This window comes from Eleginops maclovinus, chromosome 2 (assembly GCF_036324505.1).
Source record: "Eleginops maclovinus isolate JMC-PN-2008 ecotype Puerto Natales chromosome 2, JC_Emac_rtc_rv5, whole genome shotgun sequence".
Lineage (NCBI taxonomy): Eukaryota > Metazoa > Chordata > Actinopteri > Perciformes > Eleginopidae > Eleginops > Eleginops maclovinus.
The window spans coordinates 16,702,507-16,846,685 of NC_086350.1; the positions used below are offsets into that span (position 1 = coordinate 16,702,507).

A 144,179-nucleotide genomic window follows, 5' to 3' on the forward strand; every position below is an offset into this window, starting at 1 on the left:
CTTGGCGGCTTTGGTGTTGAATGTCATAGGCTGTGACGGACAAACACTTACAAAAATATAAAAGCAAATGTGGTGTAAATTGGACAAAATGTGCGGCCTGTGGAAAAATGTTAAGCCTTTCAATTAATCCCAATATGGCGGCTGCATCAATTAGGCTGACATGACAAGTTGCCATGTGTCGGCCTTAGGACCTCCCACAGTATAAAAAGACATATGATTTTTTGTTTTAAGGCAAACATATTAAGAGTTATCAGGCAACATATATTTGTGCTTATTGCGGCGCCTCCAAATGGTCAAATGATGCACAAATGTTTGGAGTTACCAAGAACTGGGTGACCAGTTCATGTACCAAGTTTGGTTTTGATACATCAAAGCGCTGCTGAGATATGTGCACACTTCCTGTTGGCGCCGATTTCGATTGGCTGTGACGGGCAAACGCTTTCGCAAATCAAAACGCCGATTAGATAGACTTGTGAGGCTTGGTCTGAAGATCATCTGTGCCAATTTTCATCAACATTGGATACAATTTGTGGCCTGTGAAAACTTTTTAAAGTTTTTGACAAAATCGCATATAGCGCAAAATCCACTATGGCGGAAAACAATAAGGCTCAATAAGTCGTGGCATATAAGGCTGTTTATGTTTACACTAGAGGGACTTTAAGCAATACGCTCTCAAAACATAAACACATCAACCCTTTATATTTCATAGGGGTAAGAATAAATAACTGCTTGTGGTATGAACCCACTGAGACCTTTCATAATGAAAGTGGATCCAATATATTCATTTGCGTCCCATTTTTAGGAAACTGTACTACAGCTGTCTCATTCACCAGGCTTGTATGTATATGTCAGATAGCCAAGCCAAAGCCAAACTTTAAAAAAATGGTATATAAACGGCTGTGGCGAAGTGAACTAGTGCGTTGATCTTCGAATCAGGGGAGCACAGGTCCTTGGGCAAGACTCTTCTCCCCAAGTTGCTCCTATGGGGATTCTCCAGAGTAATAACTGTATGTAAGTCGATTTGGATAAAAGTGTCTAACATGCATTGATGTAATGTAATAAAATGTATAAGATGTTACAATATAAACGTTATTATGTTTCACCTTTTTGAAAGAACACAGTTTGTTTTCATTTGCACTTGAACACAGAATTTTAATAGAGATAAAAAAGTCAGTCATTTCAACATAAACTTTTATTATAAGAGAAAATAACATTCCTCCAGAGCTTGTGATGAGAAATACAAAATATTCATAGTCCTCTTAATTGGGGTTTTCTAGCAATAAAAACATACTTGTATACATTTTGTTAAAGAATGTTTTTTCTTGAATGTTCTTCTGAAATAACTCCCAAACTTTTTAAACCATTTAATCAACCTAAACATCTTAAACTTAATGTATACACCTAACACACTGTTGCAACTCACTGACCTGCAGAGCACAGTCTGGCACTCTGGCACAGGAGTTCTGTTTTTGTCTATTGTTGTACACTCACAGCAGTGAGGGATATGAGTGGAGGGGCTCCGAAAGGACCAATCCGCAGCTCAACATTATAAAAGATCTTGTATAAGGTTTTGAACAAAGTAGTGAGAGACACCTTTCCCCCTCCAGAGAGAAGAGGGGGAGATGGCGTAGCAGTTCAGGAAGCTTATGTCCTTCAGCGCCTGCAACACACTTCTCTACTTGTTCAATCAGTCAAGTGGCAAGTGCACTGTTCTTTGTGATGGTGTAGGAAGGAGGCAGAGGAAAAAATAACAATGAAAAAGACCCACTACAGAGTAAGACACAATTTTAGCTCTCTGAAACTCATCTAAAGAGTCTTCAACCTTGGAGTTTGTGACCTCACTGTGTATCCTGCAGTGCTCAACATTGTAACTTCTGTCTGTCTCTCATAGGTGGTCTCATCATTACATGTAATCACGTGTTCTGCATTTAACTGACTTGTTCTGATTTTAGAAAGGATACTGCACAGAACCTCTCAGTTCATTTATTTTCTAGGGGTATTGTCTTTCATGTTATTCAGTAAATGACTGTCTATCTCATTGTATGTAATAACCTCGTAAACATTTTCCTAATGGTCTCATTTGCTGGTTTCAAGTATGCTCAAATACATCATGATGTTATTTTGTACATTACAAAACACTGCAGTGTAAGCTTGAGGCATAATGGCTTCCTTGTGTTTGCTACCAGTGTCGTTCAGTTTGGGAGTAATCTGTGTAATCGTCTTAGAAACTTGAAGTCTTATCAGTTGATTCAAACTGTTTCCTAAAACAGTCTTTTTCAGCATAAAGGTTGAACTCAGAATCAGCCTTTCGTGTAAATTCTTGTTGCAAAAAAGAACAAGATTGCTATGACCCAAAATGTCCAAAAGACCAAACTTGAGGCTTTGAAACTGTTTTCTATATGATCATGTCTATGTTTTATACTGGATACGTTGAATATGCTAACACTATAGCAGTTTCAATGAATCAGATGATCAACAGTGGTTGTTTTTTAAAGGATGATGCTGGGGTATTCTTTCTTTATGGTCTTCATCTCAAGCATGTCCAATGTTACTGTAGATAAACGGTTGTGATCCGCCCAGCATGTTTCAGGCAGCTGGAAACCTGTCCAAAACGGAGGGGGACTACAGGCATCTGCCACAGCAAATAAAAGAGATTCCTCTGATTCCCAGGCAAAACCTTTTTTAGTTTGCTCAGGAAATGACTCACCCCATGTCTACATGTGTGGTCAATTATCAATATGCTTTCATGAAACCACCTCTTCTATTTCATATAAACTGGACTAGAAATAAATTATAGTGTATCATAATAACATCAGCAACCTGATTGTCATTATTTGTTTATTACTATTACTTTTTTTGATGAAAGAATAAAAAAAGAAGATTCAATCCAGAGTAATAATAGCTCAAGACAGCCTCATCCCTCCCCACTGCGGCGTGTCCTCTTTGTTGTCCATGAGTGTTATGCCCATTGTTTTTGTGTCTCATACATTCTTTAACAACACTGAATGAAAAAAACAGTGCAAGTGATATGAGCACAAAGAAGGTGGCGCACAAAAGCAGGTTAACGGTGTCCAGTGGATTACTCCTTTAAAAAGTAACTAAGTTAAATTACAAGTTACTTTATTAGTTACTTTCAGCAGCTGCCGACAACACCCCCCGCCGCCTCAACATAAAAATGAGTCCAACATACTGCCCGACCAACTTCTTCAACTCTCACCCACTTACTGGTTTTGCTCCGAAGTCCAGCTTTTGTTTGGGTGGAGGGGGACCTCCTGCATTAGTCGCAGCGCTCTGCTTCGCACCACCTGGTGGGACTTGCTCTGTACTTTGACTGTGCTGTGCTGCAACTCCAAATGTTTCTTCAAATTTGACAGAGTGTACCACGAAACTTAATATTGTCATCTTTAGCTGACACAAACTCAAAATAGTGACTGTATTTTCAGCTAGAAAACGCGCATCTCTCTCCTCCTTCCATCGCTGTTTACGTTTGTGTTGCTGCGTGGTATTACACGCGAGTTGTTCTCATGCTGACAATGTGATTTAATTGTCGCATAGACGTCTCTCCCCGAGACGCAAGAAGAAATCAAAAATGTATCTTTTTACTAAGGAAAATGACAAAAATACTAACGCACTGTGACTTGGATAAGTACTTTTAATCTGATTACTGGTTTGGAAATAGTAACGCGTTGGATTACTCGTTACTGAAAAAAGTGGTCAGATTAGAGTAACGCGTTACCGACATCACTGATGGTGTCAGGGTCTGTTGCCGTTTCACTGTGCGTTCACGCCAGGTTATAAATGCATTAATGACAGTATTTGTCGGAAAAAGAGTTCCACATTGATAGATGCTGCCGGGGATTTAGTGGCGCAAGAAAAGGTGTGGCATATTCTGCCACTTTGATGGAATTAAAAAAAAATAACCACGTAGATTTACAGTGAAAATTTATTCCAGGAGAATACTTTATAACTGTTCTTACTACCACACAAACTTAAGCAAACAAGTAAATTATGGTTTAGTGGCACTTTTGTGAGTTTTATATGTACCTTTGAGGAACTCACAATGAATCAGTCAGAAAAATAAAACTAAAATAAGTCAACTGTCCAATAGTACGAGTAATACCCACTTGCAAAGCAAAGCCACTGCAACCCAAAGAATCCATACTCAAGGGGGTGATTCTGGGAGTGACTGACACAGAGCACTAATTAAATTAATGAATGACATAAAATAGAATGACCACCTCACAGTTGAAAACCTCCTCCCAAAAGTGTTATTGCTTCATAATTTCATCCTATTAGACTTATGTTTGAAATTGTCATATAAGTGTGTGAATTGAGTTATGGCATTCACATGTTTTGTGAGATCAGTCCTTGAAATTCAAACCCCCAAAATCAAATATGTTGACATATTGTAGGGACAGAGAGTTGAAAACAAACTGAGAAGCAAAAGACCTAATTCAATGCATTTAGTGTGTTTTTAACCATAGAAAAGTCCATTTGTTGACATTTCTTATGGTGTGTAAATCAAACATTTGGTTATTATTTCTCATGGCTTTGCCATAAGCTGCCAATGTGATAAATAAATGTCTGCCTGCTTATTTATATCATATTCATTATATTTCATTAGGAACAATTGCTTTAAAGTATTAAATGGGCCCGATGGAGTCTTTCTCATAAACAAACAAAGGATGAACAGAGTTTATCTCAGAGTATGCTCGAGTCTTTAAAAAATAAGTCCAACGGGTTTTCGTTATCTTAACAAAAACAAGCTCCAAAGCATTATTAAAGGTCAAATCACTCCACACATACCCTTCAAATTAATTTGTTCATTAGTTTATCATTAGTTTGCCCTAAGGAGATGTGATGAACTTTTGACCCTGCACACAAATACTGTATAGAGTCAGTATGCAACAACACTGAGCACTACACAAGCCCCACACAAATCCTACTCCAGATGGCCTGTCCTTTCCCTGGCCTTGCCTAGTCTTTTGGCTTTTTTCCCTGCAGGGAACCTGCAGTAGCTTCAATAGAGGTTAAGCAACAATTAGCCAATCTCTGCACATTGCCTCAGCTGCTAAGTGCAACCAACTGAAAGGACGTAAATAGAAGGTAAAAAAAAGACCGTTTAGAAAGCTGCTTCTTAAAACAATAACAGTCATTTATTTGGTGTGTTCGTTTTGCCAGAATGCAGAGAGAGCCGTGAGCTCTAACTTGACAGCCATGAGAACCAGTGAAGCAGCGACAATTCAATTGAGAATGGCCCAAGAAATACCAAACCCAACATGCTGACATGTGGCACAAAGTGTGGCTCCCGAGGCTTACTGTAAAGATAACTACCGTCACATGATGGCGTCAAGGTTAAACTTGTTATATATAGGTCTGTGTTCTCTTTTCTGATAGGTGAAAAAATAAATCTAGGGGTGAAGTGTTCACAGGTCCTTTTGCTTTTAAAGTGGGTTGATCTTTAACACTTCTTTGAAAATAACTTCTTAGTCTTTTGTAGAGTGACATCTGATTGACACGTGATTTGAAAATTGGACAAGAACAAAGAGGTAGAACAAAAAAGAATAAGAAGGAAGAATACATTATAATGTTTAAGTGTTTAATTGTGGTATTTATGAATGTATAAATTAAATCTTTAACAGAATGAAATGTATTTTTGCAGTCATAATGCTAAATGTAAAAAATACCTTGGGCATAGACCTGATATTAAGCAGAGAAGAACATCAGTGCAGGACCATTTTTGGGGTCGGGATGACTCAAATAACACAGACACTGGTAACATAGTACCCGTGAGTGGAATGCTTCTCACGTCTGCCCTAAATTCAGATCTGTTAGAAGAATACAATAATGAGGAATGCAAAACCAGACATTCACTGGTATTAATGCTATAATATATACAAAAATAAAGATGTAATATACTATTTTCAAATATTCTATTAAGATAACCTGAAACAAATTGTTGAGCCCCGAGGATAGAGCTTAATCAAGTATGTATGTATCATGAAATCTTTTAAAACCCACAGGAATTGCATACCTCTATCTACATATTTCCCTTTCCTTTTATTTTTAAATTAACATCAAGACAATTGCAGATTGATACAGTGAATTTTAGCAATGTTAGAGGTAACATCTCAGTCAGAACTGCTCTTCAAGGGAAGTAATGCTCTTCTTTCAGCTGCAGCAGCCTACACTACAGGATCAGGGCCAGAGCCAATTGATCTATCTTCTAATTATTACCTTAAGATGTTCTGTGTGCAGCATCATACCAGTACGTAATCAAATCCAATTAACATTGGTGGCCCCCTCCAGAAAACTGCATTGTGGAGGGATTACACAGCTATTTGTGCTAGTCTGATTAATGGCCACAGTAATTAATGCTGAAGGGGTCTGTCCGAGTGCTTCAGTGTAGAGGAGCATACAGCAGGGAGCCAGCTGCAGCACACAGAGCTAACACTCACCCATATACAAACCCAACACCTGGATCCTCTCATGTGCGCATATGTTGAACACAATATGTGGCTTTTTTTATGAAAGTTTTGTGCTCTTAAAACATATGGACAACCGCTCTTTGCAAAACTCTGCTCCATATGTGTTGACGTTGGACAAAAAAACTACAAAAATATTAAAGTTGCAACAACAAAAAAAGGTGTTAACGGTTGTGTGACTGTTTCTCCTTCTTTAAAAAAAATGATGCTTCAAATTGTGTCCCAGCCTTTTATCATAACTAAGCATTTGAGTGCTCGATGTTTCAACACACACTCATACAACATGCACACAGTTGGAGAGGCAGAGGAGGCCCACTGACTGAAAGGATTTAACAGATGTGGAGTGACAGTTTCAGAACTGAGCTATATGGGGTTGGAAAACACTTTTCATTTCAAAACAGCAGCATGTATTTTGACTTACTGTTTCATAAGATGCTTATTATGTGCATATTAATAACAGCAAAACTAAAGTTTACATTTTAATGTCACACACGTTTCCTTTCCCAAGATTGCTTTTAAAAAGACAGATATATTTATGTCGTTTTTTTATATAAATGCGATCAAGGGATTTGATAAATGTGCATTACACTACCAATACAACTATAGCTATCATAATTATTGTATACTCTTAAATGCAATTATATGACGAGTTACGTCGCTTTGAATGTCACAACTGTACAATTCAGGGAACAGGAAAATCAGAAACAGACACTCCACTGGAGACTTGTCAAGCAGACATTCTGTAATGTATAATTGAACTATACCCGTCCAAATAATTCATAAAGCAATCTACTTTCAGCATCCGCTTCCAGAGAAAACAATCTTCAGCATCGTCAGCACAGCATTATCACAGGTGGTTGAAGGCCTTAAACCTAATCTCCAGGATGTGTCATGCAAATTTGAAGGCTCTCCCTTTGCCTCACAGTGTGCATCAATCAGTTTTTTTCAACATCAAATGTTATTTATCACACAAAGTTATCTCATATTTCAAAGGCTGTGGTTGATATGGCATGACTCCAGCCTGATAAGAGCACAAACACATGCTTGATCTGCAGGCGTGCTGCTTGGAGAGCCCTTTATATTGGTTGTGGATTGTTTCGCTGGAAGACAGGGTTCAATCTCTCGGTTTTTCACCTGCCTTTTCCTGTCTTTCTTCTTGTGCTGATGCGTAGTCATTCTCCTTAGATTGTAGGACAAAGGGCAATCAGAATCCTGGCAAAGACTTTGTGAAAATTGCTTTGACTTTATTTAAGTATTTTGGGTGTCCTTTCATTTTTGTATTTCTTGTGTATTATTTTGAGAGTTTTTAATGGGTGTGTGTGTGTGTGTGTGTGTGTGTGTGTGTGTGTGTGTGTGTGTGTGTGTACATGGTTCACTTTAGAAGTGATAGAAACTGCTATCACTTCAGTCTATTATGCTGTGTACTGTAGGTTAACCACCACAACAGAGAAATTCACAATTCATGAAGTGCAAATACTCAATTTTGAGTATTCTCTGAAGGCCATTTGAAGAGTTTCAATGACTCATGAATGATGAATACAAAACTGTTCCTAAGATAAAATGTTAATCAATGCTCTAGATGTCTGTTGAATTGATGGAGTGTGTCAGACATACTTCTACATTTTGTGGTTGCCCAACACACTTTAATTAACGACTGAAGGTATTGGCACATTCTGGCACAAACGTGAGAAAAGCAATTGCAGTATGAGATTAGGGTTTCATTAAAGGAAGCGTTTCCCTACATATACTACTGCTGCTGCTGTTCTACATGTGGGGAATTAGGTTGAAGTAATTTACAAAATAAAACTGTTCACACTGCACTGAAATTAAGTCGACTCTACTCATGACAAAATGGATCTTCAAGCACAATTATGTATAGCCTTGGTTCTTTGTGTGAGTTCTCTCTTGTCAGAAATCCACCTGCACAGTAAATAGTGAAGCAGAATGATTGCAGCATAAAAGAAACATTGGGATTGATCAACTCACTGTTCAAACTTCAAATGTTGAGGTTGTCATTCATTGTCCCGACCAATTTTCATCGGGACCTTCCCTTTAATAGACCTATAAAAACAGAAAAATAAAAGTGTCATATAACTGTTTTCAAAAACTGCATAAAGATACATCAATATACGTACATTGATAAGTCGTTGTAAAAAAACCTCTAGTTACTGTATATGCAATATTCCCTAGGTTAGAGTAGGCCCCCGCATCTATGATATAAAAACGTTGAGATGTAAGAAATGAAAAGAAAAAGTGCAAAGAAAAGCTTTATTATGCATGAAATGGAACTAAATTGAACCAAAAGTGCAGAAAAAAAAACTATAAATGCAGAGAATTAATAACACTTTTACTAAACTAAATGGATTTTAAATCCTGATTAAAACACTGATGATTTGAGCAGATTTGTTCCACATAGAAAACAAAGATTGTTAGTTTAAATTAACAATACCAGAGCAGAGATGGGTGTATGTCAGTGTCAGATGAGATAATACAATATTTACAGTGATCTGTACCAGTGAAAGTGCCTAACGGGAAGGTAAGAGAGGAAGATGTCAGAAATGAGGAGCTTCACATTGAAATATTGTGATTTAAGTCAGATTCTCACAGGACACATGACTACATGTCTACCTCGTTTAAAGAGCTGTCATGTCACAACACAGACATCTTACAGACCAATTGGTTTTATACAATAACAATCTGATGGCCTACTGTGGCCACATAATGCCTAGATGCAATCAAGGCAGTGATCATTTTGTAGTCAGTCTTGGAGGAAATAGGCTGTAATAAGGATGTTTGAAGCGGAGACTATTGATGTCCCAGGCTTTTGAGACAAGCAAATATATTAACTTTTTTCCCCCACTCGATTCCAGGTTCAGGTTTCCATCCCCCATAATTAATACTGCTGTCTAGTCTTTACAGGGATAGTAGAATACAAATTAACTGCAGCAAAGTCATCATGTGGCATCCAGCTCTGTTGGAGGATGGTCAGGGTAACTTGAACTTTCTCAAATGTCAACCACCTATGCATTAAAGTTATCACTAATACTGTTTTTAGGCAGAGATCAAAAATAAAACCCATACATTGTGTGTAAAGATATTTTCCAGCTGAAGCATGTGTAGGCTTAATGATGAGATAGCACAAGGCAGAGAGTGAATCTGTTAAGTTGTACATATTTTATTATTCCTACATTATGCAACCATTGCTAAATGTCATGTAAATGCTTCAATGAATTTCAATTTAACATTAAGCCACTAAGCCCCAATTTGTACTTTCAGATGATAGTGAAATTGAGGGAGGAGAAAACTGTCTCAGTAGGGAGAAGAGACAGCATGGGACACTTTGCTGAGAGTAGTACTATCCAACCATGAATGCAGAATGTCACTGGCGGTAAGGGAAAAAAAGTAATTTGTCAGCTGTATCAAGACTTTGACAGTAATTATTAATGTAGAAACAGCAGTATTGTGATTAGCCTTGCTGAACAAGTGCAAGATAGGAAGTGTCCAAGTACAGTATGTGGTGACTAAATGTCATTATCCAAAGGTGTTCAGGAAACAAAAAATGCATGTTAGTGCTGAATCAGATAGTCAAATCATATTGAAGTTCAGTAGGACACAATCTAAGTCAGATGTAACCGCAGCATTTGACTTCACTTAACTAAAGACATAGATACATGTTGAACAAATCATTGCACAATGTAAATATTCTTATCATACCCGGTACCCACAATATCACTGGGCACATGTGACATTTAGTATATAAAGATATAGACTGAGTTGAGTCAAGCTTTATTATAGTATAAGTATAAGTATGATACTGCACAAGCCACAAGCGTTGGCTCTGAAAAGTGAAGCCAGAGCTGAATTACCTAAACCTGTTAAATATCATATGGCCAAGCCAGGGGGGCGACTCCACTTTCAAAATGAATACAGGTTGTAGAGAAGACTATGAGAAAATGACCCAAGTAAACTTCGTCCAAATATGTTTATTTTCTCAATCACTAGTTTCACTACACCATGATGTTCATGTATTAATTATGATCCCATTTAGAGTAAAATACTTAGGGCGTAGTCCCCAAGATTGACAGTTTACTAGAATGCATTTGGCCAGTGTGGATGATGTCCATATGTTTTTGGCTAAGCCTTTGCTTTGAGCTAAATGCTAATGTACAAACAATGATAGTCTGTTTGGTAGGTCATGTTTATTTTACTACCTAACATAAATGATCATGTTTGCCTTTTAACAATTCCTTGTTAATATGCTATCTTAATGGTAGCATGAGTTAATTATGTATTCATCAATATCTGTGCATTCATATACAGACCCCATTTTTTATAATGTGTTACTGATTTACTCCGACATTGTGAATATCTGCAAGTCTGGGTTAATCTGGTGTTTTGTTTCATAATAATTATAACTGCAAGTACTGTAGATGGATCATCAACAAGATAAAGGACTGCTTAAAATGCCAGGGTAAGTTTAGTAAGCTATGTCTGTTATTTGCTAGAACGCAAACACACGCTGAGAAAAATGATGTTCACTTAAATTGCTTCAAAAGTGGTTCTTGTTAAATCGGTTACGTCAGCAAGAGTAACAATCAGCATTTTTCTTTTTTAGAGGACTAAGGAAAAAAAACAGAATCTTAATGTAGATGTGCAATACACTTTTCTGCCTAATACAACTGACTTCAAAATCAATTTGACAGATGAAAAATCAAGTTAAGAAGCACTCATCCAGAGAGGTTTATGGTAGGTAGGTAGGTAAGCTTCCACATAAAGCTTCATATAGCTGTGTAACAGGGAAATATACTTCTTAACATTTGTCAGCGGGTTAAAAAAAGGTCAAAAGTATTAGTGCTTGTGTTTGACTCATCCCACTGTCTTTCATTAGAGCCGGTATGCCTTGCCACAAAAGCAGTGCCAGCTGGCCACTTCCTGCTACCTGGCTGTTCATTTCACTGACATTTATCCCAGACACTAAATGAGCACAATGAAATACAATTCAATAACAGCAATTACTAAGGAACAATTAGTACAATTAGAGGATGAAACACTTGCACGGCTAAATGTAAGTTTATAATGATATCAAGCGCAATTGCAGCAATATGCTCGACAGACAACAGAAAAAAAAAGATTAACTTGAATCAATGTTCTGGATGGTTAGAAGGTATGGGTTGATTTAAGAGCTCTCATCCTTATACTTGAAACAAAGCGATTAGAGGATGATGTTTGTTATTCGTCCACAATATGTGTATAGGCGGTGCGGCTCTAAAGAAGAAAGGAAAACTCATTAGACTGGACTACGTGACACAAAACCAACTGACAATTTCCGAGTGATGTCATTTAAAAAAATAATAAATGTACCGTAGAGAAAAACAAATAGCAATAGGAGCCTGAGGAGGATACTGATGGCTACAAATGCAAGTATCCAAATGGTGATCTTTGTAGATATACTCAGTTGTGTTGTGTTGCAATAGATCTCCAAATCATCTCACATGACTCACATGACACACTGAAGTTTTGTACCGAGTCAAAGTAATTGATTAGCAAAATGATTTATGGTTTGCACTTAATTTAGAACAAAACTTTCCCATTACCTTTTCTTTCTAACCACACCATTATTAAGTTTATTGGCCCTCAATTATAGAGGAGATAAATCATCTACGTAATTGGACTATGGCAAATGCCTTTCAGTGCTTTCGGGTGTATGAAGTTGAAGAATTAACCCTTCAAATTGAACAGAGTCATTGTCTATTTTAAAAATGAGGAACACCTGCTTTAAAGGAAAGTACTTTGCACTTCCACAAGGAATCTGGGGAGGCTGCTTTCTGTTTTTATGGTCCCAAAATGTGAAAAAGTCCTCCAAGAATGCAAGCATCCCCTTGGATTTTAGAACATGTCCCACACCTGCAAAGAAAATTCATTACCATTGCTGACCTTGTTTGCAAGAATAAAATAACAAAGTAAATCATGTACTTCTGATTTAAACTTTCATGGTCATCTCACAGAGGCTTAGGAAATGTTATGAATGAATTTCCAGCACTTTGGGGAGGACTTTTCCACCATCTCCTCCTCCATGCCCTGATATTTCTCATATTCCTTCTTGTTGATGTTGCTGAGTCACATTGGATTGCCACTTCCATCATCACCGTCTTTTTTTCCTTCTCTATTACCACATTGCTGCATGGTATACCAGTACTTGTTTATCTGTCTGGATCAGCAGGTCCCACAGGATGTTAGCTCTGCTTTTCTCAACCATCATGCACTCACTTGGCTCCTGATTACCACATGTAGCTGATACCAAAGATAACGTGTACGCTGAGACTGCTGGCCTATAATGTTCGTACATTTTAATTTGAGTTGGGTGCTCTTGTATATCTTGTAAGTGTGTGTACAGTGTGCAACCTTTGTTTCAATTCCATTTCCTGTCATATTGGAACTAGAATATGAAAGTGACACACTAACCGATTTGCTGTGAAAGTGACAAAGGAAAGCATATAAGCTCCAACATTATAATGTATGTTATGCTTAGAAAAAGCAGAGAAATCTTAGAAAAATTGACAACAGAGGGAGTCACTGCTGGTGTGACCGAGGTTTTTTTGAGAGACATTGTGATCCTGAACATCCATCACTGATTCTCACTCTGGAGGAGAGAATGGAATCGGGAGCAAAAAGGGTTATTTTCTTTCAGAGAAGGCATGCTCTTCCCAAAATGAATTTCATCTCATATACATGCGTAAATCTCGTCATCCCCCATCTCTCTTGGCGGGAAAAGCCGTTTAGAAAGACAGCTGAGATAAATCAGTGTGTGTGGCCCGATGTAGGCTGTGTGGGCAGGGACAGAGACGAAGCCACTGCAAGCGGCCTCTGGCTTTAATGATGTGCAGTGAGCCAGTGGAGGTGTGTAAATCTGTAGCTGGCATCTCATTCTCTGCAGCCTCAATTCCTTCTCAACCTCTGAGATATCTCTGTCACAGTCACCTCTGTGCACCTGTGTCAGGTTCAAGTGTATCCATCTCCAGTGTAGGTTAAGGAGATGCAGTAAAACGTTCCTCAGATGGACCAAAATTGCTGCCCCATGTTGCAACCTGACACAAATTCATAAATAAATGATGTTGCACTGCTATGACAAGAGTTATGTTTACTAAATTGAAAGCCATAATTACAGGAATACCAGGTTTTGTTGAAAAAAACAAATAACCCTTGTGATGGAGATAATGTAGTTGCATCTGGGCAACAGCAAAGTCATTTCCAGAAACACCGGAAAATAATTAATAGTAGGGACATGCATCAAACTTAACAGAAAACCCCCGTAAACATGCTTTTGCCTATAGGTAAACACACTCACTTTAATTAATTAAAAGGAGTGAAAATAATTATGCAGGCAACAGAGTGATGTTAAAGGTATTTTCATCACCAAAGCCCTAAATACTCATGAATTCATTCATTTATCTTTCCACTATAATATTAAAAAAATGTTTATTGAAGCTTTCGCAAAATTGTGTCAACCTAGGATCAATTATGAAACAAAGGCAAAAGCCAATATTTCACTGCTGCAATCAACTATAAGGGATTTGTTTATAGACTGGAAAGTAATTAAAAGCAGGAGATCATTGATTTGTTAGCACTAGAAAACAAAACAATACAGGATTTAACACGAGGTTATAACAGAGTAAAAAGTATGAACCATGAAGGAATGGCAATATTGTGACAACCATACAGTATATGCATATATCTGGAAATACATCCGTTACCTTGTTCATCACGACTTCGTACCTGCTTTTTCCTAATCAGGGCTGTAGGAGGCTTTGGCGGCTAACAAAAGCATGAACTGGGTGAAAGACAGGGAAAAATTATAAAACGATAGGCAGTCTTTTGCAGGGCTGGAAAATTGATACACATATTTGCTTTCAATTCACATCAAGAGGCTTCTTAGAGTTACTAATCTCCTGTTCTATGCATCTTTGGACAGCGGGATGACAGCCACACACACAGGGGAAAGTTGCACATCACTTCAGAAGCTCAGACATTAGTAAGACTGCATTTTACTTTTTCTCCGACACCTCGTCTTGTTGCTTTCAACACAAGCTGTCAATGTTATGGAAAACCTTTAAACGTTTTATTTTAAACAAGACAGTTCTCATCCGAATAACAGCAGCGTTCGTTGTTTGAATGCATAAAACAACATATGTTCACATCTGACAAGCAACCTCTTGAATTTAAGTGAATAAGAATCATTATGTGTATTAAAATAAACACAGTGGGTGAAAATATTACTGAAACATAAAAGGGAGGAAATCAATATGGATGATTTCGCGACAATCAGATTGCTAAAATATATTCGAGATCTGAATGGTGTTGTGATAATGAGTTAAAAGGTTGAATATTCAGCAAAATTCACAAGTAGTAATTTTGTTTAACTGGTCGAAAAACATTCTAATTTCTTTCAGGTTAATTTAAAAATGTAATCACATTTCCAAATATGGTAAAATGTCATTTTGAAAAGGTTGTGAAGATTCTGTATAGAACTTAATTACTGAAACACATCTGGAAAGAAGCAACCATTCTAAACAAAAATGCAGTTCAAAATGTTTGTCCTTTATATTTATTGATTTTCTACTAATTGAAACATTCTGTAATTTTTTTTCTGAGTGTGCCCGCAATAAACATATTAACTGCAAAATAAGAATTAACAAAGTGTTTAATGAAATTCCACCCACAGTCAATGCAATGGAAATGGAATAGCTTAGACGCTGACGGAGTCTCACAAAATGGATATTTTACATCTTTACAAAATGTGTCAGATTTCTTTTCTATGCAATACGCCTTTCAACACCGTATTCAATATATTTTTGACCATGGCCTTTCATACAGGGGTTGCTCTAAGTAGAGTCTTAATGTAGTTTAGATGCTTCAGAGTTTATGTTTATTTTCATTTCATGCTGTCACTTATCTTATCCCAAGCCAGAGCCCTCGAAGGACCTTTGTATTGTTGTCTGCAATGGAGGTAAGGATGAGTTGGGCATTGATCATGCAGACCTCCCTGACCTGTTCAACTGACATGTTAAAAAAAGGTAACGCAATAAAAATATTATTAGTAACTACAATCTCCCCGTAATATATATCTTCTGCATTCTTGTAATGGAGGCCATCCATAGTCTGTAAGATATCAGACTACCACTCTGAAGTACAGTGCTTTTGGGAAGAAGAGTGTTTATTTGCTAAAGTTTTCGGGGGTCTTTATAAAGACAGTGCAGGCTAGCTTTCTCAATAGCTGTTTTCCCGAGGGTACCTATCAAAATGAGCTCAACTCTCAGCAGACTTCACCTTTAGACACAGGGGTAAGAGCTAGATTTGGCTCCAGTGGACAAGCCTGCCTGTAATTGAATGGGCGTCGACACCATGGAGGTTGTGATGTATCTATTGCTTTTTGGGCAAAACCCAAACTATTTACCATGCATTGCATTTTTTTCAAACAAGAAAAACTGGCAGTGCTTTTGAGGAATGAGCCGTCTTTTCGTTTGTTACATTGCAGTCGTTTAAAGGGCCTGTTTTAAATATGTGTATCCTAATGTATAAATTCCCCTTATTCATTCCTATAAGATTGGATATAAGGGTTGTCTTCTGTTCATTAAGTACTATTTACTAACTGTGAAAATGCTCAAGTTTTCGTACTTAATTCTAAGTGTTCATTTGAGTTTTGAAAGATACTGGCAGAGTTGTCAGTCGGCGAAGGTGCTGATGTGTTGACTCTGACATTGAACAGTAGTTGTTAATGTGTCCTCTGATAAGGTCAGATTAGCTCCAGACACTGTAGCTCTCACACGGTGTGAGTGCTGATATGTGGAACAGCGAACCCTTGACTGTGACTTAGTAAAAGCCAACCTTTCCTCATCCTCAACTTGTTGATTGACGATTGCAGTAATGTTGTTAATGTTGTGAATTTAAACCAAAAACATTTTTTGTAAAACAGTTTTGTTGGACTCATATGTTAGGTAACCTAAACTTTTGTTTCACATGGAGCACAAACAATGTGTCCTTGATGAAAAGCTGTATTTTCTTTACCCATCCATCCTCTCTTCCCTACTCATACAAACTGTCCGCTTTTTACTAATGTCACAATACCTTTGGAGCATGGGCTCTGAATTTCTAATAGCAACCAAAGGGTTTAAATTGTATTAACTTAAAAGTCAGGGATGCTTCACAGAGATGCTGAAAGGTCCCTTGTACAGTATGTCGGATTGAGATACCAAGGGCTGTGACAAAACGTGCTGTCACACAATTTTGAAAACAAAGAATATTTTTTTCAATTCCTATAATAAGATTAAAGCACTGTGTTGCTGTTGCTGTACAAGAAATTGGCGTTTTCTAGATGTGGGTTTCCACAGTCAACTGATATCTAAGCCGGGTGAACTGCTGGCAGTGAATTTACCCGTATATGTGAATGTAAAGGTCGACCTATGAACCCTGCCAGAGAGTAGCAACCAGGTGTGATTCTATCTCTTTCACTCTGCGTTCAGTGGGATAGACTACAGCCCCCAACATGACCCAGAAGGAACTATTAAGAACAGAAAGGATATGGATTCTTGGAATCTCAAGGATTATTGCCTCTAACAAAACAAAGCAATACGGATACGGCATAAACAAAAACCCTTTCCTCCCTGATGCACAATCATTTATTTCAGTCGTATTGTTCCATATCAAGCTCTCTATGACAAGGCTCATTCATACATCAAGACAAAACCACCAACAATGACATTTATAAAATATATATGCACATGTTGGCCTTGTGTCAGTACCACAAGGAAAAAGGTACAAAAACGTGTACTGCACTAAACTCAAAATCATTTTCAGTAAGGGGAACACAAAAGTGCCCATTTAAAGTACTGCTGTTTAGATGCTGACATCTTTGTCAACATTCAGGCACAGGAGACAATATGTTTGACAGCATTGTTTCCTTACTTCTTCAAATGCATCTTCTCAAAAGACAGATCTGAGTGAGGTTCTTGTCATTTGAGAACAGATCACTAAAAAGCAGAGATTAGATTGAGAAAGAGAAAAGGGAAGAACAAATTGCGGGTGACAATTGGGAATAATGCAAACAGCTGGAAGAAAAATTGAAAATGAAGTAATTGAGAGAAAGACAAATGGTGAGGGAGACTGAGGATTATTAACTGGGTGTTATGAATGCAAACAGATTCACTGTGACATCTTTCTTGATCAGAATTAAGATGTTAGGCTAGAATTTATGTGTTATGGAGAAAATGAAATTACTGATGGAAGAATTAAGAATGTTTAATGTATTAAATCTAAGGGGCTTATTACCATTTCGACAGACAGGTATTTCATCCATTACATTGATTGATATTCTCATAAGCTAAAGTAAGCACAAGTTAAAACTTTGATATTAGCAATTGTTCACAAGGTTTGATGAGACTAAAGTGCAAATCCCTTGAGGCTTAACATTAATTTAATTTTTACATGTAGAGTAAGTCCAATAACACAAAACACATATTGTAGAGGTGTGTCAGAACTATTACAAATAACTATAAGAGAGTCCTCGCAGAAAAAACAATAACCATTTTGATATAGTTAAATATTAATGTTGTTTGTGGAGAAAAAGATTTTCAACAATAACTTGTGCTGCACAACATTTGGTATTCCATAGATGATCTCAAATATCTTAACAAAATGTAAATGACAACCCCCTCTGTTCCTCATTAAGGGGAACAGAGTACCTAGAGAGGAATTTAAACGCAGACTTAATAAAGTTACAAGATCCTTCTGGCTGTGTTTTTTTTTAAGAGAATAAAGCTGCAACCTGTCATACTTTACATACAACAATCATATGCATTTACTTTAATATGGATCATCTGCAGTGCAGACTATTCATTTGAATGTAATTGTAGTAATTAACACCACTCTAAGGAGGGTTTGAACTCATTAAGAGCTACACAGATACCTTTGAATTGATTTTGAAGTTGAAAAGCCTCTGTTGAATTTTGCTGAGCTTCTATTCAGATTTTGAGACTGAATGCAGGTATATGAAATGATAAGCCAACATTTAACCGCACCTGAGACTACTTGGAACAGCTGTCTGTTAAACTGAACTCTACTGTATAAGACTGCTGTTTGTGCACCGCCCTCCAATCAGCGCTGGACGACTGCCAACGTGGGTTCCAAAAAAGTAACACACTCCTGTATTGAACCAGAATTAGTCAGGGCTGTTATTAATCACTAACTCAATAATCCCCTTTAATTTGTGATATAAAGGAAACCGTTGATTGCATTTCCTTTATATCTTTATCACAGAGCTATAATTCTTATGAATGACATTTATGGTCAGGGGTGAAACATATGATCTTGACGGTTTTTATCTGAATTTCTAAAAAGTTAATGGAAGCTTACTAACTCTTATAAAATACAGTTATATGATGCTGTATTTTTCAAGGACAAAAGGTATTAAACTTGATGCTTTAAGCTTTTAAACAGAGAGTGGTCTGCTTTGCATTCTGTTCTTTGTTTTCCAATGTTTCCCAGAAAAAGATTCATAAACAAGCAAACACTTGAACAGGTGAGACGCCTCTTATCCTAGTGTAGGGGCAGGCACATCTAATCCTGCTGTTGTTGGCTATGCATGCTTATCACAACTCACAGAACATAGATGGCAAACAAAGCTACAGTGGTATGTCGATGCAAATGAAAGTCATCATGGCTCTCACTGCCGTGCTGTGCCTTGCTTAGGTATTCTGAGTGAGTATGTGCAGTCTGCCTCTGGTGAATCAGCCGATGTCCAGTGTAAGCGCAATACACAAGCTGGACATTCTTTTAAATAGCACCTAATATACGAAGGACGTGCTCAGCATAACATGACTTTGATATTGGATTAAGTTATGGTGATGAGTCACTTCATTTCCAGGTGTTTGCAAAGATAGAAAATGTTTCTGGTATTACTTTTTAAATTGTAAAATTACAGCTACGGAAATGTCAAATTTGGTATTTGAGTGAAAGTTTTTATAAAAGAAAATATACATATACATACAGTGGGGAGAACAAGTATTTGATACACTGCCGATTTTGCAGCTTTTCCCACTTACAAAGCATGTAGAGGTGTGTAATTTTTATCATAGGTACTCTTCAACTGTGAGAGACGGAATGTAAAACTAAAACCCAGAAAATCCCATTGTATGATTTTTAAATAATTAATTTGCATTTTATTGCATGACATAAGTATTTGATCACCTACCAACCAGTAAGAATTCCGGCTCTCACAGACCTGTTACTTTTTCTTTAAGAAGTCCCCCTGTTTTCCACTCATTACCTGTATTAACTGCACCTGTTTGAATGGCCAAGACCAGAGAGCTGTGTAAGGACAACAGGGATAAAAATATGTAGACCTGCACAAGGCTGGGATGGGCTACAGCACAATAGGCAAGCAGCTTGGTGAGAAGGCAACAACTGTTGGTGCAATTATTAGAAAATGGAAGAAGTTCAAGATGACGGTCAATCTCCCTCGGTCTGGGGCTCCATGCAAGATTTCACCTCGTGGGGCATCAATGATCATGAGGAAGGTGAGGGATCAGCCAAGAACTACACGGCAGGACCTGGTCAATGACCTGAAGAGAGCTGGGACCACAGTCTCAAAGAAAACCATTAGTAACACACTACGCCGTCATGGATTAAAATCCTGCAGCGCACGCAAGGTCCCCCTGCTCAAGCCAGCGCATGTCCTGGCCCGCCTGAAGTTTGCCAATGACTATCTGGATGATCCAGAGGAGGAATGGGAGAAGGTCATGTGGTCTGATGAGACAAAAATAGAGCTTTTTGGTCTAAACTCCACTCGCCGTGTTTTGAGGAAGAACAAGGATGAGTACAATCCCAAGAACACCATCCCAAGCGTGAAGCATGGAGGTGGAAACATCATTCTTTGGGGATGCTTTTCTGCAAAGGGGACAGGACGACTGCACCGTATTGAGGGGAGGATGGATGGGGCCATGTATCGCAAGATCTTGGCCAACAACCTCCTTCCCTCAGTAAGAGCATTGAAGATGGCTCGTGGCTGGGTCTTCCAGCATGACAACGACCCGAAACACACAGCCAGGGCAACTAAGGAGTGGCTCCGTAAGAAGCATCTCAAGGTCCTGGAGTGGCCTAGCCAGTCTCCAGACCTGAACCCAATAGAAAATCTTTGGAGGGAGCTGAAAGTCCGTATTGCCAAGTGACAGCCCCGAAACCTGAAGGATCTGGAGAAGATCTATATGGAGGAGTGGGCCAAAATCCCTGCTGCAGTGTGTGCAAACCTGGTCAAGAACTACAGGAAACGTCTGCTCTCTGTAATTGCAAACAAAGGTTTCTGTACCAAATATTAAGTTCTGTTTTTCTGATGTATCAAATACTTATTTCATGCAATAAAATGCAAATTATTTATTTAAAAATCATACAATGTGATTTTCTGGATTTTTATTTTAGATTCCGTCTCTCACAGTTGAAAGGTACCTATGATAAGAATACAGACTTCTACATGCTTTGTAAGTGGGAAAACCTGCAAAATCGGCAGTGTATCAAATACTTGTTCTCCCCACTGTATGTAGTTGTTAGTGAAAGCATTTTGGGATCAAGCCTTCCTTGCCAATTCCTTTGAATCCTGTTAATAAAGATCAGTATTTTCATTCAAATGCTGAATTATTTCCAAATGTGCGTACATAAAAATAAAAATAATCCCACAAGGCATTAATTTATCTGAATGTGCAGTGATTATGTGGCCAGAAATATATGATGTGGGGAATTATAGGTAAACATTGACTTTAATTAATATATTAATGCACAATGTAACGTTGTAATTTAAGTTGTAGCAGCCTTGATGTATGCGTAATGTGTATGATGTTAAATGTAACCAATGTAATGGAGCTATACTTATAAAACAATTATTAAAAAATGCAGTTAAAGAGTGTTACGAAAAACAGCAATGTGTATCGTTTCAAGCAGTTTTGGCGCAGACATTATACATGATTATAATTAAGATAATTATGGAATGGTTTTCACAAGAGGTTTCACATACTGGCAGGGTTAAATAGGAGGACATAAGGAGAGAGCCTATGATGACACATGCTTTGGCAGTCACAAGCAGTGAGCAATGGTTAATCTAAGAATGCTGATAAGTTACACCTGTGTCAGTCTCCATTAGTGTAATTACACAAGAGCAAAAGCCGGCAGTCCAGAATGAGGGTGCGAAAGATGGAAGCATAAAACGGTCATTAATAATGACAATATCAGCACTTTTGTCTGAGGCTGAGAAATACATCACGGTAAAGAGAGAGGATTTTATAAACATATTCATAAAGCACCTGTGTGTAGCAGCAGTTGTGTAATTTGAGTGGAAAACAACTCGGGCATGACTGTAACATGTTGTGACCTTCATGTCACAACATATCAAAACACTATTCACAGATACCTACAAACATGAAGGATTTTTATTTGTTTTACATTCATCAGGATGCAGGTCGTTTTCAACCTTTACTGACCAAAGAAAAACACCTTGGAGATGTTTTCACTTCTTTGAATACTCAGGTTATTAGAGCTGATGAAAATGAAATTGTCCCTTCATCATAACCTGCATTTAAGCGACATTGTGCATTTGGACTACAAGTCAAACGTTCCACACTATGTTTTGCAAAATGTTCAATTCACAGTAAGTCAAGTAGAAAAGTATACAAAGCCATAACACGCTTCTTTGTAATTGATGAGGAGGAAAGTTATTATTATAGTAAGGTGACCACTTCCAAGGACAATCCCCAGATTTGGTCCTTTGTCTTGGGCTAGCAGGTTCCCCAGAGAAGTGCTGCTCCCTCTGCATGGCATTCATATGAAGCAAGGTGCTACAAGAGCCTCTCTGCAAAGAATATAGACATGTAACTGCTGTGTTTAGAAAGATGATCACTATTTATAGAAGTATTTAATTGGAATATTTATCAGTGATTTTAAATTTGAGCCATGCACCTGCTAACAATGGTACATGTATCTACATTTATTAGCATTGTTGTTATACTTCTTTGCAAGCTATAAGGGATACCCATTAAGCTAGCATGCTTCACCAAACATACCATCAAATAATGTCAACACAATCACAGAAAAACTGAATGTAAAACAACTGATAACAGCCTGCAGGCCGTTAGTTATCTCGATTTGCAAGAGATCCCTAAATATTCCAACCCATTCTTGTTGGGATATTTTCATAACCATGTCACGTTTGTCTGCATGTTCTGCTCTCTTCTATTTACAAGCTTGTTTTCACACAATTCGGGCCTGCACTTCCACCACTGTTCATGAACCAGGGAAAAATGAGCTGAAAACACGAGTCAAGCTGCAGCGTTGATCTTCGGGTTTGGCAAATGAACTAGAGTGACAAAAATCAATCTAGAGTAAGTGTTGGGACATTGTATGGCGATAATACAAGTTAATCTGAAATGTTAATCCTGAGAAATGTAAATTATTATAGATACCTGTTTAGTCATTTGTTTGGCATCGTCTCAACACTTGGCACTACATCATGCTCACACATCCACATCTAAACTGCTGGTATTACAGACGCACGCATCACGCACGCAAACACACCTCATTTTGTGTATTTAGTAAATACATTTATTTTACAGTTACCTCGTGTGTTTTCCCATTCTTTTGTCATGGTGGGACCATGACGCTTGATGTATGTTCACGTTGATTTATGTACAGTATGTATAATTCTGTACTATGTGCAGCACTCTTTCTTATTTGGGAATGCAAAGGTAAATCAATTGTTCTTTTGCTTGTAATACTTGTTATATACTGAATATATACTGATGGAGATTTGAGATGAGTTGGACTGAAAACATTACTCAACTTGTATCTGTGGGTTTAAATAATATTTATTTATAATAACTAAACCTAGTTAAGTGAATTAAAAAGAGGGCGGACTGAAACAGCAGTAGACAAAAGAAACTCTGCAGAGTAGTTCACATGTTAATCTTAAAGCTACTTACAAATCACACAACCTATAATCTTGAAATGTGGATCATTTCTCCTTCATAATAAATGGTGGCTGTGTTTATTATAAATTCTTAACGCTAACATTCCAATTATAACACATTTTCTTGTAAAAATCAACAACTTTTTCTCTGTCCCCCCATTTTCTCAGTAAAGTTTGCTAAAAAAGCTAATTAAACTTTATCTTTGCTTGTGTGGCGTGTGTTCCACCTGAGTAAAAGTCCCTAAACCATCTTGTGTCTGATGCTTTTATCTCCCCACCAGCTGTGGCTTATCATTTTCCCAAGGACTGTTAGGAAAATCTGTGTCCATGTATTCCCTGCTTTCTCAAACATCTGCTGATTCTTACACAAAAGTCCAAAAGAGAGACCAGAATGAAATGGTGAGTTCAGTTTTCACTAACTTTGTGCTAAATCTTTTTTCTTCCTAACAGTCTTTTGTGCAGCAGGGAATTGTTATACACTGGAGGTAAAAGTGCTTGCTGGGGGGAAAAGATTGAGTTACACCAGATAATCAAATTTCTCTTTGACCCGGACCAGGTCTACTTATAACAGCCTGAATTCCTTCTGACCTCTGGACTGAAAGAGCTTGCTGATAGCCATGCTCCTCTTGTGTCTCTGCTCCTATCCTTATCTAAAAACGAAGCACCATATTAGTGTTGGAGAACTCCCGAGAAGCGCAGAGCTGCACCAAGGGAATAGACCGGAGCCTCAATGTCCATTCTGTGGGAATGGATTTCATATTTTTGTAGATTGGAAATTTGCCTCAACAAACAAAGAGAGAAAACACAAAAAAAACAGCAACAAAAAACAGTGCATGTTCTCTATTTGAAAAGTAAAATAAAATAATAGACAAAGCTGTAATAAATGTGAGTATCACATAAAACATGGTTTCTTACCTGGAATTTAAAACAAGAAAAAAAAGGCAGAAATTCTATCATATTAAAGTAAGTATAGACTTATGTGATATGCAGGTTCTGGTTGCCAATTAGAACATTGTCTTAGATGTGTGACATATATAAAACACAAGAGTAAAGAATAAGACTTATTTGGAAGTATGCTCAGAACCTAACTCAAGTTAGATGTAGTATATGAAAACTATAGGCAAACATGAACACCAAAAATATATATCAATATTTAGACAGTTTTTTACTCCTAAAAGCCCAATTTTCAGTTTTTCCTATTCCAACCCAACATACAACTGTCTTAATTATGTTTTCATAATTTAAATGTTTAAGTCCTGCATTATTAGCTATCCAATCGTTGTCTTATTCCCAACCCCTTCCTACCAGGGGTAAGATCACGGAAGAAACCAACCAAGTATAATTCTGCTGTCTGAAATAATCAACCCAGTTTTAACATTGGCAGGAAATTGTGTGTCACATCGGACCCCTTTAATACTTATAAGAAGCAGATTAATAAGCGAGTGTGTCTTTTTGACAGTGCAACAGACTGCCTTCCTTGTTTAACAATGTGAATCTGTTATTATTCATTATTTCCACTGAAGTCCATTTGTTTTGTTCCCTCTCTCAGAGGAATTGTGTGTGCAAATGTTTGGGCTTGTTTGAATTATCCCAAGCTACCTCAGGGAGGATTGTGGCTGGCAAGACGGTGGAAAAGGTACTGGCGTATTCCACCGCGATGAATCAGAGAGCCAGAGAAAGCAGTCTAACAAACCACAAATTACAATGACCCAAGGCTGAAAATCGAAAAGAAAAATATCCTTATACACAGGTAAATATTATTCAGTGTGTGACTATGGTAACAACGAGTGAAAAAGATCTATCAGGGAGATTTGGTGCTTTTCATAGTAGAGCTTTTCTTCCATCAGTGTTTGCAAGGTTGCAGACTGTAGGCAGCGATGTGCAGCTCTCACTTAATGCAATGCTCTCTTGGCCACTCCAGGGAGCAGCGGGTGAATATAGTCTGCCATTCACTGTCTCCATCAAAAGCCATTTGTCAACTTTTTGTAGTGCACATCAGTACAAAGAGCTTAGAGGGTCTAACCCGCTGCCTCCTCACTGACTGCAGACATACTGCATAGAGTGGAAAATGGGTCTGAAATCTGCAGTGGAATGACAAACACTGAATATGTTTGTGGAGAAATAGGATAGTCATCCCTTTATGATAAAAGGTATGTCAGTACTGGTGGTGCATTTATGTCTCAATAAATATTGCCTAATGCCTTCCTTAAATGTTTTCAAAAACATGAATGAAATTTAAATTTTGCTCCAGGAGGCGAGTGGTACTGTCTTCAATCTGGAGGCTGGGTCATACACTTTCTCATCCCAAAGCTAAAGAGTATAATAAAAGATATTTCTGCAATATTTCAGTTGAAAAATACAAAAACCTATTATTCATTCAGCAAAGTCTTATAGGAATTTCTGCTAATTAACACTGTGATAAAGTTCTTCATTTAAATGCAAAGATACAAACATAAAAGTGAGTGAATAAAAAAATAAATGTTTTGAGGTCTTATGATTTTGTACCTAAAATGTCACATTGCAAGTAAAGACATAATAGTCTGTCAAAAAGAGTGATAAACAAACTGCATAATACTAATGATATAATTAAAAACTAAAGGAATTCATAACTGATCCGCGTTTTATGACTAACAGCGCAACTAATAACATCAAATGTATAAATTGTGTATACAGCAGAATTATGAAAATTGGTTGATTTAAAGAAATTAATTTCCAAAAACAAACAGTTGATTCTAAAAATATTTTTAAATGCTTTTTTTTTTCAGTGCATTTACATTTACCACATGGTGCCATATTAACATTAACTGTACCCTATCTTTACTACTGTTACACAGTTTTTAGCTTTGATGGTAAATAACTCATGACAGTTATACACCAAACAGTTCCTTTTACCTATATTTGAATTTGTAGGAAGTGTGTTTCCATACAAACCTTTGAAAGAGAAGAAAACAAGAGTCTAAGCATATACAGTTTCAAAAGCCTGTTCATCTCCAATCTCCTTCCTTCTTTTTGATTGCTTTTTTTATTCCATTAATGGGAAAAAGAAGAGAGGATAATTTCAAACTCAAACTACTGAAATAATAACGTGTATGGTTGTTTCTTAGCACATCTCTCACCCTAACTTCTGCATGGAAGTTAGGGCTGCTTAATATGTCAAAAGAAATATTAAGTCACTTCAAAAAACATTTACATTGTCTCACAAAAACTTCACAATGGTTGTAAACAATTGATGGGTTTCTGTTGAACTCATGATGGTAAATGATCAGTGAAGGAGACAGCAATACCCATGCTGACAGGGGATGCCAAGGGACTGAGTAATATGTATATGCTGTCTCTAATAGACAGCATCAGTATTTCCTGATGGATCTCTAAGCAGTGCTGTCTTTTGAATGGTTCTATGCAGAGCTACACTACACTGACATCTTCTTCATCAAAGTAGCGTGCACACTCCTCATCCTTGCGACAGGTGCTGCATCAGCCCCGCTGGGTGTCTAGGGATTGTGTGGGAATATCTTAAGCATTCCTGATGCAGCTCGTAATGGCAGCGAGCAATAAATATGTGAGACACGGATGTACCCAGAAAATAATCAAAGACAGATTCCTCAGTACTTTGGGATTTTCAAATCTATGTATGGGAGCATTAGGGTGTGGAGTTGAATTTTTATGGTTATAGGAAAGGTGACTTTCCATGAGTAGATTTAATGAGTGTGACATGCAAAAACTGCCTAAAGTTAGTTTATAGATGAGGTTGCCAGGTTTTGCTTCGAATGCTTCCTGAATGGTGTTAACTTTGTCCTACTTTCATTTAAGGAAAAATAATTGTATAGCTTAGAAATTGATATTAAATATCTTTTATTCTAATATATATATATATATATATATATATATATATATATATATATATATATATATATATATATATATATATATATATATATATATATATATATAGGCATCATGTGAAATCATCACAAAGTAAAACACCATGTAAAACCAAATTCATAACAAAATATATTTTGATTCAAAACCGGAAATCCTCAAGTGTAATGTGTAATAATTCCATGATGTAAGAGCCATTGCACACACGAAATTGAACTGTGATTGTGAGCGTTGAAACATTAATCTGACTGCATTCTATAGTTGAGGTCAACAGAACGACTCATGAGACAGCATCTATATTACATTGTCAGTCTTCCCATTAGATCTAAATGTATTTTAATTTAACAGATACTGAATGCACCAAAAACCATATGTCACCAGATGAATGCAAATGTTTTGGGTAAGGAGTTTGACATACATTGCTTCAAGTTTTGTAATCTTCATAATTCGTAATATTGGTACAATACTACTAATACAAATAACATTCTCCTGCTTCAACAACAGATACAAAAAAAGATACAGTGGTTTCCAAGTAAATACAAAAAGACAGAGAAAGAGATTATGTATTACGAGCACTGCGGTTCTTTTCTGTTGTAATCTAAGGCATTGCTATTTACACGAGGCCACTCTTTTTTCTCTCAGAAAAAAAAAAACTGCTAATCAACTACCCTAAAGCCAGGAGGCATCTCCTCCTCATATATACATTTACTAAATAAGTTCAGCCTTATGTAACCACCATTTGGGAACATTGTGTCTCCTGCTCCAGTTCCTTCATCACAAATTAAATGCAGTGTGCTTGGCAAAGAAGATGACTGAATTCAAAATGTTAAAACACAGAATGCCAGTGACAGGCAACTACAGGAGTGACAGCAACAATAATAGGCATGTAAGAAGAGGACTTGGGTTGGCGACTGTTGCCTCTAGGCATTCAAACAGGGTGTGGAACTCAGAGACACAGTGTATTCATTGTGCAAACACCACCTGCTGAAAACTATTTGGTTGCTGCAGTTTCCACTCCAGATTGCTCAACAGTACACACATATAAATACACATGTGTTTCATATGTGCACACATGCTAACAGACAGCTTTCATCACTGCCAAAACCACCACTGGAATGAGAATTGATAAACGTATTTCCTCCTATTTTATTTTTGTATCATGGTTTGCTTATATTTTGTCAGTACCCAATCTGATTCCACCCATGTTATCTATTAGGAAGGAAAGCAATCCTACCAAGTTTGTATTTACATTCCACCCATTGTTTCTCCAACCAGTGTAAAAAACATTAGAGAAATGTGAAAAGAATAAAAGCAAATCATATAATATAGGAAAATGTGTATATGTATATTATAGGGTTTAGAGGGCGTTATAAGCTAAAAATAAATACATGTCATCTCGAGATTTTTTTGAAAGAAAATATAATAATAAGAACATTTTTAGAGAATGCTTAATTCGGCTCAATGCTTGTACCTCCACTTGTTCAAAACACACCCCTGCTCCACACTTTAGTATGTGCCGTGTGCAGCAGATGGGAAAACGCTTGTTGATCACATGCAATGTGCGATGAATTAAGTGCTGCTGAGTTTAAACATGTGCAGCCAGGATATTGTAATTACACAGACATTCATACACTGAATATATAATTTTAATTAGATTTAAGTGTAAAATAGGTTACCTGAATAGCACGGAACTCCAGCAAATAGAAAAGGGGATTGCAAATTCCTTTCAATCTGACTTTGTGTTTTAGCAGGTATGACCTATTTTCATCCGACTCGTAGATGGCTTGATTCAACCCACTAAACTGTAGGAAAACATATGCAAAAGAAGTGCATTCATAAACGATTGTTTAACTAAGTAATGTTGCATACAATTCAGAAATCAGAAATATTTTATTTATCCCAAATTGGGAAATGTTTTCGTTACCGCAGCAAAATACAATACAAGCAGATATCTGAACATTTTAACTGTGTATGGATTAGCACTATTTGACATGATAAAATCTGCATTTTACAATCTTGTCTTCTGATAATACAACAGCTTCCACTTGTAAATGTCCCCGAAAGGCTCTACAGCTGTCGACAACTACATTAATAAAGGCTTATATAAGCTACTAAATGATATCTTTATAAACACATTCATTTAATGCTAAATATGGGGATTTAGGTGGTTGTTCAAAATTCTAGGTAACAATTCCACTTGAGCTAATATATTGTTAAAACAAATCCCATTACTATTAACTATATAGTGACTAATGGAGACTTAAGCTGCAATTGCATTTAGTGATAGAGTTATTCACAACCCAACCACAGTGCAGGCATTACAGATAAGGGGAATATTGCAGTGGCTAATACCTTCAACCACTTATAGCTTCTTGACAAATACAGTGTCAGCATATTAAATGCATCTGTTGTTCCATATTGAAATATTAGCTTTGTTTCCCTTTCTTCACTCCTTATGCCTACATATTTTTGCGGTTAGGTCTTGGCTTCCACATATGCATTGATGTTGCCAGCAACAGTGAGTAGACATAAATACATATTCATAAGTGCTTTAATAGACATTGTTGACTTTGAAATATTACTTTAACTGCTTTTTTCAAGTTTAATAAATGTAGATTCAGCTGAGCAACTTTCTACAGTAACGCATAATCTTATGGACATTTAATCAATTAATAATGCTTAATAACATAAATGAATAAATGCCCTTGAAAGCACTAACCTGCTTTGCCTTTAATTTAGCTGCAAGCAGGAGTCACACATATAATGCCAAGTGCATCAGCTGATGGCTTCCAGGGAGGCCTACAACGTGATAGCCGGTTAATTTAGAGGACTGTAATTAAAGGTCACCATTATTAATTCATACATGATATATCACATTCCACTGATCTAATATAACATATATAGGCAGGATTTGACCTCAGCACTAATGTGGCATGTAAATACTTTACTTCTGACTAGCGAGGCAAACTATTTACACTGTAAGAATATGGGTTCTTCCAGCTATACCGTTTGAGTTTCAATGTCCACACTGACCGGCAGAATGTTTTTGGCATTCATCAAACTCACACTTTGTGGTGTTTCCCTGCTTTACCACCCCCAAAACCAGGCCTACCTCACCCTGCGCGCCTTCTCTCTCTCCCCCCGTCCGTCCCCCGCCCCTCCCCCTGGACAGCCCACCATCTTAACTGACTAATTTTCTGCGGGAAACCCTGAATCTCTAATTCCTGGATATCAGTGTGTTCTACAGAACCTTTTTATTGAACACCTGGAGACAAGGATGAAACCATACTTTGAGGGCTTACCTCGATTTCCTCTTAAATTAGCTATTTAATATATGCCACTGCACGCTCGCTCCATGTTTAATTTCCATTGCGTTCATCATGCAGTAAGTGCATGCATCATTAGCATCGTTGCTCCCAATAGGGATTAAACTTCTAACCCTCACAGCGTTAGAGCTTTGCTCCATCAACACACCGCGCGCACACACCCACGCAGAAACACACCGATAATGAATGCGGTACGGGTGCGCACCCATAACCTTATATCTTTCAAAAGATGTTAGACTTAGTCCATCATATTATTATGATCTGCTCTAGTATTCTCTCTGAGCACAAAGCTGCATGCTTGAACATTTTAAAATATGCCTCCAAGAGATTAAGGGGAGGACGATGTATGGATCTGTGGAAGTAGGATTATAGTATTATTCACATTAAGCACTGAAAACTGCTGAGATACACACATCATGTATGATGGATTTGGAAATAGATCTGTTAATTTTGCCAGTTCTATGTTGGTAGCAGGAGACCGTTCAGACTACCAGTTCAAGTCATGTTGAAAACATTCAGCGTTGTCTTGTTTTTTCAAATGGGATTCATGATTCAGGTGTGGTTTGTTCCCCGTTTGTAGGGTACAATTCTTCAACAGTAAAAAAAACATATGGACAAGAGCAGACCAGTTACCTCTCAGAGAAGCAATTACAGGAAGCAATAAAGGCGTAGAAGTGCATTCAACAGAAGCAATTTTTGGTACCTCTCTCCCTTTGGCAGTCCACTTGTTCTCACATGCACACAGAAACAGAGAGAGAGAGAGAGAGAGAGCTATGGGGTTACAGTGTCTGAGATCTCATCCCCTCCCTTTCTACCTGCCTGCATTTGAAATACTGCAATGTTTACTTTCTACAGATGTGGGCAGAAAATAGTGAGACAAAGAAATGTGGACTAACTAGATTCTGCAGAGAGCTCAACAGGGTCACAGTAAGGCCTAACAAAGGGTGGTCCAATTTGCAAGAGCAGAGATGCCCTGTCCATCGGATAAGGGTACGATGGGAGAGTCATTATGGCAAAGCGTGAAGCACAATCTTACAGAGAGACTGCAATTCAAATTCCACATTTATGTTGCTTATTTTTGCAAATGATATAATGCTTCTATTCATCCTGTATGGTTTAGTATACTCCTGTTAAACATTGTGCCAAGAGGTCAGCTCCACAGAAATCAGGTGGGATCAGATATTGTGGGTTCTTTCTTCTAGTTACTGAATACAATAAATCAGTAACCTTGTTCATAAATTCACCATACAATTGTAATCTTACTTTAGTGTTCCTCTCACATCTCCATTGGGACTTAGAACACATGGTGAATAGTTATTTAAAAATGCACACTCTCGTATCTCTCAAAACACCATTAAATAGATGACGTAACTGAGGTTTTACTCTGTTGTATTTAAACCATGTATACATTGCAGTGTATCTAAACATATTTTAGCATTGTTTTATTGTATGTATGTTTAACCTATCATTGCAATTTATGTTTTATAGTATAATAGCTAAGCAGGACTGTCAGTCTCTGCCCAGGGTGCGAAGAATTGGCGAAAAGGAAGTCACCACGTGCAGTCTGATGTCACTGACCTCTGCTACCTGTTGACCAGCAAGAAACAAGAGGCCATGCAAGGCAATAATCCACACAGTAATCTGCCAAATGGCAACAATGAACAGTTTGAATTATTTGTCAATTAACAACAATAAAACACGAAAGTAGTGAAGTGTCACTACAGACATATGAATCATACAAATGATTTTCAGCTGTGGCGCAGTGTCCCTGGGCAAGGCACTTCAGCAAAATAGCTCCTGTGGGGATTGCCAGTAGTATTAACTGGATGCAAGTCGATTTGGATAAAAGTGTGTAAGAAGGGACATGCAATGTAATTTTTACATGTTTTTTAAGTATTAAATTACATCTCTGTGAGTACTAACAGAATCAGAAAATAGTGAAAACATGCCCATAAATGTTCAATTTCCAGTGCAAATAAAGAAAGGAATGTCAAACTGAAAGATATTCAATTGACAATGACACAAAGGGAAAAGGAGGAAATATTGACAGTTGAGAATGTTTACAAGAAAAAAATATATATATAATTCTTGCTTGATCATTACCAAAAGTTGTTGTTAATTACTCATGCATTGACTGAACAACAATTATTGAATCGTTTCAACACAACATGTCAAATTTGGTGCCAGAAAGTAGGTGGCAGTGAATGCAGAAGGATGGCAAATATAACAGCATAAAGACACACAGATTATTTCTCCTTCAGTGGTCACCAATTTGGTGGGGATAACTTATTCTACATCATTAAAGGGTCATGTTCTTAAAACAATGTATGACCACATCTTTGTTAAAGAGGAACTACTCTTTACACTAGGATATCTTCAGAGCACATTGTTTGCTTCCTAGAATAACGTGTGTCAAATCAGTGAATAAAATAGAAAGAAATGAAATATTGTAGTGAGTAGAGCATTATCCTCTCCACATTCCCTCAGGCTTGTTTTTGTGAAAGATTGATGTTTGTACCTCTACTTGCACTTTCCCTTTGGAAATATTCATCAGAAGTGCAGGCTGCTTTCACTTCATAACCTCTTCCTCTATCTGGCTCTCAGTATCTTTCCCTCTCCCTCAATCTCCCTCCCTCTTCTCTAATGGCTTAAGTCTTCCCTGGGGGAAAGATAGCCAGGGATGATGCTTCTGTGGATGGGTTTAGAGTTGCTGAAGGTCTTTCTTGTCATGGGAACAATATAAAAATGATAAAGCTGGATTTTTCAGGGCTTTCTTGATGTATTTCATTTTGTCAAAGTCATATGACGGCTTTCTGCTTGGCAATGGCCCTGGTCTGGTTTTGAATCATATTCACAAGCCGTCTCTTCTAGTTATCTTGTACTTTATAGCCTCTACTGTATTACTTCTTGCCTTCTAGTTGCACGCCCAGAGGACAATCCCAATTTACGTTGTATGAAACACATTTATAGATTTTTCTCCTAGAATAGAGATGTTTTGGATTGCATCATGAATAATAACATTTCAAATTAAAAGTGTCAACTTTTTTAACAAAATGTAGACGTACATACAGTATGTGATACACGGTATTCCTGTCGTTTAATCCAGGAAATGTCAGTGAAATGTGCCCATTAAAAAAGGGGGAAAACATTTAGCATTCCCACTAAATAATTATGTATCCTTAGCTTAAGCAACTCTGTCATAGGCACACTCATTACATGATGTAACCATAAATGAGATCCTCTTTGCAATTAATTACTTGCTAATATTATACTCTCAGCGAGAAAAGATTATAATGAGCAGCTTTATGAAATGAAGGTGGGTCAGGTTTGTAATTTCAGATGGCAACCAACTGGGCTGTAAATGAGTAAGCACTCATGATAGCCGCATGCAGCGGTGATCCACAGCACTAAGTGAAATCTCTGACAATCAGGGCCAGTGTCTTTTTTTCCACTACAACTGGGGGAGCCAAAATGTTCTAAATGCTCACATTAATCTATAAAAAAAAAAAGTAAAATCACACAGAAAAAAAATCATAAATGTCAGTACTTCTGAAATGCTACAAGATGCAAGGAATACATTCGATCATGTACCATTTTTAACAGATCGCTTTGATATTGATTTCAATCACACCTTCACACAAATGTATTAGTAGTAGGGCTGAACACTTAATCAGAAATGCAATTTCTAATCAGGAGGCACATGTGTCAAAATTCCATTTTAAAATAAAATAGTGTTGTGCCGTGTTTTGTTACAGGCCCACACATTCAACCACACAATTATCATTTTAAAAACAAGTTTTCAAAGGAAATTTGAATTGTATAATTTTTCGGGTAAAATAATTAGTTTCACACCCTCGGTGCCCCATTTGTGGAGTCCAAGTCTGTCTATTTGTGTTAGCAACATGTTAATAACACATTTGAAAGCATAAAATTACCGAGGCATCAGCACCGCCGCAGCGATGTGTGCTGATTTGTCAGATGATGAATGATGTTAGATAGTAGCAGAGAAAAATCAGATGTCACACTTTAAATACGGCTGAGGCCCGCACTCACAGAATACAATAATGTTTGATGAAAACAAGTAAAAGTGAATAGAACAGAATGGCAAAATGACACTTTTCTTTCTCCTGCTCCTTGCAGAGCACTTCAACTTCGATGATCTGGGGTTGCTGCAGTTGGTCTGGTCTAGGTTCAGCAACGTGCCCAAAGAATGAGGTCAGCTGACTACCTGAATATACTGAATGACCAGGTTATTCCATCAATGGATTTTCCATCCCTGATGGCACGGGCATGTTCCAAGATGACAATGCCAGGATCCATCGGGCTCAAATTGTGAAAGAGAGGTTCAGGGAGCATGAGACATCATTTTCACACATGGATTGGCCACCACAGAGTCCAGACCTGAACCCGATTGAGAGTCTTTGAGATGTGCTGGAGAAGGCTCTGTGCAGTGGTCCGAATCTCCCGTCATCAATACAAGATCTTGGTGAAAAATTAATGCAAGGCAGAATTAATGTTGTGACATTGCAGAAGCTTGTGGAAACGATGCCACAACGAATGTGTGCCGTAATTAAAGTTAAAGGCGCTTCAAATAATATTAGAGTGTGTCCTTTTTTTTGACCAGGCAGTGTAGATTATAGGGATGCACCGAAAATTCGGCCACCGAAAATTTTCGGCCGAAAATGGCCCAAAAGTGCATTTTCAGTTTTCGGCCGAAACACTTTTGTCACCGAAACAACAAGGCCGAAACAGAACGTTGTGATGATGACGCAAGCAAAAAACCGCGAACAGCACTCGGGCCAACATGTCTGCGGTGTGGACGCAATTCACTGTGTCTGAAAAAGAACAACGAATAGCAATTTGCAATACGTGTAAAGCCGAAATTTCTAGAGGGGGTATATCTGCAAAGAGTTTTTCCACGTCGGGTTTAATTCATCATCTTAAATCAAAACATCCCGATCGCTATTCTGAATTTGAGAAAAACGCGGCACAGAAAAGGAAAGCCATTCCGAGCACACCGACTCCGTCTGTGGCAGACGTTTTTGAAAAGGCCAAAAAGTTTCCCAGTGATGGTGCCAAGGCTAAGGGCATTACACAAAAAATGATGGAATTCATTGCCTTAGATGATCAGCCGTTCTCTGTTGTAGAGGACGTGGGATTTCGTAGGCTGATAGAGCACATTGAGCCCCGTTATGCCATACCGAGCAGACGACATTTCTCAGACGTATGTTTACCTGAGCTGTTCAATGTTGTTGCAACTCACGTCCATGAGCTTATGGCATCTGATATTTCAGCAATCAGTTTCACGACCGATATATGGAGCTCAGACGTCAGCATCACGAGTATGCTCAGTCTAACTGCACAGTGGATCAACACAGATTTCAAGCTGCAAAAGATTCTGCTTAATTCACAAGAGTTTCGATGCACTTGACTTAAATGCACTTTGTTTTTTTATGAGAGAACATATTTAATTTTACAATATTTCAGCAGGCCAGTCAGTTTACAGGCCTGTACATTATTATTTCATGTAGGCTACACATGTGTGGTCAAGTTAAACATTTAATTTTATTTTATATTGTGCATAATGTCAGTTCTAAATAAATATTTTCATAATTTCGTGATTTATTTATTCTTTGAATTGCAACGCCTTGATTTTTAGTAAGGTTAGCACACAGTCATAGCCATAAATGCAATGGTACTAATAATTGGAATAATAATTTATTTCGGTGTTTCGGTTTTCGGGCCTTGGTTTCCTCATTTTCGGTTTTCGGTTTCGGCCAAGAATTTTCATTTCGGTGCATCCCTAGTAGATTACATCATTAACACAAGATAAGATCAAAATGTTTGTTATACTTTATCCCAAAGAAAAGTTGTGTACACACTGGGACAGAGAGCAAATAACAAAAAAGGTGCAAATTAAGAGTAAACACACATCAAAAAGTAATCAGTTAGTATCAGTAATTTTGACCTGTGGCACTAGATTAAAGTTCAGGAAGTAAAAAAAGTAGGGCTGCCCCGATTAGTTGACTAATTGTTAGTCAAATAGACACATTTTTAATTAGCCGATTATTACAATTTAATTTATATTTCAACAGTTAATTATTACAGTTGTATTTTATGTCATGTGAAGCACAAAGTACAATCCTGGTATAATGAAGTTCTTTATCAGCCTTTCAAACTGAAACCATTTTGGGAGAAGAAAAGAAGGTTTTTATTGTGATTTCTTTTTCTTCGAGAAATAATAATATCATATACGTGACGATTAGTCGACTAATCGCCTGAATTGACGACTACTAGTCGACTACAAAAATCTTTAGTCGAGGGCAGCACTAAACAAAAGCCTTTGGAAATCAACCTCTGGACAACTTCAAAACCCGTAGTGAATTTTGAAGCCGTCTAGCGAGTAGTGTAAAGTATATTGTGTCCTGCTTTGATCTACAGTATTGGTCAGATAAAGCTACTAGAGCTGACTTGCATACAGCTGACTTGCATCCAGCTTGAAGTAGCAAAAAGCATTTATCTTAGAAGACTTAATCAAGCATAACTTTAAAACACCTTTTTCTTGGTTAATACTTGGTTAATATGTTGCGCACCAGTTAAATGTATCAATAACCTAAATGAAAGTGATAAGTATTTGAAATTCTATGATCATTTTGATAACTTTCTTTCTCAATATTAAACACCTTTTCTTATTCTACTGCAAAAAAAGGTCACATTCAGTAGAACTATAGTGAAACCACAGATGCATATAGGCTACAGATATGTACTGAATACCAAAGAAAAAGTTATTGACATTGACGAGAAATAATTTGTCCGTCTAAATTATTGAATGTATGATCAATCGTAAAAAGCACACCCGTCACCTCACCCTTCTTTGAATTTGTAATCTGTGTCACTTTATTTGTGGAAGTTGAAGATTTGACGTTTTGTAAAACACATATTGAACGGTATGCAATCTCATTTGTAATAAATGTTTGTGGTGAAGCCAAATATTTTTCCACGTTGTGAAAAAGGAGTTTCTTACAAAACTATTTAAGGCTTTTGTATAACCTCGCATGCCTGCTACTTTTTGAATTGCAAAAGTTCTGTGACGATAAAGGCACTTTAAACAGACACTCTAATTAGAGTTTGACTTTGCATGGATTCACATTTTAAATTGCTTTGACCACAAGCATCTCTCCAATGCTGGACTGTTTTCCATTTTATAATTTCACCATGTTCATTATGTTCTGTGATTGAAATGGATTGTCAACAACGTGGAAGTGTTGTAGTGATTAGGATTTTTTATTTTTTTTTGCATTTTTTATCCTGTTGCCATTCGTCTTTTCTGTTCCCATCAGCATGCCATCAAGTTAATGTAATATTGACTTATTCATATCATCACATGATTACATTGAAACCAGAAACAAATTAAGATAGAAAATCGCAATGCCAAAATACAGTACTATTCCTATATGTCCTTTAACATGAACTAAAGACAGCTGTGGTCATTCATGAGGTCTTTCTTTAGGCAGCAATTTGAAATGGTGGTAACATTGTCTTAGTGGATTCTGAAAGCTTGAGCACAGTTTTGTGTATCTAACAAAGCAACAAGGGTCCTAGCACAATCAAATATTCAACAAAGTGATTTCAAATGTATACAAGTGGCTGTTCTTTGATCTTTAAAAGACACAAACCCCCTGTTTTTTTTATATGCATGCCTTTAATCCACAATGTGTATGGGGAAATGTATGTGTGTACTCTGGTTATTTCAGTGCATGGCAGCTACAATAATGATCTTTGCTCCTGAGAAGACTTTAACAACAAGGACATAAAGTGACTGGAACAATGACAAATGTAGGACATATGATTCAATATGAAACATGGGGGAGTCTTATGGGAAAAGAGCATTGAAAACAGCACAGTAGGGCATTACTGAGCATCCCCTATAGGCCCTTACCATGTCACCTCTGGGCTGCGACTCCACCACCATACGTGTCTCCACAACAGAAAGGTAGCCTCCTAACCTTGCCCACACAGCCTTAATCTTCCAAATGCTGCCTGAGCATTTGAATTTCTGCACATCAATCTCAGGGCCCCGTCCTGCCTTGATTAATGGTCCCCATCTATCACAGCACCATGTGGCGCGCAGGCCTTGCCCCGCTAGACAGCTTTGCTTTAGAATAATGGGCGCACTCCATCCCAGGCCCTAGCATGCAATGATTGTGCATCTTTGTGATCTATCCGTCAAGCTGCTCTGTCAAAAGGGACAACAGGGGACAGTGCAGGTGGAAGCAATCAGGGCGAAGGAGGCATTGTCGTGCTCCAATTACATACAGTATTCAACAGAATGTTTCTTATTGTGGTTACTTGCTGTGCTGACTAATAAACACAGAAATATGTTCTCACAGAGGAAGCCGTCTCTCTCATTCTGTCACACATGGGTGCGTGAAGACTTAGAGACATTCTGTCTGCCATCAATAATGTTGGCAGGGAAACCAAAGCAACTAATGGAGACTCCAGGTTCTGTTCATGTATGGCCACTTTCTTTCTTCTCTAATATACCAAACTCAATTACACACATGCACATACTCGGATGCCCAAACTCAATGTCTTATGAACACACAGGATGGCCGAAACGGCAAGGGCACCATTCCAATGGTTTAAAGGTGCTTCCCTCTGTTGAGGAAACACTTGTTTTCATCAACCATCTGAAAATAATTAGCTGCAATTATGCATGTCCCTCACCAAAGCAATTACATGCCACATGATCAAGCCCCTTATATGGGCACACCAGTATTCTGTGGAGTTGAGGGCTATTCATGCTTTTAAACAAGCCATTCATCACTGTCATATGAGCATTCTTCACTTTTGATAGTGCTTTTGTGTGCGTTACTACGGGCAGACAGGAGAACAAAAACTCTTGGTCCCTATGCAAAACACACAAACCCGGCAGAAATGTGTCTTTATTTAATTGATCCGTTCATAACAGCATTAATTAAAACTGCATTATATGGCAGCATTTTGCATGGCAAAGGAACAAGTGTGACAACAATTACATGTCGGATCTAACTAGTACATCTTGGTTGCTCAATATTCTCTGGCATTGTTTTTTAAATGTCGCAGCCCTATTACAGTGCCCACTGGGATCAGCACCGATATGTGGGAGTATTGTGTTGCTGCCTGTTGCTGACATTTCGACAGGCTGGAAATTGCGGCTGCATTCCACAAACATCACCCACTGGTCCGCTGCTCAGTCAATTCAAGGCGTGAAAATAGTTCCCCCCATTTCTCAGGGAAGATCATAGGACAAACAGGGAAGGAGGGGAGACAAGCCCTTAAAGACATGAATACTTCACAGCAGGGGTATTTTGATTCATACCATACAAACATTTGAAATAATAGTCTGAACATGTTGTTTTCAGCATCAATTTAGATTCCTAACAAATAGATTGACTTCAGTTATTCTAGAGATATATATAAAAACAAAAAAACAGATAACACTAACAATATTGCACAAATACAATTGGGGTTGTGTTATTCTGGATGTAGGTGCATCTCTGATTGCTGAAGTGTGAAAACAAAACATGTATGCATTCACTGCTGACCTTGACTGAGTTGGTGTGCCGTGGGTCGCACATATACTGTATATATCAGAAATCATGTACCGCTTGGGCAACTGGAAAGTCACTTAAATACTTTATGTGTGCGTGTTAGGAAAAAAATGCTTCTGTGCATCTGGAAGGCATATTTTACAAGCGGTGCCTTATGTCTTGCCTGTTTAAAACTGAAGCCACAGAAGTCAAGAGAGAATATGCTGACCCAAATAGGCTCTGGGCTCACTTATACAGCAATATTCCTTTTCTAAGCACTAGTAACAACATCAGCCACTGTTTCTAGAAAAAGTGACAGATCTAATAAGCATGGCCTTAAGCTTGCCAGAGTTAAAATTTCAATGTATGCCATTTTGTTTTCATTTACAATTCAGTAGGTTTGGGGCCAAGTGTGTTAGATGGTGAATTCCATACCACCGTACATAAACCATTTACAAAATAATAAACAGGGCAGATAGCGGGCATAGACTGGGTGACTGAAGGCATCGGAGGATACTGTACAGCTCAGCGAGGTTTTAGAGAAACAGCAAGACCCTGATGCTGGCTGAGAATAACCACAAGAGTCACTGGATGAAGGAACAATCCTAATGAATCATTATGAAGGTATATGAGAGTTATTAATATTAATTTATGTTGTGTTTCCTCTGAAAAATTTGATTTACACTGCCTCAATAAATCACAATTTGCTCTGTGCATTTAAAGGAGAATTATAAAGTACTATAGGTAAACTCCATTCAATACTTTCTCAAAATGCCAATTTAAAACAGTAAGATTACAATCCAAGTTTGTTTTTCTTGGTTAGATAAGTAGGTCTTCTTTGTACCAACCTGCATTTCTCTGTGCCCTCTTTATTTCTAGGATAATTATGATGGCTGATAGTAAATAACACCAGTAAACATGTGAGCTTGGAAGATAATTAGTGAAATGTGTTTTTTTAATAAGCATTATTGGTAACCCTTGATGCAAAAACCTTTCAAATGGTGTGTATGCCCAGCTTTTGAAGGTAACTGAGTTGTGGAGCTCTCAAAAGTTCTGCAATGGGGCTTTTAGCAGTGAGGGAACTGTCCATGGTGGTCAAAACATTTCACTCAGAGCTAGGCCTATGACTGTTATAGGTGGAGCACTGTTTGGCACTCTTTTCTGTGTGTAAAAAACGGTGTGCACCTTGCATACTGTATCATGGAACTGGCACCCATAAATTGTAGGCTTGAGTTTTTAAATTACTCTTTTTTCAACATCTTAGTTAAAGGGTAAACCAGTGTTGCCAGGGTGTAGTGTTTGCCTTTCTAATCATAATCCTCAGATGGTTTATTTATTAGGCATCACTTGGACCTCTGTCATCACTCTGTACCTGGGTCAGTATCACAGCCCCTGCTGTCAGCCTTAGTTTTCTGCACCGACGTGGCAGCTGCCGTGTTCACAGGGAGTATCAGACTAGGAGGCAGGTTGGACGACAGAGAAATTCATCCGCACCATACTCTATTTGGGATGTCAAAGGATAAGGTGAAAAATAGGTGCAGGTCACAATGTCATACTGTCCTATCTAAACTGGAAAAAATAGTGTTGCTATCGCGGAACAAGGGAAAGCTTGCCAGCCAAACTTCAAGCAACCCTTCATCACTTGGCCTTGAGGTCTTTCCTGCAGACAGCAGGGATGTAACAATCACTCTTGAAATGTCTGGAGTAGGGAAGACAACGGCACAGGTACAGGGACAACAAGCAGTGCATGATCTCAACAAAAAGTTCATTCAATCTCTATGCCAGGACTCCCACATGCAGCTCATCCATTACTTAGAGGAAGGAGGGAGGAAACAGAGGAGGAGGAGGAGGATGTGAAAGGATGTGAGTGATTATTAAGCGTAAATAAACTCTGCATTATTCCACTCTTATAGATGGGGCAGTTCATTGCAACCTTTTCAAGTCAATAGAGTTTCAGTCAGTTCAGCACTCCAACAACCTTTAGAAACTTAATTGGTGGCTTGATTGAGTTTCTTTGCATTTTACATGAAGAGAGTTAATGAATTCAGTGGACAATGTTTACATAATAGTTTAAGATTGGCAACTACTGATAAAGGTGAACAGGGTTTATTCGTCGTGGGATCCAACTAATAGATATTTATTTTCAAACGGAACAACACCATGAAATATTCAGAAATGTTTTTTTGGGATGCTCTTAAGGAGCCGATACAGGGCAACAACTAATTGGTCTCTATTCAACAGTCGGTCTATTTCTAATTTGATCATTTGTCTAAAACTAACATCAAGTAAAATGTGTCTACGAGTCCAGAATTGGCAATTGATACCAGCACCTCTAATGAGACAGTATATGGAATGTGTAACGTTTTGGAAACCAAAGGGCAAGCTAAAGCAAATGAACAAAAAAATGTTTTATTAAAAACAAATTAGCGGTTTCTATTTTTACATTCAGTGTGTCTGTTTGTGATTATGCAAGAAGGCTGTTTTTGTCTGAGTAGTGAAGCCCCTTGAATTCCCTGGAGTGGGCATGGCAGTAAATTCAGTGTGGAAATGGGTTCAGATTAAAGCTTCATTAGTCAAGGCTTTAGAACCTGTGTACTGCTCTTCCCCCACTGCATCATTGTTTCTCTTTTCAGCACGTATATATATATATATATAATAACATAACACAATCACAGAAAACGGAATGATATAAGAGAAAATATAACACAAGTCATAGTGAATAATGTATGGCATTCACAGTTGAAAAAAAAGTTTGTAAAGTTAAATTTGGAACATAAAAAAGAAGTAATAACAGACATGTGGAAGCTAATTAGTATATTAGAAAACGGAGACGCCTGTAGTGGCAGGAATTGAGAAGATTACTCTCCGTCTGGACCCTTATGTTCTGAGTATTGTGTTTTGATTTTCCTGAAGCATTTTGCTTAACATGACACACTCCTCCACGGGCGACAGAACATACCCTGTGGCACACTTTTGCAATTTCCCCATGTATTTATTCTCTCCCACACAGAAGCTGAACATATTTAGCTTTCTATTCTTTCATGATACTTTTCAAACTCATGCATTTGACAGGGGGGCTTGAAGAGGAGGCAGAGGCCATTTTTAAATCTGAGTTCAACTCCCACTCCCTGCCAGCTGATTTAAGGAGGCAGCCGTCAAGGCACACACGCACGCACACACACACACACTTACAGAGGGAAGAAAGACAAGTAATGATAGAGAGCTAGACGCCTTCTTTTGTCATTAAATTCGCTCCAGATTAGTCATACCTATACATTTGTTCTATAAAATAAATGGGGAAATATTGAACAAATCACTTGATGCATTGCCTCAAAGCTCGTATGTGTGTTGCGTGATTGATAATTCCTTATTAATAACGTTGCAACAACAGGAGTCAGTTGTTGTTTTATTATAATAATCAGTGTTGTATACTTTTGAAAATATATACAGTATGCCCCCTTTGCCCTAGTGCTTTTAATATTGTTGTTCCATTTTAACTTCTGTTCATTCTTCGTTGCTGTTTTTCAGTGTACACGTAACCTGCCTCATAACTGTATCTACAGGATAATAATAAAGTTCTGGAGACAGGAAAAGATAGGAGAACTTCAAAGGGAATGCAGACTGGTTTTCACACAGCCCTGCATGTTAAAAATGCATGCATAATACAATACCAAGAGCCTGGGAAAAAGATTGTAGAAGAATGTTCAGGGTCAGGTCCAACACAAAACAGCATTGCAAGGCATGAAGCATCCTTTAGTCATATTTTAACTGTGTGTGTGTGTGTGTGTGTGTGTGTGTGTGTGTGTGTGTGTGTCAGTAGATATAACAGCGACAGGAAAGATTTTTCATTTCATTCTCATTCTGTTGTTCCATGCTTTTGTTTTACTGAATAAAACAGTGGTTGCCTCAAATCTCTAAGTATGTCTTGATAAAATGTTTACACATTTTACTGCGAGGAACTAGCAGTTTAAGAGATGCTTTTAGCTTTGTAATAACTACATTTGGCGTGGGGAAAATTACACCAGACACTTAAGTGTCCAGGAGCTGTGCAAGGTCAACTGAAAGCTGATAGACTACCTCCTATTTGACTCGGAGTAACCCTTATTTAACAATCATCAGCCGAGAGTAAAAGAAAATTGGGAGGGAGAGAACAAAAGGGCGAGTTAAGGTCACCAGGGAGTTTGCAATTGGTAGCACTAATCCATCAGGAACCTACATAAAGGATGTCTTTTTTTATTTGAATGGATTTCTGAAACAACAGGCAATCTAACTTTCGAACTGCAGGCTGGGCATACGAAGGTGAGTGAAAAAACCTAGGACCGATAAGCGTTTAGTTTGCGGAAGAAACATGTGACGATAATGTGAACATAAAGAGTCAAAAAATAATCTGTAATTTCCGTTTTCAGAATCTGTTTACACATATATATACAGTAGTTGTAATTCATTAACTGTGACAAAATGTAACATCGCCACCATAGGAACAGAGGTTGTAAGAAGAAGCAATGGAAGAAAAAAAGATGAATCCAACCAGGATTATGAGATTGCTCATACAAATTTGCTAAATCGCTTCAAGCAATTGATGAGACAGCTTGGCCTTAATAGGTATCCGCCAGAGAATTCACAATCTGCATTGTCTGCTTTAACAATCAATTTGGAATTAGTTCTTGCGGTCGGGAATTGCAGCTGACGTCAGTAATGTATGGAGTATGTTTCACTCTATTCCTCTGTTGTTTAAGTAGACCATACAATTTAATTTTAGAACCAAAAGTAGACCGAGATCAGCAGGGACCTTGAAAATATCATACGGTTTTCTTTCTCTTGGTATCACCTTCTGAGGAAGCAGCAAACGGCGAACAGTAGGGAGTTACCACCTATACGGAATTCACTCAAAGGCTTGTGTAAATTAAAGCAGTAGGGAAAGTCCCTATTATGGCAGCAGGGGTTTGATTATTGCAGCCGATTATTTATTATGTGTGTAATCATACACATGTAGATCTTATTGTCTCTGCTTAATTAAATTCCCTTCTTGATTAAAAAGTGCTTTATTAGTGTCAGTTTTGTTATTTTTGTTGAACTGTATTAAATCTATGTGTATGTGTGCATGTCGAGATACATGCATCCTAATTACACAATATCCATGATATACTTTTGACAGCTAAATGGTTAATTGAATATTTAAATAATCATAGGAAACTTATCAAATAGGATACGTCCTGAATGAAACTTAATCAAGATGGCTATGTAAATGAATATAGAATCTGTGATCTGGAGATGATGACAGATTAGTAAAGTGGTTATATATTCATCTGTGGTGCAGTGCATGGTGAATCAGCGGGCAATTGGCCCCAATCCAAATGCAAAGCCTGCATACATTATATTATATAATTCATGCTTGCTTCTGATACTTAAGGGCCATGCTGGATGCCTCACTTTTAAGCTACAAACCATTGTGTGTAAAGCACAGGCAAGGTGACACTAGTGTGCTTTTGCTGCTCAGGTTTCGAAACAATCTCTTTTTTGTTTCTTTTTTCAGCTGGAGTTGAAGTGAGTTTTATGGATTTCAATCTTCAACTCTAAACACCCTGACACATATGAAGCTCATATTAGTGGCTCCGAATCAGTATTTTCATTATCTAATATGTCATACATTAGTCTTTGTACTGTATTGTATGTATGGAATTAATTTTCCAAATGATGTACTGTAAGGGAATTATAATGTGGATAGGTGTTTCTACATGTTTTGATCCAAAGGTCCAACAGGAATTCCGGAAGATATATCTTGGTCCAAAAGGCATTTTTGATGACAAAACGTTTCCATTTGCAGAGCTTTTGTATCATTACATAATGTATTAAAGAAAAGCTATTTTAACTGTATTATTTCCTCATTACACCATATCGATGCCTCAGTGATGTATCTTATATGTTATTTTCATGGTTGCTGTGAAACTTTAAAGGTTGTGAATGTTATCACTCCCCCATTTGACCGGGAAAACACTGCCAGCCAAACTCATTTGAACAACATCAATGAAGGTGACCCCTGAACAGCAGGGCGCACGCTGCAGTGGCAATTCTTCAAACGCTGCTTAAGTTAAAATCAGATGATCCTGCTTTATTCTCATTGAGTTCTTCTGTCAAAGAGTCATTTTGGAGATAAAGTCATGGGTAATGTTGCAATTAGTGATGTATTCTGCATTTAATTTTCCCTAAAATGAGGTTCCATCAGAGCAAAGGCAATATGATGGCCAGGGACTGTGTAGGTCAATGCACGATGAAATCACTTTGGCCATGATTTGAATTGCTAATGACAAAGACCTTTACTGGACCTAAGCTGCTACAGTATCTAAAGGTTGCTTCACCTTTATGATTGGATGCATCTGCTATTATAACATGTTGATGCAGCTAACAGCTAACATGTTTATTGGAGAGTATTGGTTTCTTTGTATTTAAAAAGGCCACTCTCAATCTTTGCATGTACCATTTAACCACAGTTTAATTTCACAGTTTACTGTTAATGACTCTTTTGTAATTGCTAATGTTGGCAATTATGAGACGCCTCCTCTGCCCCATTCACAACCCACAACAACATTCCTCTAAAAGCGCATTCACTGTATGTATGGCAAACAATGGATGAGAGTGGTACCACACTATCCGTCTATCCGTCACTATTTATAGCCCAAACAATTAAGCTGAGAAGACCTTCATTAGCCTACTGCTATTCAGCAGGACCCTGAGTCGCCTTGCCAGCCAGCCAAACAGGTGTTCCTTAATAATCACTGCTGAATTGCCAGCAACACTGGTTTGCGATTTTCCCTCCATATGTTTCAAGCTGTTTGCGATCCTCTACTGAGAAATGAATGACTTTCTAAGCCTCATTACAATATCTTACAGTACTTACAGGTGGCTGTTGGCTGGCAGTGTAACCCTCATATAAGACAAACTGGTAATGCTTGTGACTTTCAGTCACTGTATCAATGCAACATTTCAAAGCATTTATTAAACTGCAGATGTTATTAGTGTCAACAGTATTATGATTAAATAGGTATCCTCAAGCCTGCACTGTTAATGCATCATTTATCTCTGGATCTTAGAAAATGCCTGTTTGCTTTCCTTTGAAAGATTACAGTTTTTATGTTTTTCTTTTTACTTGATATGAGGATGGTCCCTCTGTGCTGATATGCTTAGAAAATGGGTACCTATTATATTGCAATTTAAGGACAAATGTAGAATGAGGCACATTCATTACATTTCTCTACTGTAGCTATGCCAAAAGCCCTGGAGTACGGCTGCCATAGGTTTTGTGAACAGAACAGCAGCCTTTCACCACTTGGTTCCCTTGTTATTTCACTGATAAATGATAAGTATAATAAGTATGGGTTTTATATTGAGGGGTTGTTAATTTTTATTTTCTAAGTAAACAATTGTCAAAATGACATGGATGCATTGAGATAAAAGGGTAAAAGCCACAAAGATTAGATCAAGATGTAGTCATAAGAAATAGACCTATTTAGAGTTTTCTCCAAAGGTTTCTGTTATGAACCTAGAAGTTTAAAACTAGGAAAAATATCAAATATGATCAACAAAGAAATGGATCTCTATGATCAGTCCCTACGAACAATACCACAGTAAAACCTTTCTTCCAGTACTATATTTTGCCAGTCAACTTCAATTCCTGATGCAAACACAATTTTTCTCATTTGACTCAGTGGCCCATGGCCGCATTGTGGCTGGTGTAAATACATATCTGGGTTTATGCGTCTCTTTGCCCCTCCTGGGACTATAGAGCACCTTACAGAAGCGATTCTGGACTCTGCTCATTTCCCATTAGGAAACGGTCTGCTGCTAAAGGCGATGAGAGAAGTTAATGTGATTGGACACTTGGAAAGCCTGCCCCAACTGCATCTGAAAAAAATGTATTCCTCCTCCTTACAGTGTATTCAACCTGCTTCATCTCCTTTTCCAGATTGTATTGTACAGCCAGCATTGTTATCAACTCCCGTTACCAAAATTTGCAAAGTTTGAGCATTTTTTTCCAACACCTGTGCTTGCCAACATCCTATTGTGCGTGTCTTGCCAACGACCCATGGTAACAATAATTAACAAGTTGTTGAATATTTAATAAACAATATTTCTACAATCGTGTACTTTGGCACTGCTAAGTAGATTTTTATAATATATAGGTAGGCAGTATGCCCGTACATAGACCACTTGTGTTTGTTCCTATGCAAATCAGTAGAAAATGTTCTTATTAAGTATTGGGCAACAATGTTGCTTTGCTCTAATTATCACTCATAATAATACAATTGCCATATGCAAGGCCTGTTAGTTTTGTTTTCAGATAAATCAACAGAATAATATTTCTCTTACTAAGATTCCCGGTTGCTTATTCTGGCTGTCTTTATACTCGTTTCAAGTGTCCTGTATTACAAGGATGCATCACAAAAGGTACAAAAATTGTAGATTTGAATATGTGATCAAATATTGTTGATAGTTCATTTTTGAAATAAATGGCAGATACATACCCTGCTTTTTTCTTTTCATTCTTTATTTTCAACACCTTTATTTTTTTATGTTTCATTTTCACCTTCAACACCGTCTGCATTTCTGTCTTTCAATCAATAATTTAACATCAGGGAATGAACTCTTAGCAGCATCAAGAGATATCCCATTATGATAGGGTAATTTTCATATTCAGTCACTGTCTTCCGGCAGCATTACAGCAATTTAAATAGAGTTGTCAGTCTGCAGTCTCTGTGTACAGTAATTATGATGAAATACTAATTAGGGCAAACCTGACCTGTGCTGACATGCCCACGCTTTCAAATGTCTACTCCAGATGGCAGCAGGTACAAAGGATGCCTGGGGAAGAGACCTTTTTCAGACTTCATCATTAGCATAAAGAGGACCTTTCCTATTAGGTGAATATTCTAAACATGTCTCATTAGGTTTAGGTTTCAAATTTGCAATCTGGACGATGTGAAAAGATTATGTGTCCCATCCTAAAAAAATCTTCTGGGTTGGGCCAACATTTTTTTTTTACCTCCAATGCGGACACAATTTGGTTATGGATTTATTGGTAAGGGTTCGGTAAAGTCATTGGTTACAGTTTTTTTTTTTTTAAATGCAACTTTAACCAAGGCTTATGGCAATGTTGATCTCCTGGAAGAAATGTCCTACCTCTCCTTCTACCAGGCATGAAGTTAAATCTAAGAAGGCTAAGGAATCCTCTAGACAATATCATTGTTGTTAGTTCTGCCTTTAAAAGCTTCACTTTTGTACACATCTGCCGGAATTAGGTTTAGGGCTGTGGTTACAGTAGGCACACAATATTTGTTTGAGCTTCCCTCCAATCAAACCCAGTGATTCTTATTGTTATGTTCCATAACATGTCTGACCTTAACCATACTGACTTTTATCTTTGCAAGGTTTGTAACTGAAACGGTCACCTTTCTCTACCTAAAGGGGGGATGGCTGTGCAACTCCTAAAATTTGAGGTTCAAATGTACCCCCTTTTAAGCTAGATTTGGTTTGTCCCAAAATCAAAAGCCAATCACTGTCTTATGTGCAAAAGCCAGACATAAACTGTACCTATCACAACCCTTAATGAGCTTGCACAAATCCCTATACACTGGAAAACTGAAATTGTGAGTGATGTTTGGATTGTCAAACAAAATCCCTCACTTGAATGTATCACATACATAGGTTGCAAGTATGCTGAACCTCAACCATGCTCTCTGAGATTGTGTGCAACTTCATACCAAATTTGATGTTGTAGAATATGACATTACATGTGTTGTCTGAGTGGTCCCTGTGAGCCCTGTCTCTCAGAGTACACAACTCTCAGAGGGATATATCATTGCATAATAGGTTATGCACCTTTTGCAGGGACAGAGACATTCACAGCTTCACATGTAAACTCCTTGAACTTCTCTGCACCTGTTCCACACTGTCAAGCTGGCCAGAGCGACATCATCAGCAACTACCAAGGCATAGAAATGAGCAGTCAGGAGGTCAGTTCTCTATTTTGTGCTGTCTGAATCCAGCTCCCTGACAGCCTACGATACCTGCCACTTAACTGTTCACCAAGAAGAATGCAGTGAATAGATAAGCCCAGAGATGCACCCAGAATCATACACAAGTCTAGGTCCGTGGAGACACTTACTAATCGAATTGCACATGTCATGAAATTCTTGTTGGATCAGGTCTTAAGTCTGCTGATTGATCTTAAATATACTAGCAATATATACACAATTACTGTTTAATCAGGTTGATGGATTAGAACATGACTGGAGTTAAAGAGGCAGCAGAAAGTCACACAATTAGGCAAACATGATTCCACATACACATATCTTGTGTTAGTAATAATTTTGTAGTATTACAATTGGTGTCATTGTTTCGGAGTAGACAGTGAAAATGTAGCATTGCTAGACAACACAGAGAAGATGCTTGAGTATAGAAAAGAAACATCTGCAGACAAATGATACATGTTTTCATTCAGAGCTGCAACTACCTTTCATTATGAATTAATCTGCAGTTTCTTTTCTCAAATAATCATTAGTTTTAAAACATTTTAAGAAATAGTGAAGTGTCCTTACACTGGAGAGGCTGAACCTAAAGAATGCAAAAAGCAGTTGCTTTCTTTTCTGTTGACTTTTAAATCAAAATATCAACAAATTCCCAGCTGGAAGGGGGAAAATAATTACAGACAAAAATGTTACTTTTCAAATGGTACGATCTTTAGACAGACTTCCTATTAGAAGTTGACCTATTGAACCCATCATAGTTCAGCCCAATTTATTTTAAATAAAAATGTATACAAATATAGAGAATCTTTTTTAACATCTTTTACCACTAAATAATCTTGCAACTTTGGATTCTATTTCCTATGTTCTCAGTTCTCAACAATTGCATTTTTGACTAAATGATTGTTCCAACCAATAAGACTATGAAAATGTAAAACTAAGATCAAAATACACCTATTCTCTGAACTGGAAAGGTGCTTCCTTCATTTAGTTTTTATCAATTTTTAAATGCATTTGCTCTTTAACAAGCGCAATGTTAAATAGTTCTGATTCTCAGGGGGTGACATTACGTAAAGACAATTAAATATAAAACTGCATTTGTGTCATTACAGAAAGTGTATGAGGTAGTGGGTTCATAGTTATCAGTGTAGTAATGAGTGCACATCAGTAGCTGAATGTAAAAGTCAGCTGTGGCTCACTCTAGAGGTTGACTGGTGTGCTCCTGTTTCCCACTTGTTGTTATGCTTTTTCCTTTTGTTTTCCTTGTTCAATATTATATGGCACATACGCGTGCTACTGAGAATAATGTTTTTGGTCTGGGATTTGTGCTGGATTAAGCTTCAAAAGAATGGCTGACAGTCTATTGTTCAATGCTGGCATGCTCAGTTCCCCAATGAGCTGCTGGTTTAGTGCAATGTTGGTCTCACAATAGGAAAGTAGGACCTATATTATGCAGTCTTGTATTATTCTTGACATACTGTAGTATGTAAAGCATGCCGTTTTAGACAAGGCCTAACAGTGCAAACATACAGTAACAACCAATGTGTGACGATTAAAACATTGTACAACGCTGCCATAATCATTCATATACTCGAGCTGAGGCCGACATGGCATTGTTTACCACAATGACACACATCCTTTCATCATGAATGCTGTGTGAATTAATTAAGTTCTGATCACCTTTCAAGCGGTCCCGTCTTGATGGAAGGACTTTATCAATTGGACTAATTGAAGTATGTTTGCTCTGATTTTGATGACGCATATAATTTCATTATTCATGGGTGAATGCATATTCTAATATCTTAATCAGCAGCAATTACCATCCTTTCATCATCACCTCACTGCTTCAAGAATCACAAGTGGCATCAAGGGTTGTGCACACATGGCTCATCACCACATGCTCTCTCAGGGAGCAGCACTTGTCCAGCATCTCAGAGGTTGTGATTGCATACGAACACATGATGGTGTAATCTAAATGCGTGTGCCATGCTCCCTCTTATCTCAACAGGCTTGTGGGTGACAGAGGAGTGTGACTAGGACAGGCCAACAGTGTATGACATACTTGATTCTCAGTTTAGTGATTTACAATTTTGGTAATGTGTGATTACAGTTGGTGCGGTTAGGTTAGGCTAAGAGTGAACAAGGGGCAAACACCTGTGAATGATGAGTTGAGTGGACATGGATCACATGGCTGTTTCATGAAAATAATAAGATGAAGAAGGAGTAATGTTTCCAGCAGAGACAACGTTATTCTCTCTAAGGGCGTAAACCAAGCAGTTAATATTGTGTTCAAGGAATTTCCGTTTCACAACCAACATCAATACTTATCCGATGCTTAGTTTTGCATTGAGAAAAAATATTAAACGCACTGAAAAACCTGAGATATACAGATAAGACTTTGATCTGTGCTTAATTGAACTGATGTGTGTGCTTCACCATGCATGACTCATAGTGTAGCCACAAACAGCAGGGAAGTCTGAAGGACGAGCTAATGGCTGTTCCCTCTACATATCTGCACACAACTTTTCAACACAAGTTCTCAGACCTGTATGATGTTCATGTCTTACCAAGGTAAATCATGTCATTTCTGAAAGGTAACAGAATGTCTCTGGCAGTACAGCACTGTAACTTAGTAACAACATTACAACAAGTGGATGTTGGTGGAGAAGCATTGCCACACATCAGTTAGCCTGCTATACAACTGTAAGGCATCAATCCCTGCAGTATGAGCTGCTACGAAACTCGAACAAGTACAATTTGTTGAATAAAATGATTCAACAGAAAAAAGAACATATGATGAAATCACATGGGCTACAAAAAGTATGTACTCTAACGTGTCCACAGTGTTAATAACTGGGTTTTAATATACAACTACAGAGATGGTTTTACATCGATATCGTAGGTGTTAATGCAAGAAACTCTCTCTGTTCAATAGTCAGAAAGTGTGTGCATGAGTTGGAAACTTCTATTACTCACCAGTGAGTTTCACATCTTTGACCAGGGCGTCCCTCAGGTGGAATGAACTGAATTCACCAACAGTGGATCTGAGGCAAAAGAAAATTGTGTTGCTGATTTCTTCCTGTTATAAAACAAAATCAGTTTTGCTCTTCTGCTTTTCTTGTCTTCATTTCCTCTCCACATTGGCCAAAAAACGCAACAGCCGTATATATAAAAAATAATAATAAAGCTGAGGCCTATTGGGAAAACAGCTTCTTATATGTACTTCTCAACGCCAATGACACCCCCGGACTTCTTTTCACTGAATAAGACACAGATTTGCGATAAAACCCCAGGAGATTGCAGAGGAGTACTCTGGAGTTTTGCAAAATGTGCAGATTGCCTTTCGGGTCTTCTGCTGGTACCAACTTCTGACCTGTAGAGGGATGGCGCTGATTCTTATTCAAGCCACGCTTTTCGAATACCCATCCAAATCAAGACCGATGGAATGATAAAAGTCGAAGGAGGACAAGGATACTTAAATGCTGCAAGGCAAAGCAGGAAAAGCTAACATAGTATTCCAGGAATGATTTTGCTGGTGGCATTGCAGAGGTATCGTGTCTCCTGCTGTGTATTCCCTTTGCCTCCGCCTCTTCGTGCCAACCTTCACTCCAGCTGTGGTGGAGGCACAGTGATAGAGCTGTGCAGCTGCTGCTGCTGCTGCTGCTGCTGCTGCTGCTGCCTTCCTCCTACAGCAGCAGTCTCTGCTCAAATAAATGCCGGGTCTGTCACAGTTCTCTGCTGCAACGCATTAGATTCACCCTGCCGCTCTCTCATACACTCCCTCCCTCTTTCTGCCCTCCTCCCTACTTGCTCACTCTTCTTCGCTCACTTGCACTCAGTCACACGTGAGGAGACAGAGTGGGAGCCTAGAATACAAATGGGCTATCTTCCTTAAAGACGTGATTGTGCTCCTCAAATCAGATTTTTTTTTTTTTTTTAAGTGAAAGAGGTAAATGGATGCAGTAGTCATGATCTCTAAATTCATGACTTTCTGTCTTTGATCTGCCTCACCTAAGATGAAACAAGCTCTCAGAGTATTTGCTCTGACTCAGTACTGCAGACTATATACTATCAAAACAAAATACAGAAAGATGAATAAAGAAGTTGCTTTAAAGAGAGCAATTTAGAAACCTTGGTTTGATTATGGGTCTGTGCAGAATGCCAAGAGTTTAAGAAAAGTGGCATCTCCGTCCTTGCTGTAATAGAAGAAAAAAAAACTAATCACAGCTCTAGCCGCAAAAATAATCCCCAAAAACGTATAAATAAAAAATATATTCTATTTCAAACATATAATAGATATACATAACCAAAAACAAAACTAGATTCACAGGTAGTGTGCTCTTATATGTAGACATAACAATATATAATTGTTGATGCTTTTTAATCATAAATAGGAAATAATATGCCTCTTTAAGATATCACCGACATTTATGAAGCATTTGTTTGATTATTTTTGACATTTTATAGAGCTATGTCCATCAACGAAAAAAACGCTTCAACTGATAAAAAGTGTCTTACATTAGCAACACCCACCCATACTTGTTTTTGCTGCAGCTGTGATAACCCAACTATGATGTGTAAAAAGTCAGTTTGAGGCAGGGTTGGGTTAAATAGTACATATTTACAAGTTTAAGTTAGGGCAGATGACCTAAATATTTACAGTAAGCTGTATACATCTTTAATAATGCTTGACATTTACCTAATGCCAAATGAAATACAACAAAGCAAAATATTTAAAGTCAGAATTAACACTGTGGAATCATGTTTGCTACAAGCCTCTCTTGACTGGCCATAGAAGGAACGGTACAGGCGACGCTACGCATGCCAGAAACCCATACCAGAGAGCAAGCATGCACAATACCAAAGTCCTTGTATTGGCATACCTAAAGAAAATGCAGACATCTTTAATGCTACGACCTTCCATGTCAAATGAAAATATCTTCGAGAAATTATATAAAATAGCACACTTCCTGGGCAATTCACAATCTACAGCTTTGGACTGACTAACAACCAGCACGCTCTCAGTGTTTGAAATAGTCAAGTAGCATTTTTATCTGCACGCTCTGCTGACCACCTGACTCTGCTGGGCTTTGTTTGCCTTATCCTGCCTTTCTACTGCAGACTGGGAGCTTGACTTACTATCGAGTGCCTGTTTATTTTACCTTGTTTGATGGATCTGCACTTGGCCTGGGTCCTGCTTACTGTATGACAGACAGACAATTAAATTCCCACTGTACACTCTAAATGTTGAACAACCATTTGTAAAACAACTTCCTGACAGCTAAGGAAAGCAGATGGAGTGCACAGAGAATTCAGAAAAATTATCTTTCAAGGGAAAATATTGTATTCCAGGCTGTAAAAGTGCACAATTAAATACTGTACAGCAGTTTATTTTCTCCCATACTTATTTTCCCTACCTAATAAGCATTCCCTACTGTTAGCACATACCTACCTATCAAGCATAGAATCTAAATAATATATAGCCATTTTCTGTTCTCTCATTTATTTGATACTGTATATGAATAATGTGCAAAAAAAAACAGAATGGATCGATTCCTTAACCAGCCAAGCATGCAAGGAAAAAAAAGAAGCTAGTGGAGGGTGTAAGTGCCTCTCAGCTTATACATTACAATTCATGTGTGGTATCTTGTACAAGGCAGCCCTGTAAACAATTTTCTGAGTATTTCAGATCCGAGTGAACTAATAAAGGCACGGTAGAAATCACAGATCACGGAGGTCAGAAACCTCGAGTCACGTTAAGAAACACCCTAGATGCTGTTTTTATGCGCCATTTAATTTTCCAGCTCCAGAAGGCATGGTTGAACATGTCGTCGCTCACTATTTTTGCTACCGATTATCTTATCTTGATTCCATGACAGCTAAGGTTCACATTTGTTTTTACTAAGACTATGTTGATCTAGTGGTGTCCACTCAATGCTTATAGTGTTGCTGCTTTACCTAGAAACAAGATATGTTTCTAGGTTTCTAGGCTTTCTAGGCTTTACCTAGAAACAAGATATGTTTCTAGGTAAATGGAGCTAAGGCCACAAACACACACAAAGCTAACAAGCCCGCTTAGTTTTTAAGTACAGCATAGCGCGCACACAACTCTTGTTCTATACTTTCGTTTCTCACTGAATTTGGACGGTGTCTCTTGTCCTCACCTGTCTGAACAGCGGGACAGTTAGCTTCGTGTACCGCGAAGTCCTCCTTAGTTTGCTGGGGACAAACTGCATGCTTGTTCACTCCAACTGCGCAATCTAACCGTTCCGTCTCTGTCCCACTGTGACCAAAGTGTTCCGACATTATTAGAGCTGTATGAGCACTCTGCAGTCACAACTTTGTGACAGGGATTGTCAAAACAGCAGAAAGGCCTCATGCACACATCAAGTTAGCGTGGAGGAGCATCCATGAACGTTTCAGCCACAACCATATCCACCTGGTGGCCACAATGTGTTGGGTGTGTTTGATTTGGGTCACTGAGCAGCTCGCTGGGTGGCGCATTAAATCAGTGATTAATTAAGGTAGATGCAGAGATAAAAGCAGAAGTGGGATAAGTACTCAGATCGTGTACTTGACTAAAAGTACCAGAGTGTAGGAATCTGTTACAAGTAAAAGTCCTGCATTGAAATGTTTCTCAGGTAAAAGTATTCGCGTCAACATGTAAATTATCAAAATTAAAGGTACTCATTTAGCAAATTGTGCCATTTCAGGATTATATCTTTTATGTTTTGATCATAACTACTGATGCATTAATGTGTGGAGTTAAAGTACAACATTTTCTTCTGAATTGAAGTGGAGTAGAAGTACACAGTAGCCAAAATTGAAATACTCAAGTATAGTACAAGTCTCTAAAAATTGTGCTTAAGTTGAGTAAATGCAGAGTTACTTTACATTTCTGGGTAGAAGATACATATCATTAATTATTGTCAACAACATTTCAGATTTTTTTTATTTTATTATTATAAACTTGTACTTTTAAGTAAATATAAGTTTAATAGAAGTGCATTTATTTTCTAAATATATACATATTTTACGTTTCTACATTCCAGGTTGCATTGATTGCAGAATAAAAACAAAATGCACATTTATGAGAATATAACTAAAATACAGCAGCCAAATAGGCAGCTGCAGTGTAAAAGATGCTGCTGGTTTGTCCAAATAGTAGATCTCTTTTTCCAGGGATGTGATGCTCAGCCACTCAGACTTCAGCCAAGCTAGCAAAACACCAATAAAAAAATAAAATAAAAAAAACATATATATATATATATATATATACATACATATATATATATATCACAGAGCTTTGATTCTGCTCGATGTGGATAAACTAGTGAGTTCTTGTTCTGCCTGATGATGTAATATATCCTTTCCTTGAACTGAGCACCTGTAAATTATAGATAATAATACTAACATTATTTCACCAGCTGCATCTGACCCATTCTTACTGACCCCCTGATTTATTTGTATACATTTTCAAATAAAAACTATCATTTATACTGTGGCTTGGCTGAATTGATGGTTATTCTTTAAGAGAGGTGGGCTTCCATATTACCCAATATTACCATCTAGAGCCCAGAGTTGTAACTGAACATTGACTTACAGTAGGGACTAAAATCATTGCCTTGTTTTAAAATGACATGCATGTAATTTTCCATCAAAAATTGTCTGCAATAACCGCCTGTCTGCACTAATTTTCTATCAAAATTCGACTACCAGCATTTTCTTATATTGATGTGGACATAAGGGCTGTGTGGTGCAAAGTGTGGTTGTTGAAACGGTGCACTGTATTATTACACTATGTAAATATGTTATTTGAATGAATAGGTGTATCAAAGATATATCCCTTACATTCAGTTGTTCTCTGCTGCAGCTGCTGAATTTTATATCTAGGAGACTGTATTTGATGTCAAGAACACAACTTGAAATAAAAGAATTCTACTAAAACTTCTTAACTTTATTAAGTGGTGGAACTGAGGTTTCAAGGTTTCAAGGTTTTATTGGTCATATGCACAGCATATACAACGTATATGTTGGCAATGAAAATCTTATGTCCCATGCTCCTCCAACAACTCAACATACATGGTGCAAATAAGATAAATAAAATAGTGCAAAAAGAGAGAAGAATATTTACAATAACAACAATAAAGATTTGAGGATGTGAAATATATACATGTGGAATACATTGAAAGTATTTAAATACTTTACACTGTTGAATGAGGAGGTATGGACAGATGCATATATTATGTATAACAGATGTATATGGCAGATATGCATAATATATAGATATGTGTACTATAAACAGATGTGTATAATATATATGTATGTGTGTACTATAAACAGATGTGAGTAGACATTCACAGAGCTCAGGAGTTCAGCAGTCTTATAGCCTGTGGTATAAAACTGTCTCTGAGTCTGGTGGTCTTGGTCCGGATGCTGCGGTACCGTCTGCCAGACGGCAGCAGACAGAACAGATTGTTGCTGGGGTGATGGGGGTCCTTTAATATCCTACCGGCCTTCTTCCTACACCGCTGGGTGTAGAGGTCCTCCATGGATGGCAGCTCCGTCCTGGTGATGTGCTGAGCAGTTTTCACCACCCTCTGTAGAGTCTTACGGTTGAGGGCGGTGCAACTGCCATACCAGGCGGTGATGCAGCCAGTCAGGATACTCTCTATGGTGCACCTGTAGAAGTTGCAGAGTATCCTGGAGTCCATGTTGAACTTCCGCAGCCTGCGGAGGAAGAAGAGCCGCTGTCGAGCCGTCTTGGATATGACCCTGGTGTGATGTGTCCATGTCAGGTCCTGATTAGCAGGTTAACAAGAATTATCGTTACGAAGACATATTTTCATTGGTCAACTTACTATATTTGATTTGTATTTTCTTCTGAGAATGCTGATAAATAACACCTTTATCAAGAAAACGCTGTTCAACTCTCATACAGTCTGATATATAAGCTTAAACTTTCTGCATTTGAAAAAAAAACTCAACTTTTATTTGATGTTAAATTTATTATTATCTTAATGTATTCTCTTTTTTTTTTTAACTACACCTAATTAATATGTCTTGCTACAAATCATACTTGAATGAGAATTAGGAAGATCTCTGTCTGTTGAAGAAGATCCTTTCAAAAATGTTTACAGCAGCCGTTACTCAAAGCATTGATATACACTTCCAAGTTAGTTATTTAGGTAAATATTACCTGGTCTCCAACTAGGAAGACTCCAGCTTTGTGTTTTTAAAAATTCATTGGTTTGTGGTGTGTTTAAATGATCATTTGAAATTGCTCTACAATTGTCCCCAATCAATAGGGCTTTGAAATGTATGACTCATTCATCATTTTGGTTTAAAGCATCAATGATAAACTAAAATACTGACCACTACAGCAATCTAATGATTTTTTTCTCAGTTTGGGGCCTCTATACTCAACAATTTCAATAGAAAGAGTAACACAGCAACACAAAGAATGGGATATCCTACACATGTTAAGATATGGTGCTAATGAAAAGATCACCGGTCAAACGTAAAATCGTTAGAAGTTAAAGTATAGAAAATAATGGAAATAAAGAGTTTCTATTAATTTCATAAATCAATTTGAGGAGCACTGTATCCTTTACAGAGATCAAACACTTCGGCCTCCTTAGTACTGTGAAAACTTTGTAGCAGTTAACTTGTATTCGTTACTGTGTGTGTGTTGTGATTTATCAGCTATGTTTGTCTCCATTGCACTTTGTTGCATCTTCTGTTAATGATACACCTTTCGTTCTCAGTTGAAAACACCTTTTTGGTATATTTCTCTTATATACCTCTTTTCACTTCCAATTTGGTCAAAGAATAACCAAGCTGAATTTATGTTTATCCCAAAGTTAAAAGGACTTATTGCTATATATCATTTTTGACACACATGCTCACAGAGAGTGGACCTGTGTTCCTGCCATGTTGCCGCTAGGAAGAAATAACTGAATATCAGACTTGTATGTTCTGTTTTAATACTGTATGATTAATTATGGCCTGTTCTAACATAACTGGTATGTGTAACACAAACACACATGGCAAGCTGGGCCACCTGCCACTACAGATTGTTTATCTTTTTACTAGACAACTCTATATTTCAGTCGTATTTATCAGTCCTCTGAACAATTTGACATAAAGCATGCAAGGCACTATGCTGCAAATATGCTGCAGTTCTGCAACATGCTACCATCAGACAAAGCAACATAGTTAAAATCGCTATGTAGGCAAAATAAATGTTTGCTAATTACGTATTAGCAGGACACATACGTTTTCCCTTTAGTGGTTTATACATCACCCATCCTATTTTCTAAATTAATTACATCACAGGTTGAAAGAAATGGTGGAAATGCTTATGTGTCCCACTAACACCACTGCTGTAGAAGGAGCAGAATCCAGGTCAGAGGAGAGCAGTTCTTTCGGCACCACATCCATGCTTTTTCTGCCAGCAGAGGAGGAGTATAGATCATGCTACATGCAGAGCCGGATGTTTTAAGATCATTAACGCTAAAATGCTTCTCCCTTTGACAAGATCCTGCAATCTAGACAAATTACCCTCATTACTTACCATTTTTAACAGTCAGTATGAAGGATTATTTCTCGAATATTCTATTCTATTCTTTGTGGTGCTTTAGTGCAATCAACACTAGGTCAAACTAGTTAAAAACGAATAACACAAAACTGAATATAAAGTATATGTTTGCTTTTTTCAACAGTTTTCACACATTCAGAGACACACAAAAGCCACTTCCTCTTTGATGTGGTACAGACATAGCAAATGCCCTAAAGACCCTGGATGTGCAGCCATCAAGATTGTCACACTGCTACAGCATGACAATGTATTAATCACATATTGTGTCCTGCAAGTGACAGGGAGAGAGTGCACAGAGTGAAACAAGGTTCTCGGTGGGGATTTGCCAGTGGGCCCGTCCCTTCAAATGGCATATGATGATAACCTCCTTGTCTTCTGCTCAGAGATTAACAACCAGGCGGGCTTTATGGATGGATATGTTCTGGTGTTGCGCTTGGACTTGAGAGGAATAGAGGTCAGAGTCTATCCAAACAGCAGATGTTTTTTTTGGCCTCTTTGGGGGTGTGCTATAATGGATTTAATACACAAATCAAAGGCTGAATATGAACAGTCTTTAGCTGTAATGCAGGTAGTTGTAAGGAACTACAGTGCATGCACAAGTAAATAGTAGTAAGTACAAATTCACAGCACACAAATAAAATGATTATGAATTATATATTATTTAATAATATTTCACTGTAATCGCTATAATACTTGGAAAAACAAGGGCAGTTTATATACGTGTAGTCAGACTGCTGTAGTAGAGCACAAGAGAGCTAATTACACAGACTACCACCATAAGAAACATAACAATTCAAATAATAACATTCCTCCAATCTGAACAGCTTTCAACAGCTGATTTTGAACCACCTGCAATCTAGCCCTTCTCCTAAACCAACCTAGTGTATGAAGGCATTTTACTGTAATAATAAATACATTATAAGCACCGCCTTAATGATCAAAGAAACAACATCTTAGGTGGCACCTGTCTCATCATTGTGATTTGCATTGTGGCAGATGTTGTTTTCCAACAAGGATGAAACTATTCTATAACGGGAAGATGAAAAATACAGCTTGCTTTTAAAATAAGATGCCCCTTTAAGCTCCATATTTGCAACATCTGTGGTATAAACAATTAAACCAGACAGGAAAACCAATGCAGATGGTAGCATCCATGACTTGTGTCAAAAGTGTGGTCATACAACATTAACACAAAATAGAAGAGAAATAAGTTTGATCATGGTGAAAGCAATTACTTTGAGCAATATGTAAGCCATACAAACAATGAAGTAATGGTAATGCTTTCCTCGCAATAAAGAATTATTGATACTGTCTAAATGACTTGTTAGCTTTGCTTTTTACTCTTTTCAGTGATTTCAAGGTAAATAAAGTGCTTATGAAATGATTTACACTGAAAAACCGGCATTTGCTATAGCTTGCCATGCTGAGACATCACTTATGTAAAAGAGTTGTGTAGTGTTTATGCTTTATACAGCATCACTGGGATCTTTAAAATGCTCACTGCTGGAAATAGTTCTGTTGAAGTGCAATAAACAGTAATGTAATGAGAAACTGATACCAAACGTAGACAATTTAAGTCCTGTGGGCAAGAGCAAACCATGTAAATTAGATTTAGCACAGAGCAGCTCTAAGGCATGTCCCCTGGAGGCCAACAAATCATGACTGTTTGTAATGTTCCACAAGTTACTCAACTTCTAATCTTGAGAAGTAAGCAGAGGGCATCTGCAGAATATGATCCCCTGAGTTACCTAAAGCTTACTTTGTCAAAACAACTTCTAATCCTGGTGTAAGACGCTGAAGATCTGTTGTGTATTACGGCACACCTGCAGTACATACAGTAAGCTGACTTCTGATGTATTATATTGTCAGTGATGGGAATTATTGAAGAAACACTGAGATGAGAGAAAACTGCATGATGCTGGAACGTATACGTTCACATATGCCTCTTAGCTCCAAAACAGAGGGAACGTTCCCTCTGGGAGGCGCCCACAAATACTGACAGACAGCCCAGTTCTTCAAATTGAGTTCTGAACATCGGATGTTTCCATAATTATAAGCAGTCTCTAATGCTTTACTTCATTGAGAAGATGTGACCCAGGCTTTAATTTATGCATCCTTTGAGGCAGATGGTTGTGTTATTTTTTTATTCCCTCTGTTGTTTTTTTAGGAATACCACATTTCAAACACAATGAATATGAATGCCTCTTGATTGAACAATGTACCTACAATTGAAATAAAACAAAGTGTTAAAAAGAAAGTGAGGCATAAACCACTTACCACAACTTCTTTCAATGCCCACAGTGTGGACTGTTTATGCTTCTGTTGCCTTGAATAGATAAAATGAATGTTACTTTGATGTAGTTCAATGCTGAATCAACTTCCTTTTTTCCTTTTTGTTACAGTGTAATTTTAAAATAAGCAAAACAAATGTAGGACATGGAAACATTTACAGTCCAAGCATTTGTGGTTTCCATGCTTACAGGATCCTTTATATGTAATTTAACAGAGTCATTCTCCAGACTCAAAAGGGATGTGGCTTCAGTTGTCTTAGTTAGCAAATTCTAGTGGAAGTCTTTATCAGTGCTGGTTTGTTGTTGCAAATCATTCAGTCTTTCTCTCACGGCTGTTGGGGACCAATGTGATTAACAAGATTGCCATCCATCAAGTGCAAAACTGAACTGGCCTTGCACCCCTGCTGAGTTTGCCACAGCACAAAAATAGAGCATTGATTGTACAGCATTTGCAGGCTTTTGCATATATTAAAGTAATCTAAGAAACAACCAAGCTGTGCAGAAGACTTATGCAACGGAAGTGTCGATAGCTCACTCCCAATCCCCCGGTGTAATACTCAATAGCAAGCATCATGGAAATAGGATGGACTTTCATTTCAACCGGCTATGAAAGCAAAATGCAGCTTTTGAGCAGCGTGGATTAGGTCTAGTCTTGCCTTTTGCGGAGACAGATAGTGTGAATGCAACTGATTCCAGATCTCTGTTGAGCCGACAGTGGCTCTCTAGAACTGCAAAAGCAAGCCACGGTCTTTTTCAGATATACAATTTCTATTTTACGTTTTGATTATAAGCAGAAAAAGCCAGTCAGGTCTTTTTACTGGTAATTGTTTCTTTTTTTCATCCCCCTCTGTGTCTGGCCCTCATATACCTCACTGCAGGTGACAGTTAAATAGCTGTAGATAATAACATTAAAGATATGTCTTTCAAGGGACCAGTCACACAGATGGTTTACCAAAATCAATTCTAGTTTATCAAGGTAAGACGATGAATAAGAGCCAACAAGACACTGAGAGCGCACCGAGGATAGAATGTTAATGGCTTTGACGGTTATGGCTGAGCTTTTATCTGCCTAGACAGTGGGAGGTTTGACCGCCTAATGACCACTGTGCTTAGCAACAATCAACTCAATACACAAACCCCTGTGATGGCGGTGTGTGGACTTTATACAGGTTGGTGTGTGCCTGCTTGTGTCAATTGTAAAACTAAAGAATAAAAGCTATTCTATAATCTAACAACGTACATGGAAGATGGATGGGCAGGGAAAACAGTAGTGATAGCTGGATGGGTATCTCATGAATTTTCAACATGGCACCTCTCTCTGTGTGTCTCTAACCTCATGTATTTGTAAGGGCTCTTTCATCACATATGTCAACTTCACCTACCGATAACCAGCAGAGTATATGCAGCCTTCTTTGTGAATCAGATTGTTGTGTGTCAGCTGACTGATATGTTTGGTGAAAGATGCTGAGCGTTAATTAGATGTGTCCATTTCACAAAAAAGGGAGTTTTCATTAGCCCTAAATAGCCTTTACCATAATAAGACTTTAGAAAGAAAACCATGTTGACACTGATGGCAGGTCTACGTTACTGAAACCAGGATTATGATACAGAAAAGATTCCAGGTTTAGAGAGCTGCGCTGCATTTCCATTTGATTCACATGTTACCTTAATGAATACTGGGAGTCATCGGAGGACAGCTCTCAGTGAAGCATGAATGAGTACAACATTGAGCGTCTGCAAAACATCCTCATTCATTTTACTAACAACTGGCATTCTGAGATAGTGGAACAACATCATCTCCCACCTGGGGAAGTGCATCACAGTGGTAAACCTTCCTTTTTGTTTTGAGCATGAAATGATGAACTGTGACAGCAGCACAAACAGCGTGAACTAGCTCTAACCTGAATGGGCGGCTTTTTGAGAAACTGGAGTCAAGGTCATGACCGTGCAATATCTATGTGCATGCTGCATCCAAACGTGCAAAGAATCATCATGCAACTGCAAAAGAGAAACATGGAGAATAATATACATGGTCTCCATTGTGTCAGCAGAACACAAACATAATATGGAAAATGAATACACACACAGTAGGAACATTGGGTTAATGAATATTCATAACCTGGATCGTTCTAACAAGCGCATTGAGACCTAAATGTCTTTTCACCATCTACAGCAGTGCATTCAGTTATCTTTGTATGCTAACTGCATTTGCCTGATTGCTTTTTTCTGTTTTATGAATGGTTTGTTTGGAGAAAGGGCTTGGCATGGAGTATAAGACATCACTTAATCCTCAGGCAATAAGAAAGAAAGGATGAAAAACAATGTGAAGGCATGGCAGAATAGGCATGCAATGATGCTTCTCAATGGTGATCATTGCGGCATTCTTTGGCACAGCATGCTGAATGGATTTTCCGGTTATACTGTATGGTTCAGTTACTGCCAAAAAACAACCAACAGAATTGAAAGACTGTGTCATTTAAATGTGACCTTTGTTCAAGATGTATGCTATTCTGGGCAGAGTTTTTTTTTTGTTTGTTTCTTAGGAGGGTGCATTTAAGGACAGAACAACATAAACGATTGTGACTTCCTTTTCAGTTTAAATATAACCACTGAATTAAATGGATTCATGCTTTGGTTGACTTAACTATCCATGTAAGTAAGAAAGAAAAAAATGTCACGTTCTCTCAGCTGGAATAAAACAAAGCCTATACTTATTTTACCAACCGTGTGAGGGGTAGGGTTGTCTTGTGAGTGATCAATCACATTTCCTACATGTTACTTTTTCACCACTGATGCATTCACTTTTTGCTGTTATTCATTGAACGTTTAACCACTTTCAAATGTTCAATAATTTAGCAATACAATACTACTAATAATATGAGCCATTAATAAGAACAGCTTTTGGGTTGCTAATTTGTGTGGCAGGAGTTAATTGTTGTGCAAAATGAGGCTTGCAGCGTATTTTAAGATGAATACAGAGGGGCTTTCCAACAGCTCTCAACCAACCTTCTTTTAAAGAGCATAGATTAAAAATAAAAATAAAAATCAATTAAATAAAACACATTAACATTTACCTGTGCAGATATCATGAATTTGTGTAAAAATCTTTTATTAACAACTTTCCAACATTTAGAACTGCATAACAACAACAAAACACTAGTCACAGGTAGTAGTTGTTTAAGCTCTGAAGCATTTTTTCCATACAGTAACACATTTTTTTTATTATGTAGGAATGCAGTTTAGTGGATTCCTGCAACACATCTACAGCTGAATTTTGTTTGATGCATTTACAAATGTTTTGTCTATCTTTCATCGTTTGGAACATCGTTGTTTAGTAGAAGCAGTTCCAAAGCTACCCATATTCAGATAGGCTGCCTCCAGCTGTATCTGCCTCCTCTGCCCTTGACTTCCATGTTCTGCATTTCTAATCCTCCACTCACCCCCTCACTTTGCCTTCGCTCAACACTTGCCTCTACTCTTGCTGTCAAGAGCGCCTCTGCTTGTGAATTGTACAGGTTCAGAGATCAAAGCGGATAATCCCAACGGAGAGAAAGACAGAGAGGAAATGAAAGCAGAGATAAAGAGAGTGAAATCCCCTACAGTCTCCACATTTAGATATTTGTCCTCACTTTATGTACTGTATGTGTTTTACAGCAAGCTTAGTTTGTTCTAAGCAATCTGAGGTTGTGCACCCTGCAGCGTTGTTCGGACTGCTTCAGTAACTTGGCAGTTACTTAGTCATGAGTTCGACAAACATGTATCCAGACTACCCACTTCCCACTAAAAAAATTACTAACATAGCAAAATATAAAGCATAATTATTGAAACTGACTCTCCGAGAACAAACTGTTACCTGTTCTCAACATTTTGGCAATTAAATAAAATCCGAGGGACAAATAGTGTTCAGTAAATGACTCTTTCTTGTCAAATGGACAAACGTTAGATCCTCATGTGATTTTTATTAAAGTTAATCATTTTTCCAATGTCTTTCATCAATGTTATCAGTTATGTGCAGGTTCGTGCACCACCATAGGGCTGTTTCACCAGTGTGCAGAGTAAATCAAAAAGATGCTCTCAGTTCCTGCTACTGTACCACAAGGCAACTGTCAGGTCACATTATGATGGCAGAATTACCCTGAAACATGCTGTTAAATCATAGTGAATTAAAACAGAAGGCACATTTTAAAACAGACTTGGAATTAATAATGTAATTTTTGACCAGCTTTATTTAAGTTACTTAGAATATATTTTAAAAGGATGGTTGTTATGTGTCAATGAAAGGGGTACACCATACTAAATGTGATCTGAAAAGCCTGTAGATACTCAATAAATACACACATCCTCACTGCAGGCATTTATCTCATTACGGTGTCAGTTCCATGTCTGTATCCGTTTGACTGGAGCTGCACAGCAGATGGTCTTGAGGAATGGGGAGGAAACAGTTGGTCTTAATTAACCTTCCTGTTCTGTAGTGTCATTAATGTCAATCGGGTGCTGTCACCAGAGATGAGCTCGGGCTGAAGAGAACGGGTCAGGGTGCAAATGGAGAGATGAGCAGTAAGAGGAGATTGCAAGTGTCAGAGAAGTAGACAAGTGAACAGTGATACAGAGTGGAGAGGTTGGAAGGTCACAGCAAAGGGAGAAGGATGTATTTGGGAAAGGGGAAAATATCCATTGACCTTGCTGTGTGAATGACAGATGAAAAGGGGGAGTTTGTGGTTGGTAAGATGTTTGTTTCCACTATAACATTCATACTGCTGCCCTGTGGCAAACATGAGTAGGGCTCCATGCTGGACAAACTTTTGACCCGAACAAAAGTTGTTGTGATGTTATATAACAGAACAGAGAATACAGAGTAGAAGAAACAACTGTGTCAGAATATTCTGAAATGCCATGGTCTTGTTCTCTCTTATATCACTAGAAAGTAGGGCACACAATGTTAATGACTCCTCTAAAAAATAGGAAATTGAAGTGTTTGTCAGCTTCTTGAAATCAAATTCCAGGGCAAAAACATAGATTAGAATGTGTACATCACAGGTTTTGCATCAAAGAAATCATTGCTTTCATAAAATACAGTAAAATATACACAGTTATATTCACATTAGTCAATACAAGTACAATCAAAACTGATTTTGAGTATAATCTGTATCAGAAAAGTATAATGTGTATAGGTTAAACTTTAATATGCAAGATGTGTTCCACTCCATCGAGGAAAGATTGCTTTTCTTTCAACATAGCAGGGTTTTATATTTAACTTTCAAAGAAAGATAACACTGCAAAACAACACACTTAAATTAAGCATATCCTGAGGCAAACATCACATGTTAATACTTATAATTAGACCTAGGATGACTCTCTCATACTGCTTATCCACTCATGTGCATTAGAAATCTTTAACAATCCATGGCATGTTTTGCAAAATTCCTGGTTTCTGTAAATTTGAGTTTGAATGTGCTTTGAAGAGTGGAAAGATGTATCAAGGTATTAAAAGAAACCTTTTTTCAAATGACTTAGCCCGTCTAAATCCATCTATTTTAAAGAATATGAAACCTTCAAGTAGCTGCTGAGCGTAAACCTGCTATTGATGCAGAGGCTGATAGTAACTCTGTGGCTGATCTCTTCTCAGTAAGGAAAGACTGCTAAACACTCAGTGGTACTGGCTTGTATATTCATCTTCCAGAGCTGGGGCAGTACCTTGCTGTGGTCCTGCCTGATGACCACCTTACTACTTCTTTTATGGCTTTGATAGGATTGCTGACATCCATTGTCTTCTTAGTTAGACATATGCATTTTCCAGCATTTTGGACTTAATGTATTATCTCTTTAATTTAAACACGTCATCTATTGCTCGTCTGTCCGTCCTGGGAGAGGGTTCCCCCCGCTGATGCGCTCCCCAACATTCCTGCCATTTCCCCCCCGTAACTCTGGGGTTCATAGGAAGTTTTTCCTTGTCGGATGTGAGGGTCCAAGGACAGAGGGTGTAGTATTCATATTCATATTATGTACAAACTTTCCAATGTGAAATGTGGGATATTGGGCTATATAAAACAACTTTTGACCAACACAACCAACCAAGCTGACTTGGGACAAATGCTGGTTGAAAACTGGGATGCCATCCCACAGCAGTGTGTGACCAGGCTGGTGATGAGCATGGGGAGGAAAAGCTGTTGTGTTGTATGGTTCTGACACAAGCTACTGAGGCTGCTTGATAAATCGTTAGTAAATAAATTGTTGCCAATATGTCTTATTCCATCAGACTTCAATCATCCAATCCACCAAACAACACCAAAAGAGTCAACAGCAAAGCACCAAAAAAAGGTGTCTAGCATTGGCAGAGGAGATTTGTCACATTTTTCATGTGGCAACCCACATATCAGCTCTGCTGTCTTCCCACAAATGCATATTCCTCACACCTGTGCTAGCATTTGACAGGTAGGTAAACAATATAAGATGTATTGCCAATAAGTATTGTTACAACAAAGAAATAAGCTACCAAACACAAATTTCCTTACTTTTTGTGTTAAGTTTATATGATATTTGCATATCCCACCACATAAATGCCACCCAAAGCATAGTGACATTGGATTTAGTTGAAGAAACAATTCCAATTTTTGCCTCTGATAGATATGAATAGACATGCTGCCTCCAGTGTTCGCTCAATGTTCTAATAGCGAGAGATTGATCTGCAAGACATGCTGAACAATTAATTCATGAATTGATTTTCTGCTTGGGATTAGTGTAGCTGCAGTCCTTAAAAAAATCTGTGGTGCCTCAGGCCCCGAGCAAATTTTGCTAGCTGATAAGTCGAACAGAAAGAACATGAAGGTCAGGGAGTGTTGAACAGAGCCAGAGTGACTCAAATGAAGGGCACACTAAGCATATGTTCAAGAGGCAAACAGGTTCCAAACTGATCCTACAGTTTAGAAAAACTGATGGGAATCTTGGGCATTTTCATTTGCCTTAAATACACATAAGAAATGGAGCATGCCACAAGCTATTTCAAATCCTGATCTACATAATAAAAAATAACCTAGTGTTTAGATTTATCACTCATTTGAAAAGTATATTATTGGCTGCAGGAGCACCTGTAGCAGTGATGGTGCTTAACCATGCAGAGACTGTACCCAGCATGTTTTTATGGGCTCATCTGCATAAGACTGACTGGCAATAATGTTGTTTTCAGTAGTCTGGTAGGAAGAATCAAGCAATGAGTCTTCTGCAGAGATGAGCCTAACATACTGGGAGTCATTGCCATCATTTTAATATGCTATACATGAATCACGTTTCTCAACATTTCTGATTGATTGTTTTTTATTTGTGTGTCAAGGCTCATTGGAGCTCAGACCATATGGATGAGGAAGACATTATTCACGTGCAGTGATCAACACCCTTTTTTTGTTAATTACACATCCCTTACCTAACAAAAAAAGCCTAACAGCGAGCATACTCTCGAAATCCTGACATGTACGAAGATGGATGGTAATGACCAGCCTTTACATGGCTGTAAAGTATGCAGCTGCATGGACTGCCCTCTCCTTCTGGCAAGTCATTAGCAGTGCATCATCAGGGTCTTCCTTCACACCTGGAAAAGCAGGTGCAGGGCCCCAACCTCATAATGGAGTAACAAGGTGAGCTCCAATAGTAGACAACTCCCTGTTTGGGGGATCTAGGGTGCAGTAGTAGTTGTAAGACAGAGAGAAACAAAGGAGTATAGCCTTTTTCGGAATAAAAATTCATTTTTGCTGTTATAAGAAAACACTTCTCTTCGGTGCAGAATCCATGCCAATTATAGACTGCAGCTTCAATTCCTATCCATGCTCATAGAAAATATTAGGAAACACATCACATCCAAGCAGTCAGGTGATATTTTGCATGCAAAGTGTTTTTGCTTTTCATGCAACTATAAATCATTTGTTTAATTATCAGTTTAAGGGAGGCTTGGATTAAACAGCTCATTTGCATTATTGAGCATCAGATCACTGCTAGAAAATATATGTACTTCTTTAGAAAAATAATGATTCAGTGGAAGCAACCGCTCAACAACACGTGTCACATTTTACTGTACATCATAAAATGAATAGAGGGCATGGATGAAACAGTAAAGCCCCATGAGGACTGATCAAGTGTGTAAGGAAAACTAGGTTTACGTGAGGAGACATGGTAATGGCTGTTGAGGCTCAAGTTTCTATTTGACATTGGATGTGGCCCTTAAGAACAAAACGTAATGCCTATGCAAAGTATTAATCAAGTATCAAAATTCACCGTGCAAGTTTTGCTTAAGTGCTTTCTTGGCAGATGAAGCAGTGTGTATGTGAGTGTGTTCCATAGAGAGGGAGAGAGACAGATAATAGTTCTCACCTCATTTTAAAATAGTCATTACACCAGCCTAAGGAAGCGTTTCTCACGTGGAATTTGTATTGAACGAATAATCCCAATACTGCACTATCCTGACAGGAATATAAAGCGGGAGACCTGCGTCCGTAACCTCAAGCCAGCCATTTGCCATGGCATCTGTGAGGGTAATGGGAGAGGACAAGGGGGGGTGGGGATGTGACACTCATTGCATGCACCTCTGGCTATGGCGGGCAAGCCTGAAGAGGTTTTTGAAAGTGAACTGATTTAGGCTGCTAGGACTAGCGACCGTCCGTCACACCAGCGGCAAAGTAAATTTGAGAGAAATGAGCCTTTATAGATAGTGTATTGGTCCTGACTGCAGGCAGTCAGCATCCATTTATGGTAATGATGAGGCACACTGACCAAGGTGCCTGCCTCAGGTCCTGCTTATTTCCTTTTTTCCCCTCACTACTCCTGTAATTCTTTGTGCTTTTATGCTGAGAATGTAACTGTTTATTTTTCAGTTTTATTTAAGGCCAGGCTGCTGGAAGACTTTTAATCACTCCCCACCTTTTAAAGGGTCATGTTTTCTTTTTTATTCTCTTTTGAACTACTTTAACTCTTTTAAATTCTCCTTTTATATTTGATTTATGACGATATTTGACCAAAGCTGATCTAATTCAACAATATTGAAACACGACCCCGGGTTAACATCATAAGTTAATATGCCATTCTCCCCTGCTGTAACTTTGGTCATTGAGACAGAGTTGATAGGCCATTATAAGTGAGTGATGGAGTGATTGCTAATGAGGAGGATAGAGTATGCAGCCAAGCCCTACTTGATGAAGTGTAATAGATAAAGGAAGAAAATGTCCTGCTAATGCGTAATTGAGTTTGAAAAGACATCATCATCTTGAGGTGAGGGACGATTATAGATGACCCCCTATTATTTTATTATTGCGGCAGCTTTCAAGATCAGAGAATCTTCAAGATTTCCATGTCACTTGCCTTTACAGTTAATAAGGGGCTGCAAAGACAGGCCTGCTGAGGTAGTCATTTTATCAGTAATTTAAACATGCACAGGTGTTCATTTGTCTGTATTTCTAAAACTATTACATCCTGAATGGGGCGGACGGGTTGATAATGCCATATAGTTAATGAGTTACTGATTGGTGAAACATATATCTATGTCTCAATGTGTGTCTCTCCCTTTCTCCTCTCTCTTAAACCCCTTAGCACCGCCATAAAAATGAACAGTTTTAAATATGCAGGCATATTGCTCATATTGTGAGACAGGAACGCACATAAAAATAGGACAGAGCTTAAAGGCAGGATATATTTCTGATGAGTCATTCATACACATGCACTAAACACACAATATTTATGTTGCATTAGCAGTTAAATCACAGTAGTGACCTCACCATTTGCTTTTCTTCATAAACAGCCACTTAGCTTGATTACATGCTACTCACTACTCTGCTCCCGCCATCGTAGACCTGTCAAAGCCTTTTCCTCAAAAGCATCCTTCTTTGCCATTTTGACATTGTCTAGAAAATTAAACCCATAGATCACAGTTTTCCAGACCAGACCACCTGGGTGGCAAGGAGTCCGGACTGCATCACCTCCCTATCTGGGCCATGCCACAGTCCACTCAGGTTCCAGACCAGCGGGAGTTGATCAGTCAATGAGCAAGGCATTAATCTGCTGTGACACACTGACTCTCCCTTTGGAGGACGTCCGGAGCTGGGAAGCTGTCCAACAGCAGTGCCCATTGCTGCTAGAGTAATGCAGGGTGTCAGAGAAGCTGGCATGGATGGGGGGACATGGTATGGAGGGAAGGGGGTGAACGTACAGAGGTGGGATGAGATGCTGGATCAGCAGAAGAGAGGAGAGGGATATGCGAGAGAATAAGAGGGATTGAATTTGCATTAGAGCAAATAACAACTATAAGTTAGTTTGAAATAAGCTGAAATAAGCTTTGAGAGGGAGTCATTGGCTGATCCTTTTCCTGTGTTGTGTTCAAATTCTGTGGGAAGTGACGATCGTATCTATACAGGGATCAGAATCTTGTTTTAGCAGTATTATAGTGAAGGGGTTTAAATAGTCTATCAGTAATGGGCAGGTATCAGTATATCATACAATAACTTCTCCCATTTCACAGACGCGGTTTCGCTGGTCGCTTTCGGTCCTGTACAATAGTCTACATAGATAAGCACACAACAACTAAATACTTTTTTGAAGCCGTGACAAGAGAGGTTTTCTAATGAAATCACATTGAAATGTAATTTTAAAACAATGTGACAATGTCAATTACATTGCTTGAAGTAAACCGAGAAAACTATCACCTTTTCACTTGAAGCTCCCCTTGGCTTTGTCAAAAGCAAGTTTCCGATCATATTAATTAACTGTTTGCTTGTGAGTCGGCCACATGAACTTAAAATGAGATGACGTTGTGTTCACAACCTGTTTTGTTGTTCTGAATTTGTATCAAAAGTAATGCAGATTTTTTTTTAAGTGCTACGGTGATTACTCCTCCTGGTTTGGCAGCTTGGCAGTTTGTTTATTGCGTATATATAAGTTTTGTTTCAGTTTTAAGTTCCATATTAAGCCTAGAGATAGTAACCATTCTTGTATAAGAAGACTCTAGTTACATTTCTTGTTTTGTGAATAAAAGAGAAAAATACTTTTCACACTTTACGGGTGTGCTATTTTGTAGTATTTGATGTGAAGATAAAAAAACAACTTCAAAAAACGTTACATGCTATTTTCATCTGATCAAGTTCTTTGAATGAGTTCTTATAAGACGTTGGTTTTCATTTTATGTGGAAACTGCACATTAGTCTTTCAGCCAGTACATGAGCCAGTTTAATATGCAGGTCCCTACAGGCCATCATCACCGTATGGCATCTTTATGACAAGAATTATTACACCATATGCAACAAAGGATCTTTGATGCAGCAGTCTGATTTCACCGAGCTATCAAAGAGCTTGACTGAAGGCACTGATTGCACTGAGAACTGATGTATACCATTCAAGACTCAATGAAAGCAACTATAGAAGAAATGTTAATTAATGCTTACAATCTTGAATCTTAAATATACTACAAATGTCACTATTTAACCTTTGGTGGATTGTCGACAGACTCAAAAACTGACTGAAAAAATTGTAAATGCAGAAAATTTGATATTTAAAAATTACTAAATATAACTTATTATTGGATGTGATTTTCCTAATCTGTGTTTAGCACTTTCTAAATAATAACTTTTTTGATATTAGGAAATCACCGTGGTAGGTGGCACTGACTAAATACAGAGTATTTTTGTGTCCGATAATCATGTGACTCACCACACTTCTGATCAAAGCATACAATTATGCATGCATACATAGGAGAAAAATACACCCACACAAAGGAATTCATGGAATGAATTTACGAGTAAAATGTAATTATTATGAATAATAATTCACATTAGATAAAATAGCTCACCCAATGTTGAGTGGGTTAAGACTCATATGTGTGCCATATATGCAAATGTGTTTCTGAACAGGTAAAACTCTGGTTAAAAGTCAGTTGGTGTAAGTAATGAAATGCTGTACTAAGTGGTGGTATGAATCAAATAGTTCTTGTCTCCAGAGCCACTTCTTCCATTCCGCCTATATAGTCCCTAAGGAGTTGTGAGCATAAACATCAAAGCAGAAATTACATTAATCTAACACTCTGATGTTGAACTTTGTTCCAGCAAGTTTCTTTCATATGAAAATACAGAAAGAGTTCCTATGCTTCTCTGCATGCTAATCGTTCCAGCCTCCAGTTTACATAATCAGTATCCTGTACTAGTGCAGTGACACTAGGGAGAGTAATGGACCAATGCATATGGCATACAGGGGATCAGGTGCAGTAAAGTCATGGTTGCTGCACTCCCCCAGGGCTTGGAAGACAAAGGCTGAAGACCCGCCCCATAAATGTCAAAGGGAGCACCTGCTGCCATGAATAACTACAGAGATAACAGATCCCGGACACATGCCCACCTGCTGGGAGGGCACACACAGGCTACGGTGCTTCACAGAGGAGGGAAGACATTCAGGGAAATAGAGAACACATACACAGCATGGTGGTTAATTACCACAACATGCAGCACCAAAGATATGCTAGTATGGTTCTTGGAAATCCTTTTCAGTATAAGAAAACAGTTTTCGAAGACTTAGACCCAGTGTTTAGTCAGTACCCTTACAGTCAAGTAAAATGACAATTTTGAACATGTTACTTTTAACAAGGTATATTTAGGGTTACCAGAAAGAACACTTTTAATTAGAGGTTGTTAAATTCATTGTGTATTTTATTGAACTCATTTAATATTGCCTGGATCTGAACCTGCTGGGAGTACAGCTGTTGGAGATTTCTTTGAGGTAATCCAGCGATTTCAGAGCACCTGCTGACAATGAGAAAGCCTGTGTGATAGTGAAGTTACCAAGGGAGAATTGAAGAAAATACATTTAAATAACTCTTAGATAAGGAAGGAAAACTACGTAAAACCAATTATAACTTTGGTTGGTTCCACCAAAAAGAAAGTAATTCCCAATCTGCTAAAAACTTAGTTCTCAAAGGAGTGTCACATTCCCTGTTGCATTATCAGTGTTATCACCTGAAGATGTACCTAAAATGGAAAACATATTAACATCAGATTATATTGCCGATGTTAAGTAAAGGAAGAAAAGGATAAGATAATGGTACGATTATAATAAATTTCAGTAAAAGCTAAAGTACATTAGATCACAATAATAGTTACAAAGGAATACTGGTGTGAATTATGGGACTTTCATAATAATGAGCACTTTACAGAAGTTCTTCGTCCAGAAACATAAACTCACACAAACACAAGTCAGAAGATCAACCAGAAATATTAACCATATATTTTACTGCACTACACTTATTTTTCGAACTTCACATCGACCACAGAGTAACTTGCTCTTGTATTTAAATGTAATGTTCCCTACATTATTTTACTTTTTTACTTTCAGAGGGAGTTCTGATAGCATTGTGTTGGTGACCGGTATTTTGTTCATTTACATAGTTCTCACTTTTTAATCTAAACTAAGTTCACAGTCCCAAGACTTGATATAGTTCATTTTCATTTCCTCTGAACACCAACAATACCCAAAAGAGTAAAGTAACACAGGGGACAATTTGGTACAAATTGACAGCATTATACAATAAGATATTTTTTTATATCTTTTATATATTTCATCATGCTTTGCTTTGCCTGCCAGGGTTGTGCTTGAAGCAAAAGTGTGTTGCATAGACTGAGGAAGGGCCAATGTTTATATATTTGGCAGCGGAGATGGGCATTTACACTGGGGCCACTACAAAACTCCCAACCCTTGCAGAACACCCTCATCATTAATTATTTGTTTCAAGCTAACAATAGCAACACACCCTCTTATGTAATCTTATGTGACAGCATTGCCACCGTAAAGGATGGTTATCCGTGACTTTCTATTGATTAAAGGATGGGACAACTCTTGACAGTCAACCATTGATATGACCAGCAATTTAGCCAGAACAATTGATATATGTGCTCTAGTAAACACAATCTAGCTTAACAATGACTACTTTGGCAACAGCAGCACTGCACTGGAATTTTAATGTTGACCTTGTTAAGATTGTGACTAGAACAGTGGAAACCATGGTGCTAGTTAAATGAAATCTGAAGTTTTTAGAAAGAAGAGACATGATGCAGTAAGAAAGGCATAACATGTACTGTATAAGGTACATGAAAAAAGAGTCAGAAATACACATTGTCATGATTTGATCAAGAAACATTAGCTGGCACATTCTACTCTGAACCTGCTGTAACATGTGTTGCTAGCAATTATTTTTAAATTCCAAAGCCTCTTATTATTATATATAATATATCTTAACAGCTGTGCAGATTCCAGAGCATTTGTCTGTGGTACTATGTTACTACATGTTTCATAGAGCAAAAACCATGTGCTCTGTCGGACAGCCCTTTGGCCATGACCTTGACAACCTCCACATGTGGACGGTGCCATCTGATCTATTCCTTCTATAAAGACAAACCTCCATCAGGCTGTCCAGCTGTGCTCATTAAAGTGTGAGTAATTGGTTAAAAATTGGAAGAAAAAAAACTGTGTGGATCAGAAAAACTCCAGCCTGCCTGCCCTATTACTACACAAGTCAATTCACCAGCTGTCTTCAGCACAGGAACATGTTGTTAGCTTTTATATCTAGCCAGCACTATTGTTGGGTAGGTTCATGGTTGTAAAATGTTTATTTGAGGATAAAGCGTTTACCAAGTCATATTACAACACACAAACATGTGAAACCTGTAACGCCCACTGCTGTTAGCATATTTAAACTTGATGCAAATGCAAATTCAGAATGGTAAAATTTCAAACGCAATTTCATGAGCAAATTTACAAAGCTCACTGCTGTTTTATGCGTTATTTATCAATGCAGCGATCCACAACCCTGTGCACTCGACTCAGAATAAAAGGACTGCATGGGTGGCTGGCACTTCATTTTGAGTACAAACTTTGCAAATGTAGCCTGATGGTGAAGACAGATAGGGGTGCAGAGGGCAATAGGGGCACCATAAATCAACATCTATGTGAGCTGCCACAAGTAGTTTGGATTGATGTCTCCTCAGCATCCCAAAGGCACTGGGATACGGACCTCATAGCGCTTCTCCAGCTCCATGACAGTGGGCATGATTGCATGTTTCATAACAACATTGCTCAGAGAAAGCATTCTTTCATTTTTCTTTGTCAAGTTGTTATTTTTTATTTCTTTAGTGGTTGCCTTGCATTCGTTTGACCTATACAGACTTTTTGGGCTCTATAGCAGCAGTACAAAATAAACTATGTTAAAGTTTTTACTGATTTTAACTTTGTTTGAAATGTTATTGGACACATACCAAACACTCTTATTTTTTAAACATTGCTTGTAATCTTGCATGACAAGACAGTGTGTTTTCCAAATGTGATCTAAAAGCAAAATATAACATTTACCAAATTGGTGTTTGATTTGGTTTAACCTGAGGCAGTGACTATGTTTCAATCAGCAAGATTAGTGGTTTAGTTAAAATATTTTGGCTCAAAGGGGAATACTCCACCAAAAACCTGTTTATCTACCACTTACCAGGCTTGTTTTTTAAGAGACAAAAACTTTATAACATTTCAAACTATTCCTACAGAATAAATAATTCCTCTGCTCTATTTTTTGTTTATGCTTCTGTTAATGCAACTTACATGTTGAATACCGAACATACCAGATTTTGGTTTCCTACAAAATGTGTTAAATTGGAATGCAACATCCATCCATCCATCCATCCATCCGTCCATCCATCCATCCATCTTCTCCCGCTTATCCGTCAGGGTCGCGGAGGTAACAGCTCCAGCAGAGAGCCCCAAACTTCTCTTTCAATGGTCACATCAGCCAGCTCTGACTGGGGCATTCCAAGGCGCTCCCAGGCCAGTGAAGACATATAGTCCCACCGCCTGATCCTAGGTCTACCCCTCAGTCTCGTCCCAGCTGGACGTGCCTGGAACACCTCACTAGGGAGGCGCCCAGGTGGCATCCTTACTAGGTGCCTGAACCACCTCAACTGGCTCCTTTCAACGCGAAGGAGCAGCGGTTCTACTCCGAACCTTGAACAAAGTATGTGTCCATCCAGCTCAATATTAGGTTTTCTGCCTCAACATCATTTGGGTAGAACGTTAAGTACTATATAAACCAATTCTCAGAATTCCTTTCCGAGAACCAGCACCTTATCGTTGTGGAGAGGTTTGTGTGCCACGATGAACCTGGGGGCTGTGTTGTCTGGAACCTTGTGTTCCTGGTAGGGTCTCCCATGGCAAATTGGTCTCAGGTAAGGGGCCAGACGGAGGAAGCCCGGGGTCCCCTTCTGGAGCCAGGCCCAGAAGGAGGACTCATCAGCGAGCGTCTGGTGGCCGGGCTTGCCACGGAGCCCGGCCGGGCACAGCCCGAAAAAGCAACGCGGGTCCACCACCTACGGGAAACAGCGATGGGGTCGGGTGCACTGCCAGAAGGGTGGCAGTGAAAGCAGAGGGTCTCGACGGACCAGACTCAGGCGAAAGAAGCTGGCTTTGGGGACGTGGAATGTCACCTCTCTGGGGTGGAAGGAGCCGGAGCTTGTGCGGGAAGTGGAGCGTTACCAGTTGGATCTGGTGGGGCTCACCTCTACGCACAGCGTCGGCTCTGGAACCTTACTTCTTGATAGGGGTTGGACTCTATTCTTCTCCGGAGTTGCCCAAGGTGTGAGGCGCCGAGCGGGTGTGGGGATACTCACAAGCTCCCTACGCCTGCGGGTTATGGGGGGAAAAATTCTGACTGTTGTGTGTGCTTATGCACCATACAGCAGTTCAGAGTATTCGGCCTTCTTGGATACCCTGAAAGAAGTCTTGCTGGGAGACTTCAACGCACAAGTGGGCAATGATGGAGACACTTGGAGGGGTATGATTGGGAGGAACGGCCCCCCTGATCTGAACCGGAGTGGTGATTTGTTACTGGACTTCTGTGCTAGTCATGGATTGGCCATAACAAACACCATGTTCGAACATGAGGATGCTCTTAAGTGTACGTGGTACCAGAGCACCCTAGACAGAAGGTCCATGATCGATTTTGTTATCGAATCATCGGACCTGAGGCCGCATGTTTTGGACACTCGGGTGAAGAGAGGGGCGGAGTTGTCAACTGATCACCATCTGGTGGTGAGTTGGGCTGAGTGGCAGGGGAAGCCTCTGGACAGACCTGGTAAGCCCAATCGTGTAGTGCGGGTGAACTGGGAACGTCTGGAGGAGTCCCAAGTTCAGGAGGCCTTCAACTCACACCTCCGGCGGAGCTTTTCAGGCATCCCTGTGAAGGCTGGGGACATTGAACCAGAGTGGGCGGTGTTCAAAGCCTCCATTGCCAAAGTTGCGGAGGGGAGCTGTGGTCTCAAGGTCTTAGGTGCCTCAAGGGGCGGTAACTCTCGAACCTCCTGGTGGACACCGGTGGTCAAGGAAGCCGTCCGACTGAAGAAGGAGGCCTTCCGGGATATGTTATCCCTGGGTACTCCTGACGCAGTTGCAAAGTATCGATGGGCCCGAAGGGCAGCAGCCTCAGCCGTGGCCGAGGCAAAGCATCGGGTGTGGGAGAAGTTTGGAGAAGCCATGGAGAAGGACTTTCGGTCGGCACCAAAGTTGTTCTGGAAAATCGTCCGACACCTCAGGAGGGGGAAGCAGGGAACCATCCAAGCTGTGTACAGTAAGGATGGGACGCTGTTGACCTGAACTGATAGTGTGTTAGGGCGGTGGAAGGAACACTTTGAGGAACTCCAGTTCGGTGGGCTAAGGATTGCACCTCTGCTTTTTGCAGATGATGTGGTCCTAATGGCTTCATCGGTCTGTGACCTTCAGCACTCACTGGATCGGTTCGCGACCGAGTGTGAAGCAGCTGGGATGAGGATCAGCACCTCCAAATCTGAGGCCATGGTTCTCAGCAGGAAACCGATGGACTGTCAACTCCAGGTAGGGAATGAAGCCTTACCCCAATTGAAGGGGTTCAAGTATCTCGGGGTCTTGTTCTCGAGTGAGGGAACAATGGAGCGTGAGATGGGCCGGAGAATCGGAGCAGTGGGAGCGGTACTGCAGTTACTTTACCGCATGGTTGTGACGAAAAGAGAGCTGAGCCAGAAGGCAAAGCTCTCTGTCTACCGGGCCATCTTCGTTCCTACCCTCACCTATGGTCATGAAGGATGGGTCATGACCGAAAGAACGAGATCGCGGATACAAGCGGCCGAAATGGGATTTCTCCGCAGGGTGGCTGGTATCTCCCTTAGGGATAAGGTAGAAGTTAAGTCATCCTGGAGGGACTCGGAGTAGAACCGCTGCTCCTTCGCGTTGAAAGGAGCCAGTTGAGGTGGTTTGGGCACCTAGTAAGAATGCCACCTGGGCGCCTCCCTAGGGAGGTGTTCCAGGCATGTTCAGCTGGGAAGAGACCGAGGGGTAGACCTAGGACCAGGTGGAGGGATTATATTTCTTCGCTGACCTGGGAGCGCCTTGGAATCCCCCCAGTCAAAGCTGGTTGATGTGGCCAGGGAAAGGAAAGTTTGAGGCTCTCTGCTGGGGCTGTTACCTCCGCGACCCTGACGGAAAAGCGGGAGAAGATGGATGGATGGATGGATGGATGGATGAATAAATGTAATTCCTAAGAACATTTTATTGCTTTTAACTCAAAGGGGTGCAAAATAATTTCATACAAGTTGAATGGATGTCGCAAATGTTCCTTCAAATAAATACTATTGCTTTTCATTATTGAGAATTTTTTACTATTTGAAGAAAAATAACATTCCTCTTTTTTTTTTTTTTTTGCTACAAACCTGGAACATAGCCAGAGGTGTGGGTTTGCAGGCAAATGGTTTGTGTCTTGGCTGCCCTTAGTGAATAACAGATGTTGACTCACACAAAACCACAGCTTATTGACTATTTTTCCAAACAATACAAAACCTGCTGTGTTTTTTAAGGAGAGTCTATTAAATGCACCTGCCGAGGCCTCTCTAAAACAACACTTTTACTGTGTGGTGGTCAACAAATGAGCCTCAAATATGATGTTGCTGGTGAAGCACATTGTGACACCAGAGGCTGCCTTCACAGTTGCCACCTGTTTCATTAACACAACACATATGCACAGTTTGTGGACTATAAAACACAAACGTATCCTCCCAATGATTATTCAAAGGAAGGCCATGTTGCGTATTTCTTTCCACATTTAAGGAATAATTCCTTTCTTCTTTCGTTTGACATCACAACATGTTATGTCTTGCAGTTATTATAATATACCCACACTGAAGGCTTTGAGCATGCATTTTTAATAACTAAGAAGCCTGTGTTAAAATAGACAAACATGATATTCTAACTCTTTCCTTGGGACTCAGAAAAGATGTATGTAATGCTTCAAGCTATATACATAGGGGTAATTCCTAATCCAAGGTTTGCAGTTACTTTTTCTATATGTGTCATAAGGTTTCTCTTAGATTAGAGTTCCCCCGCCTTACTGATTCTGATCACTTTCAAAGAATTTAACTTTTGCCTAACGGGGAAGGTTTTTGGTAGAAAGTTGGAGGTTAAGTATTCTATGTGTCCAAACTCTGCATTGCTTCTTCTCAACAGCCCATTAGCTAACTCCCTAACCACCACTTTATGATACATGTGGGTCAAGGTTTCATTTTGAGAAGAAGCGAACCACTACCAATATTCAAAGAACCTCATATTTCAAAGACGTGTTTTGCACATTCAAATTATATTGAATATATCAAACACATTGACATTTTTGCTTATTTGGCACTTGTAATATCGTCTTTTCTCTTTTTAATACATATTTTGTTCTAATTAGAGTCAGAATGATGATTGATTAAATTACAGTTTGCTTGGGTTCTTTTGAATCAGGGTAAAAGGTCTGTCAGTTCTCCCTGCCAAGCTCATTTGGGACTTGAGCAAGCATTTGGGGTTGGAAGCAATTTAAAGCAACACAGAGCAGTCGAGAATGCGCCCAAGCTCTTTGTCACGAGGAATAAGCAGCAGCAGCTTGTTTAATGTCTTTAGGATTATTATGATGCAAATGGTGATTATGATCAGCGTAATGATGATTAAATAGTGAATGCCTCCCAAGTGAAACAAAAAATTACGGAGAAAACAGGCGTAAATGTATAGGATTTAAATGATCAACTGTTGCCTATGGCAATAGTTAATATGCTGAAGAGCATTGGCTTTGTTCGACCGATGCAACACTCCACCTGTTTCAAAGCAATGTTTTGTCCCCGCTACCTTACTCTATACTCTCAGTTTTAAAATGTGGTGTCACATTCCTATTCCTGTTGAAATGTTTGTTCCCATTTTTCTTTAAGAGAACAAATTGGTATATCAGGCATCCTTAGTGAAGTATTGTTTCACATATTCAGCTGAAGACCTTAAGAGCATGTTGACAGTCATTGAGTCTGACTGTCGGTGGGCCGTCTATACCCAGAACTATCTTATGTATGGGTCAACTTATGTAAGATAGATGTTACTTACTACTTTAACACCAAGAGGACCAGCCATGAAGCGATGGCTGGGTTAAAGGTCCTTTTTGAAGGTGTGCAGAGGCGTCTCTAGATTTGTTTTTATAGAACTTGAGTTATGGACAAACAAGCAACTCGAAAGATTTGACTAATTTGTAATCCTCTATTGGTGGATATTTTGATAGTTAGGAACAAACTCTGTTTCATGTTCCAAAGGTATTCAAAAACTTCACAATGGAGCAAGCTTCTGAAATATACATACTAACTTGTACTTACTGTGAAAAATCTGACTTCTCTTCAGTTTTGTTTGCTTTATTTGTATTTCTTGAGAATCTATGGGGCATATACACAGTCATTTTGGCAAACATTAGGTTAGTTTAAAATGTGCATTTACACATTGTCTGATGTTAAGTTGTCAGTATACAGGATAGACCATTGTCTAATATCCTAAAGTTGTGCATATGTGCTGCAGGCTACAAAAGACATGCATCAAATGATGCAATGCTATGTGGCGTGAATGAGTGTGCTGCACACCTGACCCTAATTAGACTTAGACTTCGACTCAGGCCTCTTTGTTGATGGTAAAAGTGTTGAATTGTTATCATTAACCCCCAGACAAAAAACATCATATCATATCATATCACAATAGGGATGCAGACTAAGCATTCACATTTTGATGTTTAAACAATGGCTCAATAACATCCTAGTTCATTTATAGCACACTAGTACCTAGTCATATATTTTTTTGAGAATAATTATACTTCTGTGAAAGCAGCAACTGATTGAAACTGTATTTGTACTCACCATCAGATTATATTTGACTGCTTGCTGAAGCTAAGGTCATGATTTTGACATTGTTTTTATAACAATGAATTATGCATAAATCAGATGAAATATGGGCAGTGCAAATACACTATTGGTGTTGTGCAATATGGAGTGTACTTAGTTAATTGAGACAGTACCTTTATTAACTGGTATAAGCAGTGAGCTCCATCGAGTAGTTGTTCCTTTTTATAGCAACAGAAAGGTGGTTTGTTTAAGTCTTTGCTAAAATACGACTCACCCTATGTTAGTCTTTGCCACCATATCTTTAAGCAATGATGGTTGCTGATCACTGACAAGTGCACTGACTTTTAAAGCATTACATCCCTGTCTTTGATAAATACTGTTCTATTTAGTATAGTAAGGATCACACGCCCGGCTTGAATTGTGTAGGCTCTGCCTGTGGCTTTTTATTACAATTTACGTGGGAAACTAAGCTACATTTCTGCTACAAAGCCACACTGGCTACGGTGCGGGTGGCACCGTAGAATATGCAATCATTTGGGAATTACACTAAGTGGCACAGGCAAATTATAACTGAAATGTGTACATTTAGTATATTTTGTAAATAATAGTTAAATCATGGTTTCCAGCTAACATAAAGAAATGCTGATTAAGGAATCCCAATTTGAGTATGATGCATTATATGTGTGTCTGAGATCGCCTGATGCGTATTACTAAACATCAGCTTAACTTGTCTCTTCATGATGGTTTCACAGCGAAAACTATTGCAATTAATCCATCTGGCAGTTTACACATCTGTTAGGATGCCACGTACTGTCTAGCACCATGGCCTACAGCCTCCCTTCTGTCTCTTCCTTCCTGGTCACTTTTCCTATCCATCCCTCACATTCTCTGTCGTTTCCTGAGGCATTGAATTCTTCACAACACAGGTGTGCCTTTCCTACAGCTGGTGCATTGAGTTCCTTGCAGTTTGGGCATAGTGTGAAGGATGTATCTATTGTCATCTAGCAAGTTCTTTAATGTGTTCAATAAAGTTTAATTTTAGGGGCTCCACCTTATGAGCACCATTGACATAACGTCAGCTCACTCTTAATATGTGTCACCAATGGCCTATGCAGCTGTCTTTTTATCTCAACAAAACATTTTAGCTGTGCATTTTGTAATTGCATTGCCCTGTTCTTTCACCATTTCCCTTCCCATCGTAACAACAATGGAATTTTTTTTTTTACTTGCACAATTTGCAAAGCATGTGTCTTTTTTATTATAGAAGATGTTTTTAGGTTCTGGTGAATTATAACAACTAAATATGCGTTGCGTTGAGCTGATATTATTGGTGATTTTTTTTCTTGTGCAAACGGAGATAAAATTCCACAGTTCCTCTCTCTTGGAATTTGTAAATTGCCAAAGAAAATATTGAAGTTGTCTAGCCCAGGAGAAAATGCAGGCACAGATGTCGGGAATCTGTGTGCCAATAGGTTCATGGGGGTGTGACAGTAAAGTGTATCAACAAGATGGCAGCAGGCAATGGACCGTGTGGCATTTAAGCAAGCAAACAAAGGCATCAAAGTTAACCCACTGATGTTCTGATTTTGAATGTAATGCTGCTAGATCTTTCAACATGTTTTAATTATAAAGACTTAAAACAACAGATTGATTGTCAACTTCTTATCCACAGCATAGTTTTAACCTTTTTTAATGACGTGGCAATTTAAATTATTTTCCATTTATTAATCCAATCCAACAGAATGTATACATGACTTTAGTCACGATAGTAACAATATAGAAAGTTGAGTTGTGAGGCTTTGTGGATTGTGTTCTGTGTGAGTGCTTATTTGGATTGCACTTATTCATGATCATGCTCTAATTATTTCAACATAATAAGTTCCAAATCATTATAAATGCAGCTAATTAGATGCCAAGTGCTGTGAACAATCCAACCTGCAATTATGAGGTGTTATCTGTGTCTTGAAAAATGTCTCACCTTATGAACCAGCTGTTCATTCCCAGGCTGAAAGCAGAAATCGAGCCCAGCTAATGTGAAGTGGATAGAAGCCTGAAATTGCGATCCACGTTCCAGCTGGCATCTTGCCCTGTAAGAAAACACATCCCCCACCCCTGTTTGGGTCCTAAACCAGATCTGCCTGTTTCCCTCCTGCACATAGCTAAACGTTTAACCTATTCAATTACTTTTTCATTAATTTGACCACTCCAGACAGGATCAGTGACTGTCGCTCATGCCAACGGATAGATAAGAACTTAGGCATGCCACTCTGCGATGGCACAAGAGCTCTTGGGCTCGGAGGTCAAATGGACACAGGAATAGGGTTTGTTTTCTATTTGTTTATTCATGGAACAAACCAAAAGGTCAAATTTGCGTTCTGCATGTGCCCTTGTAAATATCTAGAAATAAAAGTTGTTGATGTTTTCTTATTTCCCAGGAAAATGACTTCCCATACCTAATTGATATGCTCAAATGCAATGTGTGTGACAAATACAATTTAGGACTCACTTTATATTGTTTTTTTTTTTTTCCAAAAATATATATATTTCTTTATAATTTATTTGATTTGTTTGGATATTTTAGTCCATATTTGAATCCGTCCTTTTAACGTCTCACTTTTTTAAACTTTTTTTACTCGATTGATTTTCCTTTTATTATTATTTTATCTATTATTTATGATTATTCTTTTTGTATCCATTTTTAGTAAGAATTGCTGAAATGAGCCTTGGATACAATATTGTTGTTATAAATCGCTGCCAACCAGTGCATTTTTGCCATTGTGCACATAGCAAAATAACTTGAAATTTTCAAAAAGCTTCAGCACAAAATCCATGCCAGTTTATTGTGCTACATTTCCAGCATCTGTGCCAGTACTCATGTATTGTTTCTACAAAATGAGCTTTGATTTGCAGTCCAGTGATTTGATATATTTAAGTATGTCTATGTGTATAAGGGTGTGTACACAGAATGGGTCATTACTGCAGTGAGTAATGTTTCATAGCTACGATATGTCTGTTTTGTATTTTACATTTGAAGTCATCCTTTCCTATCTCCATGTTCAAGTGAGATTGTATTATAAGACACCATTGGCTGCAATCCAGCTTTCCTCAATTTAGGAACAACAGTGCCTCCTAGGGTAAGATATGGCAGTGTATGTATTTACCTTCCTCTCTGCCCCCTCCTTCTCTACCGCTTTTCCTTTGTTGCTCTTATTTTGGGGCAGAGCCTTCGGGCCTTCTGTGAGAGATATGATTCAGGTTTTTGCGAATGCGTAGGAGGCTTTCAAACAACTGTAGCTGTGCAAAGTTGCACCAACTAAAGACAGCGTAAGGAATGTTGTTAGTGTTGGAGGGTAGAGTAAAAAATACAAACACTGAAAGAAGCTTTGAGTAAGAATAGAGTATTATGAGACAGGATGAGAAAAATGGGCATCCAAGGAAGTAAAAGTAGATTTTTTTGCCAAGAGTTTGTCTGACGAACAAATGAAAGCCAGCATGTCAATTATCTATGGACAATGAAAGACTTTGATATTGAAGAAATGAAAGCACATACTCTTTGGAATGTCTCCACACGTCTACGTTTTCTGGTTTTTCTCACTGAAGCAACTTTTTCCAGTTTTCTAATCTACTTGAGTTGGTACCAGGTTATCAATCAAGTGTTGGACTTTCCCCTCTCATTTCACCTCTCTTGACAACTTATATACTGTAAATATCCTGTTAACATAATTGCTATGGTACTTCAAAAGGAGGTCCTTACAAGAGCAGCAAACCTCAAGTGGAGTCTTGATTTGAGTGCCAAATTGGGTGCTTTGAGTGGGTTGTTTTTCCATCTGGAAACTCAAACAATGAACATGTCCATCCCCAACGCCAAATCTTGCAGGTATGGCTCTTGCACTGAGAGCATTTTTATTGGGGCTTCACAGTATCTCAAGTCTTCCTTTCATTTTCTAACAAAATCCCCAGTTGGTGTTAGCGTCTCTACAGTGTTACTGATAGCAGCCTGGCTGTGTGATGGTCTCACCTCCAGAATTTGTGAAAAAAAAAAATCTTTGGCCGACAAAGTTATCTTTCCCATTGCGTTTTGAAACTGCTAACTCAGCGGGGCTTTTGCTTCAAACCTGCGGTGAAGACAGCTTCCCTTACCCAATGTCAACAAGCAGCCTCTTGGGTCACAGCCTGGGAAAGCAGTGACACTGGTAACAGCATGTCCATATGACCCTATTTTTTGTCAAATGTGTCTTGTTTTATGGACCATGTCAGATTTCTTATCTGTTTTTCTGTTGTCCTGAAATCACTTTTTTTCTGATATGTGACAGGCATAGATGATGTCTTATAGCTCAAAGTGGGGATTCTTCATATTTCATAGTCGTATGGAGTCTGAATGTTCTTTAGAACAGCTCAAATATATTGTAAACATACTTTTTTAAGTTATACATTATTTGAACATTAACCACATTTTTAAAGGTATTCTAAAAAAAAGGCGGAGCCAACCTCTCAGATTTGACAACTTTTCAGTCTCACATCAATTAGCTACTTGTGATTAATCCTAAATTAATGTTTCCTTAGTATGTTTGACAAGGAAGAGCAGGTAACATTTTTTGATATAAGGTATCCTAATTGTTGCACTTTTTGAGTCACTTTACTAAATGGTGCCATATGGATAAATGCCTTACACAAAATTAGTTATTATTTGTCAAATAAAGGACCAATATAAAAACTAGCAAGCATTTAATCTTTGGTGAATTAAACCAGGTCTGTCATACACAACAATGCAGGCAGAGTTCAATCACAAAGGGAAATGTCATCATAGCGTAAAGTACTACATACATTGACTGTGAGCGGAAAAAAACGTTTAGCTAAGGTAAGTATTACAAATGTTCAATGCTCTGAAATAGATGTCTGTTTTATAAAAGGGAGCCTCACTTAGAGTCATGTAGAAAGATGAGAAGCAAACCACTCAAGTAGAAAATAGAACTTTTGCAAGGCAAGGGCTTGAGTCTCTGATGTTTGAAACAGGGCCATATGAGTAAAGCTGCTGGGAGAAGCTGTGCTGACGGGTGTGTTCACTGATGTATCCAACTGTTTTACATGACAAAATGAGATAATGCAGGTGATCAGAAGGGAATGATGAAGACAGCAAGCAATCAGTCACTAGTGCTGTGTTTGGTCCTTGAAGTGGAACATGTACACATACAGTGATGAAGAGCATGTAATAAGATAAATGTATTGATGCATTTATTCATTAACACGGTTAACTCATTTCTGTACAATGGCAATGAACAGTAAACAATATCAATACAGTGAATAGACTGTTGAATTACTTAACCCTTCGTCATACATTACCTTTAACAAATATAGTTATGTATGTGATGGGATATACAATGGAAGCTAGAGCTTTTTAAGTGAGGGATACCTGAAATATAAATGTAACATTGAACTGAACCCAAAGCAGTTTATGTAAGAGCCATTTTTAATCTACAATTTCTTTGATCAAAAGAACCCTAAGTAGTATAAAAAAGCAAATTCGACTTTATGGACGGGAACATTACATCAATAATAATAGCATCCAAAAATAGATGTTCTTAAAAAAGAATAGTGAATCCTAATGGTTTTAAAGAAAACACTGCATGCATTTTCACATGTCTTCCTGACTAGGTATAAGTAGAAAAATAAAGGGTTATTTTATTTTGTTTTAATTTAAATCAACAAACCATAGCATTGTGTTTTGTTGTTATTCTTCCTTCAAAGAGGCATCCTTATCAATGTTCTCAAAATGCCAAGAACACATGGGAAACATTGCAAAAATATGTCTGCACTACTATCACCAGCAGAAAAAGCTTGTCTGACTAACACGCAGGCAGGCACCGGTGTTGCTGTTGTGGGGGAGATAAGGAAGGAGGGGAATGGACAGAGTGTTTAAACTTCAGATAGCTGTGCTGATGACTTAATTCTCTTTTCTGTCTCAGTCCTGCACTCGCTGGCCTTTCTTTTCTAATCCCTTACCCAACCACAGTATTTGTCAAAGGCCTGGGTGGTGTGACCCGCTTATCAGGGTGATAAAATCTAAATCATTCCAATTTTAACCACTCTTGCGGCCTGTGTCCTGATGCTGGCCTTAACAAGCATGTTAAATAAATGTTATGTAAGTCAGAAAGAACTATGATACTAAGGTTGGCTTGGGGCATTTTCCAGGTCTGACTTGATTTTATCTGGTCCATTTGTGTTCATGTTATTTGAATGTTAGTATTTTTTTCTTGCCAGGTCATGTTGTGTTACTCATGCAGCACTGTATAAAACATTTGAATGAATTATACATAGAAATGTGCACAAGATGCATGTGGTTTGTATTCAATGTGCACTGAAGTGTTTCTGGCCCCAGAGTCCCTTGGGGGCCTGCCCTCCACTCCCTTGTCCCCCATAAAAAACATGAGGGCAGATAGAAGGAGGTATATGTGTGTGTGTGTGTCTGTGGTGGGGGAGGGGTGAATGTACGCTGCATTATTTATCCGTTCTCATCCATTTCAATGCTTTGTGCTCATTTCCCTGTGACATTTCAAGGGTTGAGGAAAAAACCAACAAAACAATGTAATGGAGAGAAAGACCTTCAGCACGGCACAATAGAACCGAGAGAAGCGTGACAGATGAAGCAAATGCCTCGATTATGTCTCACAATGCCCTCTCTTGCTACCTATCTGTGCAGCCTGGTGTGTCAATCACATGTAGACACAACAGCTGACCAGGGCTGCTGTATAGCATGAACTCCTTATAATTATATCTGATATGTATTACGTTGGATTCGCTCTTATCCTCCTCATCCCATCTTCACAGGCTTCTGTTTCATCTGTCAAGCCTAATGAACAGATGTTGCTCAGCTGTTGGAGTCAACATGATGGACTGAGTTGCTGCCAGGCACATCCTTCTGCTGAGAGAAAGTGAGAGGGTCATCTGGATAGTGAACAGCGTGCCAGGGTGCCTTGACTCTTCTGTGTTTCTCACCTTTTTTCTTCCTCATCGCTGCCCTCATCTCTGACATTCAGGAGCCCCACCCCCAGCACTCTACCACCCACTGTTCAGTCCATCTGACCCCTTGTCAGCCATTCTGTTCGACTGATCACTTACCTGTAACATGCCCCTTGTCCGCAATTGAAGAAGCCAGCCAGTGAAAAGGTCAAAATATTTGTAATAAGGTCAACAAGACCTCTGAGAAGAAAAATTGGAGGGAACAGCAGTAGGAGGGATATGAAAGAATAGAGGTCAAACAAAAACTCAATATTTTTGATAAAGACTAACCGTACACTGTAATTGGTTTTCTCTGTTTTTTTAATCCAAAGAAATATCACTTATTTCTGACCTGGTCTTCACCTGATTTTATTACAGTGAAATGGTGTACACATGTTGACAACACAACACCCAACTCTAGAGTCATCGATTGGTTTAAAGAGAGAGTCCCCTTTCCTTTAATAATATGTCCGCTTGTGTATCATGGCATACAGCAAACATACGTACATATTACCAACACACTTCAGAATTTTTTTATATTTTCTTCTAGAGAAAAGTCCATTAAAAACAGCTTAAAATATTTACCAGCCTAGACTAATTGCCATCTGTAGCGTATCAAGCAAAAGGCATTACATTTAATCAGTTAAAAGTGCTGCAACGATCAAGTTTAAAGCTTTAGCTTTCTTAAAATACAGACATTTTCCATTGCATTTTAAACTAAGTAGAGGGAATTAGGTGACAGGTCACCACCCTCCCTGATAATATCCCTGTATTAGGACGGCAACTACATGCACCCACTGAGGTGTACACCTGCAGAGAAAAGTGTTCCACTACTTATGAAGCAGCCCTTTTTTCTGCACATTTCCTACACCTTTTGACATTTGTCAAAAAGTGTTCTTTATATAATCAGTCTGTGATTTTATCCGATCTGTCAATGTAGAGAATTTATTTTCTAAAATGCGTGTGATTAAAACACGCAATAGCTTCTTAACTAATGTGTTCCTTTTTAGCAGTGGGTGGCTTAATGTAAGCGATAGCTGTAACTTTATCATGTACTTCTCTTGTCTTAGAACACTTTTCCAGAGTATGTGACTGCCTTTGCAGGCTCACATTCTCCAAGTCTAGTCGTTCGTACAAGAACCAATCTGTCAAACATCTTTTTCTCTGTTGTTCCTTGTTTTGTTGTGTACAGCTGGACTCACTGCTGCTCACAGCACTGTGTGTGCTCAGTCGTTGTAACAGTGTAACTACAGGCCTTGTCTTGTTTGTCGTCATTGGTTTCAGAACATTGGCAATGTCCTCAACCATGTCTCATTCTGATCGGGTAACATTCAAAAATTGCTAATCCTTTGCAGTGTAGTGTTGATCAGACATCATACAAATGCTTTATGGGTTGATCAAGCAAGGCAAATGTTTAATGTGGGAGCATCTCGGACCAGTTTGTGTGCAGAGACAGTAGTAGTCCTCATTTTGTCTATTTATTAAAACAAATGAAATACATTTTCAGATTTGCACACTAGGGATATTAGGCATGGTGCCTATGTGTCCTTGAAATCCATAAAGAATTGTGAGTGTCAGGGGAGAAAAATCTAAACTTAAAGCTTTATAAAAATAGACATTTTGTTTTTATTATTTATTACCTGATTCGAGTAATTTATTATTGAGTTTATATCCAATATTTCTATATTTCTAATACATATAGGCAATACAGACTTCACATTGAAGTTAGAATTGTTTGAAATTAATTTAAGATTTTGTCGGACTTGCAGTGTCATGTTTACTGTGCTTTTCGTCTGTTCTCTATGACTGTTTGTCTCTTAGTTTATAGGTAAACCTTTGTATATGCCTGGGAAATTGTGGATTTGCCAAAGACATTAACAAAGGCGGCCTTTTCAAAGATAGCACCGTGACCTTGGTCGGTGTGTCAAACTATGCCGTCTTGGTCGTTGAATTAGAGGGAATTGGGCCTAGAAAGTCCTTGAAAAGTCCCTATAGGTGATGTTTTAGGAGGTGTTTGATCCCGGAGCAGTCCAAATGAGTTGTTCCTTTAGTGTAGCGTTTAGATCTCTATTGCAACCTTTGCACAGCTTTTTTCCAATAAATGTTGGGCATTGACACATTGTTCTGCTTAACATGTAATTCCTGCATGATCAGCAACAGTTTTTGTTACAGTCTATGTTGTTCACAAAGATAGGGGAATAGAACTAGGTTTTTTTTTTTAATTTAAAATGGCCTTGATCCTTATCAAAAAACATTAGCACACACTTAATCTTTAAATGATATTAAGAACGTTCAATGGATAATTTAGATATGATATAATTACCACTGTCAGACCACAAAAGTTAAATTATTCAGGAGGATTAATTGTCGTTTTATCCCCACTTTAAATATATGATTACTGAATGGAACATTGAGTCCTTGGCTGTCCTCAGCCTTTTGAGTTCCCTCTTTTGAACTCAAACTTCCATTCAAAAATGTGTATTCTGTATAAATCAGCAGCCATATTAAAATTGATGCAATCAAGTTGAGTGCATATGGAGGAATTATAAGCAAAATTAGTTGTATGTACAATTAAAGAAAAATAATGCTGCAAAGCAGTAAACAAAGATAGTAAATAATGGAAGTGCTCAGTTCAACTCTGCTGACCATCTTATTATTCTCTAAATCATGCTTGATGTGAACAGACTCTCCCTGTCAATGTGAGATGCCCTTATTAACCCGTTGTCTAGAACGCAACATCAAGTTGGCATCGCATTAACAGAAAGTCTTCACTCAACACTGAAGTAACTGTCTACACTGGTTTTATTTTACAGTTCAAAGATTGAAGTAGCAAAGGAGCAGGAATACATTATATGCTGTTTGCAGACTTCCTTAAAAAATGTTAGTTTGTCTGATGGTTTTTTTTTTCATCAACGCTGATGCATACGATAAACCCTTAAGGATTACACAACAAATAATCTATGAATAAACAAAAATAAAGAAGAAAACATTCCATGAAAAACCTTAAAATCGAAGAACAAGGTCATATACAAAGAACATAAAGTATGATAAAAGGGATAGGGTTAGGCTTCATAATTTAAATTAGAAAAACAGAAAGATCCCTCGTATGGAGTAATGTAGTCATGAGCATCAGCCTCATATGTATGCACTTAATGTCAAAACAAGACTGCAAACATCCTCTAAAAATACCTAAAGCGTTAATAAAAGCTTCAGGGTGCAGTTACACAGCCAAAATGCTTATGGTATGGACATGGTTAGAGTGCTATGTTATCATGTATCATTTACAAAGTTAAAGTATTTAACTGGAGACTAACATAGAATAGAAAAGGATAGTGGCGGTTTGTCCTCTTATCTCTGGATGTCCTTGGGCAAGATGCTCCCAATGGACAATGAAAGGATGAGATGTAAATTGTCCATTGAGAGAGAAATAAGTTTCATAAGTGCGGTCCATTTACTATATGTGACATCGCTTTTTATATTATTTAAATCTTTCTCTGGTTATAGTCTCCTGTAAACAGAGAGCTACTTTTTCACAATGAGCAAAGGGACTCAGAGAGAACCACAAAGCCTACACACAAACCACAGAGCATAAGTTCTTTACCCTGAGCTACAAACTGCATGCAGGGGAATTCCCAGTGAAGCGGCAGATGTCGCACCGAAGAGCCCACAAAGCTCTCTCTCTCTTCCTCTCTCTCAGTCTCTGGCCACCAATGACAGATGCGATCCAGAAAAAGGAAACCCAGACACTGTGCTGTGGGAAATACAACCGGATTAGACATCAGGAGGCAAAAGAACAATAAAGGAGATTTACAGTCTAATTTTTGCAACAGACAGTGCTAAAAGGTCAGGTCACTTCACACTACAACATATTCACTTTTTAACAATGACTGTCCCTGGTTTTATGGGCGCTTGGATATGGATACTTTTATTTTCTTTACACGCATATTTTTATGCAAACATTGACACAAAGTTGAGTTGTGTCACTGCTCCTTTCAATTCTGATACATTTGTTTCCCTCCTGCCATCAAAAAGCCATATCTTTTTGACAAATGTATTTTGGTTATGACAGGGCATGCAGCCTGCGCTCTCTGAGGTGGATCCACCCATACGTTGACTGAAAGCTTTGAGGTACAACGGCACTGGCACTGATACAGACCACTGAACATGATCTAATTGCATAGTAGAACAAAGATTAGTCCCTCATGACATACTGTACATCCAGGTGCAAAATCAAATTTAGTTAAAGTTGTGCTTTCTAAAAAAAATCTGCAACAAGTGCATCTTATATGAGATTTAAAAGATTGACAGGGTCCATTACTTTTGAGTTTATTACTGACTGATAAAGGCCCTTCAATTTCCTTTGGACTTTCAACGGTCTTTTCAGGAAGTCCAAACAATGAGGGCTGTGCTGCTGGAGTCCATGTTGTCCCTTATTCCCAATTCAATATGAAATGCAATTGCTTCGTCTCACATTTTACTCCCAATCTGCTACACTCGACCACCTTACTCAACTAATCTCATTCCTGAGCAAAGAGCTCCCCTGATATGGAGAAAGTGAGATTGAAGAATGGGCTGAAGAGATAGCACTGTTATGGGAATGTAAAAGGATAAATAATATAGATGTTGGCATAAAGGCTGTATGGTCTCTGTAATACAATCCATAGGCTAACAGCACATTGAACACAAACCACAATTAAATTAGGCTTTTCAAATTGAATTCCTTTTCTAATGAAGTTGCAGTAATAAGTTATATCTATAGACATAACATGCCATGTAAATTCCCAAATGTGTTCTGTAATTTAATAAAATATTAAATACGTCCCCAGACTAATATAGGAGTGGTTATACAACTCCACCTGTTTTTGAAGTGATTTCTTTATGCACTAAATTAAAGTCAATGAGCCACAATGAAGTCATTTTACAGTATAATAAAATGAAATTTGCTGTTGTTTTTGGAACCAGAAAGTTAAGATTCAACTTTGCGCAGCTTGAAAAATCTGTGAATCCATCAGTTAAATAAATATTTCAGTAAGCTCTATGTCATGGCATACTATCATTGGAGCTCAACACTCTCTTAAGGCATGAGCATCCTTAAATTAGAAAGGATTTTATGCCCCACCACCATCTATCCCCACAGTTGGCAGATAAATAATCCAATGGAAAACACTGTGACTGTTTGAATGAATATTACTCATGTCCACTAATGATGCAAACTCCACATAATCTACTGTACTATGCAGTTTGAAGTTTCACTGTTTTCTTTGCAGCATGCCACATGATCACTCATTACCAACTAGTGTAGCTCACCAGGAGTTCTTCATAAGATGGCAACCTTCATAGGAGAAGCTTCATGGAACAAGCAGACTGAGCAGACTCGTTCACATCGTTTCAACAAAGATACATTGGCTGCTGCATATTTTTACCAGTGAAAAAGAGCACCAATAAAAGCTTATGACAAAAATGTGGATATCTGTCTGATATAGCAGACATGAAGTTGGTTGAAAGCTTGATCAAAAACCCTGCTATGAATACTTTAATAAATGTCTAATCATTTCTCAACATATGTTATAAAATATTACGACAAAACCCAAAGATATTGTAGTCTTCAGTGCATAAACCATTCTTTCCCCACACGCGGACTAAGTTTGAGCAGTGCTCTGGAAGGTCACTCCCCTGATAAGGATTTTGCGCCTCCTAATTTGGGATGACAGCCCATGTCATCGAGAATATTTTTTCGAGGACCTGATTATCATCAGAGCTACCCATGCAAATGACAGGGAGACCTTAAGGGATATCATTTTCTATTAAAATATGTAAGAGTCTAATTACAGATAAATGTCACATTAGCTGTGTGCGATACAGAGACCTGGAGTGAATAGGTGGTTCAGGACAGGGTCAGAACGGGCTAAATGCGGTCATATGCGTGAAAAGCGGAGGGAGAATTAGTGGATCTAATAACACTGTCCAACATCATTAGCGCACTTCAGTTAGTTGTTTTTATAATTAACATATGACAGTATAAGTGCAGAATAAGTTCATCAGTATACTTATGAACTAACACTATAGGACAAACTATAACATGCCTCTAGTAATCCATCCTTCAAATGCAAAGTAAAACTCTTGCCATGATTTCACCAATGACCTAGGCGTTGTGACTTTCTACCAGAGTTTGACTGCAGCAATAAAGACAATCCTGTTCCTGGCTAAGGTTTGTTTCTTGTCCTGAATTAGGCCTCTCAGACAGCACTTATTCCCAAGCCGTATACCATGCCCAGCATCCACCACTCAAATGGTAATGTTAAGTTAGAGTAGAGGTGGTTAAGCTGCTGTCAGACTTGAAATTGGCAGGGCAAAATTGAATCTCATGCTGGGATGAAAAACAAGCGGACCAGAAGGACATAGTATGGGCAGAGATAAAACCAAAATCTGTTAGATCTAGTATGTCTAACCGACAACCATCAACTTTTGACAAACCTAACATCTTTAATCACTTACTATGTACTGTCCTTGTACACTTATTGTCAGCAATGCCATCCAGGGTTTCAACAGTAGACACTGTGACTTGTCATAGCAGCAAAAGCACAGGTGTAACTAATAACAATGATGGCCCCATTCATGTGGTTGTGCCAGTAAAGAAATAGTGACATTACTCGATTGCCAAACGAAATTGCCCTGCACTCAGCCCTGAAAAGGGATGTGATGTCAGGGACTTCATGTGGATATATGTTATATGGAGCAGAGCAATCATCAACTGGAAAGTAGTCTATAAGAGCGATGCTGCGGTTCATAGTCCGGCAGTGTAATATTGTCTAAATTGAGGTGATGACACACTGCTAGAATAATGTCTTCCCCATTTCCACACAGTGTATCAGTTTTTGTATTTCAAACAGTAAAATGCATATTTGTCAGTTGTATGGGTTTGAGCTGAAGTGAATGGGAGATGTGCCGCATATTCATAGAGATTGGTGCCAAGTGAGCACACTATAAGTATACAGTAAGTCTAGCCACACAGTAGCATAATGGAACAACCTAAAATGGGTTGGGTTCTTATTGATATTTGTGTTAATTCCCACTACATGTTTTCATCTGCCTTTTAGATAAAGCCATTTTTCCACACAGCATGGTCAAAACAAGCCATACAATTGACAAATTGCAAATGTTCATCTGTTTGGTTCATCCAACAATGCATCCAGATCGTTTATGGTCCAGAGTATTTATCGGAAATTCCTCAAGCTGCACAACAAATCCCTCTTAATACATTTTCCAGTGCTTAAATTCTTGAAGATATTACATGTATTTTTTAATGTTTGTGTTGAATTTCTTGATAATGTCGGTCATTGTGCATGGCTGCAGGTTCTTATGGTTTCACAATATGAGAGGAAGTCCTGCCATCCTGTGAGGAGCTGCTATAGGCATGGTTTAGGTGACATAGAGAGGTGACTATGTATTCAAAACATCAATGGTGGCTCCTAAAAAGTGCGCCATTGATGCTGCCAAGGCACGAGTTGAATCAGATGGTAAAGTCATCACAGATGGTTCTGTTTAACAAACCATCTGGAATGTCAGGTGAAGTCGTAATTCTACAACAACTTACTCTTCAGCCACTTATAATTCATTGCTTGTGATTTGTCAGCAAGTGAGTGAAAATGGAACTAAGTTTAAAAAGTGGCCTGAGACACAACTCTGATGAGGTCGTTCCTTTTCAATAATCAAGGGGATAATTAAAAATAGAATAAAGGCAGGTCCCAATGCAGTACAAAATGTGTTAAAAGGGGATGCACTTCAGTCAGGTTTGGGTTTCATTCGTTTTTTTGTTTCTTAAATGTGTTCACAATACTCATTTTGGCAACTGAAAGTCCTTCAAAGTCTTTCTTGTTTATGAAATGCTGAACACAATGATTCCTAATCAATTGCAAATCTTTATTTTTTTACAGTTTTCTTTTTTATTAAATGTTGACTGTTTGCACATTGTGTGTACAGTATATAATTGTCAGTGAACGGGGAACATAACAATATAGTGAGGATAAAAGTACACTGTGAGTTGTTACCTGTTTGTATCAGGTCGTCTCCAGAATTTTATTTTTGCCACTAGTTTGGCAACGTCAATTAAATATAACTGCGGTTAGGCTAATATTATCATTGTTAAATATATTTAAAATATTGTAATTTTCCTCAACTGCAAGGAATTCTTTCTTAAGGAAAATTTTCAACTTTTAATGAACAAACTCATTAAAATGGCGGTTATTTTCAGAAACATCCCTGTTGGCTCTCTATCACCAGATTGAAAACTCTTTTCAATTATCATGCAGCCCCAAAGAGACAGAAGCCACTCTGAAACCACATCATTAAAATGTAATGAGAGGCTGTCCAATGGAGCTCCAACGTCCCAGTTATATAGAATTATATAATGCACACAGTGATGCTATTTAATCATTTAAAAAACACTGACATATGCCATCACAATTTGGAAAAGTATACCTTTATAGAAATACACGTTTTCTTCAGTTGCAGAATAGTGAAGTGTTTTTTTTTAATTCTAGAAGCCAGACAGTTTATGCTCATTATGTGTTAAGGAAGTCCCTAATAAAATGTATTGTGTGTAAACATGTTAGCTCAGTTAGTGAGTATCACCACAACTCTGCCAATGCGCAGCTGTATAAAGTGACATAACAGATATACAAATAATGGCAGGAGAAATAGCAGCTCATGTTTTGCACCTGTGTGAAGGGCAGTTTTAAAAAACTAGCAAAGTTACTCTGAGGAATAGTCTTTTGCATCAATATTTAAAGAAAGCACAGACACAATTAGATTACATCAACCACAGAGGCTATAACCTGACTATCTTTACATAGAGAATAGAAGTTTTCTGCTATGTATGTATATGCTGTGAATGCCTCACGTAGAACATTCTTTAGCTTTAAAGCAGAAACTTGGTAAAGTGACAGATCATGTAGCAGTTCTGTTAAGTAAAGGGAAACCTCTTGGTTTTCTCACATACCTTCAAGGAGGTTCGTGTCGCTATAATGGGCCATACTGGTAGGAAATAGATCCCTTCCTTGCAAAAGTCAAAATTAGGAGACAAGAATCAGATCAGCTTATGTTTTCAGGAAGGTTCAGCAGTATGAATTATCCAAATCAAGTGAACATCATAAAAGCGGACAAGCGGAGCGGCAAGAAGAGAGGCGGAGGACTTGCCGTCTTTATTAACAAACAATGGTGTAACCCTGGACACGTATCTGTAAAGGACAGTATTTGTACTCCTGATATTGAGCTGTTGGCGGTGATTTTGAGGCCGTGTTTTTTACTTCGAGAGTTCTCACACACCGTTACTATTGTTGTTTACATCCCACCAAGTGCTGCAGTGTCGCAGGCAAATGATTTCCTCCACTCCTCCATCACGGGATTACAGACACGGCACCCCAGTGCATTTATCACGATTAATGTAGATGTTAACCATGTAAAAGTATCCAAAAGCCTTTCAAACGTCACCCAGTATGTGATCGGTGGCACTATAAAAGAATAAGACACTGGACCTGCTGTATGCCCCCCCCCCCCCACCTTGGCAGTTCAGAACACAACCTGATCAGGCTTGTTCCCAAATACAAGCACCTTGTCAGGAGAGAGCCCACCACCACCAGGACTGTACAGCAGTGGTCTGATGAGGTCGAGGACGAGTTGAGGGAGTGCTACAGGGCAACAGACTGGGACATGTTTCAGATAGTTCATGGTGAGGACATTAATGGACTCTCATCGCATCACCGACTACATACGTTTCTGTGAGGAGAGCATTGTACCCACCAAAAAGGTACGATGCTTCCCAAAAAATAAACCATGGATCAATGGGGACATTAAAACCCTGCTAAACAAGAACAAAAGTGCTTTCATGACACTGAGGGGGCTAAAGCTGTACAGAAGGAGCTGAAGAAAGAGCTAAAGGCAGCCAAGGATAATTACAAAGCCAGACTGGAGGGACATCTGGAGGCCAATAGCTCTAGAGAGGTGTGGGGAGGGGTGAGGCAGATCACAGGCTACTAACAGTCAAACATGGCTTTTGAGGGGACCCTTGAAGGTGCAAATGAGCTAAACCTGTTCTTCAACAGGTTTGATATTCCCATCTCCAGCTCAACAGGACAGCAGGGGTCCTCACTCTCTGGCACCATTTCCCACCTTCCCACCTCTTCTACTTCTTCTCCAACCACACACAACACCACTCCACAGGGGACAACAGCCTCTCCCCATTCAACCACACTCTTGGGTGACATTTCCAGCAGCTTCAAACCTCCGATAATCACCACTGGACAGGTCAAGAATCAGCTCTCGAAGATCAATGTGAGAAAGGCCAGGGGGCCAGACAACACCAACCCCCGGGTGCTCAAGGTTTGCGCTGGACAGTTAGCAGGAGCTTTTCAGCACCTCTTTGGTCTCTCTTTGAAGCTGATGAAGGTGCCTGAGATCTGGAAGACTTCCTGCATTGTCCCGGTGCCCAAGAACACATGCCCCAGCCCTCCAGGAGACTACAGGCCTCCAGCTCTGACTTCTCATGTCATGAAGATCTTTGTGAGATTGATCCTGCAGCATCTCAAACCCCTTGTGTGTGACTCCCAGGACCCTCTACAGTTTGCCTACCAGGCCAACATTGTTGTAGAGGATGCACTCATGTACATGCTGCACAGAGCCAACTCACACCTGGTGAAGCCGCACAGCTCACTCAGAATCCTCGACTTCTCCAGCGCCTTCAGCATGATCGAGCACACCTGCTCACTGAGAAGCTGTCACTGATGCAGGTGGATCACATCTTGGTGGCCTGGATTACTGACTACCTCACCAGCAGACCTCAGTATGTCAGACTGCAGGGCAGTGTGTCTGATGTGCTGGTGAGCAATACTGGAACCCCCCAAGGAACTGTGCTGTCACCATTCCTGTTCACCCTCTGCACCTCTGACTTCCGCTTCAACTCCGGCTCATGCCACCTACAGAAGGTTCTCCGATGACTCCTCCGTCGTCAGCTGCATCACAGATGACAACGAGGAGGAGTAAAGGGCCCTGGTGGAGAAATTCGTAGGCTGGCGTGACAACAATCACCTCCAGCTCAACCCCCCCCATCACCATCAGGGGGGAGGAGGTGGAGGTGGTGAATAGCAACAAGTTCCTGGGAGTGCACCTTAACAATAAACTGGACTGGAGTGACAACACTGATGCTCTCTTCAGGAAGGGACAGAGCAGCTGTCTTCCTGAGGAGGTTCAGGTCATTCAATGTGTGCACGAGGCTGCTGCAGACGTTCTACCAGTCTGTGGGGGCAAGTGAGCTCTTCTTTGCCGTGGTGTGCTGGGGTGGAAACACCAACAAAAGGTAAAAAAAGGCTGAACAAGCTCGTGAGGAAGGTAAGCTCTGTTGTTGGAGTTAAATTGGACAATGTGGAGGAGGTAGCTGAGGGAAGGACGAATAAGAAACTGGACAGTATCCTAGATAACCCCTACCACCCCCCCATGCAGAGCTAGTGAAGATGAGGAGTACGTTCAGCCACAGACTCATCCCACCTCGGCAAGCACTAAGCACCTGGGAAACTCCTTTGTGCGTGTAGCCATCAGGGTGCACAACAAGGGGTTAACTATGTGACTCACTGACAATAACCCGAACTGTACATCAAGCCTGCACTTCTGCACAAAGACTTTTACCCGTATCAATCAATGTAAATATATTTAACAATCTGGATACAAAATGTATGTATGTTCATTGAAGTCCTTAATTCTGTTTTGTTTTGTTTTGTTTTAACAGATACTTACCTGTACATCATTTTAATCATTTTATTTTTGTTTTATTATCCTGTGTGAACCACACTGTCCTGTTTTCCACTCTTATTCTGTTGCTGCTTAAACCACTGAATTTCCCCACAGGGATTAATAAAGGTACATCTTATCTTATCTTAAACACTGTTGAATTTGACACATTGGCTTCTTAAATTTTAAACACAAGAGGGTGTAAATTGTATTTCTGACTTATATTTTTCCACTTAACGACTGCAGCCACAGATGGTATAAAATTCTCCATTGCAGAGAATCAGTTGAACTTTTTCAAGTGCAACGAGAGAAGCTCCCAAATCCTGCTAAAGCCTATGTTGACTCTACTGAAGCTGTGCAGCAAGATCTTCTCATCTTAGCCAAGCATCAGTTGTTCATGGTTGTATGCTGGTCTTTCAGCCCATATTTGACAAAATAACAGATAAACAATGGTTTTCATGAACCTTTTTTTAATGAAAAGAAAATCCCCAATAGTCAAAAGACAAAAAAAAAACACATCTTACTGATCCCATCATATAAATATGTAGATAGCTACATGTTAGCTACCCAGCACTCTGAGATGGATGAATGTGTTCAACGTCCCAGCGATCGTCATATTACATAGTACAATTAAATGATTGTGATCGGTACACTCCTTCTAAATGATCACAATGCTGCCATTATGTCTTTTGTGTAGTTTTCTTTCAGTATGTAACAGATTTCAGCAGAACAGATATGTTAGAAGAAGAGCTACAACTAATACATTCTGGTGGCAGTTAGTCTTTAATTAATGTGTTCAAGTTGATCAGACCCAAGGAAAAGTCTGCAATTCGGTTAAGGACCCTAGACATAAGGTAGACAGTGAATAGTATTTCACATGGATCCATACCTCCACTGTCCACAGAACACATGGATATTTGGAGTAGAGCGTTAAAGTGATTTTCCCTTAAAAGTGAGAAAGTGAGAATGAGAATATGGAAGTCAAAGTCAAAGTCCACTTTATTGTCAAAGTTTCCACATGTGTTATACATACTGCACATTAAAATACTGTTTCTGGCAGTCCCACAGTGCGAACATAAACAAGAACATATAACATAAAAAGATAAGCGCATAGAAAAAATAAATAGGGGGGGTAAAAAGGGGTATACAAAAAAAAGGACAGCAGTACTAAAAAAGGATTTTTTTTTTTTTAAATGGGTAGAAAAATATAAATGGAGGATATAGCAGGAGTAAAGACAAAAACAAGGGTAGGACATTTTGTGTGCCAAACACACAACACAGTGTCTATCAGCTGGAAATGCTCCCTAACTTGGAAGGACAACAGGGGTCGGGATTTGGCCATCAAGAGTACAAGCTGTCAGGGCCCTCCCTTATCCTGTCCCTTGGTTCCCTTCACTAAATCCCTGAGTTAGACATCAAGGCCATTGTCATCTGATTTCATCCTATTTATCTAGTTTGGCATACACTGGTTTTTTTTTTCTCTCTAGACTGTTGGAAAATACTGCTGTTGTAACCCAATTGCTTAGAGGCTGCAAAAATAGTGAGCAAACACATCAAAAGAAAAAGTCCTTGTTGGTATTGCTTTGTGATCTGCATATACATTTATAAAGAATTAGAAAATATCAGCATAACAGTTTGCTTTTGTCAATGAAATGTGTTTTGTGCAATAGAAATTCTAGTCTACTGATTTCACTGAATATTTCATAACTGCCTCATACCAATGCAAATGTGCAACTTAGAGAGAACAACCCAACAGATGGGATGAAAGGTGTAACTACTAAAAAATGATAAGGGAAAAAGCTATTTGAAATATAGTCCTTTCTTTTTTCCATGGGCTCAGTGCCACTGAAGTTTTAGTATTAATATGTCAAAAAGGACACCAGAAAGTCACAGCTTTCCTTAAACACAAAAGAGGGAACATATATCAGTGTTTTTGCTGATAATAATACATATAAGTTGGATCTTTAGTAAACATTCTTCATATTAATCTGAAATGTCTTTTAACAACATTTGTTAGAATACACCACGCCACTGAATCATCTTTACTTATGCATTTATGCCAAAACAACAGTTTCAACTTTGAAATGTACTGTTTCATATGGTTATACTACATGTTATATCTGGAATAAATAGCATCCATCATGCAAAAGCTGGCAGTAAAGCTAGAAGGAAAAAAACTCTGCCTGCATCCGTCTGGTATTTTTATGGCTCGCAGAATCTTCTCACACATCTGCTCGTGACTAAACTCACATGAATTATCATATTTGCAAGTAATGGATAGTTCTTTCACTTTGATACACATTCAGTGACTGGAAAAATATATAGCCTACCTTACAAGAAGAAATGCACATCTAAGGCCGTTTACCTACTTACTTTTATTCCAGGTTTGTGCAACAGATATCCATTGCCTTCGAAAAGATGACAGAGAATGGGTTTGAAGTACGATGTAACTGCCTTTTATATATGCAAAAAAAAGCTTGTTATCATCGCTAACACATTTTAAACATTTGCATAATTATTTTGAACATATAGATTCAAATTTACCAAAACAAACATTTTGTATAACCTTCAAAACTGCTTGCTGTTTGCCCCCAAACTCCTTTTTCACACTGCCTATGACTTATTCTGAAACATGCTACAGAGCCAACATAAAGCGTGTAATGATGCCTTTCTTCTTGGAGGGTAATTAGTGAGCTTTAAGGGGTAAAAGTTATGGTGACCTATATGCAGGAAGTGGTGCCAGCTTAATCAGTCCCAGACAGTCTATGGCACTCCTCCCCCATTGCTCTGAACCATTCCTCATCTACTTTTCAGTGGCTATTGATCTCCAGAGCAGCAATTCTCTACAGGATAAATGGTGTCACCACAGTAATGACAACATGTAGCTTTCAGTCCAGCTATCAGCAACATAACAAAGTAACATGGGTAGATGGTGAACAGTAACAAGATGGAAAGAAATATGGAAGCTCAATGATCATATATTTGTTTAATTAGATATGTGGGTTTAGTAGAAGTGGGAGGGCAGAAAGCATAGCTTATACAAAGAGTAGCCCTCTGGTTAGTCATCCAGTTGCAGGATTTACAAAAAATAAATCAATAATTAAATACATATATAAATATATCATGGAACGTATCATGACAACGTAAGACATAACATTGGATTATCTGATGCAGTTTGTTATTCATTGGAACCAGCATGATAACTGGTATATATGGTTTTTTTTTTTTGTTTCATGGTCATTTGTCAATTGTAAAATTGGATAACACATTAATTCACAATTATATAAAATAAAATACAAAAATCCTCTTAAAAAGAAAAGCCCTTTTAGAGCGTAACTTGGTTAAGGATGTCTAAACCTGACCTTGTCGGTGCGTCTAACAAACACATTGTTACTCTGCATGCTGCCTCTGTTGACATCTGTGTGTCAGTAGTGTGAAAGCAGAGCAGCATGCATCTTTGTAGTCTAAGGTCATCAGTTAACCCTACTCTACACAAGCTACCGATACTGTATGCCCTGCATAAAGTCTTTAATAGTGTCATAATAAAAATGCATTGCCTAAAATCCTCTTATCTTGACCTAGTATGGAAAAACCCTCTAATATTCTTAGTGACTGAAAGACTAAGCTGAGCTACAGAAACTGATTCTGGCAAAGGTTGACTGACTACATGCAGGTGAGATACTCTGCGCCATCTGATGACATTATAGATTTTTTTTTAGCAACATCAGGTCACTTAAAAATAATAATAATCTTGATCTTGCACTGATTGTATGCCGAGCGAATGTTTAAAGTGATAAAGATGACTTACTATTGACGCAAGAGTAAAATTCTTCGTCTGAGCAGCAAGAATACCTCTACAAAATGTCACGGCATTACATCGATTAGTCTCTGAGATATTTCAGAATGGTCCAAAGAAGTAGGGGGAGAAACTTACAGTGTTACCCAGGGAGCCGTGCTGCACATTAAAGAGAATCCAGCATAGTATCCACCATGAATATGTTGAAATAATGGGGCTACCACATAATATAAATTAAGAACATTCCTAATTTTAGTTTCTTTCTCTGCTATTCAATGAGATTTTCTGTTTTTGTTCTGCTTTGCGGGGGACATACTTCATCAACAGCCAAACAGAGCCTGATGACTGACTGACAGACAGCTTATGGAGAAAACAATTTCATAGTGGGAGTGTTTGAGTTGATATTGCAAATTGAGGGACATTTTTTTCTTGAATGGATATTTATAATGCATGACAATGCATTACCACATGCATAATGCATTGAATACAATGCATAATGTTTTAATAAGTTACCTTGAAAGTCCATCAAGCATTATTGCTGTATGACTAAATAGTCATAAAGACCATAATTCTTTGCATGTCAAGTAGCAATTGCGATGAATAACTAGAATCTCCATCAGCGGATTTTCTGGATCAAGTACAATTTAAAATGTTTGGGAAATACCAGAGCTTTGAAAGGGCCAGTAGAGGCTTTTCATACCACTTGCCAGTCCTGACACCAGACTCTTCATTAAAAACTGTAAGAGAGGTTGGCACAAGGAAAACAGAACATGTGGCTTGTTATTGAATGAAGATCTGTAGTTCATTTAAAGGCTACATTTACTCTACATTTCTTGTTTTGGACACCTTAGCAGGACGTACAACATGATTAATGTCAGTGATTTGTAGACTTAGGTGTCTGTTTGTCTGCAGGATTGCATAAGAACTACTAGCCTGATGGTAAACTTAATCTAAGAATGTAGCATGGGGGCGAACATAACTGACGCACTTGGCGGATACACCGTTTATTTTATCGTAACTTACACTGCACTCTTCGAGTTCCACTTAAACTGTATTGTTTATTGGTTTGTTGACTTAACTAGCCGTCATACCAACCCCCATAAAATTATAACTTTGTAATGTCTTAATGCCTTACAAAGGCTTGGAAAATTTAGCAATGGACATAAAAGCCATATTTTCTCATTAGTTGCTTTATGTTTGCTTGCATTTCAACCAGATTCTATTTTTTCACGTTCATCATTTGATGAAAGAATTCTTCATCAAAGAGAGGCAAAAAAAACAAAACAATGATGTGCGGCAGCTTAAAAGACATTATATCTTGTGAGCAAGTTAGGTGTAGTGATGCATGATGATAAGATGCATAATGAAGCATGATTTCCTTGATTGCAATATATTAATATTTTGGAGAATATGGGATATCAACCCATACTGGAGCTTTAATGGAACAATTTGATCTGGCTCAATCTATGGCTATTGTCTCTGGCTTTTTCTTTGCAAAAGATCCATTGCTCGCCTCTGAAATGTGTTGTTCATGATTTATGGCTGGAACTCCAAGGGATCATTACTTTACAAAAGCACATTTGTATGTTTATGTGTTTAATTGAATTCTCTAAATGGGAAACATTAGGCCAGATGTGCAGAGAATAGTGTTGTGTTTGAAGAGTCTGACCCCCGAGGACCTTATTTAGGGGTCAGTTTAAGGTTTATTGTATGAAATGTAGTGAGAACGAAATGATTAACAAAGTAACCTAGCTGAAGCTGATGGGCCATTAGATGAGATGATGGCTGTGTCCTGATTACATATAACATGCTAATTACCTCCATGTTTAGAGTTGATTGAGTGCATACTAACACACAGAATTGTGTTTTTGTGCTATTCATGCACACACATGTTCCGTAATGCAATGCACTAATTCAATGCACTAGCTGTCGGTAAATGCACCCATACCTTATTTACAAAATAGGCAAATGATTAAACACTTAGTATTTTTTTAACATGAGTTTAGTAGAGTATATTTAACAGACTGTTCTATTGGTGTGCGTGGTCATTTGTATATCTCATTGTTACAGCAGAAATGTATTAAAAAGTTTGATTTCTTAAAATAATTTCCTTTGAAGCTGTCCGAGTTATATGAGTTTTGCCAAGGAATATACATTTGGCCTACTTGTCACCCTGCTGTGATCCATTTTTTGGTTAAGACTACCAACATGATGGTCAAATGTTATGATCCTGCTACCAAGGAGGCACATACAGTAGGTTAAGATCATATTTTTTTGTCAATACTAAGTCAACTCAATTATTTCATCATGTTGGGTGTTAAAGTGATGTCAGAACACCTCTTACATTGTACATCTCAATAGCACAGACTAAGACACCTCCGTGCCGACTCTCGAAAAGTAACTAAATGCGTTAAGACTGCATCTCCAGCCTAAAGCCAATGCCTCTGAAGGCAAGTAGAAGAGGTGCACTTAACCCATATTTTATTTCAGTGCTCTCTTACCTTAAAGTTGTCCCTCTCTAGTTCAATTTCATCGAGTGAGAAAACTGAAACAACATTTCAAGCACTGACTGTTTTAACTGACCTCATCTCATTTTGCAGTTTCATATAAATTGCTCTTGAAGAGGAACACCACTTAAATTCTACATTATAATATTTTATTTTTATTGCCTTGGAAAGTTCACTGAATATTTGTGCTATCATGAGGCACTCTCTATTAAAGCTGAGATCCAAAGAAGTAAGTCTGAAACTTGAGCTCTCATCAAGTACGACTCGATAGACATTGAATAGGAGACTGATTTTCTGGACTCACAGAATCTTTTTTTTGTTGTTGTTATAAACCCAATTGAGCTGTATGTTATTGAAGTGCTTTCTTTTCTGAGATGCCAAATGTCCCCATATACTCAGAACATTGCCCTGGCTACTCTCAGTGTCAGTTGTAACATCTTTACAATTGTATCGCCTATAAAGCTGCTTCAGAGCTTTATACACTTTTACATGGGTGTAGTTCCCCTTTTTAATAATGTTTCTCAAGTGTGCACACATTAGAAATATTATGATGTGTTAGGAGCAAAACTTAAGCTGGTGATACACTAGCAGTCAAAACTGGGTCATTTGCTCTTTTGACACCAAGATAAGGGGGGGGGGATAATCATCAAGTTCAAAATTTCAACACACCCATTTGGGACTTGATTAACACTATCAATACAAGAACTTTGACACCAAAAGTAACTCTGTATCTTGAAAATGAAAAAAGAACCCCAAAAGTGGCATTTTCTGCACATTCCGCCTGGTATGCATAAGCTGTTCTTACTGTTTGCCTATATACTGTTGAATAAATGCTTTCAAACCCATTTGATATTTAATAAACACTATTAATAGAAGAACTGTTACACCTCAAAGTGACCCTGTATCTTGAAAATAATCCCCCATCCCTCTTTAAAATTAAAAAAAGAACAAAAAGCGTTTTTTTTTAGCTGTTCTGCCCTTTGTATGCATTCACTATTCTTACAGTCTGCCAATACTAAAAGACTAAACTCATTTGGAAATTTTTTATTTCAAATACAAAACAGTTAATTCATTTTTATTCAGTCACATTGACATGGAAAGAACTTGAACTTGTCAGTCTTAAGTAGCACCTCACATTTTTCTTAGCCTTTCAAGACTTTCTTGGAATTTTGCATATTCCAGTGTGGTTCGGTCACTCCTCTTGCCTAGGTACGCCATGAGAGCATCTCCAAACTCCTGTGCTGTTTTCATCCTCCTCTTCCCACTGGGCAGTGTCACCTGGATTCTGAAGATAGGATCGACTTTAGGCAGAAGCGTGGTGCTTTCTCTGGCAAACTGAACCTCAAGCTTCATCCTCTGCAGCTTTGCGTTGTTGTTCAGACTTTCATCCACAAGGAACTTTTCAACTTCCCCACTGTCAGTGAAGGGGCCACCTCTAGATTTCAGTGTGTCCAGCATGTCTAGTCTCTTCCTCTCCTTTCTTTGAGCCATCTCCTGTTTCTCGTCTGCCCCACTCTCGAATTTCGCCTTCATGAGTTTACTCCAGTTGAGTTCAACCTCTCTTTTTGCTTGGGCTGCTGCCTTGAAACCTCTGAAGGACAGAATCTGTTCATCCCTAAGCTCCTGGCTCTTCTGTAAAATTATTGACCTACTGACTGCGTTCAGTGTGCCTAGCTTCTTCAGTCTGTAGTCCACCTTGCCACATTGTCTCTCCATCCCAATGTTGTGCACAGGGGTGCCATCAATGTTACTAGCCTGTTCACTGACAGGGTAGTCCATTGGGAAGGTCTCCTCATCAATCCCATAGTCCCTCCTCTGCCTGGCCAGGACAGTCTTCAGATGGGGCTGCATGAGATCTGTCAGCTTCTTCACTTCATCCAAGTGTTCGGCAGCCAAGTCTGACACTGAGTTCAGGACCTCTTCCGTGTAGGTCTTCTTTACGCTACTGAAAAGCTTGTCAGACACTACAGGATACTCAGCTGTTGTGAACGTAGTGTAGTTGTCGCTGATTGGCTGGCCCAAGCCTGTATGCAGTCCCTTGTAGAACTCCCTGAGCTGAGTATGGGTAGCATCTTTCTCTATGGTTCTGGCATAGAAGGGCTCCACCAAGTGCACACCCAGGCAGGCAAACACCAAAAGGGCCACTTTGAGGTAGGGAAGCTCCATCACTTCTCTGACGAGGCAGGCCAGGCGGTTGTTTATGTGAGGGTTCTGGCTCAGGAACTCTGTCAGATGGCCAAAGTGGTATATTAGGACTGCTGCTGCCCTGGAGAGACATCCAAACCTGCTGTCTTTGTAGGAAAACAGCACACTGGATACCTGCCTTTGCTCAAGGAAGAGGAGGAATTCCCTGTAGCGGTTCCAGGGTTTGTGGGAATACTCAGGAGCCACCAACTTGAGGCACATGTCCAGTGCCATTCCAGCCACACTGGCATTCTTGCTGTCTACTAGAGGATGACATTTGTCGGGAATTCCCGCAGCACACGTGATTCCCGCCGGATTCACGTGAAACAGGAGTCAAAATTGTATTCATCTCGTGATTGGGACAGGACAGGAATAATAATCCATAATAATCCACAGGAGCGGGAACGCCAAAAATAGATGATTATTATTATATTTTTTTTTTACAGTGTAAAACAACCACAATTACATCCGTTCATGTTTACAATCCTCGAGCAGAAAATTAACAGTCAATCATGGGTCAATAGAACTACAAATCCAATAGTGCTTTGAGACTTCCGTTCTGTGCCAGCAGCTACCGGAAAAGAAACACAAAAAACGCAAGCGGGAAAACAACACCGACAATGGATGCGCAAGCGTTCGGCGAGAAGGAAAAGTTGCAAGTTAAGGTAAAAAATAAAGACCCGTCTATTAGACTCGTACCACTTCAGGGAAAGTCTGATGTGCTTCAAAAGTTTAATAGAGTGGAACTCGATGGCAGTAATACGGTTTATGCTGCGTGCAAAACTTGTGTGACATGCATTAAGTATGTACCCGAGGCCGGACAAGTGGGCTTAAAAGGCACACATGTAAGAGCCACAACGAAAACCAGCGCCAAATCGACTCATTTTTGAAACGCAAGCTGCCTGCCGGGGTGAAGGCCCGAATAACTAATAAAATTGCCCGAATGTGTAGTCAGGACCTGCGCCCTTTTGCCATTGTTGAGGGGCGAGGGTTTAGGGCTGTGGCACAGGAGCTACTCAGAATCGGCGCGGCATATGGCTCTTCAGTAGAAGCTGAGGACCTTCTGCCCTCAGCGAGGACAGTTTCGAGACACATTGAGGGGGAATATGATCGCGTGAAGGCTGCCGTTCTGGAGGAACTCGAACAGGTATCTATGTACTCGTGCTGCGCAATTTTGTGCTATATAATGTGCTATCTTGCAGTAGAACGTATGCCCTTACGAAAGTGAACTGTTGCACTGCAGCTCTGTGCAACACTACATGCTGCAAAACGTTGACACCCGTGGTCAGCATCTTCTTAGTGTCTGGAAGGACATGTCAGGTGACCTAGTGCCGGTGGCCAAAAAGGTACTATCAATCCCAGCAACCAGTACACCTTCTGAGCGCTCATTTAGTGCTGCTGGAAGGCTGATTGAGGAGAGACGCACTTCCCTTCACCCAGACAATGTGGATGCAATTTTATTTCTTCACAGCAACATTTAAATTATCTGATATTCAATAAAATCAATTTTTTGTGATTTAGTATTTTTTTTTTCACGCTTTTTTTAACTAAATATCTAATATTTTATCTTTGGGGGTAACCAAGTGTCAGTTTGTGAAAGGAATATGGTTAAAAAGCCATTTAAAATTGCATGAAATAAACCGAAAAATAAGAAAAGTAAACCAAGTAAATATGCAACATTTCGGCAACACGTTAGGATTAATCTAACTTAGATGAAAATGTAGTGACTGTGTTGGTTCAACTGACATCCATTCCAAACGACTACAACTGCTTAGTAGGTGGCAAATATGCATACAGGTAGGCCCTATTAACACACACACAAAGATTTTTTTTTACAGGAGTGGGACAGGAGTGGGAGTACTTTTGAGTGGGAGCGGGATGGGATTGGGAGTCGTTCCACACAGGACAGGACAGGACAAGATTTATTTTTTTTACTCCTGACCAGGATTGTGCAGGACAGGATTTTTTTTCTGGGAGCGGGATGGGACCAGAGGTTGCGCTAGACTTTTTCATTGTCCGTCATTTTGACGGGCAGGGTCGTAAAAAATCCGTCATTGTCCATTATTATCTGTCATTGTATTTGAACTTTTAAATGGTTATATTAGGCCTAAGCCATAATGCTTATATTTAATAGCCTCAATTGTTTTTTATTGACTTATTGTCATAAAAAAAATAATTCACAGAACAAGCGTGTTTTAATAATAATTATTTATTATGCATTTCTTTTCTGACGATCAGAACTTTTTCAGCTGTGAAAACATAGCGGCTGTGCCTTAGAACGATGGGCTATTTTAGCCGAACGAAGTCAATTATAGTGAAAATACAAACAGCTCAAGCAGCTCAAACTTTCCTTCTTGGCCGCATGGATTTGAACAGTGCGCTTGCCTGCGTGTAATCAAAAGTGTCAATGGATTCTGCTGCCGAGGCGATTGACATTAAATGCTGCGCCTTTGCCTCCGACAGACGACTTCTCGTGGCGGTTTTTATTTTATTTTGAAGGCTGAACCCCCGCTCAGCTGCAACACTAGACACTGGGATAACCAGCGCCACCTCAGCCAACGCTCTAAAATCGGGAAACATTTCCCCTAGCAAAGTGATGAGCAGCCGACAGGAGCCCCTGAACGAGGGATTTCCCGACCCTGCCAGCACTCTCTTCATCGGGAGAAAATCCCTCTGCATGCGGTACAGGAGACAGCGAAGTGACACAAACGACTCAATGCATCTCTTTTAAATAGCAAAATTACGCCCACATGCTTTCTGCAGATGATTGAGAAGGGGAAACAGCCCACTGAAACAGGTAGATAGCCTACACTACTGCAGCCATAGGCTACATCTCAGACTGTGCTAATGGCACAGACCGCTAATGGTTTTAAATCGGAGCATGGCTTTGAGTGCGATGGAGCTGAACTTGCGCAGCTGGCTACAATGTATCGACCCACTGAACACCAGAACAGCCGTAACGTCGGCTCAGATTGAAAGTTGGTGTCGGCAATGAAGCTTATGCAGAGTAAGAAAACTGTCACAACTTGCCTGGTATTTCAATTGTGATTTTTATTGTTGTGTTTATTATTGGTAATGATCATTGTAAAAATCTGTCAAAATGACGGACGGCCTTCAGATTTTTCCGTCATAGCTAAAAAATATCCGTCAATGACGGACATTTGTCGGTTAACGCGACCTCTGGATGGGACAGGAGTGAAAATCCACTCCCGTGTCATGCTCTACTGTCTACATCCAGATCCACCATGAAACTCTGTAGCACTTGCTCCATCTTCATATCGGCCTCCACCAACCGCATCACTTTATTCATGGCACTGCTGAAGCCCAGTGTAGTGTGGGTGCAACTGTTGCACTAAGCTAGCTAGCTAGCTAGTTTGAGCTATGTTCTTAACAGATAGAAAGCTAAAAGTATGACTAATATTGGAACCTGACACAAACCAAGCTAAATTATAGTACAATAAATCATATAATAATACAATTAGAATATAATAATTTTGTTTAAAAGGAAAAAACATACCTGGGACAACTTTGTTTAACTGCTTGTCTGATGGTGTGTTGAATATGACTGTCTGCTTGGGGATTTCAACGGTTTGCTTGCAGTCAACCAGCAGCCACAATGTATTATGTAAATGTACTTTATCACATTAGAACATTGCAACATCTGACAGGTGAACCAAAGTGTTCTCTTAAGATTTTATTTTATTTTTAATGATAAAAAGGGGGAAAAGGGGGCAAAAAACATGTCCGATTTAGTTTTTTGGGTGGGGTGGGGGGTTTATTTCATGATAGGTACCAACTTCCAATACAAAATATCTCCCAAATGACCCAATGCACCATCACTGAAGTGGGCGTAATCATTTTCCAATATTTCTATATTTAGGCCATTTATCCACCCCCCCCTAACCAAGACCGACATAACAGTCTTAGAACAAGTCACCTATTCTTCCCCCTTTCCCCTTCCAGTGCAGCTTGCAGCATACAGTATTAATGTTAATTCTTAGCCTTTAAGACTTTCCAGACGTGACAAAGCTTGAAAATGCAAGGACTAAAAGATCAGAAAAACATACACTTTCAAACAAACTGTTCTGCCCCCGCTTCAGTGTGTGTGTGACGCGCTCTGTCCTGCTACGTCAGCTCGGCAGATAGCTAACAGTTTTCCCAAGTCGTAATAAAGATTGAACAGCTTGTATTCTTTCCAAAGTTTACTTAGGAAGCACTGTAAAACTGAACAGACAAAAGAATACATGTTTCAGTATTTCAATCATTACAGACGTTGTTTAAGAACAATAGTCACATTGCCTGTTAAAACGCATAACAACAAATGCGTTAGCTTATGGCTAACTTATAGGGGAAATTGCATTGTGATGCTAGCGGTTAGCATGTACGACCCAATACACATTTCAAAATAACTTGGATTAATTAACAAAGGGTTTCATTACTGTTGAGATACTATATGAGCCCATACTTACAGGCAAACGCGTTTGCTGGCCAACATAAGTCAAGAGAGAAACATATGCGACCGCTCATGTCACCATGCATTATCGGACTACGGAAAGATACAACATTAACATTAACATAAACATTACTTTACCAGTCACCACTAGGGGTCATTAATTCCCTAGATAAACATCAGAAACACCAGAACATCACACAAACACTTGCACATGCACATAAACATGTACACTGTATATTCACACATCCCTCTGGGGTAAATTGAACTGCTCAGCTGACCCATAAAACCCTGGCATAAAACCCCTTATCTCCTCTATTGCCCTTCTGGTTCTGCAGTTACCCAATCCATCCGTGGGCTTCTCTCTTAATCAGCCGTCTCTTATTGGCCTGAAGTCTGGGTGAACATCCCTAGGTCTAGAGATATGAGATCCAAGCCCAGGCTTCAAGGTCTCAGTGTGCAAATAGAGTTCAGCCAGTTTGAAAAGATGAGCAGATCCAATAAACAGCCTATGTGTGTAAACACACGCAGAAGTGAACTTGTTTACTGTGAATGTAATGAATGGAACTGAACCTTATAAAAGACTTATGGTGCGTTCACACCGGACACAATGCGATTATTCGCATCGCTCTTATCGCTCGAATTTCACCGCGGCTGTCAGTTGTGTTCCCGCGTCATTCCAATACTATGGTAGATACCAACTACATCAAAATGAACATATTTACCGTGATTTAATTGTACTACACGTTTAATAATAATGCCGAACTAACAACACACTGATACCGGTTTGTAAAAAGCACAAATTAATGCTTTAACACGTCCGGTGAGTCAAGATCAGATCGATCAGGGTGAGCTCAAGTTGTAGCTGCTCCGTCCACACTCAACAACATCATGCAGACATAAATAAAGCAGCGACTATATTAATCATGCCATAGACAGTCTGTGGCTTGCACATGTATAACTTTTATCCAGTTTCTGAACAGATATGAGGGCTCTGTGCTAACGGCTGATGTTTTGGTTTTCTGATTGAACGTCAGTGGCAGCAGGCTGACATCCGTACAGCTGATTGGCGCGGCATCCGCTTCATGCACCGCCCGTGCGAATTCGTGCCTCTCGGCGTCTTTGACATGGACTTTACATGTAATCGCGACGCGCCCAAAAATTGCATCGCGTCCAGTGTGTACGCACCATAAGAAACCCTGGTTTAGAGATCAGAGCTGGTGTATCATTTGGCCTGGTCTAACATCACAAGATGGCTCCCTGCCATAACTTACCCCCATCTCCTGTGTGAAAAACCAAAGGAGAGACACATGGGGAGCATGTTGAAGAAAGTAAAATGAGGAGTGGGGGGTAAATAGAAAGAAAATGAAAAGATAAGCCACATCAAGTGCAGGCTTATCCAACACCCTGCTATAATTGAGACGGCTAATGCATTACAAAGACATTGTAATCCTAGGTGTCAGAAAGCAATTACATGTAGCTAATTACTAAATAATTAATGCAGACAGTTTAACCGGACAGACCAATCTGCAAACTTGCATTGATCCGTGTTTCATGTTTGTCTCTCTTCAGGGTTAAGCATTATTCCTGTGGGACACATGACCCTTGAGATAGTTCTTAATTATGCTGTATTTGCGAAATAGCTGTCAAAATGTACACTCATGTGAAAGGCCTTTTTATCCAACGACTTTACCAGAAACTCTAGTCCATGGTCGGCCACAGTGAGAAAGAAGAAATTATCGAATAAAAAAAATAATGATAATTTCTCACATGTAACTTATATATCTATTATCCTAAGTAATGATTTATCTAAATCTATTCATGACCAATGCTGACACAGTTACTCTTTAGAATCAGAAGACTTTGTTGTGAACATTTGTCAGTAGGACTGTTTTCTTTAAGAAGTAATATCTGATTTAAAGACAGTTGTTCCTAAAAGAGCCCTGGCTGTTGAATGTCTAATCCTTATGTTTTGTTGTTTAAGGTGCCCCATGTGTACTTGACTACCATTACCACATATTAAAAAGATTGAATTGGTAACCCTCCGCATATGCCTGAAATTGTGCTTACAGATCTAATGCCAAACACATGTTACGCATTAATATTAAATTAGCTAAGAAATAGTTCATGTTTATATGCATATGCATATGGTCACATCACTTACAATGTGTTTAGGCCTCAGAGGGAACTCCCTGGTACTAACAAACTATTATAAAACTAATAACAAGACTTTCAAATAAACATATCTGATATTTTGGAGGGGTAGTGTTGCATAAAAAGTATGTTCAACATCAGTAACAGAAAAAAAGAGCAGATGGAAATAATTTGTATGGGTTTTGCTGCTGGGAAGTAATGCATAATTGTCCGTAGCAGACTCCTGAAACATGTCATCTATTCAAAATCGTGTCTATAACTAACTTTCATTGAATTCATGAAATTCAAGCCAATGTTAACTAGGCCCCTGGATCTTTTAGGACCTCAAACGCAACATTAGCATTTTACTAATGTAATACTTCAGTGCTTTGGGAAGCACTATTCACATGTATTTCATCTCCATTGTACCGGGATAGCAGCAGAAGTCTCAAAGGCAAGTCAAAACCTGAAGAAATAAGTTAGTAGGAAGAGAAGCCTTATTACCAAAAACATGACAGTCATAAAAGAACACTTAATACTTTGTGCACATTACAAGGATGTTTGGACTTGTTGGCCTTGACTTCAGGAGTAATTTCATACTATATTAACATAATCCAACCATGGTCACTGTTAAAACTCCAGCCCATGCATAATAATAGCCAGGATGTCAGAATCAAGACGCTGTGACAAAGTATGTGTGACCTGTATAGTGCATGCAACCTTTGTGGTAACCCTTCTTTCCCTATGAGATTCCTCTGGTAGAACATGTCCTTTTAAATATATAGTCCTTGTTTGTCTTTATGTTAATATTATAATAACAGTCATCCCCTTACCCCGCAGTTCAAGGAAAATACTATATTTGATCACCTACGATTTTTTTCCTGCACATAATTGTATTTTCTCTCACTTTTAATTCTCTACTCCCCTGGAAGTTATGCCATCTAGGTCAAGGTTATAAAGGGAGGCAAATTGCTGTGACTGCTTCATGCAGCTTTCTTCATAGTAAAGATACTTCCAAAGACACAATGACTTTCTCTTGTATTTCTGTTTCAATTTTATAATTGTGAGGTACACTGAAGAAGTGACAAACACCTCATCGAAAACAACTATACATAACAATGCCACTAGAGCTCAAAATGCCATTAGACTATAAAAGAACCCAATTGAAAAACAGTATTGTTAAGATGAGAGAATATATGAGAGAAGCAATGACAAAAGAGTTTAAACAGCCAGCCTCCGGAGTTACTCATGCAGGCACTATACTGTTGCTCTGGTGATATAAATGTGGCACAAACGGCTTCTGATCAAGCTTTAATGGTATTCATAGTTGCCATGGGTCCTTTCCCAGTAATATTATTAAGATCATTTTTATTCATGATATCCCACAAATTGTCCTTGGAAGAAACTGCAGATTATGGAAGGCTACTGACCCGTGGGTTGTGAATAAACATGAAAAACAATCAGCGTTCCATTTAAAGGCAGAATGATGTTTAGTCCTGAGCCTGTGGGTAAGAATGGAGAGAAGGGCATCAAAAGCAAACTGAAATCATTAGAAATGAGTTTAAGTGAGAATGAATGATGCTGTCCCTTAAAACTTCATCCAGTCTCTGAGCCTTATTATTATTATTACTATTGAACATTGAAGCTGGTAATTTAACTGTAGGATGTAAGTTGTGCTAATGCCACACTAGATTTTTATCTTTGTAGATTTGTAATGAGCATTATATCATATTATCTGATCTGTTTATTTGTTTTTAAACGTTTCAATCTTGGATGTGTTAGGACAATTTCTTAAATGTCTATAGAATTGGTTCATAAATTCTATCGAAATGTATTTTCATTTTTTTCAAAGAAGACATTTTTGCGAAGATGTTTTGTATAAAACACAAAATAAATGAGAAATCACTTAGTTATAATGTGTCAGAGATATGGCCTACCCCAAACAAAAAGATTTCAATCTCATGTATCAGGGTGGCAACAGAGATGTTAAAGACAGATTGGTCAGCAGAAGTACAACTACAAAATACTTTTTTCTCTCATTTCTTTTTTAACTGGATCACACCTTGATATTGTTTTTAATTAAATGACCTTTCCACTTCGGTATATCAAATCAGGCCAAACCTTTTGCTACCAGCTTTTATTGTTGCTTTTTCAGATCTCTGAAAAGGTCTTCCAACCTGTCAAATAAGTGATAATAAAGTACTGCCGCCATATTTTGGGACTTCTGGAAGGTCTGGTACTGGTCAACTAATTGTTTCCAAAATAAACTCCAACTATGATTGATTCGCTGTTAGCTACCAAACTGCACATTCTTTGGACAAATTGCAGAATGTCTCAAATTTGCTTCGACACTTATTAATTTTGGATCAATACATGCTTTAACATGTGTGTCTAATTGTTAGTACTGTAGTGATTACCATGTAATGCTCTACGAATATAATGTATTTGATTGCTTTATTAAGATAAATTGAAAAGCAGTTTGTCTTTATTGGCATACATTATCATGTGTTAACCTTGAATTACCAAGTCTGTGTACTTTAGGTTTAAATGAAGAGAAAAGCACATACTTGTTTGCCTGATGGAATCAAGAAAATAGTGGAAGTGTTTGAGTCTGTCATCCACTTTCTCTTATTAAAAGAGAAAAGGATAAACAAGTGGACTGGCTGCCTGTGGGCACAAACCGTTCAAGAATATCCCAAAAAAGAAGAAAGGAAAAACAGAAGAAGAGGGAAAGAGGTTGAGTGACGATTCAGAGAAAGAGCAAAGAGATGCAGGCAGGTGAATCTCACCCTTTGAAAGACTGTTTCCTGCTAAAAATTGAGCCATAGCCATGCACCTCAGCACAGTAACAAGAGGCTTTTTGTCTTTTAAATCTTGACAGTTGAGTTGAGAACCAGACTTAGGGCAAACAGTAGGCAGTTACCATGTTGAGCTGTTATATATTTCTCATCAGCTCTTTCCAATAACATGGGAGTGACAGAAAAGGTCCCAGTGTCACACGATGTAGGAAAACACTGGCTGCTGTAACGACCAACACTCAGTGATAAAGGCACTTTGCCTGCCTGTGCACCAACAATCCAGGCACGGTCAGGCAATTAACTGTTTATCCCCCACAAGCTTGACGTGGAGGTTAAGGCGGAGAGTTAAACTGCAGCTGAGGTTGTGCTTGACATCTTAGACATTTAACTTAACTGTGTGTGTCTCAGTGGATTTATGTTTCCATTATGACCTTTTTAAAACAGTATATTTAATCATGTGTGCTCGGTTATATATGCACACACCATGGTGCTTGATTAAAACATAATAAAACGTAAAAGCAATGGCACTCACTATGGAAAAATATTAGATAAATAACTCAAGAAAATTGTCTTCAGATCATATTTAGAAGAAACTTCTACAGAGGCTTACTTGTTACGTGATGAAGATGAGTAGACAGTTTGCAGAGGAGTCATTCAGCAATTTAAGTCTCAAGGAACCATGTGCAACAATTGGTGAAAATTATTTACCATAAGCACAATTGCAATATTCATTTTAACAAGCACATGCTACCTGCTCTGCATTAAAAAAAATCCCACTTGGGAAATAGCTATTTAAACAGCTATTATTTTGTGTGTGTGTGTGTGTGTGTGTGTGTGTGTGTGTGTGTGTGTGTGTGTGTGTGTGTGTGTGTGTGTGTGTGTGTGTGTGTGTGTGTGTGTGTGTGTGTGTGTGTGTGTGTGTGTGTGTGTGTGTGTGTGTGTGTGTGTCTGTGTGTCTGTGTCTGTCTGTCTGTCTGTCTGTCTGTCTGTCTGTCTGTCTGTCTGTCTGTCTGTCTGTCTGTCTGTCTGTCGTGGCAGTGTATTTTGTATATCTGAATGCACTGTCTGCATTTGCATGTGTAACTCAGAGTCTGCATACAATCCTGAGGTTCTCAAATGCATGCTCAATATGCCTTTTTATTTCTAACCGTGTTGATAATATGAGAATAATGGCAGCTCGGGGGGCTGATGAAACTGACCTTGGTGTTAATGAGCTTCTCACAGACAGACAGCGGTCCTCAATGCACCTTAATTGACACGGCGCCCCTACTCGCGCAGTACCACTTACCTGTGTCAATCTTAAGAAGACTTCTCAGCCCATATCTGCCATAGCCATTTGTTCCAGCAACCCTCTCAAGGGATGCAACAGCATTCTCATCATCCTCTCTTAAGTGCTTTTCCATTTATTCCATCATTGGATGCTGCCCTATTTTTAATTTCTGTTCTTCACAGTTGTGTGCCCAGGGTAAATTAATGCACTTTGTCGATTGTGTTCCACAATGAGCACAACAATTGCAAGTAATCATTTGGAGCTGCTGAATTGGATAAAAGTTTTGAATGGGTGATAAACTAAGAAAGTATAGTTGTTTTCCAAACGAAACAAAGACAAAAACAATTCTTGTGAAATAGCCCATTTTGGTGTAAAAAAAGTACACTTTTAGGTCTGCTTTTTCTGACCTTGAGATTTGTCCGTTCCATTATGCTCTTTATCTGTTCTCCTGTAGACATTCACAGCAGTTTAACAATTATGTCTTTCAGAATGCCATCATAAAATTTCCCTATAAACATCAAAGAGGAAGTCACAATGAGAATACTTGTACGTGTGGGGGTCTGCTATTGCATGCAATCATGTGTGTAAATTTAGATACACAATGAGGTGTTGTGAAGCCGGTGAGGATAATTCATATTTTATAGACAGAACAAGTCAAGTGTGTAAAGTTCAAAAGAAACATCAAAGAAAATGAACAGAGGCAATGACATTTTAATCGAAACGACCGGCCATGTAAAAATAGCATTGTTGACAGAGGCATTTCATTTATCCATAACATATTTTTTGTGACCCCAACTGCTCATTGTACCAGGGAAGACAAATGGATATTTGTTTTCACATGAAGGTCGCATATAAAGAGGAACAGGGAGAACAAATTTGCTGATGTACATGAGACAAAAAAAAACTTAAACTAGCCTTATGATATTAATTTAAATAGAACATTTCTATCTTATTTTTGGTTGTTTGTTTTCTATATTATAATATATATTACTATGGTTACTTTTATAATGGCAACCGTGCAAGTATCCATTGCACCATAATTGTGTACATTGTGTTTCTTATCTACACTATTAAGCAAGTTCAACAACATCTTTATGAAAAATTCTGATCCATAACTTGAATAATAAAATGCTAATTTTCAAATGTCAACATTTCCACGGCTAGCTAGACTCTAATATTTTTCAATGATGTGTTTTCATTTAATTTTCAAATACAAATGTTACGTCATTACACATCACAGACGTCCAAGTAGCTGCGTATATTAATTATTTCAAATTCCGGAAAATATCACTTTCATATGGGGGAAAATAGTAAGGTGCCTCTGGCTGTGAGGCGAGTTGGTCATGGGTTTTTTGGACCATTCTTTGAACATCAATCACTGCCTGACACTGGGGGGAGTGTTGCTGCTCTCCACATCAGTCACTGACTCCCTCCTGCCCTTAACACTTCAGCACAGGACATGTTCATGCACTATCAAAGTCAGAGAGCGCAGTCTGATGACAGTAATGGCTAATGATGGGAGTATAAATGGTAAGAACAAAAAGTGAGATTATCTTCCTGATCAGAATCATAATGTACAGTATAGAGCTTAAGTGAGCCTGGACACTTATCATGGTATACGTTTCACAAGTATAATTAAATGTCTCTAACTATTGTTATTCAAGGATTTAAAAAAAAACCCAAGTTGTTAGAGATGCATATCCAATTAAAAACTTGAAAAAAAACACGAGAAGCTAAATATTATGGTCTAAATAGAGTATTTTACTTGTAAACATGTGTACCTGATCCTAACCAAGACCCTTACGTGCATAAATGCACTCTATGGCCTGTAATCATGGATTGTGAAAAAAACTCTGAATGTTTTTTATGGTTTTCAAAGAATATTTATTCTTGTACACGACAGTAACTTATTAGTTGCGACGATATTTACAACCATGTCAGTTTTCATTAATGCATCATGTTCAGGGTCACAGGGTCTGTATTCCAGCATAGGTTAGTGGAAGAGGCCTGGTAGATGGTGGTCAGTGTACAACAACACATATAGACAGCATAAAACATAAAAATGTTATTCCTCTAGATCAAGTTATAATGCATTAGGCTAAAAGGCCCTTCTCATTTCAAGTGATATTGTAATTTAGTGATGCACATGACCAAACTAATCTGCAAATTAACAAATCATAATAAATCAATTACTGCCTGGGGGTTTCTGGGCATGTTGCCCACTTTGCTGGTCAGCAATCCAAGCCCGCATAAAGTGGCGTTGAGAGGTTTTATAAATGTGATCAGAGGAAAACACCTAACACTTCAAAACAAAGCATTTATAGTGTCTGCAAGCCACATATATATCCTTACAACCTGATTTTCAGTTACTTAAACAATATGGGCCTTTGAGAGATGAGGCATGGCCAGAACTGGCTTTCACAGGGGGGAGGGGCAAAATATCATTTTCATATATTAAGGAATAGAGGTTACCCAGTCACTCTGAGGCCTCACATCTTTCAATAGCCCTGTAGTGCTCTGGGGAAGAGCACTAAATGTCGCGTATGAGCTGTCACTAACACAGGTGGATAGATGGCTGGCTCTCTTACCAGAGTTCCTTTGCTGTGTGATAAACACTGTCATGGCGTCATTGTGACTTACTTACTGCAGAGAACTAATTCCCACTTGTTAAGTCATGTCAGCATGTGTAGGCATGCGTAAGGGGTTTCAGTGGGTTATAATGGCAATATTTAATAATTCAGCTCACCTTCAAAGTATCATGCAATGCAATATTTCAAGATGACAGCGTAGTTTGTATTTTGTATATATTTATTGACTTGAATGGAAAATCACTACGGAGCAACGATAATAATTTTGTCCACTCAAGCATGTGATAATATAATGGTGCTGTGAGATCAGTTTTATTTCTCCACCTGAAGCTACAGCCGATGCTCAAGCTCTGACATCGTACCAATACTGTTAGTTAATCTTGTGTGAAGATGCAATCAATCAAAACTGTATTAAAATAAATAGTTTATAAAATATCTAAACTAATAGAGAAAAGATAATGTTTATTCTGTTCTCAATGAAGTTGTAGATGGGTGATATTGCAGCCTTTCATACAGCAAAATAAAATGCATGAAAATATATAGTAATTTCTTAGGTTTCTTTACAGAAAGTCACTGAATGCATAAATTCAAATTATAAAATCATCCGCAGACACGCTGGTGGAAAGCCCCACATCGGCATTTTCTACTGGTTCTTCAGCTTGTCTCCACATGTTATCTAAATGAAGTTAATTTACTATTAATAAAACATGCTTCACAGAGTCCACAGCATGCACATTTATTTGAAAGTTATTTAACCGACACGGGACTTTACAATTCCTACTGATCATACACAGACACAACATAATACTGCTGGCATCTAGCAGTGTTAGTCATTAGTGCCTTTGTTAGGCTGGTGCAATTACACAGCCTCTTATTATCTTACCTTTGAAGGTGATTACTGTTCAAGTGTCACTTTTGCAACAAAACTGTTTGATGAGCCGCAATGGATCGATACTCTCCTAGTACCTGAGGAGAGTGCAATGGACTAAACACTCTCATTTGTAACCTTTTTATAATGCCCCCTAATGTCAGCCTTGGAAGATCAGCCTATTGATCCAATAAAAAAAAGGCTGTGGAGGAACAGTAATTCTGTTTAACCCACATGAGGGATCTGCAATTTTCGTCTAAATGGGAAAGGTCCTGAGGATCACGGTGTATAAACACACAGGGAGAGAGAAAGAACAAACTTGTAATTTTGAACAAAGCCAATGGGACACCTATGTAGGCCGTCTATTGTGAAGCACAAACTGCTGCGAGCCATTACAGGTGCAAACTCAAGGGTTCTGGCATATGTGACCCTTTTTGCACATCTCTTCATAAAAATCTACATTTGTCCTTTCCTTTTTGTTTTTATCTGTCTTTATTATTTTCAGTTTTTCCCTGTCTTGCTCTGTGGCTCACTCCCTGGGCTTGTATTTATATAGGTGGAACAGCACTGGAGAAGTGATTGAAAAGCTGTCCTGTAGATCAGGGTGGTTTGTGGGGCCTGTCCATGCTCTAATCCATCCTGCCGCCCCGCCACACAAGTAGAATATCAAACAGGCAATCCCTGAGGAAAGAAAGAGAGAAATATGTGGAGGAGAGAGAGGGAGAGGGGAGAGAGGAAGGGGGAAGCTTTAGAAAGGACAAACATCAGGAATAAAAATGGAGAGCAAGAAAACAAGGGGAAGCTTAGCGAGAGATTATGAAATAAAAGAGATAGAGGAAGGAGGGTAGAAAAGTTTCACAAGGCTTTGTCAATATGGCAGCTCCGCAACAGAGGTGAAAAGGCAATTCCTGCAGTCTCAGCCCACTACGTTTCTTCATTTGACTGTGATTATCTCTGATAATGTATTTGTGCCACTATGCTGCTAATAAAAAAGGGGTGGGTAGCCACAAAGTGAGTGGGGTAATGGGGTCCTGATCCACCTTTGGAAATAAACTGAACAGTGACAGGGAGCTGTAAAGAAAGGAGACAGGGGGCAGCTCCACCATGGAGTGAAAAGGGCAGTTAAGTCACTGATTGTGTCATAGGTCAGCACAGCAAACCACTACAGGGAATTGTATTGCTTTAAAAAATGATAAATATATTCACTATAAACTATATATATATATATATATATATATATATTTCTAGGGACATGTTATGTCAGGGAATTTAATGTCATATATATTTACTGCTCTTTTCAAAAAGTAAGGAGCAAACAAACAAACAAAATATAAAGTTGGATATGACTGAAGTTGGTAAATGTGTTGACCCCTTCCAAAGCTGCTCACTATGTTCTCGCCCTAAGTTTACAATTCTAAACCACCACCGATATGTTACATTACCAGTTACACTCAGGGGTCAGGCATCATTCTGGACCTTCATCACACATCACTGCAGTGCAGCTTAGACTCGGCTTCACACTTCCTGCTCTCGGCTGCAGTAGAGTTTACAGAGGACATTGCAAATAAAGACTGTGAATGTTGCCTCTCTGAGTTCATGCTTTTAACAGAAGTGGTGATACTGAGCTTGTTTTTTGTAGATCATGGTATAGTACAGCAAGAAGCCGCAGAATAACAGTGGTAATGACAGTGTGGCGGATGTGGGTCTAGGTAGCCTACTGACAGGTTTATTAATGGCTTTCCAATGTGATGAATGTTCACTGAACTTTAGGGAAGCTCACAGCTTTGTGCATGGTAGCGATACGCAATTTTCAGATTTGATTATTTTCTTATTCTCTCAGATATTGTCTCATTCCAGTATGTAATTCAAATACATTACACTTCATACAAGATCCAGTACGTATTGTATACAGGTGATGGAAAAGTCACCACAGGAATTTCCGTTTGTATGTATATTTACTTTAGAGACATTACGGTATAAACATTTCAATATCCTCCATCCCTGTTATCCTCTTCCCCTTGTCTTGGAAACTGTGTTACAAATTGAAGAAATGTTCACTGTGCCTGAAAAGACTCCCTGGATTTTCGTCCTTTTTTTTCAGTTATCTTTCTAATATGGTGAATCTGCCAAACTGAATCCCACTCCACCTGCCAGCTAAGGGGCGGAGACTATAAATAGCCTGCTCACCCTTTAGTTCATCCTTTGCACTCCCTGCCAGCACACCAATTTAACCCTGTGTCCTGAGTTTCCTCCACATATCCTGAAGTGTGCGTCTTCAAGTTAACGTGAGTGGTCAATTCATTGTTTATTGTTTCATTTGTATGCCTTTGTGGTAGTTTTGCTGATCCCTTTGTTCTCAGACATGTGCTAGGAGCCATGTGGGAATTGTTTGTTGCTTGTTTGTCGCCTTTGCTGTTTAGTTCTGAATTGTGTATTTGCACATGATTGTTGGTTTCTCTGTTTGATTGACCACTTCGTTATTTAATTGTAGTTGTATTGTTTCTTTGTTTTCTCATGCAGCACACAAAATAATCAAGACCAAAAGGGAAAATAAATACTGGTTCTTGCATTAAACCCTGCCTTCTCCTTGCCTCATTGCATCCTTGCCCTTTGGGTCTTCTGACCGAGACCCTGTCTGCTCGCCACACTCACTCTCCCCGAACCAAATCATCCCTACAGTTCCTTCAATGGTCCTTCGAGCCGGATACTGAGTGAGTGATACCATGGCAGGCAACGGTAAGGAGTCAAGAGAGTTGACGTTGCCAGAGAAGGCCCCCCAAGCTGGAACCAGAAGTGAGGGGACGGTATCCAGACCTACACGAGAGAGACGTCCACCTGACCGCTATGGCTTCCTGGATCCTGATGGGAAACTCTCCAGCCAGCCCAAAAGCCTCCCTCGTCACAGCCAAGCAGCCGTACTGCCGCCTCCACCCCCAGGTGCTGTTGATGTCCAGGCGGATGACCATGAAAACCCTGATCAGACGCTGAGAGAGAACACAGCCGCTGAGGAACGAGGAGTGGAGGAGGAAGAGACGACAGTCGAGGAGGAAGAAGAAGAGGACTATGAAGTTACCCACGACTATGTCCAGCTTGAATCAGCAGCTCTTCAGCCCGCTCCACTGCCCGCTCCCCTGCCCGCTCCACTGCCCGCTCCACAGCCAGCTACACAGCCAGCATCTGCTCCGATCCACCTGAGAGATGTGAGACCTGGCAGATCCAGGGGCAAGAGCGACAAGCGTGAGCCACCACCAAGGTCGAAGACGGCCTTCTCTTCTAGCTCCACTTATGCTAGTGGAAGCTCCCGAAGCTCACGCAGGAGCCAACAGGTGGAGCTCACCCCACAACAGGCGGCCATGGTCGATGAGAGGAGGAAACTTGGAGAACTGCAGGAGATACAGCGTCAGATTGAGGAGGAACAAGCTATAGATGAACGGGCACAAGAACTGGATAGGCGAGCACAAGAAGCTTTGAAGGAGAGAGAGAGGATGACCCGGTCTCTTACTCTACAGCGACGACTACGGAAAGTCCGAAGAGAACTGGAAGAGGCTCGATTAATCACATCCTTCACTGGGGATGTAGGAATTGACCACTCACGTTAACTTGAAGACGCACACTTCAGGATATGTGGAGGAAACTCAGGACACAGGGTTAAATTGGTGTGCTGGCAGGGAGTGCAAAGGATGAACTAAAGGGTGAGCAGGCTATTTATAGTCTCCGCCCCTTAGCTGGCAGGTGGAGTGGGATTCAGTTTGGCAGATTCACCATATTAGAAAGATAACTGAAAAAAAAGGACGAAAATCCAGGGAGTCTTTTCATAGCCGCCCCGGAATTGGGATCAATTCCTCCTGAAAGAAAGACTCACTCTTCTTCCAACTCTGGAAGCACCATCAGACGACACACTGGTCTGGTGTAGGTTTGACGGCCGACCTGGACGTCAACGGACCGAACACGTCCGTCTCTACCGGCCATGACAGCTGTTACTCGACCTGTTGGCCAAGAGGCCCGCGGCAGTTGGGGGTCAAGGATCAGAACAGTCTTCCCTACTTCCAGATTCTGGACTTCCCTCAGCCACTTTCCTCTGGGTTGTAGGTTAGGCAAGTAGTCACGAATGAACCGTGTCCAGAAATGGTCCGCCAACATCTGGCTATGACGCCACTTCCTTCGCCCAAGGAGCTTGCTGTTGGCAAAGATGGCTTGTGGCAGGGAGGCGTCCCGCCGCCCCATCAGCAGCAAGTTGGGAGTGACCGGATCAGGATCACTGGCAGAAGATGAAAGATAGCCTAAAGGCTTTGAATTCATAATGCCTTCTACCTCAACCAGGACAGTGTGAAGGACAGCTTCAGAAGTGGTCTGATTCCCGAGGATCACTCGTAGGGCGTTCTTGACTGATCTGATTTCGCGCTCCCAGACTCCTCCAAAGTGTGGAGAACATGGCGGATTGAAGTTGAAGGAAATCTGCTGATTGGCCAAGTGTTCCTGAAGCTTGGGTTCCATGGCCTGGAAACATTGATTCAACTCCCTGTCCCCAGCACGGAAGTTTGTTCCCCTGTCCGCCCAGATCTCAAAGGGCTTGCCACGACGGGAGATGAAACGACGGAGTGCTAGGAGAAAGGCATCGACATCCATGCTTCCAAGCAAATCCAGATGTAAGCAACGAGTGGTTAAGCATTTAAAGATAATTCCCCATCGCTTCTCTGTTCTACGGCCATGGTGAATGATAAAGGGTCCAAAACAGTCTACACCAGTGGACCAGAATGGTGGTTTGAAGAGACGCAGCCTTGCCGGGGGCAGATCAGCCATCTTGGGCACTTCAGGAGAGGATTTCCACCTCTGACACTCTCTGCAACTGTGCTGATGTTTACGGATGGCTGGTCTTCCTCCCAGGATCCAATACTTGCGTCTCAACTCTCCAAAGACCCTCTCTGGCCCCGGATGCAGCAGGGACTCGTCATAGTGCTTAATGATGAGCTGCGTAGTGGGATGCTTTGGGTCCAGAATGATTGGGTGGATGATGTCTGGGTCTAGGTCCTGGGACCTGCGTAGTCTTCCTCCTACCCGCATCAGCCCAACATCTGGATCAAGCTCAGGAGAGAGTTGAAGTAGACTACTTTGCCTAGAGAGAGGCTTTCCTTTACGGAGAGCGCTGAGTTCTTCAGGGAAGCATGACTCCTGGGCTTGTTGTAGAATGAAGGTTTCCGCTGCTGCACCTTCGGTCACTTTGTCGGATTGAGTCAATGTTTGGTCAGTAGCGGTGATGAGGTCACTCCAGCTTTGATGCTTAGAGGCATTCGGCAATACACTGGGGGCAGCAGAAACATTCAGGCACGTAGCAGCCTTCCTCAGTTCTGTGCTGTCTGTGAGGGATGAGGTGTGGGAAACACCTGGAGCAACAGGCCAGCAAGTCTCAGGGTGCTGAAGGAAGGCAGGTCCGTCCGTCCAGCCGCTAGGTTGCGCCAGGTCACGCAGTGTCTTGCCTCGGGTCAGGTCATCAGCTGGGTTGTTCGGACTGTCCACATACCTCCAGTCATCTGAGTCTGTGAGTTCTTGGATCTCTGCGATTCGAGTGCCAACAAAGACCTTGTAGTGGCACGACTCTGACTTCAACCAGGTCAGCACTGTGGTGGAGTCACTCCAAAGGATGGTTCGGGCCAATGACAAGGTAAGTTCAGACTTCAAGGTAGTGGCCAACTGCGCCCCTACCAAGGCCGCGCTCAGTTCAAGTCGAGGCATTGACAACTGTCTCTTTGGTGACACCCTGGAGCGGGCCATGACGAATGCCACATGAACATGCTCTTGGCTGTCATGGACACGTAAGTAGACCACAGTGCCATAGGCCCTTTCTGAGGCATCACAGAAAACATGCAGCTCTCTGTGTACACCTGACTGGTCAGCACACCAATTTAACCCTGTGTCCTGAGTTTCCTCCACATATCCTGAAGTGTGCGTCTTCAAGTTAACGTGAGTGGTCAATTCATTGTTTATTGTTTCATTTGTATGCCTTTGTGGTAGTTTTGCTGATCCCTTTGTTCTCAGACATGTGCTAGGAGCCATGTGGGAATTGTTTGTTGCTTGTTTGTCGCCTTTGCTGTTTAGTTCTGAATTGTGTATTTGCACATGATTGTTGGTTTCTCTGTTTGATTGACCACTTCGTTATTTAATTGTAGTTGTATTGTTTCTTTGTTTTCTCATGCAGCACACAAAATAATCAAGACCAAAAGGGAAAATAAATACTGGTTCTTGCATTAAACCCTGCCTTCTCCTTGCCTCATTGCATCCTTGCCCTTTGGGTCTTCTGACCGAGACCCTGTCTGCTCGCCACACTCACTCTCCCCGAACCAAATCATCCCTACAGTTCCTTCAGTGCCTGACTTGAATGTTGAGTTCTTTGTATACTATAATTTCTGCAGCTCAAAAGGCATTATTATAATCCTCTTTTATTCTGTCCTTGGAAATTGTTGTTTGTCACCACATCACATCAATCATCCCTCATATGCAGTTAGTGATTACTGTATCTAAAAACAAAAACAGTATGATATGTTATTTTACTTTGTCAACAAACAGTTGACAGATGCAAAACAAGGGAAAGCACCTGCATGATCACTCATTGCTCAAAAACATATTAGTAGTCACAGAAGTTATTTTGTCAGTGAGTTTTTGTGATTACTAGAAATGAAGTCACCAGGGCTTTTGAGATCCTAAACAAAGGTTTAACCAAAACTTTATTTAAAAAAAACCCAAATAGAACACATGGTTCTGTTCTATTTTTATCCCCCTCTGGATCTGAGAATGGAGTATATTGATGTTACCTTTCTCCCTGATGTGCCACCTGGAACAAAGAACAACTCCAAAAGCATCTGTGGTTGTTTTTTAACATGTGTTATTGGCCTGTAGTGTATTTTTGTACTTTCCCATGTCTATCTCTTCTGTACTGTTTGTGCAAGCACATTTTCCAGAGATAAAGGCAACTGCTTGTGACCTGGAATACTGCTCTTCAGTTTCCCTTTAAGTTAAAACATACACTTAATCTCCCTCCTCAGATATTCAGGCCTCCAAAAAACAATTTAAAAAAAACCAAGTGTAGTACATAAATCACTACAATGCATGCTCACACAAAACCACTTTGAGATGGGTGGGGACTACTGGAAAGCATCTACTAGTTTAACAGACCTTCTGCCATAAATGCAAATGCATGTATTTCTGTTGCTATGGTATAATAATATTGCATGTGTAGTAATTGATTGAAGTGAAATGTCAGGTAAATGAGAGTGAGACATGCTTAGCTTTTATAAAATGAACTAATTATTTGGGAAATCGGAAATGCAATTTTGCCATCAGGACACATTATACCGCTTACAGGCACTTTACTGGTGAGTTTGATGTGTGTTGACTCAGTCCTTGTAGAATTTGTTAGGGATATGCAAAACTGGGGCGCTCTCACCTTAAAAGGCATGTGTGAGTGTGTGTTTCTGAGAGTGTTTGAGTGTGTGAGTGTTCTTGACTGACATGCTGAAATATAGCTGTGAAGCAAACTCCTATCAACAAACTGTATCTATTCTGACATGGAGATAAAGTATTGCATCTTGAATCTAAAAAAGCTCTTCACCTGAGTGAAATACTCCGCTGATGGATGTGGCCGATTGTCTCCTTCATGCTCATCTCCTTTTTCTGGGCCCAACTAAAAAAGAACTTCAGAACTACGGTCTATTTATCCCGAAACTGCAGTTGTCAGACAGGCATATGGTACCTCAGTTGAACCCATACCGTGAATATAAAACTTTCTGGGGCTTTTCTGCAACGTACAGCATTATCGTTATCATAATCATCATTCAGTCAGAAGAAGTGCAAATGACTGTGAACTGTCAATAATCAATGTTGACTGTGACATAAGTTCCCTTTTTAAAAGTGCATTTATTTATAAGCAAACACAAAGACGAATTGACCCGCACATATATTATTTTCTTCCTCTTACGTTATACGATTTTGGCACTAGACCCTGCAAATACTCTTTTTTTTTTTTTTCAAGTTTAACAGTATGAACTTGTATTTTGGGGGGTTATAAAACACATACACATGTGGTATTATAATAAAGAAATGCACAATTAACTGGTTAGAGAAATCAGAGTTTTTTTTAAACTTTATTATAACATAATTTCAGAATTATTGGCATTAGTTCAGACCATTTTCCAACAATTGAAGCATTGACAAAGCCAGTGTCAGGGAGAGCCGCTGTGACTCCCTCTGTATAGGTTTCAAGGTTTCAAGGTTTTATTTGTCATATGCACAGCAGATACAGCGTATATGTTGGCAATGAAAATCTTATGTCGCGTGCTCCTCCAACAACTCAACATACATGGTGCAAAAGATAAATAAAATAGTGAAAAAGAGAGAAGAATATTTACAATATTAACAATACAGATTTGAGGATGTGAAATATATACATATGTGGAATACATTGAAAGTATTTAAATACTTTACACTGTGGAATGAGGAGGTATGGACAGATGCATATATTATGTATAACAGATGTGTATGGCAGATATGCATAATATATAGATATGTGTACTATAAACAGATGTGTATGGCAGATGTGTATAATATATATGTATGTGTGTACTATAAACAGATGTGAGTAGACATTCACACAGCTCAGGAGTTCAGTAGTCTTATAGCCTGTGGTATAAAACTGTCTCTGAGTCTGGTGGTCTTGGTCCGGATGCTGCGGTACCGTCTGCCAGACGGCAGCAGACAGAACAGATTGTTGCTGGGGTGATGGGGGTCCTTTAATATCCTACCGGCCTTCTTCCTACACCGCTGGGTGTAGAGGTCCTCCATGGATGGCAACTCCGTCCTGGTGATGTGCTGAGCAGTTTTCACCACCCTCTGTAGAGTCTTACGGTTGAGGGCGGTGCAACTGCCATACCAGGCGGTGATGCAGCCAGTCAGGATACTCTCGATGGTGCACCTGTAGAAGTTGCAGAGTATCCTGGAGTCCATGTTGAACTTCCGCAGCCTGCGGAGGAAGAAGAGCCGCTGTCGAGCCGTCTTGGATATGACCCTGGTGTGATGTGTCCATGTCAGGTCCTCACTGATGTTAACCCCGAGGAACCTGAAGCTGCTGACTCTCTCCACAGGAGTCCCGTCGATGGTGATGGGTGTGTGTGCTTCTCTCTGCCTCTTCCTGTAGTCCACAATCAGCTCCTTTGTTTTGCTGACGTTGAGATGGAGGTTGTTGTCCTGGCACCAAGATGATAATGTTACTCCATACAGAGCATATTATCTCTGCTTCTATTATTTGTGGGGCACTATCTGTTACTAGAGCAGTGAGTTTGTCCGCTATCTCCCATTCCTGTAAAACTTCAAGGAATTAGCACATGTTTCAACAAAATGCCTTTCATCGGTTTTCAACACAATGAACATTTGCTTTGGATTAGATGTGCCATTACACGGAGGTAGTGATGATTCTTACTGATGTCTAGTGGTCTCCAGTCAGTGCAATACATGTAGTTTGTGCTGAATCCTCCATTTCTTTTCACCTTTCAGCAGCATGTAAAGCTATTAAACAGTGTTGTGCAAAAAAACGTTTTTCTTGGTTACATAAGTAAAATAAATAAATAAATGCCACAATTATCCCCAAAAGAGGAATAAGGTTCTAAAATAATCTCATTATTGAAGAACAAATGGGCAATTGTAAAATGAAACTCAGACCTATGTTTGTACCAGTTACCGGGAGGCACGGGAGATCAATAGACGTAAGCAGCCTCATTCTGCTCGATGACAGTACACTGATCCTCGCTGTCCCATGATCATTAAAACTGACGTGGTGACACCATAGAGAGGCAGCCATTTAAGAAAACATCTCTCATTGTAGATCAATACATTCCTGTAGATATTCAGTGATGTGTGTAGCTTATATGTCACCATGCTATCATAATGCACCTCACCATCAGGTCCTAAACAGCATGTTTCATCTGATAGAAGCATCAGATCAGAAGATCAACGGTGAAAGTGGAGAATAAAGCATTTCTGACACATCAAGGAGGCAATGATATTAAATTATTGAGCTCTTCTCTTATTGGGTGTCACGATTAAGGGTAAATAGCTGCGTAAACCTTTCATTCATCATTCTTGCATTATTTGCAACACCACTTTGTTACATTTCTGCTCAGTTTTTAGATGTAACCTCTGTTGTGGAGGGTCTGGGTGATGATTTTTCTCCTGTCATTTTTGTAATGCTGGTTTTCTTGTGTCCTTGGTATCCAGCACCAATGTGTCTGTTTTATATTTATGTTCCCTTTCATATGGCCAACGAGATCCACACAGGCACTGTACTCCTCTGTTTTATATTCCGGTATAATTCATACCATGTGCGACCTGTGCGCATTGCTAGGCATGTGACATATATGGTGAACTTAAATGTTACCACAAATGTCACAAATGTTTACAGGCTGCCAACAAGAGGTGAACTGAATTGAATTTAAAAAAAAGAACTGCAGGAGGTTGCCAGATAAAATGTTGTTAAGCTTTCACATTAAAGAACTCCGTAACAGATTACTGTAATTTTAGCTCACCAGTTCCATATGTAAATCAGTTTATGGATTATCCGCATCCAAAAATCCAGTCCACATCACAATTATCTCACACTGTTGCTTGTTTGAATCCTATCCCTTTACAAGATTTCAATCTTCAAAGAGATTTTCCTTCCTGCTTCAGGTGTTCCATGTTGATAAGCGATCCATTTCTTGTGGAAAGATCACAAATCCCCTGTGCTACATCTAGGATAAATTCCTTCTGTAGATGCATTTTATCTTACATTGTGTTGTGATTGATCTCACATGTAAAAATGTATGAAGATGTTAGATAAACGTTGTTAGCTTGGGTTTATTATTATTTCAACTGTCGATTTAAGCAAAATGTTACTTTTATTTGCAAGCCTTATTGCCTATGAGAGGCTACATGTACACTACATATTCATCCTTGGTTAAAGCTGACTCCACAGAGTAAGCAAACAACAAACAAACAAGCTAAAGAAAACAGGATTTGAATCAATGGATTACTCTTTTTTCGTTGTCTTCTGACTTGCAGCAAGACCCATCAGTGAAGACCTAGACTGCCCCTCTATTTTTGTTTTCTTGGTGACCAAGCAACTCCAGTTAATCCTGTGGGATTTAAACTTAATGAACCTTATTGATTTGTTCATTGATTTGTGTTGAGTTAACAACAACATTGAATGAGGTTTTTTGACACGGGAAGATGTGTATTATTGCAGAAGATTGTTGTGTCCACTGTAAATTCTGTAGCTACATTATGGGCAATGTTGCATGACATGGTTTATTTTTAAAACTTTTATATACTATATTAAACAAAGTATATAATGTGTAAATGTGCCCTTATATAAAACAGACTGCTATACAGTTTAATGCCCCTTCACTTTATTTGTCGAAAAATAAAAAAAATGTACTGTATTTCTACAGCTCAACCAGCTGTTGCAGTTGGAACCTATTTCATACTGCCAAGTTGACTTTCCATAATGCTTATGCACAGAGTATATTATAGTTTTCATAGACACCATTTATAATGCTGTCAAGGCACCTTTATGCGCCAAAGTTATAAAGTGTTGGCCGACCAGCCGAACTCATAGCCGATCAATAAACTCTGTGCTGCTGAGGGAGTCTGTATGCTAAAGCAAGTTTATCTTGACTGTTTTTTTGATTGGTTTGCTTACTTGCTTTGCAGAGGGGGGTGTCTATTTAATAGATTGTATTTCTATAGCACACTTTAAAAACAACGTCATCTTAAGGTGCATCACAATGAAATGGAGAAAAGAAACAAACTAAAATGAAATAAAACGTTATCTAAGGAACATATTTAATAAAATACATATAAAGGAATCAAACTAGGGAGCTGAGTTTTAAAAAGATAAAAGAAAAAGGTTAAGAGCATAAAAGGTTTAAATATAAAATAAAGGACAGTCAGTGAATCGGGGTGAGGAACAGGTGGGTCTTGAGGCTTTTATTAAGACCGAGAGGGATGCAGCGGTCCTTAAGTCTTCTGGGAACTGATTCCACAGACGTGGACCGAGGGAGGAGAAAGCACAGTCTCCCTTGCTGGCCAGTTTTGTCCGGGGAACAGCTAAGGGATTGGTGCTGGATGACCTGAGGGTGCGTGATGTTTGTAAATCACCAGTGATGGCAAGATCAAGGGTGTGGCCATGTTTATGGGTTGGCTCGTGTATATGTTGGGTAAGAGGGAGACAGTCCAGGAGGTTGAGGAAGTCGGTGGCCAGTGTGCATTTACAGGGGGGCATCCACTTGAATGTTAAAGTCCCCAAGGATCACCAGCCTGGTAAAAGAAGGGCATATGGTATTGAGTAGACTTGAGAAGTCTGAGATGAAGGTTTTATTTGCCCTTGGTGGTCTATAGACAGAGACGATTAGTAGGGGTTCTGGGGCAACTAGACACTTAAATAATGGGAGATCCGGAACTTGGATTTCAACAGGGCAAAAGTGTCCCGATAAATCAGTGCTAGCCCCCCACCCCGCCCAGAGTTGCGTGCTTTCTCAAAGTATTCATTTAAGGAGAGATAGTCACCATTGTGATGCCAAGTTTCACTGAGACATAAAAAGTAAATGTTATTATCACCAACAAATCCATTTAAAACAAGTGATTTGTTAGTCAGAAACTGTATGTTTAGGGAGGCATGTTTGACAGGCTTCAGCTGTTTGGAGGGGAGTATGTGGTTTGTGAGGTAGGAGAGATTCCTATTCATGTTATGAGCTGCAGCTTTCTGATGACATAGTCGAGATGCGCAGGTGCGTCCTGCAGTCCACAGCGAAGGAATGGCGCTCCCAGAGTAAACAAACCGGCGTCGGGAACCTCTGTGCATATAGCGTGGGCGTTGGTCAGGGCTATGGACTTTATTGTCATATGAATATCCTGAACAGTCCATGGTGGTAGTATATTCCTTTTTTGATGCCGGGTTGACCAGTGCCGTGACCAGTCGAGAACCGGAGCTAACAGTGTATTTGGGAGCTTGAATCTATCTTAAAATGATTAAAAAGTACAGTGCAGTTTAACAAGGAAGACTTCCCTTTCTTTTTCCCAACTGAACATACCTTGCTTAAGTCAAGCAAATGTTATTCGTATTGCCCTATTTCATAATGTTCCATTGGGCATTTCAGGTCCCAATAGACAATAGTTGCTGACCCTACCCAAGCTCTCGAAAAAGGGACACAGCACTGCTTAGAGTGTTGTTGAGTCTCATCTGTCCTCTAGAACTGTCCTGCTCGTACATTTCAAAGGGAAGGGATTTTAGGTCCAATTGTTTTTATTTTTTAAAGTAAGGTGGTGATGCAGGTGAAGAAAGGAGAGAATAATGAAAAAAACAAAATAACTTTGATCATTTAATGTTGGTGCTAATTACATGCTTTGATGTCCTTATAAGCAATATGTAATATAATACACATTAGGAGATTGTTGGAGTCAGATATGTTATCACTTACTTGAAATACTCTGATATTCCTATTAACTTGTGTTAAGGGAATGGCTGGCAGCAGGGTAAATCGCAGGATGTAATTTCTAGCTATGTCTTGAAATTGTAGGAATACTCCACAGCTTCCTTTGCCAACAAAATTTCCAAAATGTTGTCGTCCCCACAAAGCCCACAGGGAGGGTTTGTTTCCTCTCAATCGGACTTAAAACAGACCTTGTTGCAGAAGCTTTGAAAAGTTTGATGTCTTGTCCGAATGATTGGGAAAGACATAGGTTGACAGTAATGCTCTAAAGCTAAGTAGTTAAGATGTAAGATTCCCCTTTATAAACAAAGAAATAAGAGTATACCCATTAAGCAAACATTGAATTACTTTATTCCAAAGTTGCTATTTCTGTATGCTCCCAACAAGTGTATGATTTAATCAAACATATTGCAAAACAATAATACACTTCCCTGTTTCACCAGTATGTGTTTGTAAATTCATGTATTTAATGAATTCCTCAATCCCCCCCCCCCCCCCTTTAGTGTTTTTGGGTAATGCTTTTTAATTAGCTACCCCTCAAGCACTGGCGCATCTTGTTTCAATTACACATCATATGATATTAGTATACTAAAACATCATCAAAACATGTGTGATTCTCTGTAACTTAACTGTCAGTTAAAAGTGAGTACCTTAAAAGAGTGGAGGCAGAAAAAAAGGAGAAGACCTGTGGGCAATTTTGTGTCTTTTTCAAGCTAGCAGGTTACTCTCACTACCAGGAATGTAATTGGAAGGGTGGTCAGAGTGGACCTGTACCTCACAATGCTCTTCTGATGAATGCACTAGAGGTGATTTGGTCAGCCATGTAGCACTGATATCAAATGTCCCTTTTACTTGGGACCCAGGAAGCTTGTATAAATCACACTGTTGGTCTGCCAGTCCCCAAAATGTTTCATATGATTCACATTTCAATCTGAGGCAGTAAAGGTCTACAATATAAGAGGAGTATGTATATCATTTCTAGACAAAATACCTGCTTTTCACTGAGAGATCAATAGCTTAGTTTTAACAAGACAGTTTAATCTGTGATAGCAGCTGCTACCAATGTTGGAAGATGTAGGCTACTCAGATATTTTATTTAAGAAAAAGTAGCAAAGCCAGAGTTTAACAATACTATAGTATTAATATGCCAACATGTCTGGCCCTGCCACATAAAAACACAGAAATATGGGTTACCACTCACACTCAGAGTGACACATAAGTCCTTATGAAATAACATTTTTGTTTGCTGATATATTAATGCTCTAAATATAAGATTACAAAAATTAAGTCATCCTTAGTTAGAGTTGTTAAGCAACCTCTTCATGTAGTGTTAGCTTAATTAGGTAGCTAGCAACAGCTGGTAAAATATGCCTGCAACAGCTCATTTCAGAAAGCTTGACAGGCTGAGGAGCAGTAACTATAGAACATTGGCCTGCTGTATAAGCAGTGACTTGTTATACAAATATATTTAGGCCTCTTTTATGATTAAGCATTTTGTTTGCATGATTTTGGGAAATGAATCTCCTCAGATTCCACTTGCTGTTAACTGATGATGTGAGATAATATAATTCACAACACTACCACCTTTCTCTGCAAATTCTAACAATTATTTTTATTTTTTATGTGAAATCGTCTTTTGAGCTAAGGACAGCATACTGAATGATTTTGCATAGGAGAAAGTAGTACACATAAATGAGCAATCCCATTAAATGTACATAAAGCTATATCTATCCTGCCTTGATACAATCCAGCCAACATTAGCATTGGTAAATAACTTTAATCCCAATTGGAGTTGTGTAGGAGTGCCTCCCTCACAGAGAGAAGAATGAGGCAGCCATGATCTTAAAGATGGAATCACTCAAAAGGAACACTGGGCATAAGCACCAAGCTCAGCGTGACGCGGGCTGACTGCAGCCGAAAATTGGCAAGTGACCCTTGAGACAGGTCAGTCCCAATTCACAGACAGCAAATTGTGTGGAAGGCATTGATTAATGGCCTAGACACAACTCGTTATGGCCTTGTGGTGTCATCCTTTGCCTCCCCCTCACCATCCTCAACTCTCTGATGCTGCTAAGATCAGACTCGGTGCTAAAATAACAGTTCAACAATTGATCTGAACCCATAATTAATGGCCCACTCGGTTCTAATTTGCGAACAAGTATAAGCTTTTTTTATTAATAGGAGATGGCAGTTAAACACTAGTACAACATGTGGAAAATGGAAATTTGTCAATGATTTACAATTTCGAAAAAAGAGGTTGAGGATGACAACCATGACATTCTGATTATGTTGATTTGGAGGACAGAAGGGTAAAGCTAAGAAATTACTTAGAACAACCACATTTGTATTAATAAAAATAATATGTGTTAATATTATATGCTCAATGATAAGAGTGGTTTTGTAATCTTTAACAATGATTAATGTATGATGGTTGATTTAAAAATGACAAGCATCAAACAAACAGTGGATAATTAGATAGAAGATAGAATCGGAGGATGAAACCCTCTTTATTAGTCACATACATGCACACAGCAGAGCACACACAGTGAAATTGGTCCTCTGCATTTAACCCATCCTAGTAGTAGGAGCAGTGGGCAGCTATTGTGCAGCACTTGGGGAGCAATGGGGAGGGAGATTGGAGGTGTCCGGTGCCTTGCTCAAGGGCACCACAGCAGGGCATAGGAGGTGAACTGGGACCTCTCCAAGTAGCAGTCCACTTTCCATATTTTTTCGGGGACTTGAACCGGCGACCCTACGATTCCCAGTCCAAGCCCATACTTACTGAGCCACTGCTGGAAAGTCTCTGCATTTGACCCATCCTAGTGCTAGGAGCAGTGGGCTGCCATTATGTACGGTGCCCGGGGAGCAGTGTAGGTAACCGGTGTCTTGCTCAGGGATTGCCCCGACACCACCTCGGGGACTTGAACTGGCGACCTTCCAGTTTCCAGGCCAAGCCCCTATGGACTTTGCCACCACTGCCCTAAATTTACATGCAATTGGAGATTTCACAATAGGATCATATCAAATGACTTTTATTTGTTGTGAATAAAACAATTGTCTAAATACAACATTGTTTTTGGCTGCCACTTTGGTCCAAATCAACTTACACTTTAATACCGTAGACATGGCTATGGGGGTAATCAAACTGGTAACCCTGTGATTGGCTGATCAGCCTACTGATCCGCTGATATCAATCCCTGTCCTTTGGCTTTGACTTGTTGAAGTGACAGGTGACAGATGATGTCAGCTCTGTTACCTGTGACTCACCAGCTGTGTCACAATAAATGGACAAAGAAGGACGTGTTCAAAAAGGGAAAATGACTGTGGATGACGGATTGCATCTCTACTGTATCCATCATCTCAGGTGGATCTCTGTGAGGCTGACCCTCAAAAAGGTTCATTTTCCAGGACACAAAACCAGGCAAGATGGTCCAACTTTTAACGCTTAGCAGTGAAAGTAATACAGCCTCTAAATATCAACATGAATTCAAGTGCGATGTACTAAGGTCAGGTTGGATTATAATTTGTCAAATTGCAATAGGGGAGAAATGTTGACCACCAAAAGTTATGGTGAAGCTACTTACTATGAACTATAGTAGTAATTGAAAGCCTCCTATGATTTTTGGGTTTATTTATCAACTCCTCTCTTACCCATCAGGATTTTGGCAGCTGAAGAGTACAAAGGTAGAGAAGTTTTAATGAGTGAATTAATATGAATCCTCAAAAATTAGGTGGACAAAAATAGGATTTAAAAAGTAAAGAAGCCATGACCCCCTATCTATCTATCTATCTATCTATCTACCGTTGTCAGAGAAAAATATGCCATTTATTAATCAAAAAAATAGACTGGATGTTTGTGGGTGAATTTGTAATCTTTAAAAGATCATCGATTTAAAACATTGGTATCAAAACAACCTTCTTGATACTCTGTCCTCTAACAATATCCTTTATTATCACTTTTCATGCTGCTCCCAAAATTGCTCAACACACACCACAAAGATGTACAGCTGTGCTGCAAACTTGTCGAGCAAAGTCCAACTTAACTCGTTCACAATCTCATGCATGGATGCCATTGTAAAATGTTTTTGCCTGGCTGTCCACAACAGCAGTACCGAGCTGAAGATAACTCTCTCTTCTTTATTAGGTTATTTTATCAGCCGTCTCAACAGCTGTGACAGCTCTAGCAGTGATCGAGTTTGGCTTGTTTTCACTACATCCCCTGCAAACTTTGACACCTGATTTCATTGAAGGAGATGGGATTTGAAAGGTGGGGGACACGGGTCGCCAAGCCCTCTTCTCCAGGTTGTCTCATATACCTTACGTACCTGAGCAGCTGGTTGTGAAAAAGCCTCTATGTCCCTGATACTCCTCTCAATTTTGTTGTAAACCTCAATTTTTCTGTCTTTTAGATCCTCAAAAATGTACTTGTTTTTTGTATGTTTTTTTTTTTTAAGGTGTCCCTCTACTTAGATACTTGATATATTATCACCTGTCGAGTTGAATTATAAAATGCATATTAACAGTCATGTACAGGTGCTTCACATTTGCATTACATGTTGATTCTTGTGGGGGAAATTCAGCAGTTAAGTAAAGAGGACTAAAGAAAGTGGATGCCACATTATGTATTATTGAACACAGTCATAGTTAATAACCAACATGACAGCTTAGTCTGCCATAATGATGCATACTGAGGACAGCATGCATTATATGTCTCCAAAGGACTTTCACTTGCCTTCAATTACTGATCTCAAAGGCTTTGGGCTAATCTCCCCACAGGAGATTTCTATACTCAAGATTCCCTTTGACCAGTGGGTCCCAGGCTCCCAAAGGTGTGGCTGACCTGCCATTCATTTCTCTACAAGGAGACAAGAGATAGCTGGAAATACCCTGAGGATCAATCCTCAGAGGGGACTTTCTGCGCTCAACAGTAAA

The 144,179-nt window shown here is 39.1% G+C and overlaps 2 long non-coding RNA genes across 2 annotated transcripts; one reads left to right on the forward strand and one right to left on the reverse strand.

Annotated features, from left to right (window-relative positions):
- Positions 1-5,299: 5,299 nt before the first annotated feature.
- On the reverse strand, positions 5,300-56,739 carry LOC134883111 (uncharacterized). The gene is made up of 4 exons (XR_010168234.1): positions 56,445-56,739; positions 53,257-53,324; positions 8,472-8,546; positions 5,300-7,665 (listed from the first exon to the last, which is right to left on the reverse strand). It is a non-coding gene; the product is annotated as an uncharacterized LOC134883111 (long non-coding RNA).
- A 71,066-nt stretch (positions 56,740-127,805) lies between these two features.
- LOC134874725 (uncharacterized) lies at positions 127,806-128,310 on the forward strand. Its single transcript, XR_010167116.1, has 2 exons — positions 127,806-128,021; positions 128,257-128,310. It is a non-coding gene; the product is annotated as an uncharacterized LOC134874725 (long non-coding RNA).
- Positions 128,311-144,179: the final 15,869 nt, after the last annotated feature.